General features: G+C 38.3%; 1 protein-coding gene across 1 annotated transcript; it reads left to right on the forward strand.

Moving 5' to 3' along the window:
* Positions 1 to 10,896: 10,896 nt before the first annotated feature.
* MTNR1A (melatonin receptor 1A) lies at positions 10,897 to 60,059 on the forward strand (the record flags this gene model as incomplete). The annotated part of the gene is made up of 2 exons (XM_080635329.1): positions 10,897 to 11,089; positions 59,191 to 60,059. 2 exons carry the CDS (start codon positions 10,897 to 10,899, stop codon positions 60,057 to 60,059), a joined length of 1,062 nt encoding a protein of 353 aa, XP_080491455.1.
* Positions 60,060 to 144,179: the final 84,120 nt, after the last annotated feature.

Consider the following 144,179-nt stretch of genomic DNA (forward strand, 5'->3'; position numbering starts at 1 on the left):
TCAAAGGAGGTGATCCTGCCCCTCTACTCTGCTCTCGTGAGACCTCACTTGGAGTACTGTCTGCAATTCTCGTGTCCTCAACATAAAAAGGCCATGGAAGTGTTGGAAGAAGTCCAGAGGAGGGCCACGAGGATGATCAGGGGACTGGAGCACCTCCTGTGTGAAGACAGGCTGAGAAAGTTGGGGCTGTTCAGCCTGGAGAAGAGAAGGCTGCGTGGAGACCTCATAGCAGCCTTCCAGTATCTGAAGGGGGCCTACAAGGATGCTGGGGATGGACTATTCATCAGGGACTGTAGTGACAGGACAAGGGGTAACGGGTTCAAACTTAAACAGGGGAAGTTTAGAATGGATATAAGGAAGAAATTCTTTACTGAGAGGGTGGTGAGGCACTGGAATGGGTTGCCCAGGGAGGTTGTGAATGCTCCATCCTTGGCGGTGTTCAAAGCCAGGTTGGATGACAGCTTGGGTGGCATGGTTTAGTGTGAGGTGTCCCTGCCCATGGCAGGGAGGTTGGAACTAGATGATCTTAAGGTCCTTTCCAACCCTAACTATTCTATGATTCTGTGATTCTAAAAATTAGTTGAAGCTTAATTTAAAGAAAACAAATGTGCTGCCACAAAAAATGGGCTTACTACAAGTTAACCAAATAAATCAAACTACAATCAATCAAATGCTGAGTCATGAAATAGTATTAGGTTTGAGGAAGAATATTAAGTTTTAAAGAAAACATAGGCCTTAATTGATCCATTTGGGTTTAATTATTCTTAGCATTTCCATATTGCAATTCTTAATTGCTTTAACTTTTCACTGTGGCTGTTTCCATCTCTTTGGCTAATGCAAGTGATAAATATCTGTAACTTTCATGTTACGTGAAACTTACATGTCACTTGCAGATAGGATAATTCACTTTCCACTGTTTGTGGCACAATATGCGCACTATGTAGCATGGAGTAGATTAATAATTTTCTGAAGGCTTGTCAGTGGCTTCTACAGGACCACAATCAATATGGGACTGGAATTTAGGAATTCAGAAGAAAATCAAAATTTGCTGGTTTGTGCATAACTTAGTCTGAAACAAAAATATTTAACAATCAAAAAGAATTACACTAGCAATACAGAATGTAAATCAATGCAAACCTTGATTGTTTGGGCACTTAAATACCTCAAGAAAACAGTATTATTTCTCCTACACTCTCTTACAGCACATCCAGTTGCTCAACAGAGTGTATCAGAGATTAGAGAGAACATCTTTCTGGATTTGTCACCTCATTTTTTCTAGTTACAATAATCTCCACAGGTTATTATATCTCTCTTGCTATAGATTTAAGAAGAAAAAGATAACTTTCCAAATGGGAGAAAATATGAAATAAAAATCTACAAAAATGGAATGGCATTACAAAGCAAATTAAAAGATTGACTTAAAGTTAATCAAAACCCAACAGTCTATATTTAAAGAATGTTACAGAAAAGAAATGTATTGAGTCCCTTATCAGAAGTAGAGTAGTGCAAACTTCAGAATCTTAGTTTCTTAGCCCAAATGTATTATTCACTTATCCTGAACACCTGACAGAGGAAAAAAAGAAGTTGTTTGTAAAGTAAATTGCCCAAAGAGTATGTGAGAATTTAATCCAAGTATTTCTTCTGTGTGATAACAGTAAGCAACAAAGAAACTGTATGAGTGGGGTTGCAACTTCTGTATTTGGGAAAACCACTTTTTGTGGGTTTTTTGGGAAAATCTTGCTGAAACAAACAAAAAGAAGTAGTATGTGCTACAAAAGTCAAAAATCACAGAATCATAGAATGGTTTGGGCTGGAAAGGTTCTTAGAGATCATCTAGTTCCATTTCCCCTGCTATGGGCATGGACACCTCCCACTAAACCAGGTTGCTCAAAGCCTCATCCGACCTGGCCTTGAACATCGACAGGCATGGGACAGCCACAGCTTCTCTGGGAAACCTATTCCAGTGCCTCACCACCCTCACAGTAAAGCAAATGATTAAGAGGATTTCCATTAATAGTGTATGTGTACACCCTGAATTCAAGTAATTCCTTAAGGTTTTTATAACTTTGACTTGAGGTTTTCCACTGAGCGTGAGGGAATTATTCAGGCATATTTTCAAGAGCTCTGAAACAATTTTATAATTGTAAAAATAATCATTCCACCACATCAGATTATTAAATATTGCACCATAGGCTGAGTTATAAATATAATAAATTCTTATGTTAAATAAAAGAGTTTATAAGAACTTAGCTCGGAAACCGTGTGTATGTATGCAATTATACTCATGTAAATAGTCTCTAGTGTTTTCATTATTAGAGACTATCTGGGTACTTTATTTTTGTAATAAACTAATGAGAATAAAGATACTTTATAGCAACTATCACAGTTCTAAAGGGTCCTCGATTTTCAGATTAATTTTAACACTTTCACTACCATGCATGTTGTCTTTGCAGGAAGTTTTAATTTGCATATTGACACATTTTTCTTTTGGTTTCAGAATGCAAAAAAGTTTCAGAGAAACCAGAAATATTTTTTCAAGGATTAATCATTAAGTATGTCAAATTTCTAAGCCAATATATTTAAATGGTATCCCCTCAGTGACTGTCTGTACTACTGGTGGTGCTTATTGACTGATTAATCACCAGATTTATTTTTTCTGTTCTACTTTTTTCTCATTTTTCTTCATCTTTTCTGTACAGACAGTAAAGAGTAATTACCATGAAACATCATCCTCTGAAGAAGTAGAAACCACGAGTTAATAAGTACCTCCATCTTATCATCCCAGGCTGAGGGCTTAAGGATGAAAGTGAAATGAAAAACTGCAAGTGAAGAAATTACGTTGCAGGGTGAGACTGGTTCAAAACCTAATGCAGCTTCTGTGGCTAAGCGTGAGGACTGGGGTAAAGTTGGGCAAACAAACTAGATTTCTCAGCAAGAGGATGGGGATGTGTGGAGGGAGATAACATTAATACTAAATAAAGCTGCAAGATGTTACCTGTTAGATAAGCACACCACCACCACATATCTTGCATGAGGATGCAGAAAACAGCAGATCGAATGAATACAATCAACCCTGAATAGGACTCATGAGGAATCACAAGATACAGTTCATGCTAGCTGGAAGAAGCTGGGTCAAGTGTGACAGTGATGTAGTGCTGAACACTAACTTAAGTTCTTATGGCCTCTCATCAGCAAGAGACAGCCTCTTCTTACATGTCCAGAATAATATTAACTACCTCAATACAGCTATCATCATGCTAGGTATCCTGATCAGCAGTTTCAGAAAAGGTGTCAAGCTCTTGCTGTGATGGCAGAATTGTTCTCTCATGCATCGTTGTCTCTCAAGTATATGCCCAGGTACAATAGTAATAGAGACAGCATTTCTATCCCCAGGGTGTATTGCATCTTTTCCATGTACAGAAAACATTTCTCGGATCTGTTATTTGTCTCTTTGAAGAGCACTGTATTCACTTGAAAAAGAAGTGTTTTTTGATAACTGAGCAATACTTTCTAAAGGGCTTCTGATGTTTTACTTTTTTCATCGTTCAAGGAAAACACCACATTTATTGACTTTCAGATTTTTGAGAAGATTGAGTAACCTTTGCTGATCTGGTGGCTTATTTTCTGGCTAGGTTTTATGTTGACACATACGTCTTAACTATCTGACGAATTGCTAATACTAATAAGGATGAAGTCTGGTGCATCATACTGAGGAGAGAATTAACAAGTTTCAGCAGAAATTGCCACTAAATCCATTTTTGTTTATTAGTGAAACAGAGAGAGTAGGAAATAAAAATAAATTAGATAAAGTATGAAATAACGCATTGAAGGCAGTGAGAAAAATTAATATAAAGAAAAGCTGAGCAAGCATTCAGCAGTATACAATTGTCAGCCCAAACATAATTACTTATTTGGCCCCTATTTGCTGAACAAACTTTAAAAGCAACTATCTTACTGATTCCTTTTTTGTGAGATCTGTTATCACATCTATATTATCAAAACCACTAAATACTTACTACAGCCTGTGATTTCAAATCAGATCAAGTCTTCTTGTTTTTCCATCAACTCTAATTGCATGTGTGTCCACATTTCTTCAAGGGCCTATTCCCAAGTGCTCCACATGGATTTGTGTCAGCACTCTTTCAGTCAAGCTCTATTCTACTATTTCACGCTAGCAATCTATTATTTTTTTGTGATATTTATATATCACACTACTATTTACACACAACAATCATATGTTTTTCTATCACAAGCATCTTAAGCTCTATTCTCTCACATGCAGCACCATACCCTACCCACCCTTAGCTCATTCTCATTTAGTTTCCTGCCAAAGATTTATCAGTCTCAATTCTTCCCCTCCATTTCAACCATTTCAATTTTAACTTCTTTATGCATTCTTTGAGCTTCAAGATATTTTTGCTTTTCTATAGCTGGTAAGAATCGTACAGGCTGGATCTTAATACGTGAACCTTTACCACAGCCAATCTTTTTTGTATTCCCTTTCCAATTCTGTGATTTCAATTCAAAACATGTCCCCTCTCTTCTTCGTATTTAAACAAAAGGAAAGAAAAACAAGAAATTTACTCAGACTGAGAAAACAGTCATATAAGAGAATACAAGGGAATATTGAAAGGTGTTAAAATTGCTGCCAAGAAGGAAAAATGTAAACACACAGCACAGGACAGCAGAATATTCAAAGGTGAACATAAAAAATACACAACCAGAAAGAGAATGTTATTTCTATTTTAAGCCATCTTGTATGCTCTGTTAAAGTACTATGCTATTTCCTTCACTGTCATATGAAAAAATAAATGTAACTTCTAAGTAGACAGCCTGCATTTGGTTAGCACAGTGAGAACACTAGAGAAATGGGTGGACGGGAAAGAGTGCAAGATTCAGAGCTGACTAAATAAAAAAGCACTGTAATAGTATAAAAAAACAGGCAACAGAAAAGAATGCCAGTTGGTAATCTGGATGTGCAGGCATGTTCTGGCTGCTGGCAGAATTTTAATTTTATTGCAGGAGTATTTCAGTTTCTACAGTTAATGCAAATAAATGGTATGTACCAGGCAGTGACTGGAACTGTTTCCATAAGGGACAATATCATCACACTATATAATGTTAGTGCCTTGGAAATCCCTATTCTTAACATTTTAAATGAAGATTTGAAGGAAGCAGCAAGCAGTCACAAAACTGTCTTTTTTCTTCAGTGCACAAATATGCAGCAATACAGACTGCCCCGTCTTTTACTTTGCCTGTTACTCAGTGGACAACTAACATTTTGAAACTGCATCCATCAACTCTCAAATGCAGTTAGAGACCAATATTCTGAAGAATCACAAGCCAAAATAATGGACAGGGCAAGGAAACAGATTATGTAGCAGAGGTGTGGTTTGAGGTAAGCAACCTTACTCTGTATTTAAGCAACCTTACTCTGTATTTGGATATAGCAAGTTAGGCCTCTTAGTGTGATCTGCCACTAGAAACACTGATTTAATACAGCTCTGGAGCCGCTGATGACAAAGCTATTAAGTGACTTACATCAGTAACTTTGATTGTCAGACTACAGGCTTCAGAATGTATCAGTTTCCAATCAGGATTGGTATCCCAACTCCCATTCCCCAAGTTCAAAGTTAGCTCCAGATTCATCTTTAAAATCAAAATTAAGTGGTAGCTCAGAACAGTCAGCTACAATATGCAGCATTACACAGTCCTACCCTAAAACACAGATGAGTCAAGATTAATACTATTCTCTGCTTGCAACATTTAAAAGTAATTATCTAATCATCCTGGAGAATGCTTTAACAATTAGATAATATACTATTCTACAGTGAGAAGCTATTATTGTTTTCTTTTGAGACCATTTCATATTGCAGGAGAAGAAAGTATTAATGCAGAAAAGAGTGAATGGCATTTCACCTTGGAAACTCCAAAGCCAGAGGCAGCCTGTGTTGTACAAGAACTGTTTTAACAGCTGTCTCTGAATGCAAATAGTATGCACTAAGGTAGCACTTGAAGAACTAAGACCTGATTGAAGAACTAAAAAGCTGGAACATTTCCCAACAATCTCTTACATCGTTTGCCCCAAACCAGTACTGATAGACAAGACACAATTTACACAGTTATTTTAGGACTTCCAATATGTAGGTAAATGTCACAGATTGCAAGTGAGAAAAAAACCCAGAGAAATAGAAGACTTGTCACACAGATACAGCAGGAAAAAAAGAGCTGCAGGTCACAAAACATGATGAAATTTCAGCATATTAAATCATTCCTCTAAAAGAAGGAGGAACAGTGAAGTCCACTGGTCATCAGACCAATGGTCTGATGTAATAGAGAGCAGAGATCTCCCACCCCTGGATGAGATACAACATACTTGTTGCCACACCAATTTTACTGTTGAAGAAGTGGATTTGCCGCACACGTTTAGCTATAGGTGTATCCTCCAGAGCTGTGTACTGAAGATTAGCTGTCAAGACACATTTGTGGGAAGAACTAAAGGACTGTGTCAGTGCTCTGGAAAAGCAGCCCAAGAGGTTGGCAAATGTGACAGTGATAGTGGCTCAGAACATCACAGTGGAAGAAGAGCTATGAGTTTCTTCTTTTCCTACAGTGCCCAAGCAGCATCAGCATCATTAATTGCATAATGGGAGATCTCTGAAGGTCTTTATAATAAAAAGCTTTACTATATGATAAGCTTTACTATAAAAACAGCACCAGACAGAATCTGCACCCACGTAATTTGATGCTGAGCATGCAAATGAGAAACTGCTCCTACTCTCCATGCTACTGCCTGCCACAGAAACACACTACCACTTCATTTACCTCATCCCTTTCCCCCTCAAATCGAAGATAGATTCTACATTTCACTACAGAAATGCCTATTGGGATTGATCAGAACAAAATCTGCTTTTATTTATTTCATGCAGCTCCTGGGCTTCTCTGCAGAAGAGAAAGGCATGAGAATACAAAGGATATCAGAAGCTGCTGCTTCACTGCCACAAACACCACAACTTATCTACTTTCTTATTCCAGTACAGCCCTCCAAGGCCTTCCTCCAGGATTTGAGTTCAAGTTAAACCCTTCCAAGGTACGCTATCTGTCATTAGCCTCCTCAGCTATTCCCCTTGATGGAAGAAACATGCAGTACCCTGGTGAAGATTTCTCCAGATGGAGACAAGTGTTATGCCTTCTGCCTTCCCGCTAGGATTTCAGCCTGGTACCCACACCCACACACTCTCAGCACTTGGTTCAGTTACTGACCATCGCAGTCCCACCTGCCAGGCAGCCTTCATTCTCTCAATCTGACAAACAGCTCAACTGTCAATTTCTTCTAATGTTTTCTACATTTCCACCTATCTCTTCAGATGAAAAGTGTGGATCCATTACCTCTCCCCATTCTTCTGGTGTCCCTCAACTTACAGCCCCAGGCAGGGCAAATAGATGTCTCAAGCCCAGCATCCATCCAGAAAGCCCTAGTAGGGTCAACAATATCAAGACTACAGCATCAGTCCAAGATCAGCTGGGAAACAAGGCTAGAGATCAGGCTGGCAACAGGCACACCCCCAGTGTAACTCAAAGAAAGACAAATGAGGGCTTTCCTAAGCCAGACCAGGTAAGTTCTGTGTTTCTTCATGTAATAAAGTAAATTCAGCAAAAGCTGTTTCTGATCTCTGCTAACTTTGCTGATTACAGTGAAGTCAATCCTGATCTAAATTATTACAATAGGGGGTGACTGGACTTAGCGATTTACTTGTTCTTGTGCCTTGATGACTTCTATGCTGCTTTCATGTGAAGCATAATTTAACTTCAGTTACTTATACTTTAAAAATGCATATGTAAAAAAAAAAAAAAAAAAAAGGTGTAGAAAATGTGAGGAAAGAGAGACTGGCCCCAGAGGATATAACAGAAAGTACCAGACAAACTGCCTCTAAGACTGTCTGACTGATTCTGAATACTGATTGGTGTGAACTAGCCTGATCTTGTTAGTTCTGCTCCTCTGCAGTTTTCGCAGCCTTATTTGGGTGGTGTCTTAAACTCTCTAATGCTCCAAAATATAAGTAAACACATCATGAAAGCAGTTTTTCCAGATGAGGTGTCTCTGTTTAGGTGACAGGGAGGAAGGGGAAGATAGCCCTGGCTGAAGCCCAACCCACATACTGATTCTCAGCACCCACTCCCCAGGAAGCAATGTCAGCACAGAGCAACAGCACAAGGTTTCTCAATGTATCCTTGTCCTTTTTTGTGCCTGGGTCACTCTTAGCTCTCATAGGGCTTTCTGACAGGACCTGTCCAGTTCCCTTTTCAGAAAGCATTCCCTTCCCTAAGCATTGCTTTCATCAGCAGAAGCAGCCCTTATGCCCAGTATACACTCTTGGCACAAAGACACAAGTGGGACCAAGTGATGTCGCAGTTTCCCTGTGGGTCTAAATTGCAAAGGTTGCTGAACATCCCAACGATGAGACAAATGACAGCAGTCCCCAAATGGACCAGATTCCCTTTCTTTGAAGCAAAATCCTGGGCTTTTTGTGATCACTTTTCTACCTTTTTATTAAAACTACCTAACCTTGTGGAACACTGCAACTCTCCCTGTTCAGTGAAACACCCGTTGAGGTCTACTGAAGGCCAGGCAGCTCTATCTGTCTCCATGTGTCTACCCTTGATCTGATGGTCCTTTCTACTGACTACCCCTAATTTTAATCTTTTCCCACTTATTGATAACCTATTTGTTATGTACCTACAAGGTGCACTTGTTTTTCTCTGAAGGATCACCTGGAAGGGTGTGTGTGTGTATGTGGTCTAAGTCTGTAAGTGACAGGGTGTGCTCACCACCGTGTTCCCAGGGGCCCAGGAACCTCGGTGAGGAGACACCTACTACAACCTCCCCCGCAGCGCGAACTGCTGCTCTCCGCCTTCAGAGCTGGGCTTTGCTGTCCCCGGGAAAGCGGTTAGAGACTGCTAGGTAATGCCGGCACATATCTCCGGGTCTGCTGTTTATCGTGGCAGGAGGGAAGCAATAAGCAATCGAGTAAGCCAGCTCTCCTCCGCGGAAAAAGCACTCTCACGCAGCAGCGGGAGGATGAGCCGCTGCGCTCTGTGCTCCGCTGCCTGCGCTGGTACAAGGAAAAAGGCTGAACCGGGAGCTCCGGATTTCCCTGACACCTACAGCCTTTACAGCCCAGCACAGCCGCGCCGTGTGAGCTGGGACTCCTCGCCTCTCCGCACCCGCGCTGACAGCTGTGGCGGGTCAGCTGCTCCCGGGGGGCGCGAAGGGGGGTTTCAGTCCTGGGGAGGAAAGCGTGCCCATCGATAGCACCTCGGGGGACAAGTTCTCGCTGCGGCTTTTGCCGAGGTCTCCACAGCAAGGACCGGATTCGGCCGCGGGGCCAACGGCCGCAGGTTTTCTTGACACGCCCGCCGCCGTTTCGTAACGTGACCGGTGGAATCGCCGTTAGTCATAACGTTTTTTAAGCGCTCATAACGGTGGCTTTAATTATCCATCATCTAGGACTGCCATTACAAGTACGAACCGCAACCTCCGAGCAGCTCAGCGCAGGCTGCGGAGCGCGACTTGGCGGGGGCAGCAGCAGGAGCCTCACCCGTCCCACGTTCCGCAGCGCCCCGCGGAACCTGCGACGCCGCGGGAGGAGCCCTGTGCTCCTACTGCGGACTGCCCCAAGCCCCCACCGCCGCGGGGGTTTCAGGTACCCCCAGCAGCAGTATCCCAGTCAGTGTTTCGCGAGAGCGGCCCGTGGCTGCCACAGCCGCGCGCGCAGCTGAGCACAGTGGGGATTGCTGTCTGCGCTGGCAGCCCGCTGTCCTGAAGGGGAGAGTAATCCCTATGCCCAGTTTGCTCAGATGTTTTAAACAGCTCTACACCAGCGAGAAGATTTCAGTGACGTTATCACAGTCAGAAGAAAGTGCCTTTGGGTTTTTTTACCGGAACACCCACGGTCAGAGGACGTGAAGGGGTACTCCCCGCTCCCCCAGCCGATCCCTCACCACGGCCGGGCAATGGCTCCCTATTCCCTCCGCGCTGCTTTTGGGTAAACGGCGGAGCCAGACCTCACCGGGCTCGCAGATGCGGCGGCCGGCTCTCCCACTCTGCCAAGGGGGTGGAGAAAGCGCGGGGGGTACCGGGGTGGCGTGTTCCCCCATTTTCCTCCCTTGCAGCGGCAGCACGTGGCACTCCCGGGACACGAGTCCTCAGCTGCCCCCCTCCCGCGGCGAGCGTGGCTTCTAGAGGAGCTTTTTATAGCAGCTCCGCTCCGCTGCCCGGCGGGGCTTCTCCCAGCTCACGTTCCCTTGCGAGTGCGATGTTAAATAAAGACGGGGAAAGGGGGGAGCAGAATTCAGCCGCACCTAAGTAAGATACGGCATTAAATGGGAGAGCTAAAAATAGCCCCGACCGCTGTGAACCACATAACCGCAGACAGCAGAGCCCATCGATGCCTCTCGCGGCGCCGCCTTGAATGGAGCGGCCGGTTTGAATGGACGCCGGCAGATTGAATGGGGGGAAGAAGCAGAGCAGATCTGTGAATGGAACAGGGCCGCCGCGCCAGGCGGGCGCCACGGAGGGGCGCTGTGGCGCTGCGCCTTCGCCGCCGGGCGGCAGCTGGAACCCCCGGCCGCGCACGTGCCGGGCCGGTGTCACCTGGCGGCAGCGGTGGCGGCGGCGGGCGGGGCGGGAGGCGCGGGAGGGGTATAAAAGTGTCCCCCCTCCGAACTGGAACTTCCGAGACGCAGCCGCGGCCGTGGCCATGGCCGAAGGGGGAGCGCCTGCTCTCGACAGCCTCGCTCCGCCATAGGTTGGGCGGACGGGATCCCCGCCGGGACCCCCGCCCCGCCCTGCCCTGCACCCGGCCCTGCCCGGGGAGGCGGTGGTGCGGCCTCAGGATGAGAGGGAACGAGAGCGATCTGAACAGCTCCGTCCTCCCGCAGGACCCTCCGTCCGAGGGCGCCCCGCGCCGCCCGCCGTGGGTGACCTCCACCTTGGCTGCCATCCTCATCTTCACCATCGTGGTGGACCTGTTGGGCAACCTCCTGGTCATTATCTCCGTCTACCGCAACAAGAAGCTGAGGAATGCGGGTAAGGGGCGGTGGGGGCCGGGGACCGTGGAAGTGGGGTGCAGCGCTGGGGACTCTTTGCCAGTGAAACTTTGCCCGGGCGCGGAACTCCCGGGCTGGGCGCGCTTTGCCTCCATTCCCAGCCAGCGGTTATGAGCTGTGACAGGTGCCAAGGGCTGTAGCTTTCATTCCGAGTCGGTGATCGAGCCGGTAAGTGTATTTTTAGCACCCGCCACCTAATCGTGATGCTATTTTTAGCTCCCGACAGTTCCCACCTGGCAAAACAGACAAGTAAGCCTTACTTAAGAATGAAATTTCGACATGGTACTGAGGATGCTGCTGCGGCATACAGTGTGTGCCTGCACATGCTGCATGCTGTTCCGCTGACTGATTTTCTCTGGGCTACAGAAATGTCTCTTGTAATCAATATTATGGTTGGAGGTTCAAATCAAGCAAATATGAAGTTACAGACGTTACAGGATTCATTAAAAAAGAAAATCCCCCCCAAACCCCAAGACACTTAATTTTCTGTGTTCACCTCCACTTGCTACCTAGGTCTTTGGGGAATGGGAAACATCTGACAGAAAACAGATTTAGGCACATTCTTAAAAAATGAAATCTCTAATTTTGACAGCATAGAATCTCTGATGGTCTATTGAGTAAATCCCTCTTAATTCATGGATTACTGGTCAGACAGGCAGGAACTTCTTCAGATTCATTCCGCTTTATCATGTCAGACCAGCTGCTGTGCACGTGTACCAAATCTGTGCTGTAAAAGGCCTGTGCATCTTTCATTGACAAAACTACAGGAGCATGTGAGAGGAGCTGCATTCATAATGAAAGCAGAATTTCACTCCATGATGACTGAGATGCTGTCTTTTATTTTTTTCATAACTGGCTGTCAAGCTCTTCATTACAACTCCACTAAGTTCACTAGCTAGTAGTTTAAAATTCATCTGAGGAGGAACTTGAGCTCAGGCTTTGGTGTAAATTAGCATAATAAAGGTAGCTGGTATTGGACTCTGGCAAACAGTGGCATGCATAACTTTCTAAGGTTAAGAAGTCAGGCAATTCAAATGGATTATACATTTCAGTTTAATTCAGCCATAGCTGCATGCCAACACACAGAAACAAAGACTAACAGATGCTATTTTTTTCTTTTCTATGTCAATTCTAAAAGCTGTATTCTCTTCCTCCTTTCATTGACAGAAATTTCGTTCACTGGAGCTGGCAGGCTTACACACTGCAATGTTATGTACTGGAGAGGAGAATCAGACTCCAACCCAGCACTTGACTACCCTTGTTCCCTGGGAGGTTTTCAGATGGAGGGAGAAAGGGTTGAGATAGGCATATTACTGGGGTTACTCCAGGGGAAAGGGTGATACTCTCGTAGCCCTTAATTACTAAATATATACTTCAGCATTTGTCTGGGGAGTTCGCAATACAGACGTGTCTGGTAATAAGTCTGAAATAAACATGGTATCTGTTTTCTGGAAAAATAAGGGAATCATTGGGCGCTATGCATGTGCATATTCTTTGCTGTAGATCTCATGTAATCCCTCTTGAATCCTGACACACGCTCACTGGCTCACTTACTGAATTTCTTGTTCTTACCTTTTCTGTCTTAGTGGCTGTTAAGAACTGCAGCAAACTGGCAACAGTTATCTCCTACAGCTAGGAGAATAGAGCCTTCTTCTGAACAGAAATTATTTTAGACTGGCAAATGAATTAGGTACTGGTTTACCCTCCGAAATTAAGGCTTACTTAAAACGAGGAGATACTTGGTACAAGATAGGAAATAGATTATAGCCTGTTTTAGGAAAAAAAAGAAAAAGTTTTAAAGTCTTTTTCAAAGTAAATTTTATGTAGTACATGGATAAAAGGTAACTTTGGGAAGAACATAATTAATAAGCTACAAAAAGATGTGCAAAGTGATTTTGACTAATCCTGCAAAAACCTCTGTCTGGGCATAACTTTACTTATGTAGCACCACTATTAAATGTGTCATTGAATTAACAAGGGATCACTCAGGCAAGTAAATTTATGACAAGACATAAGTATTTAGAAAACCCTGGCCTAATATTTTTGACTATGAAGAAGAAAGTTTACTGAGCCTTGTTTACACTAACTCAGATTATACAGGAAGAGTGTACATTGAAAAAAATCTGACATACATACAACTAATTTGTAACTTACTATTTATAAAGACAGTTGCAGCTTTTTACAGAACTGTAATAAGAAAAAAAAACTTCTGAATTTACAACAACCTATATTAAGTATTTTGCGGGCACACTTATTGAGGAAAAAGAACACAGGATGAAAATTCTTCTGGAAAAAGGTCAGGGAGGAACAGAAGATACCTCCTGAAGAAAATGTATCTCACTGAAGACTTTCTTCCTTCTTTGCAAGAGAGGACTATCAGAAATAAGGAGTATTTAACAGTTTACCAAAAAGGTGGATTTTGTGGGGGAGAACATCTTGCATCTCTGTCCCACTCTCTATTATATAAATATTTTTGAAGATAACTACAAATTGAACCTGTGGACTTTTGATTAAATAAAGTGCATTGAGGAATAGTAGGAAGGCCTAGGAAATCTTCTCAACAAGTGGTGTAACCTTCCTGACAGTCAGGAGGTTAGTTAAAGACACTGATCAAAGCAGAGAAGTCAGTATCTCAAAGAAGTTTGTCTCAGCAAGCGAGGAGTGTCTGATACTACAGACTCCTTCATAGTCACAAGCATGGCTTCAGTAGATGCTCTTCTAGACACAGAAGCTGATGATGCAACTGGTAGGATCCTCTTTTATTTAATGTACTTGACTTGTAATAAGTTTCATAGTTCTGGTCTGTTTTGGTTTGAGTTATTTTTATGGTGGCTTAACAGGTGCCTGACACCAATTCAGTCCTGATGGGAACAGCTGCAATTTAATGCTGGCCTACACAAAGACTGAATTTGGTTTATGATGTCTGTGATCTTTTAACTTTGAAACAAAGTTCAAGGGAAACATTCAAGGCATAAGGATTTGAATGCCCATATTTCGGTAGCACATTCATGCAACTTGAACTTTAAACTGATGTGCTTTCTTTAATAATTAATTTTAAAAAGAATTAGAAGGGCTCACTTTGGAAGAAGTTTGGCATGAGTCGCTCTAATGTGTCTCGTTTTCCATCACTAACATTCATTGATCAGAAAAAAGGTCATTCAACAGTTCCACTCTATAAAGATGAAATAACTACTTTTGGGGAATGTGGATTAAAGATTACTGGTACTTTTTTGCAACAAGTGGGATTTTTACTTGAAACTATGAACACTGGAGAATCTCAGAAATCTGAAGAGATCCTGTAACGTGATTTATGTGATATTACATGCAAATTCAGTGACTGCTAGTATCCTTATGCCTTTGTTGTTACCCACATTAAGAAAAACAATGCATCAAGAACAAGGTGAGGTTGCAAATCCCCCTGTCAAAGTGACAGGTGCATGTTAACTGACATTTTAATGTTACGAGCAGTAAACTAATCTCAGTTAACATGCACTTGTCACTTTGACAAAGGGATTGGGGTACTCAGTGATTGTAGGACTGGAGCATTCTTAAGGTCAATGAAGAAAGCTCTATTGAGTGCTATGACACCTCTTGCTCTTTCTCTGCCTTTTGCAACTGTTCTCTTAGCCTAGTGGGCTGCTTTTTTCTGGGCTTTTTATGTACTGGGGCCCAAAGGTGTCCTGAGTACCCCTCCAACAGACCCCTGTGCTGGAAGGGAGCCTCCAGCAGTCTCACCCTCACTCTTCTGTGCCTGTCCTGTCTGCTAAGACCTGACGTGCGTTGGGATAACACATGGACTGATGCCAAGCTAGTAACTAGCATCTACTACATCAGGGCACAAAGCTGCATTTAGCTTCTTGCCCATCTCTGTTCTGTGCTAGATGTATTTGGGGTTTTGTACTTTATCCCAGTTTTGGATGTCCTTGGCCCAAATGTTTTGTTGCTAAACCACTTGTTTTTCTTACTAGTGAAGAAAACAGAGAAGTCAGACATTGCTGAGGCCCCAAGGCCTTAGAGCAGCAACATACAGTTACATTCACTGGCACTGCACACATGCTCAGACTTATGTATGTGTGTTAACTACTTCTCTGAATGAGATGGCAATGAAAAAGGGAAAAACCTTTTTGTATGCTAAGTCTGCCTCTGCTGCATTAGGTCCAGACAGTTCTGTAAAGACAGCTCTATGAGTGTTTAAAAGAACAATGAACTCATGAGTAATCTCTGACCAAAATTTGTAAGATCAGAGAGATCACATATGGAAGAACTAAGGAACACAGCTATGTGACTCTTTTCAGTTCTATTCTTGTATTTTAAATTTATATTATAAAAAACTCTCTATCTTGATGATTGGATTAGAGCTCTCATCAGTGCTTTCAGGAAAAGGTTGTTCTTGATGATGTTTTGGTTTTGTGTTTTTTGTTTTGTTTTTTTTTTTTTTTTTTTAAGTTTTAAAATGATAACGTTAAATGCTCCATGAAAGATTGTTTTATCTAATAAATGAATCTCCTGTTGCGAATTCAGACTAATGGAATCATTGTTTTTGTCACAGGTGATCCCCGGACGTCCTATTGTGCCCCGAGAGACAATGGGTAGCCCGACACATATTTGACTCAAGGGATATAACTTGTAGAAGACTAAGTTGTAGCACAGATTCAGGGTTCTGATGAAAACTTGATGGCAATGAACATTATCTCAGACATGAAAAGCTTCCAATATTAAAAATGGTAAGCCATTTGGGAGGAGGGAAAATGTCTAGTGGAGATGCTGAACTTTGCCAAATGTTGAACAGAACTGAACATAAATTTATGGTTTCAATAAAGCTGTTCCTAAGACTGGTTTTGATTGAATACTTTACTGAATCAAAGGTTTACTTCAGAAGTCTGTTAAGTGTACTATGCTGTCAGTGACCAAAGATAGAGATGGGTATTTCAAATAACTAATACTCTATTCTTACTAATGTCTGTCAAACTCATCTATTTATTTTTACTTTAAGATTCTGCATTCTGAAGTTTAGAGGCACTACTTTTTCTAGTTGGCTGGTGCCAGCAGACAATGTTACTGATGCTTTTACACTATTTGCTGTCTCTTTTAGGTTATTCTTTTTGGAGGGGTTCTCCTTTTCTCATTAAGATTTTTTCTGTCTTCAGTATTTTCATTAGCAATTTCTGATCTGCTTCTTCTCTTTTTTTCTATTTCTTTTTACACCATCCACTTTTCTGTCATGTTATAACATAGATTCTTCATGTCTTTCTAGTATAAGACATCATCACCAAGTCTATTTTAGTCACAGAAAATGCTTCCAACAATAAGCATCCAGTGCTGATATGACAATGTCTGTTCTGTTCATGCAATAAGGCTTGCTTTCCCAGGGTAATGAAAATGTTGCAGTGTCAATTCAATGTTATGCATCACAGTTTCATTTTGCAACTTCAGTAAGCACTAGCTGTTGGCAGTTTTTCTTCTACTTACATCTGTCAACTGCCTTAAATTGCATACTTTCCACTCATGAGAAACAGTTACCAATCTCTGTTTCAGGAGAACAAGTCTTACTAAGAATTCTTCAGGATAACAACACAATTTGTTAATGCTTTAATGCTTATTTAATGAACAAATAAACATGTATTTAAGGTGTAGTTAAGTAAGTTTGGGACTATAATACAAATGTTGCTGCTAAATAAGTTCTTTTTCAAAATCTAGCCCTCCTGAAGTCACAAAGATGGACAGTATTACAGTTCTGCAGAATAATCAAGGTTTCTAGCTTAGATGATTGAATAAAGGTCTGATTATCTTCATTTTAAGAATGGATAGAATATGCAAAAAAACTTTGCCAGTACCTGTTAATTCAGATGAAAAGCATCCTGCAAACCTGTTAATCTTTTCTTTTAGAGAGTAGAGAAGAAACTAAGGTATAATCACTAGGTCTATTTACAGCTTTTAGATAGTGACTTCTGTAGTTATGTAGTTTTGTTGTAATAACTGACCAGTAAGTGTTCAAAGTTTCATGTCCCATAGTTTTTTTTATGAAGTGTGTTATCCATAAAGAGAATGCAGACTTATACCTCTTCCTTGAAGAAAGACCTTGCACCGAAAGACTTTTCAGCTCATTCTTTTCATTGTATAAATGATTGAATATAGTATCAAGTCATACAGTTAGATAGGATTTTTGAAGAGTAGTTATTGCCTTATGGATGATCATGAAAATGCAGCCCTTGATTATTGCATAGAGTCTTTTATTTGAGTTAGGGACTTGAATTAGGTTGTTTGGGTTTTGGAGAGGGGGTTGGGGTAGATTTTCTGTATCATGGAGGACTCCTCATCTCCACTGCTAAAGTTCTAAGAAAGTCCTTCAATGCTTCACTCAGACTAACTCTCAAGGTCCTGTGCTCACTGAAACAAAAGAGAGAATAGAAGCAACTGATTTCAAACCATGTTCTGTATGACCAAGGACTGGAATTCTCTATTCAAATACATACTAATCAGCTGGAAAAGTTTATGGATTATTTCAGGTTAATAATATTCTGTTTTTCTGTCCACACTTTTAAGCAGAATATTTAGCTATGTTTGTGTAAGTGGGGCAGCATATGTAACTTTCCCATCTAGGCCTAGAGAAACCCCATTCTACATGATGTGTATCTGTGATGCTGAAATATAAGGTGTATTTATATTGCATCACCTTGGCTTTGGGGTGCAGTTGCAAGATTAGCAAAACTAATTCGTCTTCATGGATAGGTTACCAAGCAAAGGTACTCTGCCCCTGTGCTGACAGAGGTCATCTCCTCCCTTGCTGCTTGGTATTGTGTGAAGTCAGTCACTGCTCTTGTTAGTTGTCTGTTTCAGCTGCATCCCAGTATTAGCCTAGTGTGGTTATAGTGTGACTGCTAGTACTATGTTATTTAGCCAGACAAGATGGCCAAATCTATAGCCATTGGCCAAAGTGATAAATAAGGATCAGCCTTGAAAATTGATATCCAGTCACACCATAGAGAAGTTTCAGCAGGTACCTATCTTTGTGAGTGTTTTGGGGAAGAATCATGAATTTTCTTTCCCTCTGGTAGTAGCTATGGGTTTAATTTGATGTTCCTGTTTTCCAGACTGAGTGATGAACAGTTTTCTACTCCTTAGTCATACTTGGTTTTTAAGGGCACATTCATCTCCCTCTCTGTGTTTGTGAGAAAAGAAGTTATTTTATTTTTAGAGGTGAAAGAGTATTCTTTCAGCCCGATATAGTTAGGGTATAGCATTTTTGTGTTAGAGATATTGGAAGGAAGGTACCTTTTTATGTGAATTTTCCTCATTAACAGCCACTATTTGCCCCTTCAGTAAGACATCACAAAGTCACTTGTAAAATTAAGAATTACAATGCCTTTTTATCCTCCTTCAACCTTCTTTGGGTGTTTTTTAATTAAGTAATAGCATCCACAGACTTATATTGTTGAAAATATGGGACTTGCATATTATGAAGAACTGAAGTTTTTATAAATGAAAATTAGTTAGTTACTTCAGTTATATTTTTGTTTCATTTTAGATGAAGAATTAATGGCCTATAAATAACCCCCCCCACCTGTTTTTATTAACAGCTTATGCCTATTTTGCATTAATATGTTAATTTTTAATTATAATATTTATTCACATTAAAAATATGTCTCCAGATTATCTGTGGCTTTGTAACTCAGGGGTCTACCTTCTGTAGTTTGGGTATTGTAATGTACCATAATGTCTGCACCTAGTGTGCAAGTTCACATAATTGCAACTTAACACATTTCCATTATGCCATCTTGCACCTCCAAACCTTTCCTTAATGTCTGTTTCTGAATTAATTCTCACTTAGAACAAAGGATTGAAAGGGACCTTCTTAGTCATCAAATCCAATTTCCAGGTGTAGTAGGTGTTTGTATAAATCCTTTCAGAATCACCTTTCACCTTAAGGTTACACCTTTTTCTCCTTATTCCCACTCAGGAAGGGTATTCTCACTGACTGAAAGTATTTTCTGGCAGTTTAAATGCTTTTGCTATTGCCAGTTTGGCTAGTATCAATGTTACTTAACATTACTTAGCATGTCTCTATTCTTGTAATTAGTGAGAATAAAAACATCACCTCATTTTGCTAGTCCGGAATAGATGGACATCAAATTTTATTAGTCTATTTACAGAATAACCTTTTGCCTTCTGTGAAAGAGCAGTACCCCCAAGAGTATGCCTCATCTCTGGAAATACCTTCCCTAAAAGTGGAATCCTGGTTTTACTGAAATCAGTAGCAAACCTCTTACCAAGGTCAGTCCTTTGTGTCCTTTCACTTTTTTTTTTGGCTGCAGTGCTTGCCCAAGAGTGAGAAGACTGCTATACTGCTGACAACTTAAACCTAATGTGCGGTAAGCAGAGAAGTCTTTGCCATAACTTTGGAGTCAGAACAGGATTTTTGTTGGATCACTGGTAGCCTTGCAATAAAGCTGACTGACTACAGATGAGGGTCGTAAGTACCTGATCTGTATGTCCTGAGGTGAGGGCATCATGGGAAAGCCACGTAGATTTTTACATATAGTATGTATGCAAGCTATTAAGTCTGAAAATTGATGCTTCAGTAACACCACTGGGAATAAAGAAAACACAAGAGACCATGTGATACTGCAGTGCTGTCCTCTATATATTTTGTTTGCTTGTTTAACAAATGGAAATTATTTTACTTAGGTCAAAGACAGTTTCTTGTACTTGAGTTGTCTGATCAGATCGCATCAGTTTATCCTTGTCCTTATCCATTATCTTTGTCCTCTTCTGTTTTCTAGGGCCTCATAGTTCTGTAATATGTTCATTAAGCAGAATAAATTTCTGAATTAGGGTTTTGCTGCTATAGCCTCATTGTCGGGTTTTTCTGTTGTGAAATACATCATATGTAAGAAAACAACATTCAGTATGTCTGACATGAAGGAAGGACAGTAATGTTTCCATGTCTTTCCTCCATCTAGACACAAGTGGTGGGTTTAGTTCATGGTATAAATGAGAACTGTTTCAGTGTTTCTGTAATTCATGCTTGAGACAGCTCTTACAGGGATTTTTGTATCAGTGAGTTAACACTGATACAGAATGTTAACACAGCTTTCACTGGCCAAGCTCATTCTAACTATTCTGTATGTAAGCATCCACGCCTACGGAGTTAGTACGGTAATCCTCATCAAGCTGGATAAAACAGCTTTTAATCTCCTCTGTATACTGGTAAGTACGGAGAAGAAAGCAGAACCAAGTTTGTGTCTTAGCATATATTAAATACCTAATGTAGAGCTCAAAACGCAGTGAGATTTTCTTGCACTTTTTTTGCAGCAAATGTTTTTGAACATAGCTTTTGGCAAATAATTGGGGATTTCTTTTGCAGCTTCTTTTGCAATTTTGTAAACTCTGGTTTTTGCAGCTATGCTGATTTATTTCTATCTTGTGCATTCAGTGTATCCCACTACTGGGAATCTCTGCAGTGCTTGATAAGATTGTCAACTATGAACAATTTGTTGGTTGCTGGAAACCTGCCTTGATTTTCATAGTTCTTATGACATAGTACTTGTTCACAGACACTCTCCTCCAACTGTATTTTGAATCTACCTAACATCCCCATTTTTGTTCAATTATTTTTGGATGTTCCTAGGGATCTGCTGTGCTTCTGTTCATCGTACAGTTGCACTTTTTCTTTGGATGATCCATATGCACTGGGTGTTATGCTGAAGATGGCATGAAGATGGACACTCCTGTATTGAAGAATAACTTTGCACTATCCTTGTTAAATTGTTCGCTGCAGAAGTTGTTTGGAGTTGGTTTTGTTTTTTATTTTTTTCCATTGAGGGTAGATCTGTCAGGTTTTGTCACAAAGGCTCTTGTTTTAGAGTTGTTATTGATTTGGGTCTCTCCTGTATGGGATCCTATTACATATTCTGTGAAAACTTTTTTTATACACTCTGTAATAATAGAATACTGAGATGCTGCACTGTTCTTATGGACATTAATACTGGCATTTTAAAAGGAGGTTGAGTGCTGCTTCTGGAGTTATTCCTGGTAAGAATTTCTAATGCATACTTAGTGACAATCTAGGGGAGATTATACAGTTGTACAAAGCTTGCACTTGTACCTTATTAATACTGCTTGCAGCAATCAGTATCTGAAACATGCTCTGAATATTTGACAGAATCTGACAAACATGTAAATGCAGAAATATGAACAGAAAAAAAAAAGCAAATAAGGTAAGTTGAAATAACTTAGTGGACACAGAATTTGCAGTCTGCTTGTTGTCGGTGCTTGTTTTGTACCAGGATATCCCATTTTTCACAGTGGTGGTGTATCCCTTCATTGTAAGCTTTTCTACTGGGTCTTCTTTTTTACTTTTTTCAAGCTGTTGCAGTGATAGGGCTTTGCTGCCAGAATGCTTACTGGAGTCTAGCTGCCTGAGAGCATCTTTTTTGTGCAGATGGCTTCATAGACTACCACCAAAGCAATGAATTGATTTCTAAGATCTTTTGCTTATATGCAGTTATTTGTGTTATCTCCTGTTCCCATATTTACTTAGAAAGCTTTCTTGATGAGATTGAAATGTCATAGAGATTTCACTTGTCTTTTCAATTGCTGTCCATTCCTTGTGATGACTGGAGAGAATGTTTGCTTATTTTACTCAAAAAATGAAACTTGCTTGTTGCAAATAAACCTCCAAAACATTAATTTGTTCGTGTTGTATTTTAGTCTACTCTCTTATACATGTATTCGAATGAATTAAATGGAATTTCCAGTAGAAGCACTGGGTGGCAGTTCCAGTATATGTTTAATTTAAGCTAAAACACATTCTGAAGACATTTATTAATATTATTTAAAGAAATTAATTTGTAGGTGCATTTCTACATGTTCATCTAATAAGTGCAAATATAGTATGTGACCAAATACTTTTTTCTAGAAACACTAGAAAATGGACATTTTTAGTACATTGGAATTTTACTGGAAATAAAAGACTGACTAATGTTTATCTGTAAATTAAAATAATATTATGCCTTCGATATTCAGAAACTTTGACTTCTAATTAGGTAAGAAAAGAGATGAGCTGACAAGGGAGGAATGCAGTTATAACTGGAAAAGTTAGATTCATGTCAGCTATGTTAGGGCATGAATTATGCAGTAATCCTAAAAGCAATCTTCCTTTCACAGATGTGTGAAGTTAGTTATTAGAAGTAAGCTACTCTCTTTGCATGTGTACCTACATGTTTGCTTCGGGTCAGAGTGTCTTACTAGAGACCATTTTTAGGATTAAAAGCCCAGACCCCACCCAGTGATTACAGCTGCAGTAATTACAGTACTCATGGTGGACAGAAAAAGCCCCACTGCAAGCTTTCAGTCATTCAAGGTGATTTTAGTCCAAAGGGTGCCATTCAGCTAACAGCCTCAAAATGGTGCTGTTCTCTCTCTTTCTTGCTTGTTCTTATTTCTCTTGCTTCTGGAAAAGAAATTGGACCCCTGAGAGGCTAGAACATTTGAGCTGATTTTTTTTGGCAGTTAGTGTCATTTGATAAGTATCCTCCTGATTTTGATAAGTACCCTGACTTATTTGCCCTAAAATTAATTATTTAACTTAGTTTTTAGCTCCAACTTGGAATTCTCCTAAGCCACCATGCAGAACAGCACAACGACTCAAGGATACCTCTGCACCATCCATAAGAGGTGGTTATGCATGGTGCTAGACCCCACCATAATACTTATCACAAGGAGGCTTTCCAGAAGAAACTGCTCTTTTGTTCAAGACATCTTGATGCCACCAGGCTTCTGACCAATAATTTTCCAAGAAAATTAAATATCATCTGGAATTTAGACAGTCTGCTGTGTTTTGACCAATTATTTATATACTTGTTGACATTTCTTTGAAGCATATGCAATGATAAGTAATTTCTAAGCTGAGAATCTCTTTCTTACGTTACAACTGTCTGTCTCCCATTACACCTACTGTTGTAGTCCTGTAAAAGGCCAGTTTCTAAGCTATTTTTGGACTACATTGTTTGAATGATACTGGCTTGTGTGCAGCATCCCAGTTTTGCTGATGAATTTACTTTTTCCAATACTTTGTTACGTTCTCATGTACATTTCCCAGCCTCATTCTGGAACAGTCTTTCGTCTCAGCAGGGCAGCGATTCTTCATTGGGAATAACTGTGCAGGGAATTTAATCTTCCACAGCACTTCTGTGTCGTATAGGAGCTTTGTACCAGATTATGACTGCAGCTTTTCTGTCAATTGGATTAGTTTTCCAGGGAGAGAACATGTAGTTAATGCATTTGATTTCTTTCATTGTGTCCTCGATGTTACCTGATCCAACTTGCTATTCTCTCACTGCTTTTTTCAGGGCATCCTCATATTCTCTGTGAGTTTGTATCATGTCCTTAGCTATTGCAGGAATTCCTATAATGCCCATGAATTAGTCTCTTAGGTCTTTTGTCAAAGTGTTCCATTGTCTCACAGCTAAATTTATCCCCAAATGAATATGAAAAAATGTATAATACCATGTTTCTAGTATCCCCATTTTAGCTGAATTTTCAACTTTTTCTGGCAATATCCATCTTCCTTATCCAGAATAGTTAATCTGTTTTCACCACCTATTTTATTATTTTATCTTAAATATTTGATTAAGTGCATAGGCTTTTCTTATTTATTAATAGTTGTGTTAGAATCTTCAATCAAATTGTAGTTGGAAGGGTGCCTTAGGACTGTGCTGTTAACCTTTGTCATGACAAATTCAAACTAGTTATGTTTCTTCCCTTTCTGTGTGTATTTCTGAATCTCTTGACCAAAGTAAATTTTTCTGAAGCTTGTGTATTTTAAAGGAGTACATGAACCAGTACAAATGTACAATGCTCAGGAAAACTCCTATCCCCTCAAAGAGTTTCAGGCACTGCACAATTAGATTTATTTCAGTGATGAATGCATTTGTTCAGAAAATGCCTAGTTTAGCAAATTTAGATGTAGCAAAAGCACTTGATTTTTTTCTCCAAATATCCTTCCTTTTAAATGTCAATTGATCACTAGTGTTTTATTCAGAGAATATGACCAATACACCTTCAAAAATTACCTTGAAATGTACTGTGTAATTAGATCTTTCATGATCAATTTCCTACTTTTCACATCTGTTTTTGGATGAGATGATACAGTGAAGATAAGCATTAGAAGATGTTAATTCAGTTTATTTTTTCTGGAATTTTTCCAGAACATACCATCAGATAAATGACAACAGCAGTGGAGTTCATGAGACTGTAATTCATCTGATCTGCTGGGTTCCACTAAAACATAGTTTTTTCAGTAGAACTGTAACTAAACATTTGTTACTGGATTGCAGGTATTGCATACTACCAGGTAGATTAAGCGGCCTCCCTTCAAGAATTCTTTATTTCCAACATTTCTTTGTAATTCCATTTAAAACTCGTATCTCCATTTACATATCTTTTGATCTAGGTATATCATGAAGATCACCTTGAATTAAACACGAGTTAGTCACTAGTGATACAAAGCTCATGTGAATTCTTTTAGCCATGCTGTTTAATTGGCTTTTCTGTCTTCTATTGCCTAGTTTCAGTGAAAATACAGCTTCTTGTTATTTCTACTCAAATGACAGTTCAAATAATGTCTAATATGCCCCAGCATGCATCTTCTCTCATTTCTTGCACTATTTCCTAAAGTTCATGATGTTTCTCACAGAGTTGGCCCTAAAATCTCTGTTTTACCAGGTGAAATAAGTATTGTCATCTCTTCCACCACATTTCCATAGCTTTCCATAGTGTTGAAATCAGAAACTTCACAAAAAATACTGGACTCTGCTGAAAAGTAGATATTGGCTTGAGTTGCTTTTTTTCTCCTTCCTGAGATTGCTCACATCTATGCAGTTAGCATTGTTTTAAAGTGTACATGTGTGAAATCAGTGATCATTCCCTCTGTTTGGCCAAAACCACTTTGCTGTACTTGCTGAGAAAGCCTACAGTGCTTCTTACAGGCAGCTTTGTCTGTTTTCTCCTAGGACCAGCATGTCTGATGACCATGTTCAGAAGGCTGAAGGTTATCTATGAATAAAATTACAGTAAGAAATTCAGGTCTCCTTTAGCTTGTGAATTTTTAAAATTCTAATAAAATTGTTTATGTCCTTCTAAACAAGTTGAAATACCAGCTGACAGTGACTATACATGTGTGAAAATTCTACGGACAGCTACAAAGTAGTCACAAAATGGACGCATGACACAGCATTAAAATCGCTACAAGAAAAGTTAGCAATGCTTGCTACTACTTGTATAGTCTTTGCCATATAAACTGCAGACATCAAAACTTCCTCAAAAGTTTCTGTTCTGCTGACACTTGTTTGTCACATTGATGTTAATTTTAAGAGATAACAAGTAACTTTAACTTAAAAGTATTATGATCATGGAATTAAAAGGCTTCTTACATTAAAATACTAGTCTAGGACTAGCAGCCAAATATTCCCTCTCATAGAAACAGCACCAAATCAGACAGACTCCTGAAGAAATCTTGTCCCTGAAGAAACTAAATAGAAAGGCTGAGGTCACTTGAGGGTAAACTACAAATCAAGCTGCTGACATGACTCAGAGATTTATTAATACAGATGTAAACTGTAAACAGAGATTTTCTAAAAAGCATTTAGAGTGGTTCCTCTGTTGTTATGCAATGGTTTAAATATTGAAACTATCATGACCAGTATAAGGAGAAAGAACAAATTTGGAAACAGTGTCTTGGTTTTTTTTTTTGTGAGTCTTACCTACTAATTTGAAAAAGTATTTTCTACACCATAGGAAAAAGATGAAAGGGACTTATGTTTATGACAACAAAAATTAAATTACATAGCAATAGGAATAATTTTTACCAATTTCATGCTTATCTATACTGCCACTGTCATGGATTGAGCTTCTATGTCATAAACATTGCAAAAGCGCCAAAAAGAGGTCGCTGTTAAAAGGAATAGTCAAATAATTAGGAATTGGGTTCATGAAATTATTTATTATTTGAGGTCTGATTACAGCAGTATTCTGGAATTCTCTGCTGATCATTCATTCCAGATGTATGTCACACCTGTAAGTTATATTACGGTTGGGTAAGAGACGTAGCAGACTGGAATCCTGTTTAGTGTATATATCTATGTATATATACTATGCGTATCATGTATTAAGGGAAATATATATCCCTGTTACACCACATCTTTTATACTGCCTGGAGCAGCACCCAATACAATACTGATTTCATGTTTAATTCACACCTAAATCCTGCATACCTTTGTCTGCAGATGTTTAGATTTTCTATGCTCTCAGTATGTAAGAATACATGTATGATATATTTGTCTTCTAAATTAATTTCAAATGGAGTATCTCAAACTGTTCTTTTCACTTCAGTGGCGCATTTTATCTAACATATGAAGACAGGCTAAGAAAATTTTCCAGCCTGGAGAAGAGAAGCTGCATAGAGACCTCATAGCAGCCTTCCAGTATCTGAAGGGGGCCTATAAGGGTACCTGAGGACTCTTCATCAGGGACTATAGCAAAAGGACAGGGAGTAATGTGTTTAAAGTTGAACAGCAGGAGTTCAGGTTAGATATAAGAAAGAAATTCTTCACTGTGAGACTGGTGAGGCTCTGGAACAGGTTGCCCGAAGAAGTGGTAAATGCTCCATCCCTGACAGTGTTCAAGGCCAGGCTGGATGGGGCCTTGAGCAATCTGGCCTAGTGGGAGGCATCCCTGCCTGAGTGAGGTTGGAACTAGGTAGTCTTAAGGTCCTTTCCAACCCAAGCCATTCTATGATTCTAAGAAAATCCAGAGCCATCTGGCCCACTGAATTCAGCTATGCTGATTTTTTAAATTGAATTGAGAGTTTCATAATAGATTTTGATAGCAGTGGCATTGCCCGCAGTTTGTTGTGTAAACATGGGGCATCTGTGCCACCACAGGTAGTTTTCTCCTTAATGTACTTTAAATCAAACAAACAGATCTTTAACTGATGTTAGTGTTCTCAGCTACTATGGCTGTGACAGTCAGCTGCAGCTGATGTTACACCCCTGTAATGGTCTTTGCCTATTTAAATTCAATTTCAGGCCAGAAGAAGCTATGGTATTTTCTTATTCAAGAAGACATCTGTCTACTCAAGCCAAAGCAGAACTTGATGGAATGTTATCAGGTAGATTAAGTGACCTCCCTTCAAAAAGTATTTCCAGCTTTTCCATATAATACCATTTAAAGCTCCTTACATGCTTTTTAGTGTGCTTTACATTGTAGGGGCTTCAGAGAGGACACTGGGATTGCCCAAGTAATTCTCCAGACATCTTTGTTTACAGCTGCAAGCTGCCTAGGGTGGATGAGAACCACCCGTAGTAAGATATGCTCATGAGAAGCTGCTACAGTTAAAACACCAAGTTGTATACCAGGAACTGCAGCTTTGCAATTACCCATGTGTTATTCATGTGCATGCTATACATTACCTTTTACTCTCCCCATTCCCTTATCAAAGTCCCTGACACACCAGGACTCTGCAGTTCAGAAGAACTGAGAGGTGGAAAGCACCCCAACTGCAGAGTGGAGAGAATGGCACAACAGTTGAGCTCTACAGGAGTATTCTTGAGATAAACTTTCCAGCTGAAGGGTATGTGATCAGTATATCTCTTGTACTGTTTTGGGCATGTGTATTTTTCTGAAGATCTAATTCTGAAGATTATTAGTGAGTGTCTTCATTTTTCCCTCCCTGAGATGGAGGTATTTTTTGTGTTGTGGGTATGACTGATTGGGAAACAGTCCATTCTGTCCACTTCAACAAAAACAGGGTATGTTAGTAAGGCTTTGCAGTTTGCTAAGGACCTTTTTAGAAACTTAGTTTCTATTGTTTTTCAAATAGTCACCTCACAGGGGACTCTGCTGAAGTATCTTTTTCTTTTTTCACATGAGCTGTTTTACACAAGTGAAGAAGGGAGGAGGTGGTCACTCCTGCTTGTTGTTGTTTCTTCATAAAGGCTTCTTTTCTTGTGCAATTCCATTTCAACACCAACATTTCAATGATCATAGAATCATAGAATAGTTAAGGCTGGAAAGGACCTTAAGATCATCTAGTTCCAACCCCCCTGCCATGGGCAGGGACACCTCACACTAAACCATGCCACCCAAGGCCTCATCCAACCTGGCCTTGAACACCACCAAGGATGGAGCATTCACAACCTCCCTGGGCAACCCATTCCAGTGCCTCACCACCCTCTCAGTAAAGAATTTCTTCCTTATATCCATTCTAAACTTCCCCTGTTTAAGTTTGAACCTGTTAACCCTTGCCCTGTCACTACAGTCCCTGATGAATAGTCCCTCCCCAGCATCCTTGTAGGCCCCCTTCAGATACTGGAAGGCTGCTATGAGGTCTCCACGCAGCCTTCTCTTCCCCAGGCTGAACAGCCCCAACTTTCTCAGCCTGTCTTCATATGGGTGGTGCTCCATGATGTGAATGCCTCAGTCTGACAATGCTTATCCCTAAAGCTGATTTATGTTTAAAATGTTGTAGGTCTTGCAGTCAGCTGCATATGTCACTATTGGAGTGTCTGGAACTAAAAACCATTATAAAGACTTTTTTACTTCCTTTCTTTTTTTTTTTTTTACTCATCTAAACTCGACTTAGGATTCAAAAGTTTTTGAGAACAGATAATATTCTAATATTCAGACACAAAATGCTGCCACTGAATTTGCAACAACTCCCAAGAATATTTCAGTTACTTCATATAGCTCTGTGTTCATCTTATTGCAACACCTCCACAGAAGCAGAGCATGATTGATGCATTAAACAACTAAGGGGAAAAAAGATAGCTTCAATTCCAGTTACACTTGAGAAGAAGAGGCAGGTATTTTATTTTCTATCCAGATGCTCAAGGCACTTTCTGATCAAATGACTTGCTGACTCTTCTGCTAAACAAAGTATTTAAAACGAAGTTCTGAAGACATGTTTTTAGCAATGGTAACTGGAAGATTTCTTATGTCACTGTATTTATATGTCCACGTTTCAGTCAGTCAAATCCATGGTTTTATCTAAAATCAAAATCAGTTCCAACACACCACATTCCCCTTTGGCTTATCCTTAGCTGTTTGAAATGTCACAAAAGTCATGTCAATAGAGGCAGCTGCTTTTCATCAAAATAAAGTTTGTGATGCTATTCTTTGAGTACTGATAGGCCATAGGCCAAAGCTGTTCTATTCAATTGCAATCCAAAGTTCAGAAGAATCTTTCAGTGCTAAATTTTCTGGGGTTTGTCTTTGTTTTAAAGTTGATTTCTAGGTGACTTTATTCCACAGTTTTAGTATCCAATTTACCCCATCTTTGAATGTTTTTCATATGAGACTTTCTTTGTTAGATAACTCATACTATTATTTAATCTTGCTTCATCTCCTCAAATCTGATTTCAGGTATTTTATTTGGAAAAAGTTTTCCAACAGATTTTGCATTAATAATTCTTTATATCTACTTGAATCTGAAATTATTTCAAAAACACTATTAAGATGATGAAGTAATTTCTGTGTGACCCTTCATATTTGGAAACGATGAGTGAATGGTAATAATAGAACAACTATGAATTACAGAGCATGTCATGATACCAGTGTAAAACTTAAGATGCTCAAAGTGGACTAACACATCAATCTTTGGTAAAGAAACTGATCCCCTGTATTTCAACTCTAAATCAAATAAGTTGTTCATTTTGATCCAGTTTTGTTGGGGTGTTTTCCTAAAATCTTAATCCTAATCAGCTTCTACTTTACAGTCAACCCATTAGCTTTGCACCATTCAACCTGTCAGAATTCATTACCTTGCCATCTACAGAGGACTCCCTCTGCAACCAATTGCTTGTTAATTCATCTGCAGAAAACTCTGAGGAATTTTGTTAAAGAGACATTTCAGGTGAAGTATTTGATTTATACTTCCTTTGGCACTATTTAGCCAAAGTTTCAACAAATATCAGATTTTTACAGCTCACCGAAGCTTGGTAGGAAATTTTGCTTCTCAAGATTTTGCTAATAATCTGTTAGTAGTGATTTTGGCAGTGGGTAAATACCACAAAAGAAATCTTGTATATTTATTGTTTCAAACTGTTCAGAACTTTTTTCCCTGTAGGGAAATTATCTTCATTAAAGGACACAAAAAGTAACAAGTTGCAGCATCTTTCAATTTGCAGGTTCTGTAAGAGACCCTAATTACTTGATGTACATAAAACATATTTTTCTGAAATTGCTAAAGGGCATTGAAACTTTCTTCTCTTAGAATACAATTTCTTCAGTTTTATTAAGCCTGGTACACTTTTATAAGAATGTCTCCATTAGGATGACCAAGATCCTCTTTGACTGAAAATTAGCTATTTGATTTCATTCTTAGCTAGAACACCAAACATTTTAAACATTAATGGACTTCAGTATTGAATTTAAGTTTATTTATAAAATGTCTCTAAAAATTATACACCTTCTTGCCTTCATAGGAGACTCATAATAAAACAATCTGTCATATGTAGGCGTTCTTTCTCCTGAATGTATCCTCCTCCACAACTACTTTTTAGTCCAGAAAATCCTTACGCAATTGCCTGAACAGCGAAAATACAGTGTCGTATCAAAGGGCTAGGCACTAAAAAGTCTACAGATATGTGACAGCTACAGACTTCTGACATTGGAGTAATATGTTTGGGAGATTAAACAGCAATGTAGGAATTTTATCTTAAACTTTGTTTACTGGTTTTATTTGTTCATTTATCATTAATTTTAAACTCATATCTCTACTTCTTAGACAAGAATGGGTAGTATTTCGCATTCTTATTTTCATGTATCTATGATTTATACCATAGTTGCTCTCTTTTTTGAAGTGTCATTCAAGTCTTCTGCTATAACTGAAGCACCTCAGTGACTAGTACAGTATCAGAGGCCTCTATAAAATCAGTGTAAACACCTCAAGAAAGCTGGTTAGCTGAGGCAAAATTCTCATCAAGATTTTGCATAAAGTCTCAGATGTTCATAAGAGTGCCTTGCAGATGGTTGATTATAGTGAGCACCATTATGGCTTTTCTGAGAGTAATTTTTTTCTCATTAAATAAAAATCTGGCTGCTATTAACTCCATTCCACTAGTAACTATTTCTGGTTTTTAGTTTTCTAACTGGAATAACTACTCATTCTTAGAAACATATGACATACCTGAATCATTGAGAGGAAGCATCAAAATCCAGGCTAAGTAAGTCCCATTTACACATAAAAGATTTTAGTTTAATGTAATTATAAAATAGATTGTAAAATCTGTGGGAATGTATGTTCCATGCAGAGGGTTAGAAACTGCTGGAAGGTTAGAAATCATTTAGTCTGATTTCTTTTCAATAAGATTTACTACTTACTGGGTCTATCCAGTGAACAGAGAAAATCTGGTCACTACAGTGACATTCAAAGCAAAAACTGATGGTTCTGACCGTCTATTGTCCAAAGTGCCCTACAGAGACAGGAAAATGCCATATGCAAAACATCTACTATAAATTCCTAGACTACATTCCTGCTTGTTTCTGCTGACTCTATAGGACTCAGATATGACAGATACAGATAGCAGTACCTTTGAATTGCTTTTCTTAATTTCTCTAATTTAGCTGCTCTGGTAAGTGCCAGTATCAATTTATGGCTCCACACTATTAAATCTATAGAGCCTATAAAGGCTCTATAAATGGATGGGGCAGATCAGGCTCCGACTGCTAGTTAGCACATGTTGGCTATTCCTAGAAACCATTTCTTACTAGTGCAAACAGTATTGATGACCTGAAGGTGTAGAACTTTTCCAAGACCTAAATATCCACATTTTCAATGTGAGTTCCAATCTATATATGCTATAATTGCTTCTAAATCAGTAGTATGATGTTACTTTTACTCATCTGAAATTTCTGAAGGTATGTCTTTTCCCCAGTTTCTCATTTTAATGAAGACTTTAAAGCCCTTTGATATCAACAGTAAAACTTTCCTTGATTTCAGTATAAGGATTTGGTCTGATATTAATTCCTCACAAAGAAATTATTTCAAAATAACCCATTAGTTCTAACTAAGACTTTAAGATGCTCATAATTAAAAAACCCCCAACTTTATAAATCAACTGAGAAATTGTAATTATTCAAAAATACATTCAACTAGTTGCAATTTCCACTACCTGACACTAGAGGGGAAAAATGTTCAGTGTTTTTAGAACACTAAAATGCAAACCAGACTGTGATGTATTCCATTTTATGCCTTGTGGATGACTTTCTGGCAAAGAACAGCCATGTACCAAGATCAGCAAGTGCCTACATGGAGTTCGACATGAACCAAGGGACAGCAAAAGGTGAAGAAGGATGGGAGTGAGTAAGAATCCCAGCAAGATAAGGAGCTGGAATTTACTGAGTTGCTAAATTGAGGACTGTTGGAAAACTTTGAAGGTCAGGTTCTCACACCTGTGCTTAACCAATTATATGTTAGTTGTTAAGGGCCTTAAAGATATGTATCCAATCACAATGTGCCAAGTTAGTGTAAACAACTTTAAGAAATAGTATATAAAGAGTTAGTTTTCTATAATAATTGGCTTTGTCTGATCACATTGATCTCCGACTGAGTCCTTTCCGCGACAATGCATCACTTCTCAGAATAAGAATGCAGTTGCTTATAATAATATTTCTTGAAGATTTTATAGTTGTAGAAGGAAGCGATTAGTTACACTGTAGTAATATTGTTATTGAGTCATTGGATTAACACTCAGATCTGAGAGAACATAGGATTCATAACATCAGTCAGCTGGTATTAAGTTGTGATATGATCTGAATTTTTAATTCTTTCAGAAGGATTAAAATACAGTAACAATTTTGCCCAGGTAACAGTAGCTGGTTCATTTTCAAATTCAATTCTCATGAGTATTTAATAGGTTCATGTTCACTCACAGAAACTGTGGTTCAACTTTGCCAGAAGGCATACCTTAATTTTCATGAGCAAAAAGAATTTTTTCATCTTTGTTCTTGTCTTTCTCTGAGCAAGTCCACCAGTTTTTCTCTTGAACTCCATACTTTCTATGTTCTGCTTTTCCACCAAGGAAAAAAAAAAAAAAAAGAGCAAGAAAAAATGGAGATTTGGTGTACTAGGGACTGCAGAATCCAAGTATTTATATCCAAATATATATCCAAATACATTTTCTTTAGAATAATCTGGCGAGTTTAGAAAATTCAGTTGTGTTTTCTTCCAGACAGGCACACAAAGCAGAAGTGCGTAAGAGTTGTGGGTAACAGGAAGCACAACAGTTGTGTGCAAGTGTACTCCCCAAAATAAACCAAAAAGCACCTTAACAGAGGTGTTGGAATGTCTCTAATACTAAAGGCATATGGCATTATGAGACAGTGTTAAAAGCCATGGGAAGTTGTTTGCTCTCTTTCTGTATGTGTTGTATGTTAAAGTTCAGATATCTCCAGAATTTTCAGAAGCAAAATATTTTAATCATAGTTGCTAGTCATTTCTTTGCTCGTTCCTTACAATTGCCACAGTTTCGTATACTGTCCTTATGGTTGCTTCTGTTGCAATTACTGAATACAACCTGCTGTTTGTACTGCTGTAAAATGCCATTGAGATTATTAAAGAAGCCAAAAGAAAGTAGATTTCTGGCTCCCACTGAATATGAGTGTGATCTGGGTATCCATGTCCATAAAATGGATATGCCCATTTTAGAACCTCAGTCCAAGGTTCTCCTATGGAGATATCTGCTATCTTACTACTTTGATTTCTTTGCCTATATTGACACCATCTCAGCGGGTTAGTTTCAGAAAAAGGTGTAGGATTGTTTAATGTAGGGCAGAGATGCATGTTAATCTGTTTTTCATATTGATAGACGCAAGCAACAGAGTAAAAGGGAGAAGAGATAAATAGAAGCATCAGCTAGGAGAATTACTCAGTGTAATTGGTTACACCTTGTCTGAGTGCTACAGTACAGCGAGAGATGATGTTATGCTGGTTCTATCCGGTGATAAAAGATGAACTTTGATTTGATTCTCATTTAGTCAGTAAGAAGACAAAGATGCAACTACATTTGCAGGCTCTGGGGGCAGATAAATATAATAGACAAAAGGCTGACACCTTTCCTCAGAAGGATTTGTGTTTGTTTAGGGTTTTTTAAAGAAGAAATATAAAAAGGAAAGAATGTCAAGATTTTCGGAAGTCCCCAAATTCTTGATGAGGTTATATTCTGAAGTGTAAATGTATCAGAACATGAAGGAAAAGAGCTCTACAAACAGATCAGATTGTTTAAGTCATCTGGAAGTAAATAATTTTGTATAGATAGTCAAATACAAAGTTTAGAGGGGGTTTTATACAGCTACTTTTAACAATTGGGAAGATTTATGATTTGTATTTATCCTTTTGCAAATATAACATTATAGAAATTTTTCTGACAACTCTCTTAGCAATAAAATTCCAGTGATTCTTACAAACAGCTTCATTATTAGTCTAATGAATAAGACGTCACTGAGATTTCTGAATATGTTAAATAGCTTAATTTTGTACTATTCTATCACGCTGTTTTCTAACATTAGTATTTAACTCTGACAATGCTATGAGTTATAATCAAATAAATGCACCTGAAAAAATTAACAGAGTTCAATATGGTTTGTAACAGAGTCACGTTTCTGCCATAAACTTGATATTGACTTGATCTTCTCTGATATTCATAAAGGTATCTATCACAGCTAACTGCATTTTATTTCTTGTGCTATATTTATACCAGAGACAATTTGGCATTAGGAACCTGTGTATGTGTATGTAAGCATAATTATGTATGTAGGTATAGTTGAAAAGCGGTTGCATAACTAGAACTTGCAAATTCATTAACCTAGAAGGGAACAAAGAGAAGTCCATATGGAAATTACAATATGTATCCAGGAAAACCTTCATTTTGTTCAGTGACTCCTGATTTTTTGCCGCCACCTATTTCCTAGAGACTTTGTCAACTGCAGTGTTCTTTCAGTGCTGAAATTCACCAGTAAAGCTTTTATTATTGAGCTCTGAGCTATGTCAGTTCTTAATCTCTACAAGCATTTCTATGTAATCTAGAAGAAAGAATAAAATATATTTTCTTAATCTGCTAAAAAGATTAAGTGCAATTCAAACTGGGTTAACCTGCATTCCAGAAAATTGAACTCTGCTGTACTCAGGGTAAGGCCTCCTTTTTCATAGTACTACATATTATCCTTCATGGCACAAAATGTTACTGAGAGAATTAGTAGTACAATATCTAAGAATCAGTACAGAAGCATAAATGAAAGATCTGTCATAGTCTTAGTTTCTTCATTTTGCTACCACGTTACTTTCTTTTATGATGCAGTAGTCAGACATACATACTTTATGGAGAAATACCAATTCTCTCTGTCCATTTTAAATACTTTCTACAAAGGCAACTGTTTCTTACTATTTTGAGAAAGTTTGAGTCTAGTCAATCTCATTTTTCCAAGAAAGTCTCACCTTTGAGTAGATATAGCACAAACCCACTTGGTTGCTAACATCCTAGTTCATTATTATTTTTTTGGTGTTTTCGGGGCATAATTCTTTAAGCTATCTCAGACAAATCATGACACTGATTTTCTGACAATTAAGAATATAAAAAAGAAAGATTCCATTCCTTTCTCTAAATTATTAATTTTTCTTCTTCCTCTCTGTTCCTGGATGTGTTTGGATGTTCATCTTACTTTCTTAAGATATTTACAGATGAGGTAGTTAAACCTAGGTGCCATCTGAGGTGCCGTATGATACGTAAGACAGATGTCCGCACAGGGATAGTTAGGGCACACTAGGGTCTTACAAATGACATGAGATCCCTGTGTTCAAGGAACTGAAGACCACCTCCTGTCAGTTTTCTGAGTGTTCATTATCAAGAAGATAATGCTTTTCTGTTAAGTAACAGAAATTCACACAACCACAGAATCACTGAAGTTGAATGAATTAAGCCAGGAAGCTGTCTTCAATGCACTCAGGAAATCTAGATTGCTTGCACACTTATGTATTGTCAATAAATTTTACCTCATCTTGGTTTTCATCATAGTCTATAGAGCAAGACTATGAATAGGCATAACATATGAAAATTTTCCAGAAATGTTCTACTTTACTTTTTTCATATAGGTGGGAAATGTTTTTTCCTCTTCTCTTTCTTGTACTGTCATTTTGGTTCTAACTCAGCAATTTCAGGATAGTGTCTAATATAGCAGCCACAGGAGTTTAACACAAGCTACTGTAGAATAGAATAGTAATTGATGGGTAATACTTGTAAAGCAACTTCAATCTGTTAGATGGCCAATTACAGTTAAAAATGATGGACAACGTGAGTTGAAACATTAAATGTAGCTTTCAAAATCTGAACTAAGTTATAAAAAGGGCTATGATTTAATCTTTTGCAGCTTCTTATCTTTGTTGCCTTTACTGTCAAATCATTACCAAACCCACCCTACAAATGTTGTATGTTGGTTGTGTAGCCAGGCTATACAATTGGTTCTGTATGTACAGAATTAAAGCCTACATTATTCATATTCTTAGCACAGCTGGATGGTCCTTTCTGAGGTCTGCATTGTAAGTTAAAGTCTTTTCAAATGCAGCTAAATTGACTGCAGACTCTGTTTCAGCCAATTCCCCACAGACTAGTAAGAATCATAGTGATGTCTGTGTCCTGACTAGCAAACAGGTTGGAGAGTACTTCTTTTATAGAAGATGTATAGCCATCTTTCCATTGAAGCTCACAGTGCAGAAATCATGTTTGCTTACTCCTTACAACAGCAAACTGAGCACTGCTGAATATTATACACAGCTTTCACAATATCTTAGTTTAAAAAGTAATGGCAAAGATTTAGTGCTACCTTACACTGGGTTGCTGCTTTTACACCTATTTGGTCGGTTTGGGAATTCTAATAGTCTTCCATAGTAATTTACTTGGGGGGGAGGGGAGGTTTTGTACTTACAGTGACTTTCTTCTGCATATTCACAAGTCATCTTTCCTGACTGTGATCTTTTGAAGATAGAATGCACTTAAACTAAAGACACAAGTATTATGAGAACCGAACTGTGTTCCAGTCATTAAGTTACTACTTCATTACAATATTTTTTAAGGACTCATTCATGGATGCACGTTTAAATTTACAGAGTATTGGTTCAGAAAAGATTCATGACTTCAACTTGGACACCTGCCTGTTTTTCCAACAAAGTGGTTTTTTAAAGATCGTCACTACTTTATATTTGTCTTTTCTTTGAGCATTAAATTTTGGGAGCGTGCTGGTTATTAGCCACATTTGAAATGAGTGAGGCTTCGTGGGCATGTAAATGCTATGTGTAATTTATTACATGAGAAAAGAAGTGCCAGAATAAGGTCTTCCCATATATTTTAATCCACATTTGAAAGCTATCTAGAATATTTAAAAACATATTGCAAGTGTGAATTTAAATTCCATGAAGCAACAGAAATCTTTATGGCAAAATTATTTGCTGAATTAATGGTATCCTTGAATTAAACAAAACACATTTCTAATGATCACTCTGGCTGGCTCTTTGCACAGTTTTTCACAAGTAGTGTTCTACTAGCTCTCAAAATATCAGTGGACAGAATTCTGCTGTCAAATATGAAAATTCAGACTGATTTGATCAGAAAAACTAACTGAGGATCCTGAAGAGTTAGTATCTCTTGGATGTGAGTAATTCCAGAGACATGTTTTGCATATGATCTGGACCTGAACCAAAGCCTTTATCGGTACACTTTCTAGCTTAATGGAGAAGGAAAGGGTTTAGAAGCTTAACTAAAATTACTCCAATCTTAATCCCTGTCTATACCAAATATTTAGGCATGCTGGGGCTAATAGATATACTGTGAGGACCCTAACCAACTTTACTGTGTATCTCTTCCCACCATGCAGATCTTCTTACACTGAGTCATTCAGATTTAGTTGACTACAAGGACTGTTTATTATTTTCCCTGTATAACTATTTGTTCCAGTTCACAGACATCTAGCAAGAAAAGTATTCTGTATTAGCAATAATGGCTAACTGCTAGGAAAATAAAGATTTTTCCTAAATTGTAATGTAAGCAATTAGTCTCTTTAAAAAAAAAAAAAAAAAAAGAAAAAAAAAGATAATTTAAATATGCAGAGCAAGATCTGAGCCAAAATAAAATGTTGCTAACAAAAAGGATTCCAACCACTGTCATAAATACAATATCCTCTGAAGTGCTATGGTATTTTTATGTGTGTGGCAGATGAATAAGAATTACTTTCCAGACCTGTACTCAAACAACTGGCCAGAAATATGCTCAACTGCTGCAGCTCCCAATAGCATAGGATTTGGGAGTACTGGAAATAAAAAGACCTTTAAAAACTCAGTCTTTCATAAAATGAACATCTGTTCAGGTTATCGAACAGAAATTTGTTCCTATGGTGAAACACTGCAAGCTCAGATGTTATACTTATTACAGTAAGTAGTATAGGTTATTATGAGTTGAGAATTATACATGCTTCATTTTTGAGTTCTTTTTTGTTTGTGCATATTGTTCTTAAGTGGCCATGGACCAAGAAATGTGGATATCTCATACCATGGTGGATGAGGGGACTTAGAAAACATTCTCGCCTGGTGTCTGCACATACAAAGAATAATGCAGCTGAGGAACAGGCCATACAACCAATGGATTATGTAAATTCTCCTGACTTTCTGAAAATGCAACACGTATGGATCTAAAAATACTCCTGTTAACTGTTCGATATTTAAACTGATTTTATTTGTTAAAAAAGAAGTTTAAAGTTAAACTTGTCAAGGAACATAATTTTTAATAAAAGTTTCCATTTTCACACATGTAACTAAATAATAGGATTGATTTCAATATAATAAAAGTATAGCATATCTGTCTATTGTTTGGAAGGTCTATCAGAGAATAATAATGATTGATTTTAGGCCTTGATAAGGTCACATTGTCAAATGTATGCAACTTTAAATTTGAGAAACTGCAAAATAGCTTTATTCTTAGTGCCTGTAAACCTGTATGGTTTCCTCAGAGTTACTGTGGTTATGTTGATTAACTTAAGAAAACCCAATTGGACCTGAAAGTTTTCCTCTGATACAGCGGTAAGAAAATACATAGAAGTGGCATGTAACAGAATCACATCTGTTTGTCTTGAATGTACCAGAGGGTGAACACTTATCCTATAGCAATAGTTTTCCTGCAATGATCATCATAGTTACAATTCCTCTCTAACATGAAGCCCTTTTTAGAGATGGTAACATGAATGCATGTTAGCACAGACCATCTCTTTTGCTTTTTATTTTCTTTCATGGCTGGTCTGTGCCATAAGAATAGATGACTATAACTGGAAGAGTCTCTCAGGTTAGTGAATCTACTGTGTTACTTGTATTAGTTCTTAAATGCAACTGAGAGCAACTAAGTAAATTCTAGGCACAAACCAGTTAACTTTACAAGAGAATGGCATACAAAGTTGCCAGTTAGAATGAAAAATTATCTGAAAGGTTGGAAGTAGGTTTAATGGTAAACTTTTACTAGAGAGCATAGGGTTTCTTTTTACTTTTTCAAACATTTAATAATAATATTTTTGTGGCAATTCTAGTACAACCTCCATGAGACATTGCCATGTGTTTACAATGTCAAGATCACCAGTACAGGTTATTTATATCATAGTTTCTGAAGATTTACAGCAGCTATATAAGAAATACAATCAAACTCACTTTACCATGACACATTCCATTGGCAAAGGCACCTAATTTTTCTTAACTGCGTGACATAAGAACTTCAGGACAAAAAGCTGTCCATCACTCAGTGATATCCTTTAACATATCTACTGGACTAGAGAATATGAAATATTTTTCTTCAGAGGCTCTCTTTCCTGTATACCATCCACCAGCAATTTATCAGTAAGGGAAAGAAAGGAAGCAAGAGCGTTGGTCCTAGTGTGATTAAGGTGTCTCCAAATGCCTTATTCCTTTTGTTTTTGGAGTATCTGTGCTTTGGAAGCAGAGCTTATCTTCTAGAGCTAACATGTTTTCCACTACTTGTGACTCAAACTGCTGGAATAAAAGGGGAGAAGAAATCAAAGAAAAGAGAAGGAAGCAGGAGAATGGAAAAACTCACAATCTTTTTGGAAGCAATTCATTAATTTACTGTCAGCAGAAGTGATGTATCTTCAGTATTTTCTGCTGGCTCAGTTCAGGCTGAACATGACCACACGAATTTGTTACAGCTCTGTCCTTATGAATACCACCATTCTGATTGCTCTCATTGTGAAAAGTTTTCCTCTTGTGTCGAGTTGGAATCTCACCTTTTAGCAAAATCTACAAGATACAAAGTTGCCTACGCTGTTTGGATTTTTTAATTAACCTCTCGATCCAATCTAATAATCACGAGATTTTTAAAAAAAATAATCTCTCTGCTCAGAAAATGAACTATGAAAACTAGATGAAGTTCTACACAAAGCACTGACTTTACAGCAGGGCAAGGCAAAGCACCATCCGTCAGCAAACAGGACATAGCGTCTAAAAGACATTTAGAATAGGCACTTAATCAGCATTTTTTCTGAAACAGATCTTCCAGACTGAGGGACAGGTCTCCATCATCCATTTCTCTGGTATTATGTGTGAGTTTTTTCCACATAGCATTTTAATTTCTTTCTGCATACAAAAGTTCAGCTTGGAAAGGGAAATATTTCTGTTTTCTGTAAAAAGCCACTGTTTTATTTTGTTTAACCTTTGCCAAGAAAACTAAAGAGTTGAGATATCTGGGTTTTTTTTTTTACCCTTGAATTTTCTTCAAAGGTCTGTTCAGAACTTTATATAAGTGCATATATTGGGGTACTTCACTTTTAAACAAGCTTGAGTGCAAATAAGTGATTCCATTTAAAGAATAGTTAACTTTACAAGGAAACAGGTTATGCTTGATTTGTTAATTTTGGAGACTGCATCATAATGGATTAGTATGTTGAAATTTAAAAAGATACTATGTTGAGATTTGAAAAATAAAGCTATTAAATCCCGTTAAAGTTTTTTCATTCATGCTACTTTTTCTGAAATTGATTTAAAAATTTCTGAAGCAGTTGACTATAGCAACATTTTAAACAACAAACTGCTTATATTTTAATTCTGTTGCTTCTCAGTATCGTCTTCTAGAAAATAACTGCTTTAAGGTCACGACACAAGTTATTTTTACTGGGATGAAGTGACTAAAATAATAAAATGAAGTAATTACTGCCAATGGAAATTTGCGGCTGTCTTACTTGAAGGGCTTGATTGTGCGCAATAATAATGAGGGTGAGAAATATAAAACAGAGGATGTATTCATAGTGGTTTGAGAATTTCACTAGACTTCTGTCATTGGCTTTTTTGGGGATTGGGATTCCCTGTCTCCATTTTTATGAAGATTAATAGCCTCAAAGAGCAAGGTGCTTTAGGGAACACTGAAAGATCACATTATAAGAATTGGTGTTCTCAGAAAATCATTTTATGTATGAACAATAGGCTTATCACATTAAAATTACAAATGCATTCATTTAATACTACAAACCATAATTTAAATACTCTATGTACAAGTAACTGAAGTTGCTGTGAGGTTGACTTGTAATTTGAACTCATGGATAACGTGAATTTTAAATTTTAAATCTTGTCTTAGCTATGATAAAATTTACATTAAAAATTAAATTTTTATTATGAATTGGAGACAGCAGTCGTTCCAAGTAATCTTCCCTATTTATTGAACCCCAAATGCATGGCAGTCCATATTTCTTTCCCACTATATAGCTAAGATTATTTCCCAACTTATATGGCCCATATTTGTTCTATAGCCATCATTATATGTCTACATATGAATACAGCTGATCAGGTGTATCAATTATTGTTTGTTAGACAATAATTCTTATTAGAAAGTACAGTGATACAAGCAATACATATAGATCAAAATCTTACATATTCTATGTACATATTCATAAAAAAAATTCAGCATGTTAAACATATTAATCTGCTATGCTGATCTTTAACTCATGGATGCATTTGTGATAGGAAGATGGAGAAAGACCTTTTCCACTTCCTTCCTGCCCCGGGGAGCTGCATTTTAGAAAGCCTCTTCACAGGAATAGAGCAAAAGTAGCCAGGTTCACTGTGAAAAGACAGCTGCTAGTGCTTGGACTCTAGCATTTCTCAACAGTGAACCAGATGGTGAACAAATGCGCATGCAATTAATTAGTATTATAATCCTGATTGTTACCATAAACTGCAGAAATATTTCTATGTCCTTTCAGGATAACATAATTTTATTGTTCTTGGGTGATTAGCATCTCGTACATTTTAGCCTATTTTTTGCTCACTCAGATACAGGAATAGGGGCAACCTTCATTATCACATAAAAATGTCCATTTCTATACATTAAATGTTAACTATCTATATGATGACAGCAATGGAAATACAGTAATAAATAAAAAAGGTGTTTTTCTTAACTGTATACTGTTAAATACAATTGCCTATGTAACACTGAGAATACAGATTTTTTTGTCTACAGAGTGGTTATAAATAAAAATACATAGATATTGGAAAAGAGGAATATGGAAAACAGGAGGAAGAAAAATGCTAGGCAAGAGTATAGTTTCATAGGACAAAAAGGAATTATAAAGTTGCACAATGGCATGCTGCTCCCACCTGAGGCTGTAAATGACTGTTGAGCTACATTTCCTTATAGATATGTAGTAAGGAGTAGATTCTCTGACTTGTATAAAAGAAAAATAAAGTTAGAGCAATTTGTCAGATTTATGTTAAGGTGCTCACATTTTTCGGTCTTTATTTTTCTTCATTTTGTCTATTCCAAAGAAAACTAAGAGCTTGTTATGGAGCATGGAGCTACAGTATTAGTTCCATGAGAATTTATGAACGAAAACAAAGTAAAGAGAGCTCTGCAATTTGGTACAAAATACTGAGCTCTAGTGTGTCCTTTGCCCATGGAACACAATTAAATTCTCTCTTTGGTAGAGGGAAATAGTAAGAAGCTAACCTTTGATTCCTAACCTCAGTTTTGCTGGCTTAAATATACTGAACAGCTAGCATCTCAACAGCTTTCTTCTTTTCTGAATAGGTCTTAGAGCAAAGAGTACCATATCCTATAGGATAGGACATACTAAAAGGAAACAGTAATGAGGGAATAGAAACGTATTATTTTTCCCTTTAACATCTGTAATTTAAATTTAATATATTTACTCCAGAAGAACATATTCCTTTTTGACATAGTCATTCCTCCCTACACTAGAACTCTCATTATCTTTCAGTGTTTTTTTCATTTGTCTCAGTATCCAGTCATAAGGGGTTTTGCCATATTGTCACTTTTACGTTTATTTTACTGCCTATTCCTATTTTAGGGACTTGTTCAGCAGTGTGGAACAAGTTCTTATTCTGAGCAAGGCTTGCTTGTCAATGATATTGTCTCCAAGTTGGCCTGATGTTCAGACAATTAATAATCAGAGGCAAAGTTTGGTGACCAAGCTGGGGTAGATGCTTCATTAACACTGCTGAACCTGCTCCTGCTTTGTACATCTACTGGCTTTTATATGTCTAATGAGAATCTCATATAACTGAGTTTCTTCTTAGCCTCGAAGAAAAAGGTTGGATGTGTCTTTTCATTTGATTGATTAGGTAGATTGGTATAGGGTTTTAGTTCTGTGCAGACTTAAAAGAGACATTTTCAGAAACTGTCTTGAAGATGAAAAGTTTAACTACTGTTCTTCTCTCCCTTTAGTCTGACTAAAGGTATGTGTTTCTTTTTTTCTCACTCTGTGTGGTATGTTCTGCTAGTGAAGGCATATCTGGGTGAGGTTATCCTTCAAGAGGGAGTGAAGATGACTCTTTCCCTCAGAAGCAGCTATGCGGGGTCAATAAAAGCAAGCACTAGACAAGAGGAAGACCAGGCACAGGAAGGCATCAAGAAGAAGAGAGTTTGCAGCTAAATAAGGGACTGAGATGGCTGAGAACAGAAAACAGATCAGTCCTAAGAAATGGGTAGAAGAGGACCACAAGAGATCATCAGAGTTCTTCAACTGACTGAAATCAGTCATGGAAGAAAGGATCTGCCTTGAAAGTACAAAAAAAAAGTCAGGGAGAAACTGGTTTATTTTCATTCTCCTGTCTTACATGGTTTTCTTCATTGAGCTCACTGTAAAGAGAAGGCTAATTAATCTGTTTTAAAGCTCTGACCAGCTCAACACCCAGCCACAACAAATTTCAGGAAGTTTGATGTTGTTAATAAAATATACCTTAAAAATATTGTAAAGAACTGAAACTGTCCTATTCCAGATATTGGAACTTACAAAAAAATAGATTTCCTTGGGCTTTCGTAAAATCTGCACTCAGGATGAATATACTGACAGCAGATACTGCTATTTCCCATCAGCAGTTGCAACTGATACACACAATTTCAATAAAAGTTTGAAGGGGTTTTTTTATGTGACACCAAAATAGTTGCTTCTGCATGGTCTGACCAGGTTTATTTCACATAAATGAATGCTGTTAGCCTGGGTTTACATATTTTATGAAAGAGTGAAGAGGTTTTTGGATCTTTTGGGGAAGCCCTACTGCTGTTACTTTAAAAAATACATTAATCTGCTAAAGCAGACATTTTTGTGTTCATATATGGAAACAGCAAAAGTGGCTCTCTGAGGAGTTCAAGCCATCTTTCAGTTTTGAAACTGTTGAAGGAATCTTTTCACCTACAAAGTTAAATACAGATGTTTCTGAAACTAAAGTAAGAAAATTTATGAGACATTAGATGAGATATGGAAGACTTTTCTCCCCATTTTTTTTTAGGATTCAGTCACCTGAATCATGCAGCGACTGGTCAGTGCTGTCTGCAGCTAGGGCTGCCTCATCAGTTGCTCACCACTCCATCCTTTTCACAATAAACTTCATTTCAAGTTTTGCAACACAGTATAAATAGGTTTTTTCCTTGACATACACTGATTGTGCAGAATCTCTTCTTTCTGGCATTCTTTCAGCATAGGGATTATTTTATTTTTTTTTAATATTCATTATGCTAATTATCCACCCATTCTTTGGGTGCCTTCTTTATTTTTAGCTTCATCAGTAGAAGTGTTGACTTCTGGTTTGTTAAATTTTATTAAATAATGAAGTATGTTGGCACACTAAAAACCTGTACCTAAAAAAAGATGAAGAACTCAGCAGTAAGGTTCAGAGGGAGAACAGGCAAAGTTTTACTGAATATTTAAAAGGATACTATCTTTAGCTGTCTATATATAGCTTTTCAGCTTGCTTAAAGGCTTTCTTTTTAAGATTCTCTCTAAACCTTAAGCAAAGATAGAAAGGAGTATAAGACAAAAAAAAAAAAAAACCAACCAAACATTATAAAGCAAAAGAGCTCCAACAGCTAGGATGTTATATACATAATATTATGAGACAGAGATTATATTGGTAGTATACTTTTCCAAATCTATTTTGTTTTCAGACATTTTTTACACTGGAAGCATTGAACTGATTTTACAAATTGTGTTTGATTCTCAAGGTGAACAGTTAGAATATTTCTGAGTCATAACAAAAATCAATGGGTACAGACACTTCAGATGAGATATCATAACACCACTTTTAAATGCTACCTTTCTGAAATTACCATAATGCGAAATTCAATACTTTTGACAGAAGCATTGGTTTCAGCAATTTATTCCGTTGTACTGGACACATTCTTTTCTGGTGCTACAGGCTAGCTGAGAACCCTGAGTGATAATTTCTGAAGACATATGTAGGTACTGAAAGTCAACAGCATTTATATATCACTTTCCTATTAGCTAGTGATGTAGCCTTATTGTCCTTAACTACATTTGGTGATAAAGAGTTTAGACTAAAACAAAAGGAAAAAAAATGCTTTCTGAAAAATTCCACACCATTTTCATGAAAGAAAAATCCAGAGAACAGACAAATAACTAAAACAAGGTGGAGAGGAATAATAATTCAGTAATAATTTGATAGATGGACCACTCAGTGGATAAAGAACTGGCTGGATGGCCGCACGCAAAGAGTTGTGGTCAATGGCTCACTGTCCAGCTGGATACCAGTAACAAGTGGTGTCCCTCAGGGATTGGTGTTGGGACCGGTCTTGTTCAACATCTTTGTCGGTGACATGGACAGTGGGATTGAGTGCGCTCTCAGCAAGTTTGCTGATGACACCAAGCTGTGTGGTTTGGTTGATACGCCGGAGGGAAGGGATGCCATCCAGAGGGACCTTGACACGCTTGTGAGGTGGGCTGATGCCAACCTGATGAAGTTTAACCATGCCAAGTGCAAGTTCCTCCACCTGGATCAGAGCAATGCCAGGCACAGCTACAGGTTGGGCAGAGAAGAGATTCAGAGCAGCCCTGCAGAGAAGGACTTGGGGGTGTTTGTCGATGAGAAGATGAACATGAGCCTGCAGTGTGTGCTCACAGCCCAGAAAGCCAACCACATCCTGGGCTGCATCAAAAGGAGCGTGACCAGCAGGTCGAAGGAGGTGATCCTGCCCCTCTACTCTGCTCTCGTGAGACCTCACTTGGAGTATTGTGTGCAGTTCTGGTGTCCTCAAAATGAAAAGGTCATGGAACTGTTGGAACAAGTCCAGATGAGGGCCACGAGGATGATCAGGAGACTGGAGCACCTCCCGTATGAAGATAGGCTGAGAAAGTTGGGGCTGTTCAGCCTGGAGAAGAGAAGGCTGCATGGAGACCTCATAGCAACCTTCCAGTATCTGAAGGGAGGCTATAAGGAGGGACTCTGCATTAGTGACTGTAGTGATAGGACAAGGGGTAATGGGTTCAAACTTAAATAGGGGAAGTTTAGATTGGATCTAAGGAAGAAATTCTTTACTGAGAGGGTGGTGAGGCACTGGAATGGGTTGCCCAGGGAAGTTGTGAATGCTCCACCCTGGCAGTGTTCAAGGCCAGGTTGGACAGAGCCTTGGGTAACATGATTTAGTGTGAGGTGTCCCTGTCCATGGCAGGGAGGTTGGAACTAGATGATCTTAAGGTCCTTTCCAACCCTAACTATTCTATGATTCTATGAATAAAGTTATGAGATACATTCGCTACACAGAGCCACTTATTTGTTCACTTAAGCTTCTTCAACTTAAAGTCAGTCTGAAGTCAGTGGAGTAGCTAAGTCATTATTTTAGCCAATTTCTTCTAGTGAAAAGTCTACTTCTAAGGACAAAATTTTTTGGGAAATTCATCAGCATGCTGTTACATGCCTTCAGGTGAGTGAGCTCGTAGTAAATAGTCGGATTTTGAATTTGCTTGACACTTGGTTCAAACAGTTTAGGTTTAATTTGTATTTCTGTCCATATTTTCCCCGAGCATGGTAGATGCAGAACCATGCAGTTGATGTGGGTGCTCACCAAGTTACAAAGGTGCATGCTAAGAAAGGGATTCTCCTGGCAGGCTGCAGATATACACAGACATGGGAGGATAGTGTAGGTGTTCCAGTGATGGACTAAACCAGTCTATTCTGGTGCAATAACTGGAGTAGGTTTCTCAAGGTTTATGAAACATTTTTTACAGAAGAAGGGAAGTACACATTATGGGGAATTTCTTTCTTAATTCAAAGTTATTTTCCCATTTCCTTTTCATAAAGTGGAATAGACAAACATAAGAGAAGACAGGTATTAAGGTTCTTGATCTTGCTGCCATGCATATATATTAGTTCCACTTCTTTGTCCTTTTGGTTTCCAGGGCTATATGATGCTATAGAAAAGCAACAGTTCTTGATGCTATCAGTTACTTACTAATAATGCAATTAAAATAGCACTTTTTCTAGTGAATTTCCTATGATACTTGATACCATTTCACTTACTCCTCTGTGGTCTGGGACCCTTCAACTTCTGTATTTTTGCTGTAGCACAATAGAGCAAATGAAGAAATGAAAGTGAGACAGGAAGAACTGGAGGCAGCTGAGTCCTTGATCATTACAGAATGAATATCCCCTAAAATCATGAAACTGTTAAGGTGGGAGTGTAATATGAAAACAGCCTCACATTTTTAAGGAACTTGGGACAAACAAAGAGGAAAGGAGGGGGAAGAAGGGAAGAAAACTGTCAGAAATGTTAAAGATTTTGGGTTGTAAGGCAGTAAGGAGAGAAAAGACGTGGTGATTGCATACATAAGAGAAAGAGGAAAAGGAACAGAGAAATAGAGAATGGATAGAGGAAGGGAGAGTAAACACATGTGTTAATATTTAAGTAATATTTTCTATAATGTTATTTTTTATTTTCCTGGCAGATGTCCTACCATTGTTGATTTTAGGAGAAAGAACTGGAAAGACTGTTTTATGAACTCATTTCATTAGCTTCACTGTCTACTGTGGACTCTGTAGTTAGATGTGGGATTGGCTGAATGACCACTTACACTGCTATTAGTCATAACAGAAAGAAAATTGATTATTTTGTACTGTTGAGAGGGCTTTAAACTTTTTTTTCTTTGCATGAATAATTCTGTAGACAAATTCAGACACAAAATCCTGTTAGATAAACCTGTGACTTTCAAAGAGATTCAGGAATGGGATCTCATGTTTGCATTATTATATACATTATCGAAGTGTTGTGTCAGCTATAGAATCATAGAATCAACTAGATTTGAAAAGACCTTTAAGATCATCGACTCCAACCATTACCCCAGGACTGCCAAGACCACCACTAAGCCATATCACTAAGAGTCTCATCTACATGGTTTTTGGACACTTCCAGGGATGGTGATGCCACCACTTCCCCTGGACAGCCTGTTCCAATGCCTGACTACCCTTTCAGTGAATTTTTTTTCCTATGATCCCATCTAAACATTCCCTGTCGCAGCTTGAGGCTGTTACCTCTTGTGCTATCACTTGTTACTTGGGAGAAGAGACCAACCACTCTACCTCCTTTCAGGTAGTTGTAGAGAGAGATGAATTTCTCCCTAGGCATTCTGTTTCCTAGACTAAACAACCCCAGTTCCTTCAGCCATTCCTCATGAGACTTCTGCTTTACACCCTTTGCCAGCTTTGTTGCCCTTTTCTTACCCATTGCAGAACCTCAGTGTCCGTCTTGTAGTGAGGGACTGAGAACTGAACACAGTATTTGAGGTACGGCCTCAGCAGTGCTGAGTACAGGGGAATGATCACTGCCCTAGTTCTGCTGGCACACTATTTTTGAAACAGGCCAGGAAGACACTGGCCTTCTTGGCTGCCTGGGCACAAGCTGTCTCATGTTCAGTGGCTGTCAGTCAGCACCCCCAGGTCCTTTTCCACTGAGCAGCTTTCCAGCCACTCACCCCCAAGCCTGTAGCACTGCATGGGGTTGTTGTGGCCCAAGTGCAGGACCCGGCACTTTGCCTTGCTGAACTTCATACCATTGGCTGCAACTCATCGATCCAGCCTATCCAGATTCCTCTGGAGAGCTTTTCTACCCTCCAGCAGATCAACACTCCTACCCAACTTGGTGTCATCTGCAAATTTACTAAGAGTGCACTTGATCTCCTCATCCAGATTATCAACAAAGACATTAAAAAACACTGGCCCAACAGTGAGTCCTAGGGAACACCACTAGTGACTGGTCACCAGCTAGATGTGACATCATTCACCACTACTCTTTGGGCTCAGAAGTTATGTAGTGCACCTTCATTCTCCTCTTCTCTCTTACTTGTTTTCTCAAAATACATATTAAAACTTAGAGGGGAATAGGCTGTATCTTCACATTTTCTGACACTGATTCTGACTGATATATGAGATTTTGTACAAAGAGAAAACATAATTATATTTCAGAAGTATCCCTCTCTGCCTTTTCCCTTTCATTTATTTTAGTGTCTGAACTGTAATATTGGTTTTATTTATGTGAGCTGTGATTAACCATGATAGTATCATTTTTCTGCTTCCATTTATTTCCAGCCTCTTATGCAAACACAGGTGAAGTGGGGGAAAAATACTCTTATGCTGATTCTGCTGTGATGCAGTTCAGTAGTGATCCTCTGACATCAGCAGTATTGTTATTCTAATTGGTTTCATACAGCTTGCTGAACTGTGATGACAACCTTAGTGTTCCGTAACATCTAGGCAATACCTTGTTGGAAAACATGTTGTCTGGAGGATTTTTTTCCTCTCAAATGAATCATAGAAATTAGATAGAAAAGATGAAATCAGAAGTGGTAATATAATTCCCTTCTGCAAAAGTGGATAAGTTACTCAGACAAACCTATTTGGTCTCTGAAATATTGCCTTCACAGTAGAAGCGGCTGATGTTCAAAGGGAATAGGTGTCCTGACCTTGAAAACACACCTGCCCAGTGAACTGTAGAAAAAACAGTCCAGGTAGATACCAGAGCCAAAACCAGGATTGCAGAACTTGTGACATCCACCGCTATATCTGGCTACCCTCGTTTCTAACTTCCATCTGCAAGACAGCAGGGTTTTGTTGTTTCATTTCAATGTCATTACAAGCTTTCTAGATATTTTATGTTATGTCTTAGTTCACCCTTGGCTGAGTGGACAAACACAATGTAAGTTAAGAATGATTTAAATAGAATTATATCTGACTTTACATTTTGGTGAAAGACACCTATAGAACTTAAAAAAAAACCCCATACATTTGCACACTGAATGAGGCATATAACTACAGAAATATTTATTCTGAGTATCCAGAAATATACACATGGCACTTAAAACTCTTTTCAAACAACAGTTAAACTATTTAGTTTATCCACATCTACTGGAGACTTGACAAATTTCATGACTACTTATTTAACAAGAGTCACCCTCATCTATCTATATTACAAAGCTAAAAAACTGTATGACAGTACCAGTTTAATACAATTTTGTTACCAAAGTAAATGTGTATCAGATAGATATTACTGTAATGAAATTTTAGAGGTTTCCATAAAAGAACAGAAGTTGATCAATTTGCTGCTACATCTAAGGCAAAATATATTGGACATGAACATACTATGTAGAGCCTCAAAGCAAAATATTTCATGGCACTGCATAATGTAATAGAAAGATGAGTGTATCCTGAGGTTCACTGGTAGCTCCAACTGCTATTATCTAAAGTAATTTTTAGAACTGCACTTGTTAAAGATCCTTAAAAAAAGACCCAAACTCTGATCACCTCTAGACTTTTAAGTTTAGATCCACAAAAGGTCTTCAGTCAACTCCTGTCAAGTATATTAGATGCTTAAATGTGCAATGGTAGTCTAGACCTTTTCTTTTCTGCTGCTTTGAGTTCCAGGCGCTTCACATTCCACATCACATAAATTCATCCAGCACTGGCCTTCTTGGCATAGACAGAAATACCTCAGTCTTACCAGAACTGAGATATTCAATATCCCATGCACCTATCAAATCTACTGCCTAGTATAAACTAAGTAATCCTATCATGACAGGTTCAATAAAAGAGACATTTTCAAAGCAGCCCTGAAATGTCATACAAAATTGCCAGAGGCAAGATACATCCCCAAGTCTGTACCACTCATTCAGCATATGGATTCAATTCCTTTGTCTGCCTTACAGTAAATCTCACATCACTTTATTTTCATGACTGAGCCACCAAAAATAGCACTGACAAATATTTTTAAACTTAAAGAGAGCAGTAGCTGTCTCACATGTGTGCCATGGGACTACAGTAAAGTATGGTGGGCGATAAAGTCACAGAAAACTGTATGCCATTTGACATATCTGCAAAACTACACACATCCACGTATTGTTTGACTATATTCAACTTGGAACTGACACCAAAATCCTCCGTTCCTTTATTCTGTGTACTATATAATTCCTCACTGCCATTTCATGCATCTAATTTTCTTGGCCAGAAGATGGCATAGGCATTTCAAATTAAATTGTTGCTGCAGCTTCACTGAAAGTTTCTGTATGATAATTATTATAATCTAAATACAGTATAACCTTTTCTTTTCAGAGCATATCAGTAGAAACATTCTTTTATGCTGTGCTGATTATGTCAAATTTTTCTTCAACTTGTAGAACACTGGAATAATGCATTACAATATAGAATATTCTGATAACATGGTCTTTAACAAATCTATTCTTCCACATCTCTCAAATATACTGTTAAGCAGTTCTCCAGCTTTTGATCTGTAACAATCAGCACCCTGAATTTCTATCAACTGCAGTTAAAAGCTGAGATTATTCAGGTCATTGCAGTATCTTGGTGCTAACAAGCTACCTGTGTGACATCATTACAGCTGTAGGTAATTGCCATGTATGTAATTAACACATATGGTTTCATTAATGCCCTAAGTAGATGATATAGGGTCTGAAAATCTCTTCTACTATGTGACAGAGGTATTCATTTTGATGAGGTTTTAAAAAAAATCATTAAATAATACAAGGTCTAACTTCAGCTTAAAAGGAAAGGTTTTCCTACTTATGCTTAAAACTAAAAAATTCATTGTGGGCTTTACACCATTCAAATTTCCCTGCATCACCATAAGCAGCATCAGGGTTAATTTGCTAATGAGAAGCAAAACCCACAGGCTTATTCATGCTATATTCAAATTTAATGTGCACATGGGCTTCTTGATTCAGGCCATGTTTATAAATAGTACCTCTAGTTTAAAAATAGGTTTTTGAGATCTAAGGAGTTGATATTATGATCTGTAAAGTGAATGAAACTCCCAGGAGTAACTGGAGCTTATGTAATATTTATTCCTGCATTTTTGCTCAGCTGTTTTTTGCTATTTTGATGCTGAGCTGCCGGGACTGTTAGTTTCTTAAGCCTTTCAAATCTGTCTTCAGTGAAGTTGTGATTGTCTGCATGCTTGCTTGTCTAGGTAACCTTACTTGGCTTTGGAATTTTGCTTAAGAAACAGTGGCCATTGGCTATACTTACAGGTATTTTCATTTAATAATTTTTATTGCACAGGACCTTTGTGGAATCCCAGACTGTGCTGCCATGTACAGCAACTTTCCAATATGAAGTTAATTCTAGAAAGATTAAAACCAGATCTTTTTCTTGAAACATTATGACTCGTTAAGTTCCCAGGGAGACTAGTTATTGAGTCTGTAGTGTTAAACTCTGTCTCCAGGTACAAGAAGAAGGATATTTTATTCAATTTACATAAGGCACTGTCCTGGTTTAGCAGTAGCAGTCATTTTTTCTACTGGTGCAGTGCTGTGTTTTGACTTTCGACCTGGGAATAATACTGATAAAGCCGATGTTTTCAGTTGTGGGTCAGAATGTTTACCCTGACCAAGGACTTTGTGAGTCTCATGCTCTGCCAGGGAGGAGGAGAAGCCAGGAGGAAGCAGGGACAGGACACCTGACCCAAACTAGCCAAAGAGGTATTCCATACCATAGCACGTCATGCCCAGGATGTAGAATGGAGAGTGCCCGGAGGGGCTGGATCATGGCAGGGTGGGGGTGAGGTACCGGTTGGTGAGCGGTTGTATTCTCTTGCTTGTTATTTCCTTTATCATTATTACTATTAGTGGTAGCAGTAGTGATTTGTGTTATACCTTAGTTATTAAACTGTTCTTATCTCAACCCGTGGGAGCTGCATTCTTTTGATTCTCCTCCCCGTCCCTCCAGAAGCGGAGGGAAGAAAGGTGGGGGGGGAAGTGGACTTCGTGGTTCTGATTTACGGCCTGGGCTTAAACCACGACAGGCACTCACAAAAAAAGTTTTAATGCCTTGATTTATTTTTTTTCCTGATGTATTGCAAGTGAAATACCAGTGCTAATGAAACAACATTCAGGGCTAAAATGTTCATGGAATATGAAATAGTGTTAATATTTGTCATTGAGACACTATTTTGTGCATGTAAACAACCATGAGAGAAGCAGAGGCCTAGGAAAATGCTTTTCTATGGAAGGAGTTCAGCTTAAAGTGGTAAAATGAAGCATATCATGTTGAACATTATGCTTAGTCTTCTAATTCTGCTTTCTTCATAAACTAACCCTTACTCATGTGATGCCTTATATTCTATAATCAGAGACCTAGTCACTCCTACCATTTAGTTGTGAACAGAAGTTACTAGTTTTCTAAACCAGCTGTTTTGACATCTGTCAATGCTGTCACTTTTGATAGATGTAAGAGTGTGATGCTGTGCTCAGTTATAACTATGAGGTACCACATTTAATTTTTCTACTGCTCCAGGCCTCCAGTTGCATGCACCTAATCTTAGTCTTGTTTTTAGATAGCATAAACACCCAGATTAACATTCTGGGAAAGGACTGGATTAAGCAGAAACATTTTAAAATGCCAAAAAAAAAAAATTAAAATTAAAATCTGTAAACTATCATTGAAGAAAATCAATATTACAGTGATCAAAAAATCAGTACTTTAAATAAATAGTAAATAAAAAATAGTGCCATTAAATATATAAAAACTGTGTACATAATAATCTTAGCAATATTATATGTGAATACATCAGGACTTCAAGAAAAGTTAATCTAAATTTGTAGCAAAGCATCCTGTTAAGCCTTGTTAGGAAAAAAATGACCAGCATATCTGGCAGTATCTTACAGGTGATAAAGAGTTATTAGATAAGAATAGCATGGACCTAGTAGTCAGAAATTAAGTTTGATCTGGTAATTAGTCCAACACTGTAGATGTTTACACTATTCTCTTTCCTTAAAGATATACTTACTAACTAAACATTGAAAAGTCTGAGTTGATGGCCACTTCATACATGACTTCATACATGACTTCAAATGATAGCTGCACGTACTGTTTAGTCTTACCTAAAAGCAAAAACACCTCCAGGTAGCATAAAGACTTTAAAGCTCTCTTAGCTAAATTTGGTGCAACCTGTGCACAAATGCATAAACAGGAAACAAAATGTTATATGCTTTAACATGTAGCAACATGATGAAAACATGATGGTGTCTGGAAAGCATTTGTTGTAAGAAGCCAATTCATTATTTATATAGGAAATAATTTGAAATAGGTGAACAGAAATAGTGACCTAGCAACCAATATTAAAAGGTACAGGAATATCTTGGAAAAAAGGAGAATAGCAGCCTGGCCAATGTTGCTAGGAATATGAGATCTCTAAAATTCATGCAGATTTCCTTAGTACTGAAAAATTCTAGCTGGAGTCTTAATGCTTTAAAGCATTATTTTCTTCCGTAGATATCTATGGATATTTTTTTACAGTCTAGTTTTTTTCCCCAGGCTTAAAGTTTTGGAAGAGTTAAAATACTTCAGTTTCAGCACTTGAGGAAAGAGCTCTTTAGACCACACTTCCCTCAGTTCTCCTAAAATTGCAGAAAGAACTATTCCTTTGTGATCTACTTGCAAATTGCTCAGCCCTTCAGTCTATACTTATGGGAGGCATTTAGCACCACTTAGGATAAGTATTTTTTTCCCATTAATATTCTGCACTTATTCATGTTGCTAGAAATTTCTGTAAATTTTCTAATTCCTATTAATTTCAGGACATACTTATCACTAATTTTAGGGAATAACAACCCACACAGTCATTTGTATATGTTATGCAGCTACAAGTTGCTACTGATACAACTACGTAATGTAGTTCTTATTTGATGTTCTCATATTCATTTTGATATCACAACGCTTAAAACCATAAGCATTTTGTTGATAATCTGTTAAGGTCACAATTTTTACACACAGTTTATGTAGTATTTTGTTCTTTGGAAAGTAAAATTGTTTCAGAGAGCACTTGTTTGTTTTCTGTTGCTCTAGTGCAGTTTTTTATTCAGCAGTGAGGTATGATGTTGCTATGTGTTTGCTGAGCAGACAGGTATCTTTTTCAGTAAGGGTGGTGAAAATATTTAATGGAACATTACTTTAGACTGCATCTAAATGCATAGCCTGCTAAAGCTGGTTACCAGTAAATTATCTTTCTTCCCATATACTTTTACAGCACAGTATCTGCCTAAATTTATTCAAGTTTATTTGACTTATGTCAAAGTCAAGAAATTCAACCTCAATTCAGCCAGCTGGTGTTAAATGCACAGCAATGCATTCTTTAGTTATACAAATCACTTTTTTTTTCACTTTCTAGAGATAATGAATACTTTTTATTCAAAGAAGAGTTATTAATTTCGGTTTTGTGGCTTTTTTGGAGGGTTCAATATGGAGCTTTAGGCTTTGTTTATAGCATTCTGTTCAAATCCAGCCCTGAAGATAATAATTATTTTTTCCCTATATCTTTTTTTTATGGTACTCACCTCTACAATACCAAGTGTTCCACAAAGGTAACAGTTTAATTTCACAATATGCCATCAAATACATGGGAATTTCATAAAATATCACTATTTTCCAGTAATGGTGGGTGCCTAAATCTAGGTTCATATTTGAAAAATTTGTATGCTATATAACATATGAAATCTCAACATAATTTCACATCCGACTCCAGAGTCTGAAACAATGAACCTCAAAACATACAACAAACCTACGAGTCCTAAATAAATTTTTACTTAAATTTTCTATTTTATCTTAATGACAAAGTTGTTGTGCTTACATAGAAAATGTATCTGAACTCAAGTTTGAAGATAACTCTTCCTGAAAGGCAGGTTAAAAGTCCTCTCTGCAAGCAGGTAGCTGGTTTCCGGGTATTTTCTAGCCAAATGCTTTGGTCAGACAGCTGGCTGCCTGGGACTTTGTTTCCAAGGTCGTGATTTTTTTAATAAGGCAGGCTGCCAGGGTATCCTGCTACCCTCCGATTTCCGTATGAAACAGCTTGTATTTCCAAGACTTTCAGTTTGTTGCTGTACAGCAGCCAACTGAGAAGATGAGACAACCATGGCACACCAGTTTATGGAAGCCTGAAATTTGGCTGATTCAGAGAGAACACTTACTCCTCCTGGACTCAGTTGTTTCCAAAGCATAGGGTTGCTAAAACTGAAGTATACCACCTGTCTTCTTTCAGCAATGGGAAAAAAACCCTTTTAGCTTTGTGTTTATAGCTGAACCTTTTGGCTCAAGTGGGTAAATAATATTGGCAATATTAATGGAGAGCACCAGCAGATGTTTCAGTGGATGGCAAAGAGAAAAGCTTGGGATGGACAGTTTCCAGCTAAGCAGAAAATTTATAAGCAAACATAAATAGAATTTTTTTAAGTATTACATTTAAATAAGTGTCCTGGTTCCGTGTCCCATCCGGAGACATAAATAGTTTATCAAACCTACAATATTCTGGACAGGGAAAAAGCTTGCCAACAGCAACATTTCATTCATTCTCCACTTCTCGGTTCAGAAAACAAAACACAGAGCTCCAAGTTTCATCTAGTCTCTTTATTCTTGTATCACTTGCCACTGTGTCAAGGTTAAATTCTGAAAGTGATGGGTTTTTTTCTTTGTTATCTTCTGCTTAAAGAACCTCTGCTGTTTGTGCTGAAATGATCTGAAATCTTCCAAAGCCTTAAGGATAAGCATATTTCAGTCTGGCAGTGAATTCCCAGGCAAAAGAAGAAGCAATTACAGACACTATGAAGAGAAAGTGGTTTATAAATACAAAATCCATGAAAACCAGTTTAGTAATCTTTTAACTGATGCTATTTTTCCCAGCTGCTATTAGTACAAATATCAAATGTGGTATTTTGTGCATGTATCAAAATTTAAACAAAAGAGAATATGCAGCATCCTGAGCCAGATTAATTTCTATGTTTTTCTCTGTAGGTTTTTGCAGATTTCATATTTCTACCTGGCCATTTTATGCGTAAGATTACTGAAAGGATATGCATTTTAAGATGTTTGTGATAATATATTGACAAAGTAGTTTTGAGAATTATAGCAGCTAAAATGCCCTATTGGTCCATAGATACTTTTACCTTTTCTTTTAACCTATTTTTATGTATTTGTATTTTGTCTGCTCAAAATAAATGCACAAAACAGTTCACCAAGCCCACTTTGTACTAAGAATGAAATTCTATGTCATAAGGAACTAGCAGTATATTTTCTTACAGGTTGCAGTAGTAGCTCATATTTCATCTTCAGTGAATAATGTCAGAATTCCAAAATATAATCTCAGACACACACACCCCTATGTATATGCACACATTTATCTCCCTACATGCATGCATATATATATATACATTTATAGCTTTCTGTAGATATGGCCATGAATAACTAGACCAATACATGTAGTAGCTATTTTTAAGAAATGAACAAAAGCTATATCAATGTATGTTGTGACCTTAGCAACTAGAATGGCTGGGAGGCATTCAGATGAATTACCATATAAGCAACTAAAAAAAAGAACATATAATCTATGCTCAAAAATATATTCAAAACATGTAGTTATGATGGATTCCACTGTCTTTGAAGAACAGAGAGGGCTTCTATCAAGAACTAACATAGTCTAAAATGATCTTCCTTTGTTTTAGTTGAAAAGTGAACTAAGATAATGGATCATTGCTTAATTTTCCAGTTTGGAGGCAGAGAAGAGCATGGCATCAATATTGTCTGTGAACTGTCAAGGTCACTGCCCAGCACCACTTCTTTTACCGAAGAGTGTGTTTCTTAATTTAGGAAAAAGAGCTTATTTTGTGTTCAGCTAGACTCTTAGAAGTTAAGTTTAATTAAGTGCTAGCCATAAGATTCAAAACCAGTCACTTTAAAAGTCACATTAAAGTAATGGAAACTTGAAATACAAACGGGAAAAAATAATAATTTTAATTTCAGGACTGGAAAAGTTAAGGGACACTGTAAGGAAAGGGAATTAAATTAAATATAGAAGATAAATGTGAGTTGCAATTTATTATTAGTAGTATTATTTCTGTATTTTTCAAGAAAGACCATTTAAAAGCAAAGGAAGACTTAAAGTTATGAATATTTTTATTTTATATAAATACTGAGTCTGTGTGATGGAAGAATCCAAATGAGACTATAAAAATATTATGTCATGGTAATTAAAGACAGTTTATTTTAAAAGGTGCATCTTTAAGTTAAGCTACTTTCTCTTTAGATTAATAATGAGTGTCTTCTGATATATGACAATGAATTTTAATCTAGAAAGCAGACAATAATTACATTTAAAGAGTTCCACTAAGACTGCTCATTAACATATTGAGAGCAGAAGTGACAGAAAAGAGCAGAAGAAAAACTAATATTTGCCTCTTATATTTATTTTACAGGAAATGTGTTTGTTGTAAGCCTGGCAGTTGCAGACTTGGTTGTAGCAATCTACCCATATCCACTGGTGCTCACATCTGTATTTCACAATGGATGGAATCTGGGATACCTTCAGTGCCAGATTAGTGGCTTCTTGATGGGCCTAAGTGTCATTGGATCAATCTTCAATATTACAGGCATCGCTATCAATCGGTACTGCTATATCTGCCACAGTCTCAAATATGACAAGCTGTACAGCAACAAGAATTCATTGTGCTACATTGTTCTTATCTGGGTCCTAACATTCGTTGCTATCGTGCCCAACCTTTTTGTGGGATCACTGCAGTATGACCCCAGGATTTATTCATGTACATTTGCACAATCAGTGAGCTCAGCATATACAATAGCAGTTGTGTTTTTCCATTTCCTGCTCCCCATAGCCATTGTTACTTTCTGTTACTTGAGAATATGGATCCTGGTCATTCAGGTAAGGCGAAGGGTTAAACCAGATAACAACCCCAGGCTGAGACCACATGACTTTAGAAACTTTGTAACCATGTTTGTGGTATTTGTGCTGTTTGCAGTCTGCTGGGCTCCTTTGAACTTTATAGGCCTTGCTGTGGCTGTCGACCCAGTCACTGTAATCCCTAGAATTCCAGAGTGGTTGTTTGTAACTAGTTATTACATGGCATATTTCAACAGCTGCCTTAATGCTATAATATATGGACTCCTGAACCAGAACTTCAGAAGAGAATACAAGAGAATTATTGTCACTTTTTGTACAGCAAAAAATTTTTTCCAGGATAGTTCTAATGATGTGGGAGACAGGATGAAAAGTAAACCTTCTCCATTAATCACAAACAACAATCAAGTGAAGGTGGACTCTGTATAAAAATGGGAATCTTATTATTGTCACTCAACAGCATTCAAATAAAGAACTGTTTTATTAGACCTACTGTTAAATAGTGAAATATCTCCTACACTGAAAGCACTTTGATCAAATTTCTTGCATGGTATTTGGAAACGCAAGTTACAGAGCCTTGCCATACAGATCCTCTTATACAATGGAACATCTCTTGTATAATAACACAATGATATGCTTGAGGGAGTTACAAAGTTATGCATGGGTACTTCCTTCCCCATCTGCTCCCCCTTAAATGGAGATAAACAACTAGAAATAAATTGAAACAGAAGTGTCCACATCACCTGGCTCAAGAAAAGAAATCACAAAACTATTCCTACCACTTTCAGCTGCTTTCTGGCCAGTTTGTGGTCCCAATTGTAAAACCTCCAAGAACTTCTTTTAAAAGATTAAATCAAAAATATATTAGGAAATGTGAAGTGAGAAATCAAGGTAATTCAAAATTCATTAGGATTTTTGACAAGCACCGCTATCTATATTGCTTTGTTCCTAGCATGGACATGATTATTCATTTTTTTTGGAAATTAAAGCTCACCATCCCTCCTAGGAATGGTATTCTCAATTGACTTTTTAATTTTAAAATAGCTTTTGGGAGGAGAAATATACCTGGCTGATTATCTTCAAAGTTACAAGGGCAGGAGGACAAACAGCAAGGAAAGAAAAGAGCCATGATTCATCAGCTCAAGCTGTTTGAGCATGAAAAAATGTGTAGGAGGGTTCGGAAGAGAAATGCAAACCACCATACTTTCAGAAGAGACAATAATTCATAAAATCAGGAAGTGCCCCTGAGGAGTTTCTGGGGAAACACCTCTTAGAAAGATAAGCAAGGAGAACTGTTATTTCTCACCTGTGTATGGTACTGAAGTTCTAAACCTCTGTAAGGAGAAGAATAATGCGTTTAAGACAAATGGCGCATGAGGACGATAGTGTTGTCTGGTTGGTAGAATTTTAAACTCGTGAAAACTTGGGAAATGAAAAATGTTTACAGAATGAGAATTTAACATCTTTCTCACCTGAGAATAGCCTGAGACTATAGGTTATTTTGTAATCTGCCACAGATTAGCTTTTCAAAATAATAATCAGGGTTTTATCACAATGATGAACATAGTGTGATAACCTCTAACAATTAGACACTTCTAAAGAGCAGAAAAGAGAAGATGCTACTTATGACCCTGGTACAAGGAGAAACACATGGCTCTTAGAACAGGATTTGCTAAGTGAACTTTCCACAGACAGCAGGCAGCTCTTCATTGAGGGGAAGCATACACTGTGACTTAAGGAAGAATAGCCAGACAAGCTGTCTACTGCAACAATATATCCCTGTTTATAATGAAGTCCTCTGGTGGAGAAAAGTGATTCACAACAGAATTCACCTTCAAATTGACCTTAATTTGTTCTGGAAAGATGCTCCAACTGTCATACCTTTTAATGCTCAAGTGTTCATTCTTTCACTGATCAAGTACACTTGAGCTTTCCAAGCCAATTTCAATCATTTCAACTGGACTAAGAGTTTCTGAATAGTCATCAGACTTCTGTTAATCTATATTAAAATGTGGTCTTTACCTAAACAGCTTGTTTAAATTATTACTTGCTTTACTGGAGATGTTTTTGAGCCTATATATCTTAGTAATCAACAGTCACTCTATGTCATTTAATTCCTTAAACTGCATACAAATCTAACAGCATTTCATCTTTCTTGGATCATAGCTTGACTTAATAATGAACTAAAAGGGTACAAATTCATATTTACTTGAAAACCCCATTGACACTTTGTCAACTGAGCAGTTTCTTACCTTAAAAACAGGTGCCTCATGTCAAGTTGAGAATGGAACTAATGAACAATATCGTAAAACCCTGAAAAAGAACTAGAAAGTCAATGTATTGCTGAGGTGCTTGACTCATCTCTGTTTACATTTGCCACAGAACCACTGTGTAAATAACCAGCTCTCTTCTGTTGTGGTATCATTATATGATACGATGTGATACAACATGACTAACAGCATAAAGTATATCACAGCTTTCTTCACTGTGATTTCATCCTTGAAGGATGCTTAGCTCTGTAATTTTATTGCTTTGTGCATAGTGATTTCATAGTAGCAAGGGAGTTGTGACCACCTTGTAAGAAAAGTTTCCATGTAACAAAAACCACTGTTTAAATTCTTACAAAATTTGCCTTATTTAAAGCATATTTTCAATGAAAATAATGTCTTATGATGCATCTAATAAAGTAGCATAAAGATAGCTTAAGTAGCTTAATTATTAGTAAATTTAGAATTTAGAATTCTTGAAGATCTTTCACTTGCCGTTTCCAACAGAAAATGTACATTTGACATGTCTAAATATTTGTGAGCCAGTTCAAGATACTGTATCCAATACTATTGGTTATCTGAGGAATCCAAGTCCCATGTAATTCACAAGTGCTAAAATATATTTTTGATGATAGTAAAAATGGTTTGCTATACACAATAAAACATACTACACCAAAGGTATATATTTTATTGAATAGGCCTGTAATAAAAATGGAGAGCATTTTTCAGATCTAATATTTTGCAATATTTATATTGAATCTAAATCACAGAAATGTGCATGTTGGTGATGTTATGGGCTGCTAAATAAAGCAATAATTTTAAGAAATTATTGTCTTGTTTTTTTCTGTGGGGAGGGAAGATTGTTAGTCTTTAGAATTTAGTTTAAATGAATATGGTGAAAAATTTGGGTAATACCTGCTGCCCTCTTCAAATTAATTTTGCATTTACTGCCATTCTGAAGTATGTTTTAGGTAAGGTTTGCAAAATGACTCATTGCATAAGAGTAATGATCTTTAACCCTGAAGTAATGATTTCTTTTAATCAGATTCTATTGCTTCAAAGGAGTCAAAGTGATTCATGTAAGACAATCAGCAGCCTTGTCAGCCGCTCATTGACAATGAACATGACAGTGTAAGTAAGCATTTTACAAGATCAGACTCTTCATGGTCAGCATAGAAATGTCTGATGAAAATAACCGTGATTTCCAACCATTTTAAGGAGACAAAGTTAGAAACTTACCCCAAATTAGTTGTTTCTTTGCAAGTGGATGAGCCATGACATGACATTAAATTTTCCCTTCTATGAAAGGCTACCATGGCACAAATGTTTTATTTAGAATTCTATCTGGAAGTTTTAGGCAGTGTACTTGTCCTGTAGCAGTCATCAGTCCTGGATGGATTTAATTCTAAAACAAGTGTCTTAGCAGTCTACCATACCTGCAGGGACCCATCCCTTTCCTACTTCCTATCCATTTCTGGTCTGCAGTTTTCCAGGACAACTTCTAGAAGTAAATCTCCTTCCCAAATTATTTTTTTTCTGCTTTCCAACCCCAGATGATGCGCTTTTGTTCCTCAGTTGTGACCATGCTATCAGCTTGGCTGTCCCTATTCCACCTGTCCAAACCAGTCAACACATGTTCTGATGTACTTGACTCTGAAATGTCCCTGTCCTGTCGTGATCTGTTATGGCCACTTGTGTTTTTAAGAGTAGTTTGATACCAGTTAAAGTCCGTCTTAAAGACAAATTAAATACAAATTTCAGTACTACTCATCCTACTACTCATCCTCAAGAATCTACGGTTTAATAAAAGCATAACAATTTATAACATGAATAAAACCCCATGGAACTCCATTCTTTAAGTATTATCTTGCTATATAATCTTAAAAATAATTTTATTTCTTTTAAATGCTCATGAAACCCAATAATGCCCCCATCCTTTTCTCCACATGTCAAGAACCCAGGTTCCTGGGTTTCCCTACTGAGGGAGGAATTAGTCACTAGAGGAAGAGTTGCACTTGAAATCTCCTATGAGCTGTGAGTGACAGGAAGGGAAATCAAATTCAGAGTAGATACCACTAAGTATTGAATCATTTGACAAAAAATGTCTGTTATCTAAGATTTTAAAGAAAGAAATTAGACCTTGTTTCAGGAAAAGGTCAGCAATAACAAATAGTAAGGAATCATTCCTGATGTTACCATCAGATGGCTAGTATGGAAAAAGGGAGACCATCTTATATAAGAAACCAAGATTTTATTGCTAGTCTAAATGCTTTAATGGTCTAATAAAAAAATGCAAGTTATTCTTAGTCCAGTTACAATTAAAATATCACTTCAAATCCAGACTATCCAATTATAGAAAATCGTTACTAATGCAATGATACAAGACATGTATGACTACACATTTAGTGTAGTTTTATACACAAAACATCATAGCATCTACTCCTTTTTCTTGGTTTTTTACTCACCCTTCCACGGAACCTCTGGGTCATCTTCGTGCTCCCATCTGTTGAGATGAAGAGGCTATAAAGTTTTCTGCAACCCATAACATCAGCGAAATCTCCAAGCCTGAAGGAAAGGACCAGCATGGGTGCAGTTTTTCTGTGTGTATATTTGTTTATAATACTCTTGTTTTTATTCTTAACAGCATGTCTGATAAGAGTAATGGAATAGTCACTGCCTCATCCTACAGGGGACAGCATTTGAAACTCAACAGTGACAAACCATGGTGAAAAGTTCTATGTTTATTGGGGTACTTTTTGTCATGGATGTCCAGGGAACATGAAGGCACACGGCAGCCATTTTGTTACCCCAAACAGACTTAAAGGTCTATTACACATATGTCTGCAATTAGTTGAGAATCTAAGGGCCAGTGAGTAAGTCAGTCTGGTCCTGAATAGGACTCTCCCATCTCTTTTCTTCTACTGTTTCTGATTTACTCCTTTCAAGACAGATCTTGCATTTGATTCACATGTTGCTAGAAAACTGTTGTCTGGAAAAACAGTAATCAAAAGACAAAATCTATCTTATACAATTACTTTGCTGCTGTCAGAAATTGATTTCAGAGCAATTAGGACAGTATCCTGAAAGAATTAGCTAATCAATAAGTTTATTAATACAGAAAAGCAACAAATCTTCTCAGAATATTTCCTTGATGTCTGAGAAGTGTTTCCGTAATACAGATAATATTACCTAATTGATTATTTCTCAGCAGCAGAATTCAAAATAAAATAATCTGATTTGTTGTCAAAGAAGCAGTTGAATAACATTTGTATTGAAATTTGAAATAAAGTATGAACAAATCTCCAAAATTATTTTCAAATACTTAGAATAATTTTTCATACTCTTCTTATTTAGGACATTGCTTGCATATAAACAGTAATACACTGATCAGAAAAACAACTGTCACTATTTTTCACAGATGAGATGTTCAGGAAGGCAGGTCAAGAGACTGTTGAAAATTCTCCTAAGTAACTCTGCAGAGTGTCATTGGGTTACATTTAAGCCAAACACTAGCTATCACAAACTAATCATCTAATCATAGTTAAGAGCAGAAGGATGATAGTGTGGGCAGATGGAATGAAAAAGTTCCATTTATAGTAGAAATAAAGAAATAAGGAAACTCAGAGCAGTGTCTGTAGCCGCATGATATCATTCTTAAAGAGGAGTTCAGTTTCAGCCTTGTCAGTTACATTATTTTTTAGTTTTTTTCTTCAGCATCACAACTTTTGGTCAGTGTTCCATGATACTGAAAACAGTCATTTAGCATCCATCTGCAACATTTGTGGTTTCAGTTCTTCCTTCTATTTTAGAAGAAGAAAACGTTCAAGGAGAACCCTAATAATGCATTCCAAGTATGTTTGGATACAGCTGAGTATACATAATTGTAGGCAGCTATGAAAATTAAGTTTGCATTCGGTAAAGAATAATAGCCATAGAGAATAACTAAAACATTTGAAAATCATATGTATTATATTTGTTTTATCAACACCAATTAATAAATCAAGCTATACTGAATGAGTATATGAAATGTATATGTGTATATGAGTATAATGTATAATGTAAATTATACATATACATATAATTATACATATACATATAATGTATAATGTATAATGTAAATGTATATGTGCATATGAGTATATGAATGAATGAAATGAGTAGCATTTCATCTGTTATTCTACTCTTCATTTCATTCAACCTTAATTCTTTCCAGCTGGTGGAGATATCAACATAAAATTTTGGAGTGGACTTGGAATGTGCGTATATGTGTGTGTGTGCATGTGTGCTCCATGAAGGTGGGATAGAACAATACCTTATAAACTAAACTAGTGGGGTTGCTCATTGTTACCAGTAAGAAAAGAATTGTTAACTGCTATATGTAGAAAACCAGAAAAGAATGGCTGTACCCTGTTGTGCATCTGCCTTCTCTCTCAGCCTGATTTTCTACGTACTTGATTCTGTCAGCTCGAGGAGAAGCAAAGTGGCCATCACTGTGGTTACTCTGCAGGCACAGCCAACTTCTCACTCCAGGGTATACCTCCTGATCCAATGTGCTGCATTGCTGGGCTTGGCGCTAGCAGAAACTCCTTGCACACTTAGTGAAAAAGGGAAACGACTGTGACAGGTTTTGCTGGTGGTTATGAAGTTGTGGTTGACATGCACCTCACTAACCTCCCAGTAAAAGCCACTCCTGTCTCATTTTACTGCCTACAAGTCCCAGTTCTTTCCTTTCCTGGGCAACTGAAAGCACAATTGCTAACACCAGGGATCAAGGAATTAATGCAGTCGCGAGAGTAGACCCTGTGAATTTTTTATTTTCAGGGCTTGCAGCAACAGAAAGTGAATCTAACTGACAGAATTTCTTTAGTTTTCAGGCATGAAAACTTGGAATTTTCTGACTTTGCTGCTCCTAGAAGGCAAGCATTTCAACTCTGGAGATGAACTGAAGTAGTACATAAGAAATTTATACTAAACTAACATCATTCCTTCTGTTGAAATTTCCTATTATGTCAGCATATCTTACAGATAAAGAAAGTTTGAATTGGTTGGTATTTGAACAGGACATCTGAATGAAAACTTATGAAGTGTTACCAGAGAATTTTATCCAGTCATGACAGTCATTTTTATAATGGAAGACTGGAGGACACTGTGGTCTCATTCAGATGAAATGTATCATCAGAGCATCACTATTTGTCTTTTTTTAAATGGACATCCAATGAAAGAATGGGTAAGTTATGTTTAAATTCAAGCCTGAGTTATTATATTCTCCCTGTTTCAAGGTCCCTCCTGTGTTTTAGAGCTAACCTAGTACATTTTCCTTTCATGCACTAAAATTTTATTCAGCACTGATATGTATTGCTACTCCACTGCAACAGGAATTACACTCTTGGGATGGTTATATTTCAGTAAGCAGCACAAGGCAGAGGCAGCCCAAACTGTTCCTTTAACCAGCCATCAAATACATATATGCTTTTACTTGGAAATAGTGTAAGATAAATTCTCCCTACCCAAATACACACCATGAATTTGATTTATTTCTGGAAAAAAAAGTGAGAATTAATCAGAATTAAAAGGAATGGACTGCAATGGGTCCCGTGGATCACTTTGAAAATTGGGATTGCCAGCTCTAATTCTTTAAAAAGGACATGAATCAAGCACACAAAAATATGAGAATGGCATTTTAAAAAAGAAGTGATTTCAAATAATAATAAAAATGGAATACTTCACTTTGTCTTCCATTTTCAGGTCTTTAAGATGTGATCCTATTCATATTTTCAATCTTTCCTTAAAACCTGGAGGACTAGACCTTTAATTTTTCTTTTCCAGTAAAGAGTGATATTGTCCTGTAACTGTAGATGAAAACCACCAAATATCATAATCATGCTGAAATCAGAAGACCTATTCCAAGACACATATATAAAAATCACGAAAAGCACTCTCTATGTACATCTCCCATGCACAACAGCATAAGAAGCTTCAATAAACTTCAGTGTTCATTTATCATTTGAATGCAAAATAGCTTGTGAACAGTTGGGTGGATAAATCACTCAATTATCTTTTAATGCCTCTACTCTGTCATTCTTTTAATTTTATTTGCAAATGATCCTAGGTAGGATAAGTTGTGAGGAAACTGCAGCAAATGAACTGCATGTGTATGGTCTTTACTGAGAATTGTATTACTATGTAGTACTAAGCGAAATTTCTATGTTAAAATACAACAAAAAATTAGTAAAATACAATTAACACTATTAATGAAATAGTTCCACTTTGTGTTGGGCATATTGTATATATTTTAAAAATAAATACAGTTATTCTTACAACTATTCGGGGCATTTTTCCCCTTAGGTGTAATGTCTAATCCCTTTTTTTTTTTTTTCATCCTGAAAATTTGTAATATTAAAATTGATAGAGACAATTGTACAAGAAAATTAACTTTTTTTAATGATGGATCCTATAGGTCTTATAAGGCCTGCAGGGCATGATGAGTGCATGCCAATTGGAAGACTCAGAGGAAAGGTTTAAGTTCAGCTAACTCATCCACCACATTCAGCACATGTGTACATTTTGATGGGCAAAATACTGATATACTCTCCTCAAAACAGGTCTGTACAACCATTTGTACAAATCAAGAGGAGTAACTAGTGATAGCTGACAAAATTTACTTTCAGGAAGTATTTATTGCAAATGATAAAATCACAGAATGGTTTGGGTTAGAAGCGACTTTAAAGATCACTTTGTCCCAACCTCGCTGCCATAGGCAGGGACACCTTCCATTAGCTCAGGCTGCTCAAAGTCCCATCCAACCTGGCCTTGAACACTGCTGGGAATAGGGTAGCCACAGCTTTTCTGGGCAACCTGTTCCAGTGCTTAACCACCCTCATAGTGAAGAATTACTTCCTAATGTCTAATCGAAATCTGCCCTCTGTCAGCTTAAAACCATCCACCCTTGTCCTGTCACTACATACACTTGTAAAAAGTCCCTCTGTAGATTTCTTGTAGGCTGCTCTAAGGTCTCCCTGGAGCTTTCTTTTCCCCAGGTTCAACAAGCCTAGCTCTCTCAGCCTATCTTCATAGAAGTGCTCCAGCCCCCTGATCATCTTTGTGGCCCTCCTCTGTACTCACTCTGGCAGATCCACACTCCTCTTCTATTGGGGGCCCCAGAGCTGAACACAGTACTGCAGGTGGAATCTCACAAGAGTGGCGTAGAAGGGGAGAATCACGGGATCATCTCCCTCAACCTGCTGGCCATACTTCTTTTGACACAGCCCAGGATATGATTGATTTCTGGGCTGTGAGCACACACTGCTGACTTATGTTGAGCTTCTCACCCATCAAAACCCTCAAGTCCTTCTCCAAATCCATTCTCCTCCCAGCCTGTATTTGTGCTTGGGATGGCTGTGACCCAGGTTCAGGACCTTGCACTTGACCTTGCTGGACCTCATGAGGTTTACGCTGGCCCACCTCTCAAGCTTGTCAAAGTCCCTCTCGACGGCATCCTTTCCCTCCAAGCATGCGGACTGCCAAAGCAGATCCAAAAGTCCGACTGTGGAAGCACGAGGGTGCTTCAAGATTCCGCAAGGGAATAGCCCGTAGTAGCAACCAGTAGAGAAGACATATGTGCCAGTATAATAAGAGAATCTTGTGGATTTGGTTTAATAAGTTCATTCAGGATTTCACAACCATATACAGCTTTTGACAAATTTTATCAGAACCCTCCTCACATAACAGTTCCAGGATTAAGAATTATTGTTAAGTTTTTTTGTGATTTAGAGCTATCAGTTTTGATTATCACTGCCCTTACATTGTTTTCAAATTATTGCTTTGAAACTTAAAACCAAACCAGCCCAATAATACACAGTAATTTCAAATATGCATAACAATTATTGGCTAAACTTTTGCAATCCTAAACCCTGCACATTTTCATACACATATAAAAAAACAGGGCTTTAAAAATATAGGAGCATATTAGAACTGAAGCAAAAACTCAAAACAAAATAATACAAAACCAAACTCATCATGCCTTCTCAAATAAAAATTATAATTTTAGTCTATTTTTGACAAAGCTTAATTCTACTAACAGGGCAGTTTGACATGCCCAAGATATGCAAATTTTGGTTAATCTTGAGAACTAAATGCAACTACTTGCATTCATAAAGCCAGTATGATTTTTTTCTGGCCCTTAGCAAACTCTCAGATAAGTTCTCTAGTCCTGTTTTTGTTTATGAGAAGCACTAACTACTAATTTTATCCACTCAGATTCCCAAGGATAATTAATCCTGTGTATATTATAGATTAAGAGCCTCCAAGATCTTGTGTAGGATCTTTCCAGAAATAACAAGGGAGTTAGCCGCGTGCTAAGTAAATTGTTCTGGAATGTAGCCCGTAACCGTAGCCTCTCCAGTATGGAACTGCAAATGAAATTCTTGTATGACTCATGTCCAGTCATTCTTTCACCTGGCAAATGCATATCTACGCACACGATAACCATAGAACTCAGTAAGATTCTTGCACTGTAGATTAACTTATTCAGCACTGGAAACATCCAAGATACAGGAGTGGAATAATGAATCTGCTGCTTATTTTAAAGTTTAAACTCTTCTAAACTAACCCAACAACTGGAAGTAGTTCTTAGACCTATTGGTGTAAAACTAAAGAGCCCCTATTCTTTTGCTTTTTCTTTTTGCATTCCCCAGAGTACTTTACTTAAACCAAGGTGCTTGCATATCATTTGTCTAACCTTTTTTACTGAAACATGAATCTAAAAATATCTGTTTAACTGTAACTATCCATAAGATGTTAACATATAAGATACCCATCATTAACTCAAAACTTTACAAAGCTAATGAAAATCTAAACCTCATTATTTACCTAATATTGCGATTGTTGCAATCTTGGTTTTTGCTTGCACATTAACAATCTTTCAACGTATCACAATGTAATAGGTCATAGAATGATTTATAATTTTTTACTTTCCGAATTCTTGGTAAAATTCAAGCATATGCAGGATTCTAAGCCAATTTAGGTGAAAACTGAGGCATAGGTTTGTCACATGTTTATATCTGAATAGTATTAATACAAACTTTTAACTTAGTGAAACACCATTGTGGTTACATGAAAGCACATGAATTTTTTAAAGCTTTCTGGAATTTATAGAGCCTGCATGAGTTGAATATTCCTAGTATAGAAAAGGATGAAGGCATCTCTGTGAGAGAACTTTTACTTGCTGGAGCTGAGAAAATTTTTGTATATTTATATTTGAGATTTAAATTAAATAAAATTATAATTTAATTTGTTTTCTATTGCCTATTTTAATTTAAGAGAATTTTTTAATATGTCCATTTGCTTGGCCAGCAGGCAATTATAAAACCCGTAACACATATTTCCATTGCAGTATGACATACTGACTAGAATGCAGCAGGCAATTAAATGTATATATAGTTTGGATTGGGATTTAGTTATATTTTTAATGCAATGAAAGATATACGGTTATTTAAATTATTTAAGTTATAGTAAAAAACTTCGTGACAAAGTACTTGTTTAATTCAAAATACAAGGTTAAGAATTTTATGGTTTCGAGTGTGTAAGAAAACTAGCTAAACTTGAATAAAGAACAGATGAATGACTTTTTTTCTTAAAATTTATCTAATAAAACATAAAATTCTTCTAATAGGTTAAATAGTTCCGTTTTCTTTTCCTACAAATGTATAGTTACCATAAAAATGAAAAGTGCTACTCAGAAGTAACAATGCAACTCTATTTCAGTCTAGAGATGAGTTATTTTGTTTCCAGAGGCACTTTTACCGAATGGTTAGCAATTATATTGTATATTAGGTTTTAATTCCAGCCAGCAAATTTCAGAAGAGCACTGGAAAGATCCCAGCCATCTAAATTATTAGAAATCTGTTTTTGGAGGCCACAGAAAATGTTGCCACTGTCAGTCTGCCTGTAGCTGCATACATTTGCTTCAGGATCTGAGGTATGCACCATAGTAAGGTTTGGTAAGCTTGCCTGTCTGAAGGAATCCAGACTTTGATAAGATCTCATGGAAACTTACTTATTGCTGTACTTTCAGTCATAAGGTGAAGCACATGAAGGAACCTCAGGAAGCACCATAATAAAACACAGTAGGAAGGAGTGCTCTGCAGTTGTATTTGGAACCATCCCCTGCTTTTACATCAAAGCAACACTGAGGTAGCAGAATGATGAAACAGACCCATAGGCCAAATTAACTCACTGTGTAGATGATAACTGCTCTTTCTGCCCCAGCAGAGAATAAACTCTTGGCCTTTATCTAACTAAGCTTTCCCACCACTTTCACACAGTGAACCACAAGATAATTACATACACCACAATATATACACCCTGCCAAAGTAAGTACGTATACCGCTGCAGCTGCAGAGCATGGGAGTTGACAAGCTTGTATAGGATTTTTAAGGTTGTGCCAGGGCTTCTGCGAACCACTGTAGGGTGTCTGGCTCTGGGGCTGTTTTCCAGACAGCAACTGGTGCATTGTCTATGTGGCTCCAACTCCTACCACAACCTGAGCCAAAAGAGCATGGTGAGAGGCTTCAGGCCTTCAGAAAGCAGAAGGAGGATGCCAGCAAGAACACATAACCTTGCGCAGGTACAGATAATTCACCACCTCTTCTCCAGCTTCCTTATTGCCGTATCCAATCAAACACTTGGACTTCAGATAGCAATGCCAGGATTCTTCACCAGGACTTTGCCTTTTACCTTGACTAAGTCAGCTGCAAAATATTCCTGCGTGGTGCCCAGTATATCTGCTGTTTGCATGAAGCAGATGAATATAATGATATTAAATTGAAGACCAAGGCTGTTTTGCAGAGTGCTGGAATAGGTGCATACTACCCAAAAGCCAAAGTATGGTGTGTATCCACAAGCATTTGCTGAAGAGCAGGAGTAAGTGAGCATCACAGCCCAGGAAGAAGCGGGTTTCAGCTCAATCAGTTCACAGGCCAGGCAATGGCTTATTTATAGAAATTTCCTGTGGGCTTTGGTGTACATGTGGGTGCTTGACAAGAATGTGGATCAGACAAAAGTGGGTAAGGTCAGCCTGTTATGGGAAGACAAATAGGAAGACGATTTTCAATTAAAGTCCAGCACACTCTTTCAGGCAAAATATGTCAGGCCAGGCAGACCACCTGCTCCTGCTGCAGCCTGGAGGCACTCTGATGAGCCAGCTGTGACCAACATCACCTCTGCTAAAGCAGAAGCTGAGGCTAGATTAGAAACAGAAATGTCACCAGCAGGAACCAGGCACAGATCTTTCAGCACTGACAAGCAATACTGCGGATGGGTCTCATGTCCCTAGTGTATGTCTGCTAATGCCAGCACCAAGGTGAGGGTGTCAGTATTTTGTGCAGTTAGGAAAGCCTCCCTGCCAGACTGGAACCTCTGCTTCAAGATTATCAAGTGAAATTTAGCTAGAGAGTGATGACATGTAAAAGGTTGCTGGACATCAAATAGAGAACCATATTGGCCCAGTCATCAGCCTCCATGAGAAAGACAATTTAGATGGCAAGGGACTTTAAAGTCTTTACATTTGTTTACCTAAATTTAGCTGTTAGGTTAATGTGAGGGGAAGTGGGTGAGCTGGTGGGAACTGCAGAGTGAGATGTAGTTGCTCAAACATAAAACAGGCGGTTAGTTCACCTGAGGTCAATCTGGATTATTTCTGCAAAAAGCCGTGTAATCAGCATACTTGTATTATTAGGCATATACCAACACTTAGAAATTAGAGGTGAAAAATTTTGACAGACAACCCTAAAATTTATAAACAGATTATTTATTTTAAATATATAAACTTATAAACTAGGAAGAGAGATTGAGATGCTATCCAACACATAGGAGAGCCTACTATGTCGCAGAATTTACACAGATGCCCTGCAGTGGGAATGGCTCTGAAAGAATATCCTTAGTTGGTCCCACAAATCCTAGTCAATGAATCATTATGTGTGTCAACACCATTACTATTTGCATAAAGCTGCCATTGTTTTTTTTGCAACCTCAGAACTATCATTATAATAAAATGGACTGTCTGTAGAAATCACATAAGGATGCATTTAAGATGATGACTAGGAGGTACATGTTTACAGGCATTTGCAAGAATTCATGCATTCTCATTTCTTTAAAAAAAAAGTAATATCTGTTAAATCTGGGAAGACTATCTCTGTTCAAAATGTATAGCTGTGCACTACTGTAACGATTTGTATTTGTAATATGCTATGTAATGCAATATAGCTGGGAGAAAATTCAAAACAAGTACCACAATTGGTTCAAAGCAAACAGGCTTATGCAACAATAGGTACCTCCAGATTTGGGGCTGCAGGCCACCTAAAATGTATTTTCAGACTTCATACTTTCCCTATCTGGCATACTTAACAAGGGGGCATCTGGAAATAAGTGTCAGTGCAATTACCAATATCCTAATCTATGAAAATACTTTTTGGAGGACATAGAGTCCCTTACTGCGTTTGATACCATTACATGGTCATGCATTCTGATTTTGAATGAGTTGAATGAGAGGATGGCTTCAATGAATTGCAGATATGTCTGTAATTTCAGTAACAGTTTCCGTGTCATGTTGTTCTTGATATTTATTTTATCTGGATTTCTGAAACAGCATGAGCAGTACTAAAATGAAGCAACAGCTACATTTAATTATGGCATGGTTGATGTATCTGCAAAGGATGTTAACAAAATTTTGCTGGTTTGTTGTTTTTTGGTGGTTTGTTTTTTTTTTTAATACTTGCAGAGAGAACATCATTTCCTCTGCTTTTTTGTTTAACATTCTTCCACTGATTTTTCAACTGCTTAAAGGAAGCATAGTCTTGCAGCACGCAAAGAGTTGTGGTCAATGGCTCGATGTCCGGCTGGATGCCAGTAACAAGTGGTGTCCCTCAGGGATCGGTGTTGAGACCGGTCTTGTTCAACATCTTTGTCGGTGACATGGACAGTGGGATTGAGTGCGCCCTCAGCAAGTTTGCCGATGACACCAAGCTGTGTGGTTCGGTTGATACGCCGGAGGGAAGGGATGCCAACCAGAGGGACCTTGACACGCTTGTGAGGTGGGCTGATGCCAACCTGATGATGTTTAACCATGCCAAGAGCAAGGTCCTCCACCTGGGTCGAAGCAATCCCAGGCACGGCTACAGGTTGGGCAAAGAAGAGATTCAGAGCAGCCCTGCAGAGAAGGACTTGGGGGTGTTGGTCGATGAGAAAATGAACATGAGCCTGCAGTGTGCGCTCGCAGCCCAGAAAGCCAACTGCATCCTGGGCTGCATCAAAAGGAGCGTGACCCTCAGGTCAAAGGAGGTGATCCTGCCCTTCTACTCTGCTCTCGTGAGACCTCACTTGGAGTATTGTGTGCGGTTGTGGTGTCCTCAACATAAAAAGGCCATGGAAGTGTTGGAAGAAGTCCAGAGGAGGGCCACGAGGATGATCAGGGGACTGGAGCACCTCCCCTATGACGATAGGCTGAGCAAGTTGGGGCTGTTCAGCCTGGAGAAGAGAAGGCTGCGTGGAGACCTCATAGCAGCCTTGCAGTATCTGAAGGGGGCCTACAAGGATGCTGGGGAAGGACTATTCATCAGGGACTGTAGTTTCAGGACAAGGGGTAATGGGTTCAAACTTAAACAGGGGAAGTTTAGATTGGATCTAAGGAAGAAATTCTTTACTGAATTGGTGGTGAGGCACTGGAATGGGTTGCCCAGGGAGGAGTGCCTCATCCTTGCTGGTGTTCCAGGTTGCCCAGAGAAGTGAGTGCTTCATCCTTGGCGGTGTTCAAGGCCAGGTTGGATGAGGCCTTGGGTGTCATGGTTTAGTGTGAGGTGTCCCTGCCGATGGCAGTGGGGGTTGGAGCTAGATGATCTTAAGGTCCTTTCCAACGCTAACTGTTCTATGATTCTATGAAAATATCAAGTTCTACAAAATAGCTAGTTAGTCGCATCTTATTGTTGCTGGTCCTGGATTGTAAATGCAGGCAATTCTAAAAAAAAATATTCCCTTTGTACATTAACAAACGTTATTTTCAGGAGTTTCAGCCGTGCGTTTTTTCTGCGAGCTTCTTGTAAACATTCCCACTAACAGAAGCTGGTCAGAGGGTACTTGAAGAAAATAAACGGAAATAGAAATAGAATATGGCCACAGCTGAACAGAATTCACTTAAGTATTCAGAATACTATTAATAGAAAGTACAGGCAAAATCTCTTCAGCTCTAAGATCTGGATGACTTGAGTAAAAATTAAATCCTACTTTGAAATAAAATTCATTAAAGTTACCACAGTATTTTGGGACCTTGTGTCAGTTATTCCAGAAATCCAATTTACTGCAGATATATTGGAGGTTCACAGAAGAGGTAAACAGTTGCTGTGATGAAAAATGCTACTGGAGTAACTAGGTAGAGGATAGAAAATTTATTTGTTCATATTATTTGCTTTAGGATATTAATTTTGTGCCCAAATTTAAACTGAGCAATAGTATTTGCATTAACTGTGCTTTAGTGCAAAAACAAATCACTTTGTTAATATGAGTTAGCAGTTTTTCTTCTTAGAGGAAATAATGAAAAGCCCTATTTCTTGGAAATATAAGCAGATGAGCCATCACCATAGCAACCAAAGAACGTATCCATTGCGTCATTCTGTCAAATGGCCCCTGCATGTGACTGCAAGCTCACATTCCTTACCTCCATCTGAAATAAGGCTTTCGTCCTGCCATCCAATAAAATCAATACTCAGTAGGATGTTTTCTGCCTGCCATAGTTTAGAAAGAGGAAGCTACTTAAAGTAGTTTTTTTGGGGGGTTTTGGTTTGTTTTCTTTTTTTTTTTTTCCTTAAAGGTGCAGCAAAGGTTGTTTATCTGTCAATATACTGAATGATAATGAAAAACAAATTAATAGAAGAGATAATTTGCTTCCATGAATGCTAGGATTCCTCTTGCTCTTTATTGTGTTTCATGAGTCAGTCATGTCTTTGTTGCAGAGAGTTATCACAGGCTTTTTGGACAGCTTCCAGCAGTCAGGCTAATTTAAACACTCTGTTTATCTACTAGAGTTATGAAAGAGGCTTTGATTTCTTCACCCCAAGGAGGAGAATCACACTGCAAACATGTTTTATAAACCAGACAGCAGGAACCAAATACAAATTACATAGTGTTAAATGATCATCCATTTCCCTTGCAAACCCTAAAGCAGGATTTTATTTTCCTATCTTCCCATCTTCAAAGATGTCACAAATGCATCTTTTCTTTCATACTCTAAAAGGTCATTTTCACCCTGTCCTCCTTTCCTCTTCATCACCCTCAGATTCCAACCTTCTTCACACCTGCCCTGCAATAAGAACCAAGACATTTGGCCACTGGTCTAATTCCCGGTCTAATTCCCAAAACGACCAGGCTGAGCTTTCCCAAATGTTATAAAACCTATGGCAACTTATGCTTGTGTGGGTTGTGCATTTTACCTCAAGAAAGTCAGCTCAGGTTCAGTCTCTGTACGCTAGATTACTACTGCAACATTCTCTGGGAGAAAAAAATGAACTCTTGCCTTCTTAGTTGGGTCTGGAGGTAGCCTTGTTACTTACCTTTTGAGGAAATGCTCTTTGCTGAGTGGTTTGTGACAAGTACCAGTGGTGCCCAAAAAAAATCTTCACTGAAATTCAAAGTTTAACTGCAGAGCGATCAGACTCCAGGATCACTTGTGTCCATGTACCAGCGTGACTGTTATCAAACATGGCACTTAGAAGATAATAAAAATTATGATGGAGAGAAGGCACCATCCCTGTGTAACACTACATTAAAGTCATGGTATGGTATACCCTCCACTAGGATGTGTGGCTCCAGAATCAGAACTTTCTCCACAATAATGCTTTGCTCAGTAAGGCTGGAGGAGGTATATAAAAACTGTGCTCTGTCTTTCTCTCTCACTTTGTTTCTCTCTTTCTCTGAAATACACGGTACATTTTAGGTTTATAAAAATGTAAAATATATTAAAATGGGCAAAAAATGTAGCAAGATTCTATACTCAAATAAATTAACAGCTATATGCAAAATTGATTTGAAAATGTTAATTTGTTATACCAGAATAATGGTCTTGAAACCTAACTAGACAACTTCTGACCGTCAGTTTCAGTTAAGATAGGTGGACTGCTAGTTTTCCAAAGCAGATTATGCAGAATTACTCCATTGAAACTGTTTCCTATAAACATGGGAAGTGAGTTGACATCCTCCTGTAAAAAGAAATCAAGCAAACCATGACCTGCACCCTTTGTTTGTTAGATGTCATTAGCAAAACCAAGAATCAATTAAAGTATGATGTCTAGCAGTTCCTTTTTTTCTTTGAAATAAACCAAAATATTTGTGTTTTAATCCTCAGCCAGAAACTTTAAGGCCTTAGGAATTTCAACTCTAAATCCAAAGAATTAATGTTTTCTCCTCATTTTTGATCTACTTAGTAGTTCCTCAGAAGATTATGACCTCATTGAGGAGTGGGAGGTAAATAACTGTTCTCATAAAAAAAAATCACCACAGCTCAAAAAATAAGGATGATAGCCTGCGTGATTTGTGCTGGCTCAGCTGCTTCACAGTAGTGTTCAAGTATAGTGCTCGCTCAGACAGGACTCTCTTATGAATTTAGTTGGACTGCTTCTAGCACCAAGTTTGATTCTCCTTAGCTGCCATCAGGCCAAGACTGCTTAGTTCAAGGTTTTTGCCAGCAGATAAGCCATATTTCTTTCCAGTCTTGAAAATTTGTCACCTGACACTACGGGGGTATTAGTCCTTCATCAGAGACATCAGCCTTATCAGTTGTCCTATTTTACAAAACCCTGTCGCTACATGCTGACCTAAACGGAGTTCCACCTGACCTCTCTGCTGACAAGTCTGGTTCAGCAGAGCCATCTTTCCTAATCTGGGGAAGTTCTGGTTCACTTGCATTAGGTCTTTCAAAGTCCAAGTGGAAGCCTGGGCTATCACTTGATCTTAGTTGTGGCTGATCATTTACTTAGTCTTCCTCAGTTTGAGTTTATGCTTGTGAACAGAGAATCTGTTTGAGTTTATGCTCATACACAAAGCACCAGTTTAAAACTGTTATCTGGTCTAAAGTAGGAAAAAAATTATATATAACCACCATCCCTTGAAGAAAGGACTGCCAGGTCATCTTTTTAATCCAAATGTTCTGTGTTTTGGGAAAGAAAAAAAAAAAAAAGAAAGAAGAAAAGAGATAAGTGGAAAAAATTATTAACATTCTGAAGGCCAAGCAGTATTTTTCTGAAATGCTTTCTGTAAGATGTGTTCCATACCGAGAACATCAACTGTTAACTTTTGATGTGTCATGTCTTTAGTTGATGTAATACTAAGAAAATGGCTCTGTGGCTGTGTTCAGAAAAATCAATATTGCAATTTGATTCAGATGTGCCATTGCTTTCCTTTTCTTCATAGAGCTATGGACATTAAATCCTATCAGCTTCCATTTGTGAGATTGCAGATTTGTATACCCATATTTAGCCTGTAGTTTATTATTGGTTTGCATTTAAAATTTGTTAGCTTCCAGTGCCCCTGCTCAAAGCTGTGGCTTTGCAGAAGCAAGTGTAAAATCTTGCAAGGTAAATGCATACTCGTGCCTGCATATCCCTTTGTATCACCCTATTAGCTTCCTTTCAAATGCTGACAGTTAGAAATCACTTGGGAAAATGTGCATATATATTTAATCTATAAGTATATAAATCCAGGAATTATTATTGTGTGAGGTGATTGGAGTTCAGAATTTACCTACTGGTATTTGTTGAAATACCTAGCAAACTTTTACATAGAACTTATTTTCTAGATTTGCATTCTTGAATTAACACCTTTCCTTTTAGAGTCTATTTTCAAGGACATATAAAGTTTACCATTAATTTTTATTTATTTATATCAATGCATTCAGAATGAAAGTGTCTTCCTCAAACTAGCCTGTTTTTGAGATAGAGGCTGAACTGCAATGCTGCATATAGGCTTGCAGGCATTCCACAACTGGAATATTTTACATGTGTTTATGTACTTTAGTGTAATTTAGTTAAAAGTATTTTGCAGCGTAAAGTTCATGCACATTAGTGGTATATATCGTGACATGTTTTAAAAGGAAAAACAACTTTTACTACTTTCAGAGAAGTTTAAGTTTACATTTAACACTTGTTACATTGTTGGCCATTGTGAAGGCATCAAAGAGCCCACAGGGTAGTCATTCGTATCTTACAGATTTCTCCTGTGACCCAGGACTGAAATGTCAGGTAGATTGCCAGAGTTAAGACTTTCATCCATCACAGGCAGTTCAAAATTTTATCTTTGTGGTTAACTATCTCCAAGCTTTTGATATAATTCACTCATTTTATAAACTTTGGCTCTGTGTCCACTGACAGTGAGACTGAGTGTGTGTATACAGCTTCTGATGGAGAATTACCAGGTACACTGGCTGTGTGACTTAAATGAGTTGCACATCAAAGATAGATAGTATAAAATGTGCTGAAACTTTACAGAAGATGTTGTGTTGGAATCATGATACTTAAAATGAGGAAGCACTGCTAAATTTTTTAGCAAGCAGGTAATCCCCAAAGCTGCCACTGATAGTAAAAAAATTACATAGCCTGCCTATTACAAAAAATATAACTAAGAACAGTTCAAAATTAAAAATATTCAGATGGATAACCAGACAGGTAACACAGGTAAACTAATTCCTCACATTCAATTCCTCCAACTAAATAACTCTTCCTAAATACAGTTCATCCAAGAACTTAAAGAGGAAAATTACACAGCTCCATAGAAAACCAGAAAAGCCAAGTAAATCTGGAACTTTTAGCATTAAATCTTTAATCATAATGAAATAGTATTTTCTTCAGCTTTCGGAAAAAAAAAACTTGAACAGAAAAACTTAAGAAGAAAAATGATACATAAAGAGTATCTGGTATCTTTAAGATGGTATTTTTTTATTCACAATACTCCACTTTAATGAATCCAGCAGGGAAATAGCAACAAAAAACTAAACAACTAGAATGATAGTTTGACCTCTGTGGAAATATTAGCACTTATTTATCTTCATCACCTTCAGTGCTACAAGATGTCACCTAGTGAATTTCTCGTGATATTTTTCTTTTTCTAACAAGGATTTAGTTTAATATAAATTACCCTGTACTTCTCCACATAAAAGCCCTTTTTAAGAAAAACATAGTATTTCCTTGCTATGATCACAGGTCTTTGACCTAAAATAATATATAAAAAAAAATATTTCTTTACAGTTTCTCCAACTTGTCCTACATATAAGACAACAATAGCATTGTTAGTGTTTTTGTCTCCTTTCCCTGGATGCCTGTAGTTCTGTCTTTATGCAAAAAAAGTCAATATTTCATTTAAGCAGATTTAGCATTAAATCCTCTATAAAATCACAGAGCACATTGGCATTGACGGTGCCTTTATGTGACACATTTCACATGATTTTCATCCATTTTTGAGCTGTGGTTTTTATCTGATCTGATAGATTTTTTTTCAGGTTATTGTGCAGTCTGGCTAAGATAAGGAATCATTGCCTAATAACAGCAGGCCATAGAGTGGTAATGGTGCCCAGAGGACAAGGCTGGCTCAAAGACCACCAGCTAGAATATACAGGATTTCAGGAGGTTTGGAAGTAACTACTAATCAACATATTATGCTGATGTGCCTTTGTTTTGGATTATAAATGAAGATTGGACTGCTTTTGCTAAGAGGGCAGCAATAGTTCGAACAAATTATCCTCCTCCTGAGGAGTATTTTGGCAACAGTCTTAATTTGAATCGTCATCTCAGCACTCTCATTGTATAGCTGTGTCTTACTGGTTATTTCTCTTTTTCACTCCACCACATTGAGTTCTCTGTCAGACAGAGTCCACACTGAGATCAGCCAGAACCTTGCAGTGCAAGGAATCATTTGATGTAGCCCTTATCATAGCTTAGATGCTGAAACAGGGAGGGCTTTGTCAGATTCCATAGGTCAGATGTAATTTTCAGAAACTTCAGTCTTAATTTCGTCTTTTAGTTGGATGCTACATCCAAGGTAACTCAATTCTACATTGTAATCTAAATACACTGCTGTATTTTTGGAGAAGAATTAGTCGCATATGGTACTTCTGCATTACATGAGTATCCTTAATGATTTATGACACACGAAATTTAAAGAATACTATTTTACAAAACAAATAAATGGTACTTTACTGTCACTTTTTTGTTGGATATGATTCAGGGATTAAATATACACAACATTTATTATTTTTCTCTTTTCTGCTGTGTACGAAGCCATTACAGCACAGTAAAAATATAACACCTTTTGTGTTCATGATTATTCATAAAAATAAAATTTTAAAAAATGTTTTCTATCTAAATCTACCAGAAAATTGCTTACAGCCTTATTTTAAAGTGTATTGTAATTGTTGTTACAAAGTTAACACAGACAATATCTCTTAAATCAGATATATTTCAAAAGTGAATTTTATTTCTGCTAGTTAAATGTATCTAGTCTCATGCTTTTGTTTGGTACTGCATCATGTATAAATTGATTTTCTATATATAGAAGAACATACTCAGTTCTTTCAGCTTCCAAAAGCGTAATGCTCTACCAAGCTGTCTTGTTCTCACGCTTGACAGGACACTGAATACCTCTGTAACAATTAAAATGTTAAAAGGAAGGGAAGGACTAACTGAAAGAGACAGGCTACCTTTAAAATATCATGACTTACCTGTAAGTACAGAAGCATTCATTCACTCATTTGCATCATGGAATTTTTTCAATACTTTCAGGACTGTATTTCAGGAAAAAGTATTTCCCTTTTTAAAACCACTGAAGTAATACTATGTCAAATTCACATACAAAGGTAGAATATTTAGTGAGTTCAGTGTGAGATTATGGATAACAAAAATGCAAGTGGCCTACTTCATACGTACATGATTTCTTGGACTTGTCATTGAACTAAACCTGTTTTCCAGGACATGTCTCTGATCCTGTGTACTTTTATATTTATATGTACGTATATGTACTTTTATATTTATATAGATCTAACATTGCTTAAAGTCCTATCCGTGACAAATTAATTAAGTCACTTACCTGTGAATTGCAGCACCTCAGACGGAATTACCCAGTGTATGCTGCAGCCATGTGTATTGCAATATGGTTGATATTTATTCTGTTTTCTTGATCATCATGTGACAATGTTACATCCCAGCTTAGCATGGAGTCTAACTTTCCAGCAGGGAGAAAAAGTCTGGGTGACTAGTTACAAAATACTGATGTATATAGTGAGCAGGTCTCAGGGACTATTGGACAAATCTACATCTATATGCCCACAGAAGATTAGTCTCTAATCTGCCTGTGAAGTCTTGTCATCTGACATTAATACATAAACAAGGCAGTATGATTGGGAATCGATTAGACAATCACAGCCAGATTGACTATGCCAGCATGTCTGATGACAGTAAGGCTAGCCATGTTGAGTCACCTTCTGTGCTTTGAGCCCAGACAATTCCCTCCCTGTTGCATCCCCTCTATAGCTCTCCCCAGAGAATGTGACTGACATAGAAGGATGCAACTCATCAGTGTGGGCTGCCTCTGAATTCTTTATATATCCATTGTCAAGAAACAATGTTAAAAGGATGTAAGCTGCAATGATCAAAATCAGGGTTTTTTCTGGGATGTAATTGTGATCAAATCAAATTTCTCTTACACAGTTTGCTTTTTTTTCATTCCTGATACCTAGTTATTTTGGCATACATTTCCATGCAGTTACTGCATTATTTGTAGAAGTATGTCCAATACAGACATGGTTAAGACTGGTGTCAACTATAAAACCTTACTAATATTCATATTGTTACAAACCCCAAAATACTGAATTTATTCCCCCAAAAGGAAACCAGATGGGGTTTTTTTCCACAGAAAACTAAGCCAAGGTAATTTGAATAAAGAAGAAATGGTGGATATTTATGATGAATTTTTGACAAACAGCTTCTCACTCAAATATTAACCAAGAAAACTTATTCTGAATAAGAAACAAATGTGTGAAAATGCCAATCTGTTCCTGGACAAATCTCAGGCAGAAATAAGCAATCAAGTTAGCTAATTAAATGGCTCATCATGAATTATTCATTCAGCTCAAGATATCATATCTTTTTTGTAGATTATTTTTTGGTAGTAGATATTAGTTTCCTTAAGGCTGTTTTTAATAGTATGACTACAAATAATATCTCTTGTTTCAGTGGATTCCTCAATCCACTGAACCAGGGCTAGTTACTGTTAGGTAGGTAATAATAAATCTGTTTCTGTGTCTTGGACATTTTCACATTCATTATGTTTTTATAGGATGAAAAGATCCTAGGACAGTTTTCAGTTTGTCCATGCTAACATGGGGATATATATTGTCCCTAGAACACGTATTCTTTCCCCAAAGTTGAGAGAACTGGCTTAATTTATTTTTTTTTTTTTGCACTTAAAGAAGGGCGTTATTATCTATCAGGGTTAGAAATTAGATTGATCTTGTCAGATCTTTCAGACTCTGAGACTGGTGTGAAACAGGCAGTGTTTATCCCTTTAAACAGCTTATAAAACAGATAAAAAAAAGTATTAAATCCCTAAAATAGCAGTATTGTTTCTCTTTCTTCTCACTTTTGATCTCTCTCTGTCCTCCCCCTTTTATTTTTTTAGTGGAGAAAAGGAAGGGAAGGAAGAAAGCAGAAACGGAAATCTGAAGATTTCCTTGGAAACCTTGGAAGGCATGAAACTTGTTATGGTCATAAAATTAAGTTTCTGAAACCAGTAAGATATTTCATGTCTTTATAAGAAAGAAACACTTTTAATGTCTCTAAGTTTTCAAAAAATTACAAAAGTTTTGCCAGGTCTCCAAGTGGTAATGTCTGGAATTACGGAGAAACAAAAGTCATGTAGATGACTCTCAGCTGTCCAGTTGAGGGAGCGGGGGAGTGGTAGAGCAGCTTGGTATGCACCTGGCGTTCAGTCAAGATCAACACACCACAGGGCTTTCACAATTCACTTATAGTCTGATTGTGGTATGCCTGACTGCTGAGCTGAAACAGCTCTAGAGCTAAAGTGAGGATCTTTGTGAGAAATGTTAGGTCTTGCTGCTGCTCCCTTTTGGCTTTTGTGGCAGTTCAAAGGAGTACCTCCAAATGCAGCTACTATTAGAGGCAGTGCAGGGGTGTAGAAAATGACTCCATATTTTCACTGTAATTTCTTTGAGAGAAAATTTAGGTATTATACAAGTGGATTCAGCATCTTGTAAAGATTGTTTTTGTCTTCTCATACATTATCTCTTCGGTGACTTATTGGTCTGATGATAGCAGTTGATATAAAAGTGAACAGTACTAGGAAATGAAAAGTCCTTCAGGATAATGATTCTTCTAGCTCCTTTTCTGCTCCACTTCATGATGGTGTACACAAGAGAATTCACCAATTTGTGAACTTCCTTACCAAAATGATACATAGATTTGAGCATAAGTGTGCCAAATACTTTTAAAAGCGGAATTGAAAACCATAGTGATGCTTGTGACCAGTAAAAATAACATGTATAAAATGTTTGTGTTTTGTGTTTATTTGTTTGTTTTGGATTTTTTTTATTTGATTGCGCTTTTTTGGGTGGGTTTTTTTTCAATAATTTAAGGCAGGATGACACATACTAGAAAAGAATATCACTTATTATAACTTGGAAAAGAATAACAGGTTTTCTATTTGGCCAGATCCCAACAGTGTCTTGTTTAACATGAAAAAACAAAATGGAAAGTCTACACTGAGTGTTCAGGAGAGTTCTAGGTTTTTTTCTTGTATGAATAGAAGACCTTATATTTTTAATAGTATTATTGTTCAATATTGCTTTTTCTGGATCAGATTATCTCCTAGAGAATACAGTGGCAAATGGCAGACATATTAATGTGACTTTTGAGGCTTAACATATTATAGCATTATTATAATGTTAATAAAAGGATAAAATAATACACGATTTGAAAGAAACTTATCCATCCACCTCCTCCAGGATCCATGTCCTGCCTCTATTGCCTTAGGTTTTAGTCCAGATTAATGCTTTCAATAGGAGTAGAAATGAGTCCTTAAAGATTAACTCTATTATTAGAGTGACTGTTTCAAAATGAATCAGTAGATCTTAAGTTTCTAAAGTCTCAACATTTGTTTCTCTACTTTTTACTTTCTACAAGTAAGGAATTGTATTTGGCTGGAGGGTTTTTTTGGTGGTTTGTTTTTGTTTTTGTTTTTGGGTGTGTGTGTGTGTCAGTTTTGCAGTCTCATTTTGGAATTCTGCAGTTAACTGTGAATTTGCCTCGTCCTACATCATTGTCACCACAGCATGCCCAACAAAGCAGCGTCCATCTCCAGGATTCAAAAACCGGGGCACCTGAGCTGTCATTAAACTCTCTCTTCAGTTGCTGACATCATAACTATATTGACTTTAAATTTCTGTAGGAGTAAAAAGCAGTCAAAGCTTATTTTAGTTAGCAAGTTAAGCAGATATTATTACAGAAACATCTGAAGAATTTATATTCTAATTTTTTCCCCAGAGTTTATCTGCTCTCCTAAGTTTTATTGAAGAGATTGAAAAGCAGGCTGCCAGCCGAATGCTGCTGCAAGCCGAATGCTGCTGCAAAGTAATCAAGGTTTTGTTGTAACTGTGACATAAGATTCATCAGAGGGGTACATATTAAGTTCTTTACAGAAGTAGTTATTACAGATATTAAGAATCTGTACTCCACAGACTAAAGCTTAAATTTTCCATCAGTTCGTTAAAAAGTTTCTAACTAAACAAAATATGTATTAAGAAAATATATACTGACTTTTTTCGTTAGAAATTTTATCTACTGTTTTTGCTTAACTGAGGTACAATTTTGTTGTATTTTACTTGTTTGTTCACTTGTTTTTCTGTTTTCTGTTATTATTGATAACTATTTTTAGGAAAAAAATTCACTAAAAGTACGTTGTTTTACTGGAAATTCTAGTTAAAAATACTGAATCCATATAGGAAATTTTTATTACTGTATTTCAAACTTATTGATGTATTACAATTGCACTTAATAGATCAAGTCCCTATACTTTTGCAGAATTTAACTTATTTCTTCCCTTTTTCTTGAAGTGCAAGTATAAGTAAAGCACCTTCTCTGAAATAAGCACAGTTCTCTAACAATGTTTATCTATATCTATACCTATACCTATATCTGTATCTATCTATACCTATACCTATACCTATACCTATATCTATCTATATCTATATCTATCTATATCTATATCTATATCTATATCTATATCTATATCTATATCTATAATCTATATCTACATCTACATCTATATCATCTATATCTATATGTATCTATATATCTATATCTAATTATCTATCACAGTGTATAGATCATATATATTGTATAGTAGATAGTATATGAACACACTGCTGCCCTGAAGAGCTTACAAGCTGAACAGAGAAGGCAAGGTTGGAAGATTTAAAGAACACTTTTAATCTCACATTTATAGTTACCAAACTGATGCAAAGGGAATTGCTTCAAGAAATTGCTGGTAGGAATCCTGGAGGAAATCTTGATCTCCTGGATACCATCATGCTTACCTACCTTTTTTTCAGCTGGTGCATTAATTTAGTCTGTGAGCCAATAGAGCTACAGAACTGTTTCAAAATATGCAATAATATCTGCTGATCTGCATGAGTATGTAAATTTGTCACTATTACCAGATTATTCTGCTCAAAAGGCAGAGCCCAACTAGGAATAATTTCTTACAAATGCTATGGATTTTGGTTGTCTTAAATGAATGAGCAAAAATACTATTTTTAGCACTGAATAGTACCCACAAAATCTATGTTTGTTAGACAAGGATAGCACTTCTCTATAGTAGTTAAGTCAAGTCTTCTAACAGGAACATGAAAGTGATAATCTTACCTACCATAAAGTTGATTATATACATGAGAAAAACATCTAACAAATTCACAAATGAAACTTCTATGTATTCATTATTATGCAATAGAGTAATGTGCTTGTAATGATGGATTAAAAGTGAACACTTCTCCCTAATAAATTGCATCGAAACTTTGATTTGATACAGCTTGTTTTGAAGGCAGTGCATTTGGCACTGTGGGGGAAAAGAATAAAATAGGTCACAGCTCATCTAAATTCCAAAGCGCAGTTAACTGCAATTTTAAAGCCTGTAGCAACAACTTTGGAGATGAAACATTAAAAGCACACTGAGTTTAAGTTTTCGTAAGTATAAGAAGACAAGCACAATTAGTTTGAAAATATATTTAATTCTTGTAGTAGTTAAAAATTATTCCCTCAATTATGTCTCACTTTTCCTTTAAATGTTGCTGCAGACAAATGCGAAAAAGAGAGTTTAGAATGCAATTAGAAGAGAGAAAAATTCAACTTTTGTCCAGTCTGAGACAGAAATATTAATTTAAAGTTCTGTCAGATGCACTACTGTGGATTTAGCTGAAGCAATTTCCATGCCCTTTTGCCAGAGATCACCACCATCTCAGTAGCTACAGCAGAACATATTATACTGACTGGCGCACCGGTAAAGAAGATCACTACTGGTGCTGCCAGGAAAAAGAGACGGGCCATAGTCGTAGGGGACTCTACTTTGAAAGGGACAGAAGCACTCATCTGTCGGCCTGACCCGATCTCGAGGGAGGTGTGTTGCCTACCTGGGGCACGGATCAGGGATGTTGCAGAGAGGCTGCCTGCTCTAGTGAGTCCCACGGACTATTACCCACTTCTGGTGATCCATGTGGGTGCTAGTGATGTTGATAGCACTAGCCTGGAGAACATAAAGAAGGACTACAGAGCCCTGGGAGAGGTGGTTAGGGGCTCTGGAGCTCAGATAGCCTTTTCATCAATTCTCCAGGATACAGGGGGGGACCTTAAAAAAGCTAGGAGGATTGGCCAAGTTAATAAATGGTTAAAAGGATGGTGCCATAGTCAGGGGTTTGGGTGTTTTGAATACGGGACCCAAGTCTGTAGGCCAGGTCTACTGGGGGCTGGAAGAGCTGATCTGACAAGAGAAAGAGTGGTTTTGGTAGGAGGCTTGCCAGGCTGGTCAAGGTTGCTTTAAACTAGATGTGTTGGGGGAGGGGGGCATGGTTCCCTCCCAACACACCCAGTCAGTTGCCAGCACCTACAATAAATGCTTGGAACAATGCAGAGATATTCCAGCTGCTCCAGCCAATGAGCCGGCTTCATTTGGAGCTCGGCTCAGATGCCTCTATACAAACACCCGTAGCATGGGGAACAAATAAGAGGAATTAGAGATGTGTGCACGACTACGGGAGTATGATATAGCAGGCCTCACAGAAACATGGTGGGATGGCTCCTACAACTGGAGTGTTGGAATGGAAGGTTACAGGCTCTTTAGAAAAGACAGGCCTGGCAGGTGGGGAGGGGGAGTTGCTATTTATGTTAGGGATAGGCTGGAGAGTATGGAACTCTGTCTGGGGACGGGTGAGCAGTCGACAGAGAGTTTGTGGGTCAAGGTTAAAGGGAGAGCAGTGATGGGGGACATCACTGTGGGGATCTGTTACAGACTGCCTGATCAAAAGGAATCTGTGGATGAAGTGCTCTATAGGCAGATAGGAACAGCCTCACGCTCACAGGCCCTTGTTCTCATGAGAGACTTCAACCACCCTGACATCCGTTGGAGCGATGGTATGGCCCAGTACAAGCAATCCAGGAGGTTCCTCGAATTTGTGGAAGACAACTTCCGTCTGCAAGTAATAGAGGAGCCAACAAGAAGAGGTGCCGTGCTTGACCTCGTGCTCACCAACAGGGAAGGGCTGGTTGGAAATGTGACGCTCCAGGGCAGCCTTGGATGCAGTGACCACGAGATGGTCGAATTCGAGATCCTCAGGACAGTGAGAAGAGCGTGCAGCAAGCTCACTGCCCTGGACTTCAAGAGAGCAGACTTTGGCCTCTTCAGGAACCTGCTTAGTAAGGTTCCATGGGATACAGCCCTAGAGGGCAGGGGGGCCCAAGACTGTTGGTTGTTATTCAAGGATCACCTGCTCCAAGCTCAGGAGTGTTGCATCCCAACTAGAAGGAAGTGCAGCAGGAGGGCCAGGAGACCTCCTTGGATGGATAAGGAGCTGCTGAGGAAAATTCAAAGGAAAAAAGAGGCTTATAGAAGGTGGAAGCAGGGACAGGCAGCCTGGGAAGAATACAGGGATGCTGCCCGGGAAGCTAGGGACCAGGTATCACAGTATCACAGTATCACAGTATGTTAGAGATTGGAAGGGACCTCAAAAGATCATCTAGTCCAATCCCCCTGCCAGAGCAGGAACACCTAGATGAGGTTGCACAGGAATGTGTCCAGGCGGGTTTTGAATGTCTCCAGAGAAGGAGACTCCACAACCTCCCTGGGCAGCCTGTTCCAGTGTTCTGTCACCCTCACTGAGAAGAAGTTTCTTCTCAAGTTTAAGTGGAACCTCTTGTGTTCCAGTTTATACCCATTACCCCTTGTCCTATCATTGTTTGCCACTGAGAAGAGCCTGGCTCCATCCTCATGACACTCCCCCTTTATATATTTATATACACTAATAAGGTCCCCCCGCAGTCTCCTCTTCTCCAAACTATAGAGACCCAGCTCCCTCAGCCTTTCCTCATAAGGGAGATGCTCCACTCCCTTAATCATCTTAGTTGCCCTGCGCTGGACTCTCTCCAGCAGGTCCCTGTCCTTCTTGAACTGAGGGGCCCAGAACTGGACACAATATTCCAGATGCGGTCTCACCAGGGCAGAGTAGAGGGGAAGGAGGACCTCTCTCGACCTACTGACCACCCCCCTTCTAATACACCCTAGGATGCCATTGGCCTTCTTGGCCACAAGGGCACAGGGTTGGCTCATGGTCATCCTGCCATCCACTAGGACCCCCAGGTCCCTCTCCCCTACACTGCTCTCTAACAGGTCGTTCCCCAACCTATATTGGAACCTGGGGTTGTTCCTGCCCAGATGCAGGACTCTACACTTTCCCTTGTTATATTTCATCAAGTTTCTCCCTGCCCAACTCTCCAACCTGTCCAGGTCCCGCTGGATGGCAGCACAGCCTTCTGGCGTGTCAGCCACTCCTCCCAGCTTAGTGTCATCAGCAAACTTGCTGACAGTACACTCAATTCCCTCATCTAAATCATTGATGAATATATTAAATAATACTGGTCCCAATACTGACCCTTGAGGCACTCCACTAGATACAGGCCTCCAACTGGACTCCGCCCCATAGACTACAACTCTCTGGCTTCTCTCCTTCAGCCAGTTTGCAGTCCACCTCACTACCTGATCATCCAGGCCACACTTCCTCAATTTAGCTATGAGGATGCTGTGGGAGACTGTGTCAAATGCTTTGCTGAAGTCAAGGTAGACCACGTCCACCGCTCTGCCATCATCCATCCACCGTGTTATTTCCTCATAAAAGGCTATGAGGTTGGTCAAGCATGACTTCCCCTTGGTAAAGCCATGTTGGCTGCCCCTCATAACCCTCTTATCCTTGACATGCCTTAAGATGGCACCAAGGATAAGGTGTTCCATCACTTTCCCAGGGGTGGAGGTGAGGCTGACCGGCCTATAGTTACCCGGGTCCTCCTTCTTGCCCTTTTTGAAGACTGGAGTGACATTTGCTTTCCTCCAGTCCTCAGGCACCTCTCCCGTTTCCCAAGACTTGGTAAAGATGATGGAGAGTGGTCTAGCAATGACTTCTGCCAGTTCCCTCAGCACCCGCGGGTGCATCCCATCTGGACCCATGGATTTATGGATGTCCAGATTGCTCAACTGGTCCCTAACCCATTCCTCATCGACTAAGGCAAGCTGCTCCAGTGACCTGACTTCATCTGAGGTCTCAGGAGTACAGGGCTCTTCAGGACTGCCTCCAGCAGAGTAGACAGAGACAAAGAAGGCATTCAATAACTCTGCCATCTCTGTATCTTCTGTCACCAGGGCAGCCATCCCATTCACCAGTGGGCCTACCTTGCCTCTGGTGTTAGTTTTATCAGCTATGTATTTGAAAAAGCTCTTTCTGTTGTCCTTGACCCCTCTGGCCAGATTTAATTCTAAGGAGGCCTTAGCCATCCTAGCTGCCTTCCTACATCCTCTAGCAGCAGCCTTATATTCCTCCCAAGTGGCCAGCCCCTCCTTCCATGACCTATAAACTCTCCTCTTCCACTTGAGCATACCCAGCAGTTCCTTATTTAGCCACGCAGGTCTCTTGGCCCTCTTCCTTGACTTCCTACGTGTCGGGATGCTCAGCTCTTGAGCTCGGAATAAGCAATCCTTGAATGCCAACCAACTATCTTGGGCCCCTTTACCTTCAAGCAGCCTTGCCCATGGGATTTCCCCTAGCAATTGCTTGAAAAGGCCAAAGTTTACCCTGCTGAAGTCCAGGGTTGCAATTCTACTTGCTATTGTACTGGTCCTACCACACAAGATCCTGAATTCCACCATCTCGTGGTCGCTGCAACCAAGGCAGCCCTCAACCTTTACTGCTTCGACCAGACCCTCCTTGTTAGTGAGGATGAGATCCAGCAGCGCTCCTCTCCTGGTTGGCTCTTCCACCATTTGCATGAGGAACTTATCATCCATACACTGGAGGAACCTCCTGGACTGTGGCTGGGTTGCCGAGTAGTCCTTCCAGCAAACATCAGGGAAGTTAAAATCCCCCACAACAACCACGGCCTGTGACTGTGAGGCCGCTCTCAGCTGCCTATAGAAGGCCTCGTCAACTCCCTCACCCTGATCTGGTGAGGAAGGCTAAGTCCCAGTTAGAATTGAACTTGGCTAGGGATGTTAAGGATAACAGGAAGGGATTCTATAGGTACGTAGTGAGTAAAAGACAGACTAGGGACAACGTAGGCCCCCTCTGGAAGATATTGGGAGAACTGGCTACCCAGGATTTGGAGAAGGCTGAGGTTCTTAATGACTTCTTTGCCTTGGTCTTCACTGGCAAAGGCTCTGACCGCACCACCCAAGTCTTGGAAGGCGAATGCAGGGACTGGGAGAATGAGGACCCTAGGCCCACTGTAGGAGAGGATCTGGTTAGAGACCATCTTAAGAACCTAAACGTACACAAGTCCATGGGACCTGACGAAATCCATCCACGGGTCCTGAAGGAGCTAGCTAATGAAGTTGCTAAGCCACTGGCCATCATATTTGAAAAATCATGGCAGTCAGGTGAAGTTCCCGACGACTGGAAGAAGGGAAATATAACTCCCATTTTCAAGAAAGGGAAAATGGATGACCCGGGTTGTTACAGACCAGTCAGTCTCACCTCTGTGCCTGGCAAACTCTTGGAGCAGATTCTCCTGGAAGGCATGCTAAGGCACATGAAAAACAAGGAGGTGGTTGGTGACAGCCAGCAGGGCTTCACTAAGGGGAGATCCTGCCTGACCAATTTGGTGGCGTTCTATGATGGGGCTACGGAACTGATGGACAGGGGCAGAGCAGTTGACGTCATCTACCTGGACTTGCGCAAAGCGTTCGACACTGTCCCACATGACATCCTTGTCTCTAAATTGGAGAGACATCAATTTGATGGGTGGACCACTGGGTGGATAAAGAACTGGCTGGATGGCCCCACGCAAAGAGTTGTGGTCAATGGCTCAAGACCATCGGGTCCGGCTGGAGACCGGTAACGAGTGGTGTCCCTCAGGGGTCAGTGTTGGGACTGGTCTTGTTCAACATCTTTGTCGGTGACATGGGCAGTGGGATTGAGTGCGCCCTCAGCAAGTTTGCCGATGACACCAAGCTGTGTGGTTTGGTTGGTACGCTGAAAGAAAGGAATGCCAACCAGAGGGACTTCGACACGCTTGTGAGGTGGGCTGATGCCAACCTGATGATGTTTAACCATGCCAAGAGCAAGGTCCTACATCTGGGTTGGAGCAATCCCAGGCACAGCTACAGGTTGGGCAGAGAAGAGATTCAGAGCAGCCCTGCAGAGAAGGACTTGGGGGTTTTGGTCGATGAGAAAAATGAACATGAGCCTGCAGTGTGAGCTCGCAGCCCAGAAAACCAACCGTATCCTGGGCTGCATCAAAAGGAGAGTGACCAGCAGGTCAAAGGAGGTGATCCTGACCCTCTACTCTGCTCTCGTGAGACCTCACTTGGAGTATTGTGTGCGGTTGTGGTGTCCTCAACATAAAAAGGACATGAAACTGTTGGAACAAGTCCAGAGGAGAGCCATGAGGATGATCAGGGGACTGGAGCACCTCCCGTATGAAGACAGGCTGAGAAAGTTGGGGCTGTTCAGCCTGGAGAAGAGAAGGCTGCGTGGAGACCTCATAGCAGCCTTGCAGTATCTGAAGGGGGCCTACAATGATTCTGGGGATGGAGTGACAGGGCAAGGGGTAACGGGTTCAAACTTAAACAGGGGAAGTTTACATTGGATGTAAAGAAGAAGTTCTTTACTGTAAGGGTGGTGAGGCACTGGAATGGGTTGCCCAGGTAGGTTGTGAATGCTCCATCCTTGGCGGTGTTCAAGGCCAGGTTGGATGAGGCCTTGGGTGGCATGGTTTAGGGTGGGGTGTCCCTGCCGATGGCAGGGGGGTTGGAGCTAGATGATCTTAAGGTCCTTTCCAACCCTAACTATTCTATGATTCTATAACATGGTGGTTGTCAGCTGCTGCACTTTGACATATTAATAAAAACTTCCCTTTATTAGGAGTTGGCAACTCACAGCCAGACTGTTAACCAAACCAACTGTAAGAACATGCAGCCTGTTCTCTGCTGTCTCTACAGGGCAACCTTAGGCAGAAAAATGGTTAGGGCTGTAATGTCTTAAAACACTTTACAGAAGATATATCTATGAGATTGTCAAGTTATAAATTTTTCTTTCTCACTTGTGGAAGCTGTGGAACAGCTTTGCCAGACTCGCATTTATCTAAATTGCCATATAGTCTCTTCCTATATCAAAAAGATGTATGCTTTGTTGTATAAAAATTCACTTGATCTTTCTAAATCCTATGATGTGATTCGGTAATTCAAATTCATTTAATAGGAGTATACATTAACTTTTTTCTCCATTTTACTTTTCAGGGAATGAAACCACAAAATTAGATTTCATGTAGAGGCATGCACCTTTGAGTACACTGATCTAACTTTGTTACCCCCCACACTCTGTCCCCCAAATGTCCTTCATATGATGAAGAATAGTCTTAGTGCCAATTTTAACAATACTTCATGACATTTAGAGAAAAGATTTGGGGGGTACAGGTAAGACTTATAAGATGCATTGGATATATAAGAATATTTGCAGCTGCCTTTCACATCCTTGCCATTTTCAAGCCCAGTGTTGCGAATGTAGGTGATGCTTCCGCATTTCATGCTGGAGGCCTGTGCCCTTTCTACCTTCCATACAGCATATTTTTATTTTTTATTTTATTATTTTAGTTCAGTCAGCAATTCCTCATTCAACCAGTTTGGCCACCTTCCATGCCTATCTAGTTTCTTGCACAATGGAATAAACCATTACAGAGTGCTTTGTGAAGGCCATCATCCTAGAAATTCGGCTAGCTATGCTGGATCCTCTTCTCCTGCCCAGCAGCATCCCATGGCTTCCTGCCTATCAGTTCTCTGACAATGTCAAAGACTGCTGTGTTAAAATCTCCTGCTTCCCTTCCCCAAGGATATTAAATCTCTACTGTCTCATGGTCACTTCAGCAAAGGCTTTTATTAATTAATTTTATTATTAATGCATCTGTCAGGTTCATCCTTAACTATGTGTAGCAGATCTAGCAAAGCACCTTCCAGATTTGTTGTTTCCAGCTTGCGTTAAATTGTGCCCTAGAAATTTGCTGGGTTTGGTGCACCCATTATGTAGCATAGTAAAAAAAAATGTTCTAAAGCAGTTAAAGTCAGCAGGTAACTTCTTGTGCTGCCTGATTCCTGGCTGCAGTTACTCTCACCCTGAACACTAGGTCCACTACCCTTTCTTTCCTCCTGTCCTGTGCTCCTTACATACTCTAGCTTTATTGATGATTTTTCTAAAACCATGCAGATAGTTCCTGGAAAATTAATTAGCACCTATCTGCTTCATCTTTGATACAATAATACAGAAGTTTTAATCCGAGAGTTTAGAGAAAAGAATTATTACTAGCAATGATCCATGGAGTTCTCTTTTTCGCTAAAAAATTCAATAATCCCTTCTTAACTTATGGACTGATATTTTCACTTACAGGGAGCAACTTGTTGACAGCCTCAGCTTCTATTAGTCTCTTTGGATGTGCAATCCATCACCTTGGTCTATTTTTAAAAAAAGATACTTGAACCCTTCAAACATGACTCTCACTTCAAATGAAGAATTTATTAGTCTGTGAAAAGGGGAATGTTCTCAATTCATTACTCCACTTCAGGGAAAAAAATATTTTTGCATTTTTTTCCAGAGTTCACAAATATAAGTATTTCCCTGAAAATACTTTTAAACAGTTTTGAAAATATTTTATTTTTGGAAAGCTGTCTACTAAGCTGTTACTAGAAATATCTGGACATGTTTGCATACATTTCAAAGTGCTATACAGGGAAACCCATTAAGAGTAGCATTATTTATGTTACAGATAGGGAATCTGAGGCACAGAAGGGAGTTCAGCTTTTAAAATAGAATACCTTACTATATTAACTTTTCAAAGTGTAGTGTTTATTCTCATGATTTTTTTCTAACCATGATTTAATTTTTTTTAGAAGCCAATTCTGAAATATTCTGTGTTTAGTAAGGTAGTGCCAGGTACTCAAAAATTCCAGCCTAATACCTCTTTTCTGCTGACTAGGATAGTGTATTTGTCACAGAACTTTCTGTCCTCTCTTAGCATTTTCTGATGTATCATCAAGACTGTTTACATTTTCTTACATTTTATCGTCTCTTTATTCCTATTACCTATTCTATACAACATATATTTAGATTTCTTTTTAATTCTAATTAAAGAGTTTAATCTCTGAGGTCACAGGGACTGTGATAAATAGGGACTGTTTATTCAAGTTAGGCTTGCTTTGAAAACTCTTTTCACACTCTCTTTTCAACATATAAATTAAATGATTGAAGGGGCAGTACCAGAGTGTGGAGATCTTTGAGACATTTGTTCATTGTACCTTAAGCATCTTCGTTAATTAGTTACTGAGCATGCTTATTAATTAGTTTTCTTATGTATAAAAAAATCATGAACTGGAGAACACAATCAGAATGTTTTGCGGTTGCACTCTGATTCATCTAAAACTTGTAATTTTGATAACCCTAAATCTAGAAACTTTGAATATCCTTAATTGACTTTGCAGAGTCTAAAGGCTGAAACTTCTGTGATCACCAGTTTCTCATACTTCACCTCAATACTGAACATGGACTCTGTTGAGAATGCAAGTGATCTCCAACTTGTACAATTGCAGGTTGTGAAACCTGTTAAACTCAAGTTTAGTGATGGCTAAAACATCAAAGATCTATTGAATGCTATATTAATAATTTTATGTTACCAGTGATTATACTGCTTATTAAAATTCAACAACCCACTGTGTTATAATCCCATTTGTTTTATATAGTATAGTTACACGTGGCTTAAGTCAGCCAACAATGAGATAACGTTAGTGATTTAAGGAATGTAACTGAAAGAGACAGCATGTGCTCATCTGGATTTAGGAAGAGTGTCTGGCTGGAGTTTAAGGTATTTGGTTTATGCTGCAAAGTTTCAAAACATCTATGATAATATTTCTAGTTGTGATCATTAAAATCAGATGGTAAGGGATTACTAGTAGCATACTTTCTAGAATTAAAGCTTGCGATTTTGCTGTGAATCAAAACGTGCCTGGATGTTTTATTGTCCTCTTGTGTGGAATAGAAAGAATTTTTGAATTTGAAAGTCTAGGGGCTTTCTATGTTGGATAAACTGGGGACTGAAGAGTAGTTTATCTGACTCTATTTTGACAGAATAATTTGATTTATATTTGCTTTTACTGCTTTTGTACTTGGAAAAATGATTAATTAAGGTATTGTGCTGGAAAATCATGAGATGTCTAAATTGTTATTTCTAAATGTTATGATATACCTAAGAATCTAGAGAGAGGTGAGAGACTGCAATTTTAAATTGTGAAGCATCCACTGAAAAAAACCCCCAGCAATCTCAAAAAAATTTAGAAGTTCACAAAGCCTTTGCTAGATTTGTTTTTTTTTTTAAAGGTAATTTCACATTGCAAGTGTTCTGGAAAAGTTTGTAAAAACAGTGGTTAATACATCAATTAGTTGTCTTCACCTCAATCCATTAAAAAGACAATACCATGATTTCTTGATAGCTGTCTTTGATAACGTGTGATTATTTCATCAGCTTGAAGCACTGGTACGTTATGAACCACTTGAATCACAAGTGACACTTTGTGTTTATCATTTCATTGCTGCAAAGTGACTAGACAATGTGTGGTCTGCCAAGCTTTCATATGTCACACAGCTCCACGCATAACGCAGGTAGGTGGAGAATCAGGAAAATGTGTAAATTGCTACTTTGTTGTTCTGTTTGAATTCACAGAATAACTCTACTCTAGTCTCTAAGGTTTAGGGTTTTTCTTTAAGCATCTCTAAGCAAGTGGTTTTAAAGAAAAGTTGTAAAAGACTAAAACAGAAGTAAATCAAAAAGTGGTTGTATTCCCTTGTGTCAAAGCAGCTGTGAGCAAAGCCATGACCTATGACTAGGGACCATGAACATGAACTAGGGAGAGCGTAGGCCCCCTCCGGAAGATATCGGGAGAACTGGCTACCCAGGATTTGGAGAAGGCTGAGGTTCTTAATGACTTCTTTGCCTCGGTCTTCACTGGCAAAGGCTCTGACTCCACCACCCAAGTCTTGGAAGGTAATCGCAGGGACTGGGAGAATGAAGACCTCAGGCCCACTGTAGGAGAGGGTCTGGTTAGAGACCATCTTAAAAACCTGAACGTACACAAGTCCATGGGACCTGACGAAATCCATCCATGGGTCCTGAAGGAGCTAGCTAATGAAGTTGCTAAGCCACTGGCCATCATATTTGAAAAATCATGGCAGTCAGATGCAGTTCCCAACGACTGGAAGAAGGGAAATATAACCCCCATTTTCAAGAAAGGGAAAATGGATGACCTGGGGAATTACAGACCAGTCAGTCTCACCTCTGTGCCTGGCAAACTCTTGGAGCAGATTCTCCTGGAAGGCATGCTAAGGCACATGAAAAACAAGGAGGTGGTTGGTGACAGCCAGCATGGCTTCACTAAGGGGAAATCCTGCCTGACCAATTTGGTGGCGTTCTATGATGGGGCTACGGAACTGATGGACAGGGGCAGAGCAGTTGACGTCATCTACCTGGACTTGTGCAAAGCGTTCGACACTGTCCCACATGACATCCTTGTCTCTAAATTGGAGAGACATCAATTTGATGGGTGGACCACTGGGTGGATAAAGAACTGGCTGGATGGCCTCACGCAAAGAGTTGTGGTCAATGGCTCGAGACCATCGGGTCCGGCTGGAGACCGGTAACGAGTGGTGTCCCTCAGGGGTCAGTGTTGGGACTGGTCTTGTTCAACATCTTTGTCGGTGACGTGGACAGTTGGATTGAGTGCGCCCTCAGCAAGTTTGCCAATGACACCAAGCTGTGCGGTTTGGTTGGTACGCTGAAAGAAAGGAATGCCAACCAGAGGGACTTCGACACGCTTGTGAGGTGGGCTGATGCCAACCTGATGATGTTTAACCATGCCAAGTGCAAGGTCCTACATCTGGGTCGGAGCAATCCCAGGCACAGCTACAGGTTGGGCAGAGAAGAGATTCAGAGCAGCCCTGCGGAGAAGGACTTGGGGGTTTTGGTCGATGAGAAAAATGAACATGAGCCTGCAGTGTGAGCTCACAGCCCAGAAAGCCAACTGTATCCTGGGCTGCATCAAGAGGAGCGTGACCAGCAGGTCAAAGGAGGTGATCCTGCCCCTCTACTCCGCTCTCGTGAGACCTCACTTGGAGTACTGTGTGCAGTTCTGGTGTCCTCAACATAAAAAGGACATGGAACTGTTGGAACAAGTCCAGAGGAGGGCCACGAAAATGATCAGGGGACTGGAGCACCTCCCGTATGAAGATAGGCTGAGCAAGTTGGGGCTGTTCAGCCTGGAGAAGAGAAGGCTGCATGGAGACCTCATAGCAGCCTTCCAGTATCTGAAGGGGGCCTACAAGGATGCTGGAGAGGGACTCTTCACTAGGGGCTGTAGTCGTAGGAGAAGGGGTAATGGGTTCAAACACGGGAAGTTTACATTGGATGTAAAGAATAAGTTCTTTATTGTAAGGGTGGTGAAGCACCGGAATGGGTTGCTCAGGGACGTTGTGAGTGCTTCATCCCTGGCAGTGTTCAAGGCCAGATTGGACAGAACCTTGGGTGTCATGGTTTAGTGTGAGGTGTCCCTGCCCATGGCAGGGAGGTTGGAACTAGATGATCTTAAGGTCCTTTCCAACCCTAACTATTCTATGATTCTATGAAATGTTTTTTTTTTTCTTAATTTTAATAAGATGAGGCAGTTCTTCTATAAAGAAACTGAGCATCTTGGGCAACACTTTTAAACACTGCGATGAGTAGTCCCACTGAAGCAAAACCGGTGTTCAGTGAGTGGGATAAGTTCCTACATTCTTCTAATACTTTTTTCAATACTTTTTTCTAATACTAATACTTTTCTTCTAATACTAATACTTTTGTTCTAATACATGTTTTCCAGTATCAGTTCAAATGAAAAATAGTCCAACTTTTCAAGTGCATAACTGATGTGCAAAATGCTTACTGTGTCTTTGGCCAATTCATTTTTCCATACTCTTAGGTCACTAGGTCCAAAACAATGTTATTATCAATTATTAAAATTATGCTTAATATTATCACAGGAATAATATCGACACTAAGTTATTCAGATGCTGAAAGGGACTAAGTATCTTAACTAGATGCAGTATAAAAGCTTCCTGCAAGATTATTCTGATGAATATGGTTCCATTACTGTGTCATCCTCTCAAGTGTTCTGGCTATTTAACTGATCTATTTCGCTTCTAAAGATTGGTACACACACCTATATTTGTTCTCATTTATTGACATACCTACTGAAATAGGAACCCTTACTCTCAAACTGTCACTGTAACATTAAAAAAATTTTTTGTCTCATAAATGTAGTCTCCAGAACCAATTTGCCTCAGAAGCTCATCAGTGCTGAGGGCATTGTGTTGCCGTGGTAGCGAATGTTCAAATTATCACTGTGTGGGTGATATATTGGCACGTTACTTTTTACAACCCCAGGCCTTCTGATTAAATAAACATAGAGTAAAAGAAATCTGAAGTAATTTTCTATTTACAAGTTCAGATTTCACTTAAAAAAATATTTAAAATAAACATAAACTGTATTAACTTACTCTCATACAATTCTGTTTATGAACTTTGATGATTAATCTACAATTGATTTAAAGATTGCTTGCTGAACAGAACAGAGTCATTCGGCAAAACTGAATGATTCTATTCTCATTATTATATCTTTGAGCGATAGACTGAAAGTACTGCCAAGGGCAAAGATCCTAACATGTTGTAAAAAGATTGCATGGCTCTTGGAAAGCATGTTTTTAGATATTTATATTTATATCTCTGTGTGTGTCCGTGCCTTCTTACTGTATTTCAAACACGGTATTCCTCTACGTCCCTCTCCCCTCCAAATGGAGCTATCTATCTGTTGCTATGACCACTGTTGCAGTGAGTCAACATCTATTTAAATCTAGTAGGTTAGCAACATGCAGTCTGTCACTGGATTTCATTGGGTGAATATTCCCAAGGGGTTTCTAACTAGTAGAGTGTTCCTCTCCACTTAAAATGCCATATATTTTTTTTCAAGGATTATACCACTAATTTAGAGCATTTTCTCTCTCTCATTCTCTCTCTTTTTAAAAAAGAATAATTTCCTCCTCTAATGTTAGGGATGTTCTTAAATAAAGAGTCTGTATGAATATATGAGTATGTGGAGTATAGGTACAGAGCTGTATTTGTAAGACACACAGTCAACCAATGAAACAAAGTGCAGATCAGCTATAAGAACTTTATCCCATGCTCATTAGGTTGGAAGACACGTGATGTGATTAAAGCAACCAAACTCACTTCCAAGCAGCAACATCATTTAGCATTTACGGACACTTGATATTTTTTAACTGACACTAGCGATATACCAGAGGAAATTTAATGTTCTTTTCTTTAAATAAAGCGCTGACAAGTAGGGCAAAAAAAGAAACAGTGCTCTTACAGAGGCCAATAGATCTTTTGCCTGGATTATCATGGATCTTGCTTATCAACCTGTTGCACACTTGTTGCAACACTCCCAGTGCATAGATAGATGAAAAAAAAGAATGCCTGGCAGTATTTTAACAGACTTGACTGGAGGAGAGGTCCCCAGAAAAGTTCTTCTAAGTTCCTATGTAGAATGAGGCACCATCAAACAGAGGGAAGTGTAGAGTGGTGAAGTGGCTTTTTCTAGGACATATGAGCTGTATTTAGAGTACTTGATCCATGAGCACATATTAGTCCCTAGGCCCATGTAAGTGATCCAGGCATATTTTAATCCCATATCAGAATGACATCAGATGCCTAAAAAGCCCCGTCCATAAATTCATTTCCCTGGTGAGAAAAGCACTACATGTGAACTCTAAGAGAATCACAGCATGCTACAGACAAATCTTGAAGACTAGGACCTGCCCCGTTCTATGCATCTCTTGCATGGACAAAGAATATCTTGAAAAGGTCTTCTCATAAAGATTCCTAACCTCTTTGTTATGACTGTCAGCAAATAAGCCTTCATTTACAAAAATTATCTAAGGTTCAGATTGCTCATTTATGTCCAGCTTTTAAAGGGCAGTAATTCTACTCAGAAAATAAAATTAATTTACTGTGTCTTAAATTGCTGCTGTGACATCAATAAAATGAGAATAAGGTCTTTTTTAAAACATAGACCACAGACCTTGCCTCTCTGTTCTTAAATCATTCTTGAATCTTTCTTTTTATTATTCCAAACTTTTGTTTTCCGTTTCGATAATTTATGGGTTTTATTTTCTTCCACCAGAATTACAAAAAAAACCCAACCCCAAACCCACAACAACAACCTAAAAACCAACCAACCAACCAAAAAATGAAAAAACCAGCCCACAACAGACCAACAGACTACTGAATTCTTTATTTTGGAAAAGACAACGTAAGTTTTGCCATGCACCACATATTTTTGTAAGGAATATTAATAAAAGTTTTCCGTACCATCTGGACATGCAACAATAAACATTATTAATCAAAAGATCATCATAATTTGTACATCATAATCCTAAATCTGTGATTTGCAAACAAAGTAAACAGTAGAAAGGCATCTGCCCAAAGGCATATTTTTTTACAGCTACATCATCATTACAGTTACTTTATATAAAACACATCTATGAAAATCATGACATAAATTTGTTTTGTAAGAAACTGTAATCACATCCAGATATATGTATCTCATATTCATACCTTATTAATAAGAATCCTAAAAAAGAACCAAGCTACATTCTATGAGATACAAATCAATTTTAATTATAGTAAGAGTGTTAAAAATTAAATATAAAAGGACAACTGCAAAAATCAAACCAAATAAAACTGATGAGGTGCACTGGGGAACAGCACACCTCTGATGAATGAAAGCAGATAAACTTACTTTCAAACTGATAGAAATAGAACTTTCTGTCATCATGAGCAAGCAAAGGTCGACTCCAGCTGGTGACCATGTTGAATCAATCTATTCACAAATGTTTTCTGTACACAAAAAATTTTTGCTACCTCTTTTCACTTCTGCTAAGACAGTGGGCTTCCTTGATATAGAAGGAAGACTCCAAAGGAATGACAAAGCACACCAGCTTCCAGCTGAGAAAAAATGTAGGTTTTGGAGTTGGAGAAAATAAGTGAGAAAACACTTCCATGGAAAGATGATCCCCCAGGTTCAGCAAAGTGGTAGAGTCATATAAACGTAGCTGTTATACTGAGGGTGGAAAAGAGGAGAGTTAACTGCCCAAATATTTTATTCCACAGTAATAACATATAATCTCATGTCTCTCTGACTGTACATAGAGCTGACTGACTCAGGTACGTAATTGTCCAAGTGCACTGACATACTGACTCTCCGTACTTCCTCTTTTTCTGTTTTCCTTCTGAACTTCTCCTGAGTTCCATGGTTCTGCTGTTCTAAGGTTTCAAGAGAGTTTAACTGCTTTGATAGTACGTATTCTAACATCTTGGTTAAAGAAAAGATTTAGTCTTCTAGTGCTGTGAATTATTATAGAATATAAACATTTTTGTTAATAGTATCAGTTATGTAGTTTAGGTTAGGATTTTTACAAATACTTGAAAGAATTAAGTATTATTCTCTTTCTTTGGTACATAGACTTTAAGAACACAAACTGAAAACACTAATAAACTTTACCATGAGCTTCTTATGAGCTGAATTTCCCAACGTATTTGTGGAGTTATGTGGTTTTATTTGTCTTATAGACAGCATCATATATGCCATGATTTAAAACAAGTTGATTCCTTTAGCCATGTAATATGAGATTTATAGGCTTTTTCCATAGTACATATCTGCAAATCAGAAACTTTCTCTCAGGTCTGCTTATTTCTTCTGTAGCTGAGATAAACATGGGTTAAATATTTATATCTCAAAAATTGGAAGAAATGGCTATTGCACTAGTAATTTTTAGGTGGCTGTAAACTGGACCATAGGCTAGCATAGTTACATAATTACTGTAACAAAACTGAATTAATATTTAAAAGAATTAAAAAAAAAAAACCAACTCCCTGAATTCAAAAACAAATGTAACAAAAATTTGATATTATATTTTCCACATGAAACTAACAGTTGGAAAATGTTAGTTTAATTCTCAAATCTGCCACAGGCTAAGCAAGCCATTTATCCACTTAGTACCCTGGTTTCAATGATAAGTTGGATAATCTTATTTATACACTCCCATGCAGTAATTTCAGATCCTAAACAGGAGAGAAATGTTAGAGAAGTGTGAAGTATATTTTTTAGAATAACACAATAATTGCTCAAACAGACAAAATCTGAATTTCCAGTCCATTACAATGACTCTTACATGCTACAGTCATCATCCTCATCATCTGTTAATATGACACCCAGTATCCTGTTTGCAAAAAGTGACTAGTACTGGATGCTTCCAAAAAGGATATAAAACCACAGGTATAGTGAAGGGGAAAAAGTCTACTAATAAAGTTTCTTTCTGATGCCCAGCCTGCCCTGTTCTTTGTTTCAGCAAAAAACAGAAGAGAGTTCAGGTTATGTTCTATTTAAGTCTGTCTAGATAATCTTGTAATCATTTTCATGTTAAGACATGAAACCAAAAGAAAACTAAACGTTTAATATATATCTTTCTTTTTATCTGTTACCCTTCTCCAGAGGGAACTTCTTCAAGTTCCTACTTGTTATAGTAGATAAAGAAAACTTTTGAAAAATGTTTCTCAACATTTTGTGAGACTTGAAGTCTTAAAAATATCAGTCACCAACAGCCCTTAATAAAAATAGTGATTGTCCCTAGTGCAATAATTTGCAGATTACATCTGCATATCTGAGTTGCAAAACATTCTTTTCTAGTCTTCTTGACATTATATCCACATAATTACCAATGACAGAACTTGACACTCTCTTACCGCAAACATAACTCTGTGTTGAGCAATTCAATCATATTTGATAAGGATGATCTTTTGTCAAGGCTTGATACCAGTAAAGGGGGCAAAAATTATGCAAGTAACATCATCTTTCATTCACAGCTGCTTCTAATTACTCACAGTTTGAAGACTTAATGGAAAATCCTTGCAATTGAATAAGCATAAGCTAAAATGAAAAATTAATCAAACTTTCTCTTTGACTTTCAGGGATCTCATTGGTTTCTATTTTTCATTTTAAAACAAACAACTATTGTCCTGGTTTAGCTAGACTGCTACTGCTAAACCAGGACAACTATGCCCATGCCAGGGGGGTTGGAACTAGATGATCTTAAGGTCCTTTCCAACCCTAACTATTCTATGATTCTATTCAAATTTTTTTACAATTGATACACTGTATCTCACAGCTCTTTTGTATTTCCATCTCAAAGCGCTCAGAAATCTTGAACCAACTTTCCAAAATTAAGGAAATTTCCTGCAATATCATGGATTATTGATGTAATAATAAATTGTGAATGGTTTTCTTTCACTTGTTTTTTTGGCTTTGGAGCACTTAGAATACTTCACATAATGTTTCCTGCCCTTATTTCCCCATTTTCCACCTTTTCCCTTATTTATAAGGCTAAAAATTTTTTTTTTACATGAAAACTTTTTCCCATATTTAACAATTCTAGAAGCAAAGCAAAACATAGTACAAAACCACAATGACTGTAAGACCTTCATTGCACGTTGTTTTTCTAGAGTTCCAATATGATATGATATGAAAGGAGAAGAGCACAAATTCTTGTATGACAGCACTAGAGAGCCGGTAAGAAATGCATGCGTAAGTCACCACAATTCAGAAGTCTATTGAAGATCCTCCAAGGCCACTCAGAATTTCTTTTGGTATTCTACTTTAAGTGATTATAATGTCCTCACAGAGGATTTTCAAAAGAGTAATTGTGGAAGGTGCTAGCAGCTTCTGAGATCTATATTTCTGTTGTACCTTAAAATGACAGCCATCTGGAAAAGTGTTATTGGCACCTACACTGATGTCAGTGATTAGTATAAACTTTAAGATATATGTGGGGAAGTTGTAGGCAAGTCATTTTCCTATCCTTTTCTGAAAATATGGCAGAGCAGGATAGCTAGTGCACGCACAATGAAATGGTAATGGCAGAAAAGCATTAAGACAAGCCAAAGTACATAACATAAAAATGATATCCTTTACAGTAGGCTGGAAGGTCTCCTTAAATGTTTCCTTAGTAGGAAATATTATCTTGTATAGAAAAAAATGCTGATATTTTTTCTCTAAACCAATTCATTTTGTCTAGAAACAGTTGAATGTGAATTGAAATATTTCCATTTATTGAAATGCTTATAAATTTTTGGTTCAAACCATTTAATAATAAACAGTACTTCCTTTTATAGCAAAGAGTCTCTTGAAAATTGTGACATGAACTGTTTCTTCTCTCAGCTTCTGGGATGACTTATTTTTCTACATTGCATCTTTTCTTTTTTTTTTTTTTTTTTTGTTAAAGCAGCATAGTGAGTCTTAAAAGTATAATTCAGACAAAGACTGAAGACATTAGAGAAGAACAGAGTAGCAGTTCCCTAAGCACACTTCAGTCTTGAATTGACTCAAAGCAGAAGATTATTTTCTTGCATATATTCTTTTATTGCCATGATGTCTGATTTTCAGTGTTTTCCTGTCATTGACATGTATTCATATTTTATTTTAGGTTCCATTTAGCACAACAAGTGCTAGTAAAATGCTTTCCTACAGGATGGAAATTTCAGTATTTGTTAAATTTATTAGTAACTTTTGTATGCTTATAGAATCATAGAATAGTTCGGGTTGGAAAGGACCTTAAGATCATCTAGTTCCAACCTCCCTGCCATGGGCAGGGACACCCCACACTAAACCATGTCACTCAAGGTCTCATCCAACCTGGCCTTGCACACCGGCAGGGATGAAGCACTCACAGCCTCCCTGGGCAACCTATTCCAGTGCCTCACCACCAATTCAGTAAAGAATTTCTTCCTTATATCCAATCTAAACTTCCCCTGTTTAAGTTTGAACCGGTTACCCCTTGTCCTTAAACTACGGTCCCTGATGAATTGTCCCTCCCCAGCATCCTTGTAGGCCCCCTTCAGATACTGGAAGGCTGCTATGAGGTCTCCACGCAGCCTTCTCCTCTCCAGGCTGAACAGCCCCAACTTGCTCAGTCGGTCTTCATACGGGAGGTGCTCCACTCTCCTGATGTCCTGGGTTCAGCAGCAGCAGTCATTTTTTTCTCCTTCTTAGTAGCTGTTGCAGCACTGTGGTTTTGACTTTCAGCCTGGGAACGGAGCTGATAACACAGATGTTTACCCTGACCAAGGACTTTGTGAGTCTCATGCTCTGCCAGGGAGGAGAGGAAGCCGGGAGGAAGCAGGGACAGGACACCTGACCCAAACTAGCCAAAGAGGTATTCCATACCATAGCACGTCATGCCGAGGATGTAGAACTGAGAGTTCCCGGAAGGGCTGGATCACTGCGGGGTGGGGGTGAGGTACCGGTCGGTGAGCGGTTGTATTCTCTTCCTTGTTATTTCCTTTATCAATATTATTATTGGTGGTAGCAGTAGTGGTTTGTGTTATACCTTAGTTATTAAACTGTTCATATCTCAACCCATGGGAGTTGCATTCTTTCGATTCTCCTCCCCGTCCCTCCAGAAGAGGAGGGAAGAAAGGTGGGGGGGGAAGTGGACTTCGTGGTTCTGATTTACGGCCTGGGCTTAAACCACGACACCTGATCATCCTCGTGGCCCTCCTCTGGACTTCTTCCAACACTTCCATGGCCTTTTTATGTTGAGGACACCAGAACTGCACACAGTACTCTAAGTGAGGTCTCATGAGAGCAGAGTAGAGGGGCAGGATCACCTCCTTTGACCTGCTGGTCACGCTCCTCTTGATGCAGCCCAGGATACAGTTGGCTTTCTGGGCTGTGAGCACACACTGCAGGCTCACGTTCATTTTTCTCATCGACCAAAACCCCCAAGTCCTTCTCCGCAGGGCTGCTCTGAATCTCTTCTCTGCCCAACCTGTAGCTGTGCCTGGGATTGCTCCGACCCAGATGTAGGACCTTGCACTTGGCATGGTTAAACATCATCAGGTTGGCATCAGCCCACCTCACAAGCGTGTCGAGGTCCCTCTGGATGGCATCCCTTCCCTCCAGTTTACCAACCGAACCACACAGCTTGGTGTCATCGGCACACTTGCTGAGGGCGCACTCAATCCAACTGTCCACGTCACCGACAAAGATGTTGAACAAGATCAATCCCAACACCGATCCCTGAGGGACACCACTCGTTACCGGTCTCCAGCCGGACCCGATGGTCTTGAGCCATTGACCACAACTCTTTGCGTGGGGCCATCCAGCCAGTTCTTTATCCACCCAGTGGTCCACCCATCAAATTGATGTCTCTCCAATTTAGAGACAAGGATGTCATGTGGGACAGTGTCGAACGCTTTGCGCAAGTCCAGGTAGATGACGTCAACTGCTCTGCCCCTGTCCATCAGTTCCGTAGCCCCATCATAGAACGCCACCAAATTGGTCAGGCAGGATCTCCCCTTAGTGAAGCCCTGCTGGCTGTCACCAACCACCTCCTTGTTTTTCATGTGCCTTAGCATGCCTTCCAGGAGAATCTGCTCCAAGAGTTTGCCAGGCACAGAGGTGAGACTGACTGGTCTGTAATTCCCCAGGTCATCCATTTTCCCTTTCTTGAAAATGGGGGTTATATTTCCCTTCTTCCAGTCGTCGGGAACTTCACCTGACTGCCATGATTTTTCAAATATGATGGCCAGTGGCTTAGCAACTTCATTAGCCAGCTCCTTCAGGACCCGTGGATGGATTTCGTCAGGTCCCATGGACTTGTGTACGTTCAGGTTTTTAAGATGGTCTCTAACCAGATCCTCTCCTACAGTGGGCCTAGGGTCCTCATTCTCCCAGTCCCTGCGTCCGCCTTCCAAGACTTGGGTGGTGGAGTCAGAGCCTTTGCCAGTGAAGACCAAGGCAAAGAAGTCATTAAGAACCTCAGCCTTCTCCAAATCCTGGGTAGCCAGTTCTCCCAATATCTTCCAGAGGGGGCCTACGTCTTTTACTCGCTACGTACCTATAGAATCCCTTCCTGTTATCCTTAACATCCCTAGCCAAGTTCAATTCTAACTGGGACTTAGCCTTCCTCACCTGGTCCCTAGCTTCCCGGGCAGCATCCCTGTATTCTTCCTAGGCTGCCTGTCCCTGCTTCCACCTTCTATAAGCCTCTTTTTTCCTTTGAATTTTCCTCAGCAGCTCCTTATCCATCCAAGGAGGTCTCCTGGCCCTCCTGCTGCACTTCCTTCTAGTTGGGATGCAACACTCCTGAGCTTGGAGCAGGTGATCCTTGAAAAACAACCAACAGTCTTGGGCCCCCCTGCCCTCTAGGGCTGTATCCCATGTGTCCTGGGTTCAGCAGTGGCAGTCAGTTTTTTTCTCCTTCTTAGTAGCTGTTGCAGCACTGTGTTTTTGACTTTTGGCCTGGGAACAAAAACTGATAACAACTGATGTTTAGACTGACCAAGGACTTTGTGAGTCTCATGCTCTGCCAGGGAGGAGGAGAAGCTGGGAGGAAGCAGGGACAGGACACCTGACCCAGACTGGCCAAGGAGGTATTCCATACCACAGCACGTCATGGCCAGGAATGTAACTGGGAGCTACCCGGAAGGGCACGTCCCCTTTTGGGTCGGGCTGTCTTTTCCGGCGGGCGGTATCGTATTCTCTTCCCTTGTTATTTCTCTTGTCGTTGTTATTGTTGGTGGCAGCAGTGGTGATTTGTGTAATACCTTAGTTACTGGACTGTCTTTATCTCAACCCGTGGGAGCTGCATTCTTTTGATTCTCCTCCCCGTCCCTCCAGAAGCGGAGGGAAGAAAGGGGGGGGGGGGGGCAGTAGACTGCGTGGTTCTGGTTTACAGCTTGGGCTTAAACCACGACAGTTCTATTTTGGCGCCCAACGTGGGGCCCGAAGGGTTGAGATAACGACAGATCTAACCGGAGTGTGTCTAATCGTATTTGTGATAAGCATTCAGTGTTTTGGATTGATAGTCACTTGTCACAATGCTGATTTATTGGCTCTCAAAGTTGTTGTTTTTGATCTCACAGTCTCAATATGCCGTAGGTTACTTAGAGCCGGTATTTGCTGTGTTACTGTTTTTCAAGTGTGGGGCTTGGGCTAAGGTTATTGTCTCATTGTATTTTATGGTAATGACTTGTAATACAATAGAAAAATTGATCATGAAACTGGTCTGGCTTATGTTCCCAGTGTGGTCACCACCTTTATACTTTGGGAGGTATATAATACAAATGCTTAGCAACTATACATCTTTTTTCTCCTTCCTGGGTGGTCAACCTATGAAGGAGACATTCTTTTACCCTCCCAGTGCCCCTTCCAGACCGTTTACAGCATCGTTTGAGAGTTTTGAAGTTTTTGAGTGGCCTTTTAATATTGTTGAGACCTGTTTGCTGATTGTGATGGGGGTCACCATGTTGGCACGCATACAGAGTGTGTTTTGTCCACAACCATTACGTCTGATCTCAAGAGTTAAGCAGAGTCGGGTTTGGGCCTTGTCTGGGGTTAGACGACAAAATAGGGGGACCGAGAGATTTTCCCCGAGGCTGGACAGCCATGAGTGGCAGGGTGTGTGGGATAGTATGGGCAAGTATCTAGGTCAGTGGGCCCCTCCAGTGTTTTGGAACTTCACCACCGAACAACTGCAAAATCCAGAAGAATTAGTAAAACACTTAAATGAGGTGTGCTGTCATCCTGGTCATACCAGAGAGGGACAAATCATGTCAACGTGCTGGGGCTTGGCCTATGCTTACAGGGCCTTGTTCAACACTATCCAGCACCTTCAAAAGGAAAGAAATGTCCCTGGATCTGAGGGCGAAGCAACAGACAGCGCAGCTACTCCAGCTCCGAGCACAGCAGCTACACCACCCCCAGCGACAAGTACAGCCGCTACTCAAACTTCGACTGCAACAGACAGTGCAGCTACCCCAGCGACAAGTACAGCCACTACTCAAACTTCAACTGCAACAGACAGCGAAGCTACCCCAGCTCCAACCACAGCAGCTACACCACCCCCAGCGACAAGTACAGCCACTACTCAAACTTCAACTGCAACAGACAGCGAAGCTACCCCAGCCCCAACCACAGCAGCTACACCACCATTGAGTGCTGCCGTATCGGACATGCTAGACCTTCAGTATGAACTGGAGTCAAAGGCAGTCAAGTGGTATGCCACGACTGATATTGCCAATGCATTCTTCTCAATTCCTTTGGCAGCAGAATGCAGGCCACAGTTTGCTTTTACTTGGAGGGGCGTCCAGTACACTTGGAATCGACTGCCCCAGGGGTGGAAACACAGCCCTACCATCTGCCATGGACTGATCCAGAATGCACTGGAACAGGGGCAAGCTCCAGAACACCTGCAGTACATTGATGACATTATTGTGTGGGGTGATACAGCGGAAGAAGTCTTTGAGAAAGGGAGGAAAATAATCCAAATCCTGCTGAAAGCTGGTTTTGCCATAAAACGGAGTAAGGTCAAGGGACCTGCACAGGAGATTCAATTTTTGGGAATAAAATGGCAAGATGGACGTCGCCAGATCCCTACAGATGTGATCAACAAAATAATAGCAATGTCTCCACCAAGTAATAAGAAAGAAACACAAGCTTTCTTGGGTGCTGTGGGGTTCTGGAGAATGCACATCCCAAATTACAGTTCGATTGTAAGCCCTCTCTATCACGTGACCCGGAAGAAGAACGATTTTAAATGGGGCCCTGAGCAACAACAAGCCTTTGAGCAAATTAAACGTGAGATAGTTCATGCAGTAGCCCTTGGACCAGTCCGGAATGGGCCAGATGTAAAAAATGTACTGTACACCACAGCCGGGGAGAATGGTCCTACCTGGAGCCTCTGGCAGAAAGCTCCAGGGGAGACTCGAGGTCGACCCCTCGGCTTTTGGAGTCGGGGATACAAAGGATCTGAGGCCAGCTATACCCCAACTGAGAAAGAGATACTGGCAGCCTATGAAGGGGTTCGAGCTGCTTCGGAGGTGATTGACACTGAAGCACAGCTCCTCCTGGCACCCAGGTTGCCCGTTCTGGGCTGGATGCTCAAAGGCAGGGTCTCCTCTACACATCATGCAACCGATGCGACATGGAGTAAATGGGCTGCACTAATTACACAACGAGCTCGAATAGGAAATCCCAGTCGTCCAGGCATTCTAGAAGTCATCATGGACTGGCCAGAGGGCAAAGATTTTGGAATGTCACCAGAGGAGGAGGTGATGCGTGCTGAAGAGGCCCCACCATATAATAAACTATCAGAAAGTGAAAAGCAGTATGCCTTGTTTACTGATGGGTCCTGCCGTATTGTGGGAAAGCATCGGAGATGGAAGGCAGCCGTATGGAATCCTCAACGACAAGTTGCAGAAACTGCTGAAGGGGAGGGTGAATCGAGTCAGTTTGCCGAGGTGAAAGCCATCCAGCTGGCCCTGGACATTGCTGAACGAGAAAAGTGGCCAGTACTTTATCTCTATACTGACTCATGGATGGTGGCAAATGCCCTGTGGGGGTGGTTGCAGCAATGGAAGCAGAGCAACTGGCAACGCAGAAGTAAACCCATCTGGGCTGCTGCACTGTGGCAAGATATCGCTGCCCGGGTGCAGAACCTGGTGGTGAAGGTACGCCATGTAGACGCCCATGTACCCGAGAGTCGGGCCACTGAGGAACACCAGAACAACCAACAAGTGGACAAAGCTGCTAAGATTGAAGTGGCTCAGATGGACTTAGATTGGCAACATAAAGGTGAATTATTTTTGGCCCGGTGGGCCCATGACACTTCAGGCCATCAGGGCAGAGATGCAACATACAGATGGGCCCGTGATCAAGGGGTGGACTTAACAATGGACACTATTGCCCGGGTTATTCATGAGTGTGAAACATGTGCTGCAATTAAACAAGCCAAACGGTTAAAGCCTCTTTGGTATGGAGGACGATGGCTGAAGTATAAATATGGGGAGGCCTGGCAAATTGACTATATCACACTCCCACCAACCCGCCACGGCAAGCGCCATGTGCTTACCATGGTGGAAGCAACCACCGGATGGCTGGAAACATACGCTGTGCCCCATGCCACTGCCCGGAACGCTATCCTGGGCCTTGAGAACCAGATTTTGTGGCGACATGGCACCCCAGAAAGAATTGAATCAGACAATGGGACTCATTTCCGGAATAACCTTATAGACACTTGGGCCAAAGAGCATGGCATTAAGTGGGTATATCACATCCCCTACCATGCACCAGTCTCTGGGAAAATCGAACGGTATAATGGGCTGTTAAAAACTACACTGAGAGCAATGGGTGGGGAAACTTTCAAGCATTGGGATACACACTTACCAAAGGCCACCTGGTTGGTCAACACCAGAGGATCTGCCAACAGGGCTAGCCCAGCCCACTCAGAACTTTTACATATTGTAGAGGGGGACAAAGTTCCTGTGGTGCACATGAAGAATTTGCTGGGGAAGACGGTTTGGGTTATTCCTGATTCAGGTAAAGGCAAACCCACTCGTGGGATTGCTTTTGCTCAGGGACCTGGATATACTTGGTGGGTAATGCGGGAAGATGGGGAAGTCCGATGCGTACCTCAAGGGGATTTGATTTTAGGGGAAAACAGACAATGAACTCAATTGTACGCTGTTGCCTGCTATAGCCCATCAACTAGAAGTCTGCAGGGCACCAGCGACTGGCTCTGACTTCCCTCCGACCATCATCCCAACAGAGAATGAACTTTGATAGAACCGGACGAGTTCTACAGTAAAGGAATGATCAGCATCAGCAGGCAACGATCCAACACTGCACACAGCTTCTTCTGCCCTGAAAGACTGTTCCAAGAGATGGAGCCCAACATCATGAACCGAATGGACTCAGTAGCTTTATAGGAATTGGTCCGTGCACTAAGCTAACAGTGCACCGAGATGAGAGTGAGGGTATATGGAAAATGTGGGATCTGAGCATGACGTGAATGGTATGGAACAAGGGGTGGATACTGTCCTGGGTTCAGCAGTGGCAGTCAGTTTTTTTCTCCTTCTTAGTAGCTGTTGCAGCACTGTGTTTTTGACTTTTGGCCTGGGAACAAAAAAACTGATAACACTGATGTTTAGACTGACCAAGGACTTTGTGAGTCTCATGCTCTGCCAGGGAGGAGGAGAAGCTGGGAGGAAGCAGGGACAGGACACCTGACCCAGACTGGCCAAGGAGGTGTTCCATACCACAGCATGTCATGCCAGGGGATGGAACTGGGAGCTACCCGGAAGGGCACGTCCCCTTTTGGGTCGGGCTGTCTTTTCCGGCGGGCGGTATCGTATTCTCTTCCCTTGTTATTTCTCTTGTCGTTGTTATTGTTGGTGGCGGCAGTGGTGATTTGTGTTATACCTTAGTTACTGGACTGTCTTTATCTCAACCTGTGGGAGCTGCATTCTTTTGATTCTCCTCCCCGTCCCTCCAGAAGCGGAGGGAAGAAAGGGGGGGGGGGGGCAGTAGACTGCGTGGTTCTGATTTACAGCTTGGGCTTAAACCACGACACCATGGAACCTTACTAAGCAGGTTCCTGAAGAGGCCAAAGTCTGCTCTCTTGAAGTCCAGGGCAGTGAGCTTGCTGCACGCTCTTCTCACTGTCCTGAGGATCTCGAATTCGACCATCTCGTGGTCACTGCATCCAAGGCTGCCCTGGAGCGTCACATTTCCAACCAGCCCTTCCCTGTTGGTGAGCACGAGGTCAAGCACGGCACCTCTTCTTGTTGGCTCCTCTATTACTTGCAGAAGAAAGTTGTCTTCCACACATTTGAGGAACCTCCTGGATTGCTTGTACTGGGCCATACCATCGCTCCAACGGATGTCAGGGTGGTTGAAGTCTCTCATGAGAACAAGGGCCTGTGAGCGTGAGGCTGTTCCTATCTGCCTATAGAGCACTTCATCCACAGATTCCTTTTGATCAGGCAGTCTGTAACAGATCCCCACAGTGATGTCCCCCATCACTGCTCTCCCTTTAACCTTGACCCACAAACTCTCTGTCGACTGCTCACCCGTCCCCAGACAGAGTTCCATACTCTCCAGCCTATCCCTAACATAAATAGCAACTCCCCCTCCCCGCCTGCCAGGCCTGTCTTTTCTAAAGAGCCTGTAACCTTCCATTCCAACACTCCAGTTGTAGGAGCCATCCCACCATGTTTCTGTGAGGCCTGCTATATCATACTCCCGTAGTCGTGCACACATCTCTAATTCCTCTTGTTTGTTTCCCATGCTACGGGTGTTTGTATAGAGGCATCTGAGCTGAGCTCCAAAATGAAGCCGGCTCATTGGCTGGAGCAGCTGGAATATCTCTGCATTGTTCCAAGCATTTATTGTAGGTGCTGGCAACTGACTGGGTGTGTTGGGATGAAACGATGCCCCCCTCCCCCAACACATCTAGTTTAAAGCAACCTTGACCAGCCTGGCAAGCCTCCTACCAAAACCACTCTTTCTCTTGTCAGATAGAAGGCCACCAAATTGGTCAGGCAGGATTTCCCCTTAGTGAAGCCCTGCTGGCTGTCACCAACCACCTCCTTGTTTTTCATGTGCCTTAGCATGCCTTTCAGGAGAATCTGCTCCAAGAGTTTGCCAGGCACAGAGGTGAGACTGACTGGTCTGTAATTCCCCAGGTCATCCGCTTTCCCCTTCTTGAAAATGGGGGTTATATTTCCCTTCTTCCAGTCGTCGGGAACTTCACCTGACTACCATGATTTTTCAAATATGATGGCCAGTGGCTTAGCAACCTCATTCGCCAGCTCCTTCAGGACTCGTGGATTGATTTCGTCAGGTCCCATGGACTTGTGTATATTTAGGTTTTTAAGATGGTCTCTAACCAGAGCCTCTCCTACAGAGGGCCTAAAGTCTTCATTCTCCCAGTCCCTGCGTCCGCCTTCCAAGACTTGGGTGGTGCGGTCAGAGCCTTTGCCAGTGAAGACCGAGGCAAAGTCGTCATTAAGAACCTTAGCCTTTTAACTGGTTTAAAAATAGAGTGTTTTAATTATAACGCTGAGGGTGCGAGTGTCAACGTAATTAAAAAGAAAACGTGTTAAGTGAAGTATCTGCAAGTAGTGGTGCCACTACCATCTAGTGGGGGTCTTTGTTGCTGCACTGTGTCCTCGGTGCTCTGAAGTAGCAAAGGGAGGTGCCTGCTGGTAGATACCTGAATGACGTCAAGCATACCTGGTTGTAGAGGAGCAAAGACACGAATGTTCATACCAGTTTCTATTTAAAAATATTTTGTAGCATCTCTCTTTTATTTTATTTAATAATTTCTAATATCATCATGTTTTTTCTGTTTTCTGAAACATTTTTAATACAGAAAATACATTAAACTTCCTTTAAATTTGAATTCTCTTTAAATTCATTTTTTTCTACTCTAAATTTATTCTGAATCAGCCTGTTGAAATCAGTAGACAGTTTTGGTTTGTTTTGTTTAAAAGTCTGTTTTTTGTATTTTTTTCTGAACAGGAGAAGAAGAAAAAAAAAACAGTAAAAGATATATCTTAAGATCATACAGGCTAAATGTTGTTTATATAACATTAAAAATTTCAACTTCCATACTTTAGCATTTTAAAAATAATTCAAAATTTAATTTCATTATAAATTATGAACATCAGGAATTTTGCAAAATTGGTTCAGATAAAAAAATTAAAATGAAATCTGATAAAGAAATAGATTATATTTTGCGACATAATTGCAAGGTAACTTTGTTAAATTTCTTCTTAAATCTTTAAAGTGAGAAAATCATAATATTTGCATATATTCACTAGAGTTCCATTTCTTTACATACATAAATCTCCTAAAACTTATAGTTCATATTTTTCTACATGACTTGTGACATTGCCTTAACATTCTACATTATCACACTGCTTACAGAGGAGTTTGAGTATTTGTCATACAGGAAATGAATATGGCACAAAGTCAAATTTTATTAAAGCTTTAGCTTTGGCTGTGTTTCTACCACCAGAAGCTTTGAAAGCACTTCTGAACTGATGATGCAGCTTTTCTGTTTCTCCTTAGCTTTCTGAGAGCTATCTCATGCTGCACACACCGACAATTTGAGTAACATGCTGAACCTCATTTTTACCTCCTACTTTCAGATTGATTAGATTACATTAATGTCATAACAAGGTCATATTAGCATAGTGCTGTGCCAACAAGGCTAGTGACACATTTGGTTTTAGTGACAGTATTTCATTAATTTATTTGCTTTTTCAGTCATCAAACAGGTCAATGAAACTAAGGTATGTTAGAGTCTGATATTTCTTATTTAACTCACTGTTCATGAGCAAATCCTGCTTTTTCTCACACATTTTTTCCAAATTGTGATTAAATGCACAATGTGTGTAAATTTAAGGTAATTAATTGATCATAACATACTTCTTTCTCTTGCAGAGTTTTCTCATTATCTGTTTTCTATTTGTTGTGTCAGATTTATCATCTAAGAGTGTATTGTTTCTCCTCCCTAATTACATGAACAGAGGACAAATAAATAGTTTAGAAAATTATACATTTAATTAAGAGTGTTCTGACAAGCTGTCTTTGATGTTAACATTAGACAAATGAGTGACAGTTTCACAATATGCGAACATTTTCAGGTACAAGTCAATGACCTTATGAATATTAATAAATAATAATCAGTAGCATGGTGCTCTGAGAAAATCAGAAAAATCTTGAGAAGCTCTGCAAATCACTTTGTACAATTAAGGCAAATTTGTTGTGTGTACCAGTTCCAGTATTGTGCTGTTCATCACGTTACAAATGTGCAGTTGCTTTGTTGTGTATTTTATTATATTTACAACAGTGTGAGCTGCCTCTGTCCATCAGACACCATTGTTATAGTAGCTGGTCACTCGTATTTTTTTGACATATGAAATAATAATTTCATGAGATATAAATTCCCATGCATGCAAAGCTATTCCACATAACAGCAATAACTTCTGAACTTTATTTCCTGTGGAACCCATGTTATTTGTTTTATAACAGTTAGTATTAAGATCCTCTTCCCATTAATTTATAATATTCTGCGTTTCATAATAATATTTCGTACCTTAAATACAGCCAGAACAGCCAGAATTATGGAAAAGTTTGCATACTTATAACCAAAAGCCCACAGAACCAGAAGAGTGCAGATCAAATGCTAATCACACTCCTAATAATAGAATTTTCCCATTTCAAAAAATAGAAGCACAAAATAAATCTCAGATGTTTTTCTTCCCTGTTTTCCAAACCAGCCACCATCATGCTGTTTGTCCTGGAGCACTTCCACTGCAACCATATCTGTTGCATGGAAGTATTCAGTGCCAATTGCTATTCTGGCCATGATGATAAACGAACTACAATCTCAAAATTCTGGTCATATTGTTCCCAGAGATGTCAATATCAAGAAGATTTCAGAATTGAAACTGCTGATTTTCCTGCCTTGTCAGGATCTTCAGGTTGCTTATACTGATTTACAGAGTATTTGCAATACATAGAAAATAAGGGCTTTTGTAGTCATAAATTATAGTCACAAGCAAACACCACAAGGATTTCTGAAGCTGTAAAAATAAATATTACAAGTTGCAAAAGTAAAATTAGTTAAGTGGGAACCCATGCAAAATTGTAATCCATGTAGTTCTCATTGTCCAGTGATTAAAAGTACTGTGTGGTTCAGACATTAATTTGCTCAAACCTACTATTACATGTGTTCAAACCACACAACTACTCAATATTGTGACTCTTGTCTGGTGGTATCTGAATATTTGAATCCCTAGTCTAATTACTTTGCGTTTCTCTCTGCTAAGATGGATGAGCCACTTGAGAGTAATTCATGCAAATTAGTCTCTTTACTTTGTTCCTGCGCAGAGGTTTCTTCCTTTTCCTATTTTCTGTCATCAGTAAATTTTACTGCCTCTGAACTCTGTTCTTCACCTAATCATTTACACATGAAGGAAAAACTTGAGGTATGATGTCAATGTTTGCAGAGCCTCTTCAGGTACTCCTCTCCACTGTTCCCTTTCACATTTTAACTGTGTGACCCCAAATATTCAAATGGCAGATATATAGAGCTTGTGCATTTCAGCACATATAAGCACCCAGCTCTTCATTCTCTACAAGTCATATGAAAAATCAGGGTAATCAATCTGTGTAATAAATATTCATCAGTTTTTATTCTGAATTGCAGAAAAGGACTAATAATGACTCTGCTGCATTAAGATAGAAGTCAGTCTAAGTATGTTATTACCATATAGAATCTTGTGCACATTCATCAGAACATCTTTATTACCAAGTCAACACAACAAATTCATTCCTTTTAAGTGAGTCGTGTTTTATTCAATACATTTTGTCCACTTTGTTTTTCTTATGCCTGCAGGATTTTTGTTGAGAATATTTTTCATGGCTTTTGATACATAAATTAATGTAGGTAGCAATCATGTTTAATTCCTCATACTTTAAAATACGATAACGGAATGAGAATACTCAATATTTCATTACCTAAGTTGCAGAAAGTTTCATTTGCTTTCATAAAATTCATACGATTTTATGCTTGTTGATTCTCTTGGTCTAGAAGTACGACAATGCCTTGCAGAAGTTTTTTCCATCATTCCTGTATATATCACATTTATTCATGTTATTTTGTTTGTATTCTGGTCAGAATATACAGAAAAGGAAAGAAATAACATATGATATTTTAATCAGTCACATATTTCCATCTGACAGGAAGAGATGGTATGACCTCTATCTAAACCGCACACATGCAAAATATGAGCTGAACTTTACTATTCAGTTGGGCAGATGGAGTGCTCACCAAAGATATGGGGTTTCCATTATCTTCCAGTTGGCTATCTAACATATGTTTTAATACCTTTCAATGGCTTTCAAAGCTGTTATTAGGTTTCAGAATCTTTTCAGAAATTTTATCTATGATCATTTCTCTAGATGTTTTACTTACTCTACCTTATGTACCTTCAGTAGTTTTAATTTACCATACTTGTTTTCCAGTATTTTTCCTCCTGTACTTTGGCCCTCCAGGCTAAACATAATCACTGTTCTGTCTGATGTAATTTTCTAAATCTTGCCTAATAATTGCCACTGTGTATCATTTTTTGTTATGCAAGCACTCATTCACAAATCTATTAGCATCTTTGTAGATTCACGTGTTTGATAGGGCATCATCTTTAGTGATAATGTTTTTCACAGACATAAGTGGATGAACATGTAGATCCATTTAAAGATTTTTGATACATCAGTACTGATTGATCAACATGGGTGTATTGCATTTAAATAGTGACCGAAATCTGAATGCGTTTATGTAAAAAATAACCGTGGTTTATGTTTGCACAGCATTGAATACAACTAAATTTAATAATTATTAAAACAGTGCATATTAATTTATTTCAACTTTACCAGTAGTTATGCTTACAAATACTTAATTCATGGCATAGCTGACTTTTTACTATGGATGGGTTTATAGTGCTTCAGGGAATGAGACATTTATCCCTGATTAAATCTTTTGTACATGACCGTAACAGAGATAATAGAAGCTGGCATACTGCTGCTTTCATAATAACAGATTATTTTCTTTATCAAATTTATATTTAACATTATATGAGCTTTAAAAAAAATATTGAAACAGTTTCTTCTGTTCTTTCTTCCCTAGGCAGCTGTATGTACTACTTCACTGACATGTTTGTGACTAGTAACAGGAAACATTTAAAAAAGCTTCTGTTGTATTCAATATTACACTTTTCCATTTCTGTTGGATAGAATATGTCTTTCAAGATTTTCAGAAAGTCACAGAAATAATGCTTATTTTGGTACATGTTCTTGGTGCTACTTTCTTCAATTCATAACTGAACAATTTTAATTTACTTATGCTGCTGAAATCCGTAACTATCTTCCAGTTTTCTAGGCTTGTTTCAAAACATCAACTTCATAATGTAGGTGAACTTCATGGTTTTTCCATGGAAGATCTAGTCTGTGGTACAAGCACATATTCAAATGACATGCTTTTTAACCCACCCCCACAGATCTCCACCCTCTATTGCTGAACCACAAAGATTAATTATTCGTTCTGCTATTTTTATTTATGTGTGCTTTTTGACAGACCATGACAGTCCTACTTTCCATGATATATAGGTTCCATTGACATGAAACTTAGGTACCTGAATATTCATAGGTGGGTATGTTAGCAACTGATTTTGGGGGACCTACAGAAGATTATCAACTATAATTCCATACATTTCTAAGTATATTTTGAGAATATTTACTTTAATGAAAGATTTTACATTTCTTCAATTTGGAGAAGACCTTGCTTGAGTGGAAGAGAAAGAAGTAAGTGCAAGAAATGCATTTTTGTGGAAGAGAGATGTCTCATTAAGAATGAAAGGAATATGAAAGAGGCTTGAGTTTACTTAAAAATGGAAATGGGGAATTTATTTCTAGAGCAGGGAATGAAGAAGTAATAATGGCAAAAGGGTAAAAGATGAAAGAGTGGTGTCATAATAGATTACAAGCAAAATGTGACAGGATGAGAGAGCGGGGTCTGAGAAGCATAACATCATTCAGTGAAACAAACACAAGATGAGTAATACAGGAGAGAGAGGATTTTCATTCTGAAGTAAAGCAATTTGTTATCCAGAAATTGACTCAGAAATGGTAGTTACTAATAGTTGCATTTGAACCTGCAGCAATCACAACTGATCCAGTCATTTCTCTAAGAATGTTATCTATTTGTCATATAGTCACGGTAACAATGTCCATCTCTTTTCCTTACTATTTTTTCTTGCATACAACAGAGACTGTAGGGGCACACCTCATATGTAGTAAGTGAATAAGTTCATTTTGATACTGATCCCTGATGTAACTTATTTAGATAAACTAAATCTCTGAAACTCCTTCATTGACTAAAGAAGGATTCTGCTTTTCTAATTTAGGATTGCAGGTTTAAATTAGAAACACACGCTAGTCCACAGTTCTTTCCTCAGGGTTTTTCAAGTGAAGGTTGTGACCAAACAACCAAACTGATGCTCTGAGTTATTTGTGGATAAAAAACAACCAGCTCATATTTTTTATTATTAAGTATTCCTTTGTAGTTTAGCCAGTGACATTTATTTTAAACACAGAAGGTTATCTTTTGAAGAGAACTATAGGATTTAATAGCTTATAACAAGTTGTTCTGCTCCATTTTTCATTTTAGCAAATGCAGTCTTAGAGTTTATGTCTCATCTATCACTTTACTATTTTTACAGTACATGAAAAAGAAATAGTGACTTTCTGGAATTATTCTTATCAGCCGAAACAAGTTAAGGCATCTTTGATTAGTGAAAGAAGTTCGTATCTGCCTATTTTTAATTATGGTATTAAATTATTGCAGTTGGAATTAGTTTTTCAGAAGGCCATATGCTATTTCATTAAGAAGTAGGAAAAATTTAAGCCAAATAAGAATGAGGTTTTAATTTATCTCTAACACTCAGATGAAACAAGGCAGTACCAAGTGTTCAGCTGCCATGAAAACCTTTTGAATAAGTACCTTTTAAATTGTGATAAAAAACCCTTCACTATGTTATTTATTTTAGAAAGCAATAATTTATAAACTATTTGTAAAACATATCATTTTTTTGTCTTATTCAAAACCAAGTTGCATCTACCATGTTGTAGTTGCTTCTACAGTGGTAGCATGTCAGATATGTCTAAGTTTAGGATTTTAATATTCACATAGTGACTGTGTTAGTAGGCTTTGACATAAATAAATTTAGAAAAGCCAGTAGTTCTCTCTTTTCATGCAACTATGTACACTTTCAAAGTAAATATTTTAAAAACCTTAATGACATTTTAGAAAATCTTACTTACTCTAAAAGATGCTAAATATTTAACAAAAATTTTGGTTTAGTTCTAATGGTTCACAGAAGTCATGTGCAAGTGAAATTGCTTGCATGATAGGGAGACTTCTTTATAATTTTCAGCTTTACAGTTTAACTAGATTAATCAGAAGAGCCCTTCAAAGGAAAATTCTCAAGTTCTCTTACAAAAACAAGGTTTATTGCATCAATGACTAACCGATTTATTTAAGGTGAAATATTATGCTATGCTCTGGTAGAGTATCTATTAAAGACATTTCAGTTTTCAAGCCCCTTCCAACCTGAGCTGTTCTATGATGCCAACCATAACTGAGTTTCTCTGTTTGTGGTCTGTCATTTCCACAGAATTAGAATAGTAAAAGTGAGAAAACCCATGGGTTGAGGTAAAGACAGTTGAATAGGTAAAGCAGAAGCCCCACACGCAAGCAAAGCTAACAAGGAATTCATGCACCACTTCCCATTGGCTGGCAAAAATAAAAATAGGATGATTCAAGTTTCCAAACACTAAATTTCTTATAGCAACCATCTCTTTAAATGAGTAGTCTGTAATTCCCCTTAGAAATAACTAGGTAGAAAGCTTCTTTAATATTTACAATGAAATGTCAGTAGGATAGTTTGTACTTTGCTCAGAGAACAAAACCAGTCTTTTATTAATGATTATATTTCAATCTGCATTTATTATGGTTCTTAAAGCAGAACTGAAAACCTGTGTCCCAGACTAGCAATCAGAATAGATTGAAGTATTAGGGGTAAAGCTTTGGTGATCTATGCGTTACCTTTCTTCAGCTTTTCTTTCCTTACCAGTTAAAGATTAAGATCCTAACTCGAATCGTCTGCATGACAGCACGTTACAGTTTCACGGTATACGACAGCAGGTTTTTCTCAATAAAACCAAGCGACAAGATGCTTGATGCCCATTTTGCCACCACTTTTTAAGCTTCTTAACAGCAAAAAAAGAAGTTAATTGCTTTGAGTAATTGCTAGAGCAGCAGCTGTAAACTGTATGTGAATTATAAAAAATAATTAAACCTACTTCAATGGTGAATAGAAGTTGAACATAGCGAAGCTTTAAATGAAATCAAGTTCCTTTTGTGGTGTGCCACTTACTACATTCACATTCTTGCTTTACTTGAAGCATACTTCAGACTTAGCTGAAGACATCTTATTAGTCTTTCAATCTTAGATCATGACATGACTGTTTCATAGTTAAGTTTGCCTAGAGCAAATTAAGGAAGTGTTGTTTTTTATTAATGAAGAAGAAAACCATAATTTAAATACTTCAAAGAAAGAAAGGAATAAAAGCAGACATATTAAAATGGAAGTGCATCTACAGTCAGTCTTTCGCAATGATTTTAATTGTTAAGAATAAGACTGTACTACTAAAGACTTGGTGCTTTTGAATTGTAAATATAACATGATATCAACCAGGCATTGTTAATCAAAAGTAGTTCTAAAAACCAGTCTGATGTCAAGGAAAAAAAAAATTGAGATCGAAGATTATAAACCAAGGGCTGAGTCTTGTACTATCTTCTCCATCAAAACTCTCCCAAGGGCTGAGTCTTGTAGTATCTTTTCCATCAAAACTATCTTCTTTTTGTTGTTTGGGGACTATCATCTGAACAGAATTACAGGATTTGACTCAAGGCAAAGTTTTCATAAGTGACAGTTGACTGATAGATGGAGACAAAATTAGATGCTTCATGAGGGAATAGAGTGCAAAACTCTCAGAAGCACAAGAAAAAGCCTAGGAGGAAAACTTAACAGATGCTTATTACAAATTGGGATTTCCCCCCATCTGTAGCTGTATGTTAGTAGGATTTCCCTCCAAGGGGAAACCTTCCTTCTGCAGAGGCCAGAGTACAAGCTGCACAGTGATCACGTATGTATGCTCGTGCTCACACCCCCATACTCTATTTCTGAAACCATCCTTTTTCTGCTTCTCCTCACTCTTAATTACCTCTGATCATCTCCTCTATTCTCCAAAAACACCTGACTAAGCTAATAATGGGGACAGTGTGTACTGAAAGCATATGAATAGCTAGAATGTTGTCTAGACTGATAAAAGGATATGGATATAAATTACTCTACTTGAAGCCTGAGCACTGGTTCTCAACATAATGTCTTGTAGACAGTAATAAATGAAACTTCATTCTACTGAAATTACTAACAAAATTCGTAGTGGTTCCAGTACTTAGTGGAATGAAAATTTTAGTTTCTGATTAAGATTTTTTGAATGGTTTGGGAGATAATTGAGTTGCTATTCTAAAAGCAATCATAGTACAAACAAGGACAATAGTCCACACAAAAGAGCCATTTAACCATCTTCAGGGAAGGTGTCCCAGTTCTGAAAACCCCCAAAAGCACATGTTTAATTCACATTCTTTTAAGGAGATGTAAATAAATACCAAATATGAATCACATATGGATGTCATAGATTATAGGTGGACTTAAATACATATGCAAGTGTCTTACAAAATGTAGGGCCTAATATATTGTCTTCAGTGTAAATTGTGTTTATTTATTAATTTATGCCTACGTGCTCTGGTTGAGCTGTAAAGTTGCCTGCACCTAGTTTACCTATCAAAAAGTGTTAGGGGAGAAAACCCTGAAAAGTAGACCCAAGAATATAAATTCATAATCAGGGAAGATAATTGTATTTCAAGCTATTGACAAAGAGACAGTTTCTCACTGGTCACCATCTTCATGAAAGTTTCTTGGTGCTTTTTTTGTTAACTCTTTGTGGCATTTAATTATCCAGATTAGAACTACACCTATCTGAGAATGATTTTGTTTTACTGCTTGTTTTAATGTGGATCTGTTCTCTCCTGCAGGAAACAGTGCAATCACAGGAACAGGCATGCTAAGACATGCAGATGATAAGAATATCCAGATAGGGGTGTAAACTCTCGACTGTGCTTCCAATAGCAAGACAGGCTTAGGTTGGCTGAAAACGGATGTTGTGGTTTAACCTCAGCTGGTAACTAAGCACCACAGAACTCTTCACTCATTCCCCACCGCAGTGAGATGGGGCAGAGAACTGGAAAAGTGAGAAAACTCATGGGTTGAGATAAAGACAATTTAATACATAAAGCAAAAGCCTTACATGCAAGCAAAGCAAAATAATAATTCATTCACCACTTCCCATTGGCAGGCAGGTGCTCAGCCTCCTCCAGAAAAGCAGAGCTGCATCACAGTTATTTGGGAAGACAAAACACCATCACTCCAGACACTGTCCTCTTCCTTCTTCCCCAGCTCTATATGCTGAGCACGACACCGTATGGTATGGAGTGTCCCTTGGGTCAGTTGGAGTCAGCTGTTCCAGCTGTATACCCTCCCAGCTTCTTGTGCACCCCCAGCCTCCTCGCTGGTGGGGTCGGGTGAGGAGCAGAAAAGGCCTTGGCTCTGCTCAGCAATAATGGAAACATCCCTGTGTTATCAAAACTGTTTCCAGCACAAAACCAAAACACAGCCTCATACTATCTGTTAGGAAGAAAATTATCTTTATCCCAGCCAAAACCAGCACCCCAGACATGACAAAAAATATAATAATTTTTAAATAAACCTCGCATTTCTAATAGCAGCTGTAGTACTTGTATCTCAAATAGTGAAATGTAGTTCTTAATGTGACCCTTTCACCTCCTGTCTAAAGTGATTTTAACATTGCTCAACAGTATGCCACAAAAAATTCCTTCCTCCATCAAATTTCATGCATTGAAAGTTCTATTTTCCCCAGCTATTCATTCTTCTTTCCTTGAAAAGAAACTCTTGCAGTCTACTGTAGTACTAAAAATTATAGAACACAATCTATAAACTCAAACATTCTAAACCTCTGTGTACTAGGAAGCCACTTAACATTTTTGTCAGCGGTTACTATGAATGCATTAGACTCCCTTTTCTAAATTTTATCAACCAATTTATTCCATATATAAATTACTTGTGAAGCTCCACTGGAGATTTGGACTACCTACCTACTGTCTTCATATGTATGCAGAGTCATAGAACGGTTTGGGTTTGAAGGGATCATCTAGTTCCAATCCCCCTGCCATGGGCAGGAACACCTTCCACTAGACCAGGTTCCTCAAAGTTCTATCCAGCCTGGCCTTAAACACTTCAAGGTATGGAGCACCCATAGCTTCTCTGGGCAGCCTCTCTTCCAGTGCCTCATCATCCCCACAGTGAAGAACTTCTTCCTAACACCTAATCTAAATCTGCTTCACACTTTGGTTCAGTTACTAGAATACTAGTCCTAGAATACTATTGCTGCAAAACGTCATAAACTGTATGTTTGCAAGTACAGTGTATTCATCCGTGGTGTTTATATTAATGTTACAGGTTTCACCCAAGAATAAATAAGTAATTTGATAGCTTTAGAACTGCAAATGTTTGTCCCCTGAGAATACCCCCTCAGCAATAAAAGACCAGTGTAACATCTTTTGTTCAAACTAGATCAAAACCATTTTAGGTCATGAGAATACTGCAGCATACCAAGGAAAAATAAAATAAGGACTTAATTTTTGTCCACTTCTTGGCAGTCTTTTTCAAGTTTTTCAATAGTTTTATTTCTAAAGAAGCTTTCTTGCTTCTTTCCAGAAACCTGTTTCCTAAATTTCAGCACAAAACACTCTTGTTAATATTAATACAACTTTAGAAGATTTTGCAATAGGAAAATGCTAATAAAATGTTATAAAATTCAAACATGCATTTAACAACGTATCAGACAATTCCTACATGTAAATAGAAAAAGACACAGAGAAAATATGAAATGACAAAAAAAATGTAAGCCCACTTGGTAAATTTCAGTCTAGTTCAGAAGAGATGATCAAAGGGATAATGGATGGCTTTGAATACAAGACAATTAAATTAAAATTGATTGAAAGGGAAAAAAAATACATCACAAACTGAAGAAATTTACAGATCTGAATTTCAGTCCAAAGGAATATCTACTGAGATAACTGAGGAAGCTTAAATTGCAGTAAGACAATTCATGTGGAATAAAAGTTAATATAATGGCACAGGACTTCAGGAACAGTCTTAGCTGGATTATGAAAATTACCTGGTCATAATATTTATTTAATATCTTCACAGAGGAGGTCTCTTATTCCACTAAACCTTTCATTCTGTTCACTGGGATTTTCCTCCCCTCTCCTCCCCAGCATATTGTACTCTAGACATGGTTTAAACTATAAGGGAATCAAGAGAGAAGTAAAATCACGGAGGAATGGTGGTATTTTCTTTTGGAACACCTGGTACACCTCCACAAACCAAACATCTGGCATCTAATGAGATTATTAAAGCGTTTCGTAATCAGAAACATTCGAGTCAGATAAAGAATACCTTAACAAACATAAAATTAAACATGAAGATAAATTGTTTACAGTCAAAATTTATATAATCTGTGCAGTCCAGAGGCAAAAAGTTGGATGAATTCAATCTCTCTACAACAGGCAGCATTGTTAAATAACTAAGAACATAGTTGGTGCACCCTCAGCAAAGAAATTTTAATTCTGGCTAAGCTTTGAAATACAGATTTAACCAATTTAGCTACCAGTGAAGTCTGTATTTAAAGAATTACTTGCCGGCTGAAACAGGAGATTGAGAGCAACAAAATCAGTCAATAGGAAGTTAAAGGCATATTGAATTACAAAGGCATGTTATCCAGCTGCAGCCTGCAGTGCCTGGTACTGCCTTTGCAGAGCACAATGAAGATGGGCAGCTCACATTTTAATTAGATGAATGTTTTTAACATGAAGAAAATTTCTATAATTAGTTAATTCAAGAGTTACCTTCTCAGGTACAGTTCTAGATGCAGTGTTTCAAAAGAGCACTTATGTTCAGTCTTCTTTCTCTTGGGCATAATAAAGTAGCCATCTTCACTTACTGGTATGTCAAAGCAGTATTAAACCTTAGTATTTTAGTAATCATTGACTTAATAGAACAGAACCAACAAATTAACTCATTTTCATTACACTCAACATTTGCTATCAAAAAACTTATTAACCATATGTAGATTTGTTAGCAGAAATGAAATATGTACTTTATATAGCTTTTTGTCACATTTTTCACTGTGTTCTCTGACAAAAGTGAAACAGAAGCAACTGTGTCATCTTCTCATTCAGGGTTAAAAAGTGCTCACCTTAGGGCTAAAACAACTGTGGTAACTTGGTACCTTGTACATGCTGCATATAGCAGAAAGTAGCAGCACCAATCACCAGCAAGACAAAAATTGATATGGGGTCTACCCCATATCTTTTTATCACTTTTTCATTAAAGCCAGCAGAACAAATTATAAGAGTGGTCCTCATCCCTTCACTGCAAAATTAGCCTTGTTAATTTAAAGCTCTGAAGTAATGTAATTCTGATAGTTTAAGGTGTCCACCCTCTTGGATTTTCACAGAATTGGATGACAAGCTATCACACAGTCTACTCTAATTGCTTGAAGGCTGATAAAAAATAAGTAATGGCATAAAATATGTCATGTAATTACATGTCATATAAGTATCATAAGACCACACTGCTTTTCAGGGCATATGGCTGAATATCTTATCCAAATACTTAGCCAGCACTGGCAAATAGCCGAAGCATCTGGTGAGAGCATTTTGCAACTAGTAAATGTTATTTCAAAGTAATACTAATTAAGAGGTTTCCCTCCCTCAAAAGCCATGGTAAATAAAGATGTTCTCTGAGAACTATTGCACAGGTAGTTGGAACATTTAAATACAGTATTGTATTTATGTATGTAGTAAAAAGTTGCAGACAAAATTTAGATAGAAAGATGGAATTTGTTCTAGCCATTCAGAGTGATTACTGGTGGCGGATTGTCACAGATATGAGTGCAGAAGAGTAAATTCAGTCAGAGCTTCATCACAAGAAGTGTTTGGTTTCAGTGTTTTATCTGAAGGCTCTACACAGAAAGTAGATATTCATGTGTCTTTCTCTTCTCCTTTCTATCACAAAAAAAGATTTGACCAGATCCCTAATTTCCAGGGAAAAAAAAACCAAACCAAACAACAAACGACAGATTTCTCTATCCTACTGAGATTTGAGCTTATTCTGGAGTTGCATTTTCAGGCAAAGTGTAAGAGATTCAAATAGATTATGATCCTCCTCTGAGGTAAATCCCAAATCTCCATGCTTTCTGGTATGGCCTTCCTCAAAGCTTTCTGTCATTTCAATAATACATAAACAGTCATTGACACAAGGCCCAACACTTCAGTGCCCTGCTTTGGCAGCAAGTGCTTTAGTGACTAGGCAATCAAGGTATTTTGAATCTACCTATAATAAATATTCTGAAGTTTTTACATGGGTGCTTGAAAATGCACTGATTGCTTGGTGGTTTATTTGTTGGGTTTATGGGTTTGTTTTTTAAATTCTCCTTTCTTTTCAACAAACCTGCCAAATCCATTTACTTTTTTTTCAGCTGCTGATTTCTGGGCTCAGGAATAGGGGGTATGGGCAAGGAGTCTTAATCTTAGTATGGACAGTAATCAAGCCTCGTTTTGGAAGGCTTAGATATATGATATAATGTTCCATATTTCAGTTTAATCTTCTTCATATCAATAATTCAGAAAAGGCTCTACCTTGAAATAAAAGTGACTCTGCCCCATACGGATTGATTAAAACATTTTTACTGCTAACCCACTTGTCAGGGATGCTGTGCATGGGTTAAAAATGCACATATACACACAAAAGAAAAAAAAATAAAATAAATGCTGTACACTCAAGATTTAAGTGATTTCCTAACATGTGACCGTATGTTTTTATTAAATGTCAGAAACTATTTTATCTTGTCATTTCTGGAAAAGATTTATAATAGTAATGGTTGCAAACCAGGCTAGCAGTAATAAAAATAGGGTAGTAACTGAGATGATAGGAGTATGAAATATATGCCCAGCACAACTATGTAAACATATTGTCATCAGCATTTATTTCTTCTGACTGCATTGTTTGCTTGTACTAGTGACATAAAACAGAAATGCAATGTTGGCTTTAATTGATACTTAGTTGTCGGCAATAGGTTTTCTGTAACAGCACAGTATTCTGAAATTTCATGACAATGTCTAAGTAACTTTTTAGTTGGACATTTACAGTAGATAAAACATCTGAACAATTGTCTATCAGTGCTCATTCTGGAACAGTGTGAATTTTACATTTAATTAAGACCCTGTCTGCTGTCTTTTAGTACAGTTTGCAGAGTCTGTTGGTAAACTAAAATGCCTAATGAGAATGTATAAGGGCCGGGAATCTGCTTCACAAGGCCCTTTTAAAAAAAACTCACAGAATACTGAACACATTATTCAAATGATAAATTTCTTCTAATATGAATTGCTGGAAACAACATCAGTCAATGCCGTGATGTGAAATAGGAACTAAATTCTTTTAAGCAAAATGTTGAATAGGCTTACACATTCGGTTAATATCTAATATAATACAAGTAACAAAAGCAAACAGAATTAAAACATAAAGACAAGAGCCATCATGTTTCTGTTACTAGCTATTCTAAATATTTATTTTGGTTTGTTATATTAACATAGCATGGTTTCTTTTTATTTATAATCTCTTCTGGTCAGTATACTTTTTTTTCCAGGGGAAAGATTTTGTAATCAGCGGAGACAACCACACACATACACTTCCCTCTTTTGTTATTAAATGTGATTACTTAGGTTTTTGGAGTTGCAGCTGATTACATATGTATCACTGAGACTATGTGGTCAGCAGACAAATCAAAAAAGAAATATACAAAAAAAGATCTAGTCAGAGATTTCAGTGGTAGACTATTAAAGTATTCTTAAATGAAGAAACCTGTTTTGTAGCTGGTTTTAGCTATAAAGACAGTGTTTGACAGGTTAATTTCTGCACCATTTCTTTTAACACAGCGTGTTAATGAGGCACTACAATATTATAGATATTTTCAAATACTGAATAATAATGAAAACAAGGGTTGTAAACAGAGACAACCTTTTCATTAGACCAACAAGTGTAACCGGAAAAAATAGACCGCTTTTGGGCTGCACTAGATTTAAGAAAACACAAAAGTCCTAATATAGTAATATAGCATTCTGTGGTATTTGAAATGATATATATGTTTCTATAACTGAAGTGGAAAACCAGAAAAGAAATATTCAGAGTCGAACTGAAAAATAAATTTGTTTAAAAAAAAAAAAAATAATAATTTGAACCAAACCAATTTTTTTTTTTTTGTTCAGCTTCATTTTTTAATTTTTTTTTGTAACTCTTATTTCAGTTATTCTGTTACGAAAAATTTTGTTACAATACCATTCTGGTTTGAAATTTTTTTTGAGGGTTAAATGTACTTAAATAATTAATTTTGATATTGGAACATTTCAGTTTCCATGTCTACAAAATTCAGGTTTCTCATAAACTTGCATTTTGTCTGCTGAGATTATATAGGAGTTGTAGCAGAAATTGCAATGTGTTTTATGACTCCTTTTACAGTAGCATAGACAATGCTGATCTTTTTATGCAGAAATGAGGAAAGCCAGATGTATAACTTTACATAATGTTTAAAAATTTTCAAGTGCAGTTACTTGCCTTCATGGAGTCATACTGACATAACATTTCTGTAGGCTGCCAGAAGAGGTGACATGGGGTCTTTCTGTAAATTGAAACACAATGAATGTCATGTCTCAGCAGTCTGAAAGCAGTGGATTTTCTTTCAGTGGGATAAACAGGTGTGCAGTCATACACTTCCATATCTTGTAAAAAGAAAATACAGTCTTTCTTCAGAAAAATATTGCAACAAATGCTTAAATAGGGAAAATGCTACAGTATTTTTCACTTTGTGCATGTTGTACAGCACACAGAACAACTGTTCTTAAATCCTAGGCCAAAATCACAATTAGAAAGTATCAGCATGTAATTCAGGTTGCAAATTCCATTCATTTTTCTGCCATAGTGCAGAGCATAGATAGTTAGTGCAGAGCATTGATAGTCTTCATGTACAGAGAAATTCATATGCAACTAATTATCTGTTTGCTGTTGGATTAAGTTCAACAGAATCATTTCATATTATCCTCTGTTTTGTCAATTTTACTGCAGGCATAAACAAATGAATTCCAAGAAACTTAATTACTGTGTTCTGGTTTTATAGAATAAGCAGTAATGAATCTACTTTTCATTAGCATGTCAGCTTATGACCACATATAGAAGACTAGATCAGCAGATGCATATATATGAATGCTTTGCTAATGATACAAATAGATTAAACTTCTCAGTTCCTTAGCTAAAGGTGTAACACCTCAAGAAAGACAACTGTTTTGATTTTTTTGGCTGTGTATCATGCACTTAACACCAAGATGAATGAATTCACATCACTTGAATGTGAATTCATGTCCCTCAGCTATCTACACCAATGACTATCTGTTAGGATGACAGGACATATTCACCAGGTTCAGCCATTGCTTCATGTCAAGAAGTGGCTGGTTTAGGTTTGTAGCCTTGTAAAATACTTTAAATCTCTTTATAAGCAAAAACCTTACATTTGAATGTCACCATTCACTAAATTATATCTTTTAAACCTACATTCCACAGAGAGAAAAAGTATTCAGAAGCAGATACAAGGAATGTGAAGGAACAACTGTGGTTATCAGTAACCTCAACCACACTGAAAGTTAGGAAGCCAAACAGCCACAAGTAGGTTATAAACACAAATTGGAAGGTCATCTCTACAGCAGCCTATGGTGTTAGGAGGAGCTAAATGAATTGCAGGGAAATGGGTCTGTTGAAATCCAATGCAAATAAATAGTATTGTCATTACTACCAGTCACCACTGAGACAGTTTTAGTTGTCTACAGTGTTTGTAGCTGGCCACCTTGCCTAGAGAAACGTGACTCCAAGTAAACATAACTGTAGAGAAGGGTTAGTCATAAGCACAAGTAGAGGCATCTAGAATCTCTTGGTTTGGTTAAGCAGAATTAAGGCAGTGTGGGATTATGACTCTGCTCTCTAAAAATTCCACGCATGTACAAGAGTTACCCAAATTATAATAGAATATTAATGCAAGAAAAAATAAGACTGTGAATACATCTGGGAATTTGGACAATAATTCCAAGCATTAGGGCAATGAATTCTGAAAAGTTTTCTGATACTGGAACGGCCAAAATTACCTGACTGCATTTAAATGTTTTATATAATTATGGAAGGAATTGCATGAAACGTGCTGTCATAGGAGAAGATTGACATGATGAGAGAGGAGATAAATTTTACTTTTGTAGTCTTATGTATCTGTTTGTATTCAGCATGGTCATACTTAAAAATGTTATAGTACAGGCTAATTAAAAAAAAAAAACCTACAGATAAAAATTGCTTTTCATTTTTTTTTTAAGGTTATGTGATTGAAAGCCAGCATAATTTTATTTTCTGAATTATTAGCTCTAACAAGCCATTAACAACACCATTATGATCATGGCACTAGTGATGCCAGTCTCTATGTCCTACTATTTCAGTTTTGCTGCACACATCTTTGGATTTTATCCTATACAATAATTTTTGCATGGCAATCATAGATTCATAGAATGGTTAGGGTTGGAAAGACCTTAAGATCATCTAGTTCCAATCCCCTTGCCATGGGCAACGACGCCTCACACTAGACCATGTTGTCCAAAGCGCTGTCCAACCTGGCTTTGAACACTCCATAATAACATTGCATTACTGTTTTTTAAATGCCTTTCTAAAAGTTATGTCTACTACAAAACATTTAGAAAGGTCTCACTATTTGATGTTCTGCTTTAACTACTGCTTTGTTCTCTCCTTGGTTGTCTTGATCTTCTGCTTCTCCCCATGTACATGATGCATCTATCTGTTCTCTAAAGTTCCTTTCTCCCTTTTGTTAACTGCACAACAGAAGGCAGGGAACAATAAAAACTGAGGACATACTCTGCCTACATTCACAAAAAACACCTTGGAAACAGAGTTTTAGCGTACTTTTCAGAATGACCATACACGACATATCTGCCATCCTGAAATGATTTTAAAATTAATTCTAAATTAATTATTTTAAAAAATTAAAATAGCACAGGTAAAAGCAAAGTAATTTCTTCCAAGAACAGTTTCCGATCTGCTTAAGAGTTTTTAACATACCCTCTATTTATTCTCAGGGTGCTCATTTCTCCATGTATTTGCAATATGTTTTTTAAAATCTTGGCCTGGTAGCAGGCAAATGAGTGAAAGGTAAGGGAAATTTCCGTTTTAAGCCATTAATAGTAGAGTGGATCTGTAGAGGCTTTCCATGATTGCTGTTCATTCACAGAAAGGCTGAAGTACTGAAAGGAATTTGTCTTCATATGAGTTGAAGGTGTCCCTCCCCATCGCAGGGCGGTTGGACTAGATGACTTTTGAAGTTCCCTTCCAACCCAAACTATTCTATGATTCTATGCGTTTATATGGTCTTCAATGCGACAATACCGTACAGAGGCGTCCACTGGATATAATATTATCTATTTTGATTTTGTGTCTTGTCCTGCTCCTTGTTTGTGTCTTTTCATTTTCTGCTGTGTGGAAACATATAAAAGTTCTTTGTGGAGCTGAGGTTTGTACCCAAACAGAAAATGTCCATGCACTTCTCCCGGAATTTTAAGAAGGCCCAGTGTTAGAGAACATCCCGATAGCCATGCAGACAAAAAGATCATATAGGTCTTGGATAGCCCTGTATATAGGAGGAAAAAAGTAGTTTTAAGTTTTCCAGGCATTTAGCCCTTTAAAAGTCTGTTTTAATTTGTACATAACTTCACCAAACTTTCAACAATGCCCCAAACTTCGTTATGCTGTGTGTGTGCCTCTGACTCACTTTCCTCCATCCTGGTGATTCAGCCAAAACTTTCAAGCTACTTCTAAGAATAAGGTGAAGGGAAAAAACAACAATAGGTTAAGTGAAAGAGGCAAAACTGCAAGGAACAAGGAGTGCCAGAGATGAAGCTCAGCTTAGTCCATGGGATACTGCTATACTGCAGTTCATCATGCTGGATTCTATGGCTTTGAAATGGCTAAGACATATGAAATGGCAAATATTTCTCAAAACAGGCAGTTGTCTGGTAGGGGAGTTGGTATCAGTTGAGACCCTTTTTAGCACAACTGGTACCACCTTCAGCACCTTTAGTGCGTTTTCTTCTCAATGATTAGGGAACTCACTGAGAGCTCTGCTCATAGATTCTGCCTTTCACCCTCCAAATAGAGTATTTGTCACTGAGATTTTCATGAAATGGTGCACTTTCAGGTGCAGATGAGTTGCACAGAGTTGTTATTGGTGCATAGCATACAGCTCATAGTCAAATCGGTATCGTCTGCACTAAATGCACTAGAGATTCAACAGAAAAAGGATGTGTAATTATACACTTACAGAGTTTCATGCTCTTATATGGCAAAGACAAATTAAGAACAAATTAACCACCTTCATAGGTTTTGAAAACTGAGAATTTGCCACATTGAAACACAAAGCACAGTGACAGTAAAAATAACCTGTAAGTACTGTAAGCCAAGTGTTTAGGGAAAAAGAAAATCATGGGTACATTTTTCCAAACTTCCAATCTAACCTTTTAACTGACAAAATGAGAACAAGACAGACTACTGACTAGTCTCAGAAGTAATTTTATGTGGGCAGTAACTTTCCAGCATTAAATGCTTTTGTTTTAAATATTCTATTCACTACACTGACCAGAGTGAATTTATCAGATCTTTTTCAGATGAATGCCATAGAAAGCCTTTTAAATATAACAATTCCAAAAAGTACAGATTTAGCTGCCATATATACAATGTAAAATGCAAATTCTTCTGGTTTTGGGGAGCTTACCTGCTAGTGTGCTGCACATGAGCAACAAGTGAATAAGCTGAGATACGCTTGGTGCAACAGCATTATGACAGTGTCATTATGCCACTGAAGGTGCATTAACAGAGAGTATGTTCTGTGGATGTATGTATGGAAATGAACCATAAAGTCGCAAAAATAATTTTAAATGTTTGAAGAAGATAAATTCTTACTATAGTGGCAACCAGTCATCATTATTTTTCAATAAACTGTACTCAAATTTGAACTGTTTATTATCCTCAGAATTCTGGATCCTATTGAACTTGTATTTGCTTTCTCTCAAAGTTATTATTCTACTTCTGTTAAAATTCTTCAATAGAATGGTATCTCTTACAGAGTAAGCCTGTTCATTTGATTTTTAGAAACCTTTGGCTTTTTATTCTATGTACAATTTTTAAGGCTTTTAAAGTTGCAAGATATATAAGATGTAATTAAAATTTTTTCAGGCAGTTACAGACAATGCATTTATGCTAACATTTTTAGGATGGTAAGGAATTCAGCACAAGTTTTTATTATTTCCACTGTTGCATCTTAGACCTTGCCAGTCTGATGATTCAAACTGCTAGACTGAGTTTAGTGATAGACTGCGTGGTATGTAAATTTACTGTAGAGGATTTGTGTCTTATTAACACAGTGATTTTATAAACTTGAGCCTACAGATCTCTTACTACAGAGGAGGTATAGAGCACTTTGCATGTGCACGTGTCGTGGTTTAAGCCAGTTAGCAAGTCAGCCATGCAGTTTCTACTCCCCCCCCACCCTTGGAGGGATGGGAAGGAGAATCGAAAGAATGTAACTCCCACGGGTTGAGATAAAAACAGTCCAGTAACTAAGGTATAACACAAATCACTATTGCTGCCACCAATAATAATAATGATAAAGGAAATAACAAGGGAAGAGAATATGATACCACCCCCTGAAAATGAGCCCGACAGAGCAGAGAGCCTGCCCTTCCGGGTAACTCCCAGTTACATCCCCGGGCATGACGTGCTATGGTATGGAATACCTCTTTGGCTAGTTTGGGTCAGGTGTCCTGTCTCTGCTTCCTCACGGCTTCCCCTCCTCCCTGGCAGAGCATGAGACTCACAAAGTCCTTGGTCAGAGTAAACATTCTCACCAGCAACTCAAAACATTGGTGTTATCAGTATTATGCCCAGGCCGAAAGTCAAAACTACAGTGCTGCACCAGCTACTAAGAAGGAGAAAAAGTGACTGCTGCTGCTGAACCCAGGACAGCATAGAACATAAATATGCTTTTAAACGATGTATAGGACCTCCAGAAATCTTAAGTAATTCATGGCATAGTAAAAACATCTGCTTAGGGAAAGAGATTGACTTAAAACATTGTTATTTTTCCTGAAAAAAGATTTAAATTTTTGCTTGAATCAAGTCTTATTTTTATGCTATTGCTAAATGGAAATCATGTGATCAATAATTCTCTTGCCTCTTACTTACTGAATGTTTCAACTTCCTACCTTAAAAGTATTTACTTTTTTTTCAGGATAAAATTCATCCTTGTTCAAGTCCTTCAGTTCCTTTCATTTCAGAACTATTTTTATTTCACATTAAGTCTTGTCTTCATAAACATAGCTTTATTTTGATACTTTCGTTCCTATTTTGATCTGAAGTTAATGTTTGAGCCTGTTTTGGCTTGGATTTTAAATTATTTCTATGCAAAATAAGTTTTGACTTTAAAGAAAGCTTTTTTCAAAAACAATGGGCAAGTGGGCACAAAACTCTCATCTATAAATACTGGTCATTTTGATCAATATTTCATGATAGGGCAGCAAAGAACCTGGCTCAATCCATCAAACATGACAGACCTCAGACTGACATCCATGTATGTGATCAAGAAGGGCACAAGTAGTAAACAGGATTTTCCAAAAGAACAGCAGGAAACTGCAGCGTAGTTCAGTTACCAGTTTCAAATCAGAGTCTCTGCTCATGTGCTTACCCTGCATGTTACAGGGCTATGTGGAGCTAATCAGAAAAGAGTAGCACCTTCCTGCCATGATTTATCCTTTGGGTAAAGTAGAACTCTGTTCTTTAATATTGGAGTGAAAATTCTCAAACATAGTTCTGGCCTTTCAGATGCATGGGGATGTCATGGTCTGACATGTAGACATGCCTTTATTGCTGGGTTTGCACTTCAAATAATTATCAGCAGTCCTTTTTTCTTCCTAGCACCTTTTAGACTCTGGCAACCTTCTGCTTTTTTTTTTAACAAAAAATTGTTCTGTAGCTGTAAGTCATCAACATGTGGCTACTCCTTAATATTTTCTATTATTATTATTTATGTAAAAAATAAAGGGGTTCACCTTGTAATTCTGCGTTTTGCAAGAAACTTTGGGAGAGGGGGAGTTGTGCAATATATTGGTGAATCAAAAGTCTTTCATAGATGATTTATTAAGAAAAGTTATGATACTCTTAGTTTTACCTAATCTTACTCTCTGTAGAACTAATATTCTGTTACTGGATATTTTCACAGGGAACATCTCAGTGAAGAACTTGAGGAACAGAAGACACACAACAGTGAGCACAGAAATGCTGAGATACTGATAATAGATGCATAAGGTGGAAAAAGTTTTGATGGTCCTAGCTCGTATTTTAGTTCCTCACAGAATATCTAATCTCATAGATAAGGTTAGACTCTATGAAGTTGTTCTACCTGACTTAGCAAATTATTCCTGTTTCCTAAGAGGAAAGCATGTTATGCATACTGATGTGTGCCTTCCTGGTCTGTTCTATTCAGTGAGGACTAGCAATGCTTGATTGTGCAGGATAATATATTACCCCATAGAAGCACATTTTTATACTGGCAGATTAGGATCTGAACCTACACACTGCACATACCGATTTATTGCAGTCTGCCAAGGTGAAAAAGCCCCTTTCACCAACTTCCACAAGCCTTAAGAAAGTGCCAAAAAGGAGGAAGCAGGACCAGAAGAATTTTGGATTCAGATGGAGAAAAAACAGTGATTGAAATAATAATAATAATGCCTTACCTGAACGCTTTATCTCTACGTCAAAAAGCTTCTCCTATCCTTTCAGCCTCACTGTGAAAAAGGAATCACTGAAACTGTGTGAGGTTGTAGTAAAGCCTTGGTATGTCTTGGTATGGCTGTTATTGACCTCTCTGACTTACAATGCCTCAGTTATGTTTCTTCATCACTGTATTTTGTCAGTTTAAGGACCATAAGATTAAGAATTCGTTGTACTCTGCAAAAGAAGCCCACATGTCTGATGGCATTTTGAGACTTCTCCCTCTACTATATTTTAAACAGATGCCATTTGTATTAACTTTTAGTCCACTTGGATAAGCTGTGAAGTAAATAAAGTGATGAAATTTTCTAAAGATTTCAGTTTTCAGTCTCACTCTATTTTTACATTTTTGTGTTAGCAATTCTGCCTTTTCATAGGATTGAAAGAGTGCACTATCGGATTTGTCTGAGCAAGGAGGTGTGCGCAATTACTTGCACTGGAACTGAATACCTGGCAACCACTTCCCAGAGCAACATAAGGGTTACCCAAGTGTCGGATAAATATTAATTCCTTTTTTTTTTTTTATGGATGATTTTGATATGGGAGCCCTCCTAGAGAGAATCTAGCAGCTGAATTGTCTTGGTGTCTGGGGGTGTGCTTGCACTGCCTGTTTCTGTAATCAAAGTCTGTTTCCTCCCCATTGTTTCCTGACTAAAGTTTGAAAGATGTTAGCCAGCTTTTCCAGGCCCTGTTAACCCAAAGGGCTGTTGTTCGCACTGTGTTAAACTGGCAAAGCTCTACACGCAGTTTTTCCTAGTGTGCAAATTGGTGCTAGAGGAAAACAATTAGAGAGCTTGTAAGCTTATCTCTTGGACAGCCTGCAGAATTTCAAAGCCAGCTTGACAGCTGAATATTTAGCATGATTTGATGCAATAGGGTCAGATGATAATTGTTTATTTTTTTTTTATGATGGCTGGAAGTAGAAGACAACTAAAAAATTCTGGGTGTGTTCAAGCGAAATGAGTTGGGAAGAATGGAAATCATCTAACAAAGATTCCATTCTTGGAATAAAATGCAGGCATGGACTTTTTCATGTTAACTGCACAATGTATGCTCAAGGAAATGCTGAAGTAAACAAATGACAGGTCCTGAATATCTTTCATTTAACATTCTGAAATAGATTCCCTCTCCTCCCCTCAAGATTTAAAAAATGTCAAAAATTCAGCTCACTAAAGGAAGTGGCGAAGCAAAGATGATCGCAATTCTTTTAGTTTAAAACAATGCTGTTTCAATTAATGTGATAAAGTCCATTTTACATAACATCTTTTCATTTTACAAATATGGGCATTGGTAGTTAGTAAACTGTATTATGTTGCAGTTTTTACCATGCCTGAAGGGCAGAACAAAATTTATTATTTGGCAGTTATTTAAAACAGTTATAAATATTTATGCATCCTTTAGAAAGCCTCATTTAGCATTTTTATTTGGAGAATAAAAGGATAAGTATTTGGAGCATGTATAAGTTAATCTTCAGTTAGTAGTCCCCGGAAGAGAAAGAATATCCTTGGAAAAAAAGTCCTTAGAAAAAATCTTCAAGCCTATAACTAATGAGTGCTCAGTAACAGCATATGGCCAGACGAGCCTGGGAAAGCTTCAGTTAGTGAATCTGTGCAAACATCACATGAACATAACTGTCTATTTAGGTCTGGAGATAGGTAAATTTACTTAAAAAAAAAAAAAAAAAAAGACATTGGGTATGACTTAGTTTGAAATAAACAGTCTCAGTAAGAAAGTTCTTTCCATTGTAGTCAAACGGAGTGTTGCTAATAAATTTATCTGTCATTTTGTCTATCACTTCAGTCTGCTGTCATAAGATGTTCAGGAGGATCCAATCACATGACAGATGGATCAGTTCTGCTTTCTGTTGAGTCAATGGATTTTATGAGTGCTCAGTATTTCAGGGAAACAAGCATTTAAAAGAGATGGGTTATATCTTAGAAATATAACCTCTAGCAATCAAATACTTAAAAAAAGTGGTGAATTAAAATATGGGAACCCTTTGATTTTTCTGGATTTATAGTATTTGGATGGTTTTAAGGCTATAAAAACTTTTCTACTGAAAGCAAGCTTTGATTACATATGAGTGGATAGACCAATCCTAGTTAAACAGTATCTTCATATCACACTGATTTAATTCCAGCAGTGAAGGTTTTTCTACTAAATTGAGTGTCTGATCTAGTCATCTTATGAATCTTAGATTTTTGCATTTCCTTTGTGCATGTAATTCTTCTTTAGAGCCTGATATTAAACACTTATTTTGTTATAGCAGGAATTACAAGGTGAATGAGAAACAGCCAAAGAGTTATAGTCCTAGATAAACAACAGGTATATCGGATTCTTGATCTCCATTTAAACTGTACACAAGACGCAGATAAGTGAGAATTAGAAAGGAGGTGAAGATGTCTTGAAAAACAAGTCCTTTGTCTAATAATCACCTTATTTTTTTCCCAAGACTTTCACTCTAACAGCATTAGATATGTAAAGAAGTGACTGTTGGTTTTTGTTTCATTCACATACCCTCAGCTTATTCCTGAAGGTATTGTCCAATACAGTAGTTAAGGCATATGCTTTGGTATATGCTGACCATCACTTGTGAAACAATTTACCTAAATTGTCTTTTTACAGGTACATCATCTCAGTTTCAGTCCATTATGTTTGTTCACAAATTAGTTCCTGTCTTATAAAGCTGTTCAATTTTCCATTCTGAGGGTCAACTAGTTCCCTTCAGCTATATTTCAAATGTGGAAAAGACCTTGAAACAATGCTAATAAGCTGCTCAGAGGGAAATTACTGGCTATTTTTGAAACCATGAAATCAAAAGCTAGAAAGGAAAACAAAGGGCTGAAGTGGCAGAAAATGAAACTTCCTGTCTAGAGGATCCCCTCCCTTTTTTTTCCCTAAGATAGAGATACATATAAAAAGATATATATTTTTATATATATATATAATCTTATATATAGCTTACATTCTCTTCATAATTTCTTTTCAGTGATCCAAATTGTTTGATAGTCTCTGATACAGTTTTTGACTGTCACCTTCTTGTGTCTTTCTTGTGCAGACAAAAATGGCAAGGTGTTCCTAATGCAATTTGTACTCCACCAGTCTATTTTTATACATGTAAGATTTATTTACAGCCAATAATTTGTGCAAATGGCTTTACTATATTTTCCATAGCTTTCCTGAGGTCTGTTTACTACATTTTAATAAATTTTTAAATTCATATGGGTTTTTTTCCTATTCATTATGTTTTAATTTATTTTTAAGCTATAGTCTGATCATAATGAATACTTCTTTAGCTTTAAAGTGAAAAAGCTGACTTCCAATAATGATTCATATTTCTAAAGCAAAAAACAAAGACTGTTGTCAGAAGTCATTCCAGTGAATTAGAATGACTATGAGGTCAAAAGATGAAAAGCTTTCATTTTTGATAAAGGCCTTGAGGAGCAGAATGCTCAAAGTCGAAATCACAGATAATGTATGACACTTGGTTTCTTTATGGTCATTTAAGCATCTTTGATGTTATCTGCCATAGAAATAAGATAGGACATAAAGGCTGAAAAAATATGCAGATTGTGTATGCCTGTCATGGTTTAAGCTCAGCTGGTAACTTGGAATTGTACAGCCATTCGTTCACTCCTCCTTTCCCCCCTCCTCCAGGCAGGATGGGGAGAACTGAGAGAATGTAAACCCCACTGGTTGAGACAAGAACAGTC

This window comes from Psittacula echo (assembly GCF_963264785.1).
Source record: "Psittacula echo genome assembly, chromosome: 1".
Lineage (NCBI taxonomy): Eukaryota > Metazoa > Chordata > Aves > Psittaciformes > Psittacidae > Psittacula > Psittacula echo.